At 42.5% G+C, this 144,179-nt stretch overlaps 3 protein-coding genes and 1 long non-coding RNA gene across 10 annotated transcripts; 2 read left to right on the top strand and 2 right to left on the bottom strand.

Annotated features, from left to right (window-relative positions):
• Positions 1-24,925: 24,925 nt before the first annotated feature.
• Positions 24,926-35,733, bottom strand: cisd1 (CDGSH iron sulfur domain 1). The gene is made up of 3 exons (XM_041209064.1): positions 35,560-35,733; positions 32,078-32,280; positions 24,926-26,355 (listed from the first exon to the last, which is right to left on the bottom strand). The coding sequence occupies exons 1-3, from the start codon at positions 35,582-35,584 to the stop codon at positions 26,266-26,268; spliced, it is 318 nt and encodes a 105-aa protein (XP_041064998.1). The 5' UTR covers positions 35,585-35,733; the 3' UTR covers positions 24,926-26,265.
• Positions 35,734-44,755: 9,022 nt separating this feature from the next.
• ube2d1b (ubiquitin-conjugating enzyme E2D 1b) lies at positions 44,756-63,354 on the top strand. Of its 7 annotated transcripts, XM_041210018.1 has the most exons (10): positions 44,789-44,867; positions 53,934-54,030; positions 54,221-54,373; positions 54,476-54,795; positions 58,232-58,295; positions 58,391-58,422; positions 58,521-58,598; positions 58,689-58,794; positions 59,936-60,029; positions 61,176-63,354. In XM_041210018.1, coding segments are annotated over exons 5-10 (357 nt in total). In that variant the 5' UTR covers positions 44,789-44,867; positions 53,934-54,030; positions 54,221-54,373; positions 54,476-54,795; positions 58,232-58,294; the 3' UTR covers positions 61,222-63,354. The 7 variants fall into 7 exon arrangements, with proteins under 7 accessions (XP_041065947.1, XP_041065951.1, XP_041065954.1 ...); XM_041210017.1 differs by lacking the exon at positions 53,934-54,030 and having other exon boundaries at positions 44,762-44,867; XM_041210016.1 differs by lacking the exon at positions 53,934-54,030 and having other exon boundaries at positions 44,814-44,867; positions 54,166-54,373.
• Positions 55,978-76,864, bottom strand: LOC121289982. Its single transcript, XR_005945688.1, has 3 exons — positions 76,714-76,864; positions 63,177-63,255; positions 55,978-56,331 (listed from the first exon to the last, which is right to left on the bottom strand). It is a non-coding gene; the product is annotated as an uncharacterized LOC121289982 (long non-coding RNA).
• On the top strand, positions 76,844-110,992 carry tfam (transcription factor A, mitochondrial). The gene is made up of 7 exons (XM_041210012.1): positions 76,844-76,997; positions 82,741-82,868; positions 86,358-86,428; positions 86,651-86,800; positions 92,536-92,631; positions 96,030-96,086; positions 110,214-110,992. The coding sequence occupies exons 1-7, from the start codon at positions 76,918-76,920 to the stop codon at positions 110,484-110,486; spliced, it is 855 nt and encodes a 284-aa protein (XP_041065946.1). The 5' UTR covers positions 76,844-76,917; the 3' UTR covers positions 110,487-110,992.
• Positions 110,993-144,179: the final 33,187 nt, after the last annotated feature.

Below are 144,179 nucleotides of genomic sequence, written 5' to 3'. Positions count from 1 at the left end.
ATTGGATACAGACTGGGGTTAGAGCAATGCAGAACAGACAGGTGGTGCACACAGAGTGGAGTCAGAGGAATGCATAACAGTCGGGGAGTCTATACAGACTGGGGAAAGAGCAATATAGAACAGACAGGGTGTGTACACAGACTGGGGATAGAACATTGCATAATAGACTTGAAGTGTACACAGACTGGGGATGCAGAATACACAGGGAGTGTACACAGACTTGGGTGAGATCAATGTGGAATACACCGGGAGTTTACACAGACTGGGGATGGAGCGATGCAGAACAGACAGAGACTGTACACAGACAGGGAATAGAGTAAAGCAGAATAGACAGGGAGTGTACACAACCAGGGACAGAGCAATGCAGAATGGACAGGTAGTGCATACAGACTGGGGTTAGAGGAATGCAGAACATACAAGGAGTGTACACAGTCTGGGGATAGAACAAAACAGAATAGACAGAGAGTGTACACAGACAGGGGATAGAGCAATGCAGTATTGACTCGGCATGTACACAGACTGGGGATAAAGCAATGCAGAAAACACAGGCAGTGTAAACAGGCTGGGGATAGAACAACGCAGAATAGACAGGTAGTGTACATAGACTTGGGTTAGAGCAATGTAGAACAATCAGGGAGTGTACACAGACTGGGCTTAGAGCAATGCAGAATAGACAGGGTGTGTACCCAGACTGGGGTTAGAACATTGCAGAATACACAGGGAGTGTACACAGACAGATGAGAATAATGTAGAATAGACAGTAACTGTACACATGCTGGGGTTAGGGCAATGCAGACTACATTGAAAATGCACACAGACTGTGGATAGAGCAATGCCGAAGAGGCAGGAGTGTACACAGACTGGGATAGCGCAATGCGGAATAGACAGGAAGTGTACAAAGACTGGGGATAGAACAATGCAGAAAACACAGGTAGTATAAACAGGCTGGGGGAAATGCAGAATATTCAGGGAGTGTACACAGACTGGGGATAGAGCAATGCAGAATAGACAGGGAGTGCACACAACCAGGGATAGAGCAATGCAGCATAGCCAATAGTGTACACAGTATGGGATTAGAGCAATGCAGAATAGACAGGGAGTGCACACAACCAAGCTTAGAGCAATGCAGCAACAAAGGGAGTGTATACAGGGTGGAGATAGAGCAATGCAGAATATTCAGGGAGTGTACACATGCTGGGGATAGAGCAATATGGAATAGACAGGGAGATTCCACAAACTGGGGATAGAGCAATGATGAATAGACAAGGAGTGTACAGAGACTGGGGATAGAGCAATGCAGAATACACTGGGACTGTACACAGACTAGCGATAAAGCAATGAGGCACAGACGGGTCGTGTCCAGAGGCTGGGGAGGGAGCAATGCAAAATAGACAGGAAGTATACACAAATTGGGGATGGAGCAATTCAGAACAGACAGGGAGTGCACACAGACTGGGGATAGAGAAATGCAGAATAGACAAGGAGTGTACAAGAGTGGGGATAGAGCAATGCAGAATAGAGAAGGAATGTATGCAGACGGGATAGAGCAATGTGGTATAGACTGGGGAGACAGCAATGCAGAATGGACAGGTAGTATACACAGATTGGGGATAGAGCAATGTAGAATAGACAAGGAGCCTATTCATACTGGGGATAGAGGAATGTGGAATGGACAGGTAGTGTACACAGGCTGGCGATAGAGCAATGCAGAACAGGTGGAGTTTACACACACTGGGGACAGCAATGCATTATAGACAGGGAGTGTACACAGACTCGGGATAGAGCAATGCAGAATGGACAGGGAGTATACACTGACTGTGAATGGAGCAATGCAGAGCAGAGAGGAAGTTTACACAGACTGGGATGAGAGCAATGCAGAACAAAGAATGGGGATAGAGCAATGTGGAATAGGCTGGGTGTGTACCCAGACTGAGAATAGAGGAAGGCAGAATACAGAAGCAGTGTACACAGTATGAGATGAGAACAATATAAAATAGACAGGGAGTGAACACAGATTGGGAATGGAGCAATGCAGAACAGAGAGGGAATGTAAACAGAGTGGGGATAGAGCAATGCAGAGTAGACACGAGTGTACACAGACTGTGGATAGAGCAATGTAGAATAGACAGGGAGTGTACAGGCTGGGGGCAGAGCAATGCAGAATAGACAAGTAGTCTATACATGCTGGAGATAGAGCGATGCAGAATAGAAAGGGAGTGTAGACAGATTGGGATAGAGGAATGCAGAATAAACTTGGAGTTTGGACTGGCAACAGGGCAATGCAGCAAGTACAGGGAGTGTACATAGACTGGGATGAGAGCAATGCAGTATGTACAGGGAGTTTACACAGACTAGCTATAGATCAATGCAGAATCAATAGATAGTGTACACAGACTGGGGATAGAGCAATACAGAATAGACAGGGAGTCTACACAGCCTGTGGACGGAGAAATGCTGAATACACAGGGAGAGTACAGAGACTGGGGATAGAGCAATGCAGAATAGACAGGGAGTGCACACACTCTGGGGATAGAGCAATGCAGATTAGACACAGACTGTACACATGCTGGGATTAGTGCAGTGCAGTATATACAGGTCGTGTACACAGACTGGGTATAGAGCAATGCAGAATAAACAGGCCGTGTACACAGACTGGGGATAGAGCAATGCAAAATTGACAGGGAGTGAACACAGACTGGGATAAGAGCAATGCAGAACAGAGAGGTATTGTACACAGACTGAGGACTGGGCAATGCAGAATACACAGGGACTGTACTTGAAACATATGTACTTGTAAACATAATACATATAGCCGAGTTAAAGGGAGAGTAATGTAGTAATTATGGTTTTATTTAGTGTGTTATGTACCTTTAAGAATAATACTTGTTTGGCAAGTTCACATGATCTGTAGTAACCAATAAGAGTGCAGCCAGGGCTACCTCAGAGTCGATGTAGAGTTAGAATTGGAGTGAAAACACGTGTAGTTGCTGCTGAGTATATTGTAAATAAACTAAAGTTTCCACCCAAGAAGTTTCTGCAGATCAACTCTATCATTAATGGCACAACTCGGCCGTCTTACAACACCTGCGCACCTTGGTTTTCCTTTCTAATACTACCTCCTGGTTTGCACACCCCTGCCAAATTAGTTTAAACTTTCCTAATAGCACTAGCAAATCGCCCCACAAGGGAATTGGTCTCTGCTCAGCTCAGGTTCAACTTATCCCGCCTGTACAGGTCCCATTTCCCTTAAACCCAGTTCCAATGCCTAGGATCCTAGCATCTTTCCAGCCGTGCATTAATCTGCTCTATCCTCCTATTTCTATACTCTGCACGTGAAACTAGGAGTAATCAGCAGATTACAAGCTATGAGGTCATATTTACTAGTTTCTTTCCTAGTTCCCTAAACTCTGCCAGCAGGACCTCATCCCTCTTTCTACTTATATTGTTTGTACTGATGAGGACCATGATTACAGGTTGTTACTTCTAGGCTTGACTATTCCAATTCCAACTTCCTATCCTCCACCTTCCATAAATTAAGCTCATCCAAAACTCTGCTATGCCTACCCTAACTTGCTCCAAGTCTGTTCGTCCATCATTGTTATGCTTGCTGACCTCCATTAGCTCCCATTCCACCAAAGACTTGATTTTAAAACTCTCATCCTAGTGGTCAAATCCCTCAGTGGCCTCATTCCTTCCCCTCCCTGTAACTACTTCCAGCCCCACAACTCTCCAAGAACTCAGCATTCCTCCAAGTCTTATCTTTTGCATATCCCTAATTATTATTGCTTTGCCATTGCCAACCATTCATTCGCCTATTGTTGTGTTATGGGATTGTTTGGTGTCTCATTGATGATATCTTGAGACTTGTATGTTTAAGCATGAATCATTTATTGCTAATCCTTAACTATGTACAGACCCCAGTTACTGCCATGAATGGTGCAGCTCCCATGCAGGATCTTTCTAGTTTGTTCTATGAGTCTATTACCATGTGACTCTATACATCATACCATGGGTTGAGGTATTCTCCAGTCCTGCATTAACCCTTGTTCTGTGGGGCACCTTTACATTACAATATCATGCAGGCACACACAACACCCATCTAAGTCCTAAACTCTAAACCTCTCCACCTTCTACCTTTCTCTGCTCCTCTAATGCACTCCTTAATACCAGTGTCTTTGACCAAGTTAGGGTCATCTATCTTCATGTTTCTTTAGTTCCTACTTTGTTTGAATTCACTCCTGTGTAGCACCTTGAGAGGTTTTATGATGGTAAAGGCTGTTACCAGCCAAGCAGCTTCTAGGGTACTCAATATTGTACAAGCCCAGGAGTGGAATGCTGACTCTGGGCACTCTGTTTTTGCGCAGGCCGTTCACTCACTTCATTTAAATGAGAATTGGTTGTTTAAATGTACTGGACCTTCCATTTCTAATTGATCTGCTCACCTGTTCTGCAACAGAGAATGCAAATTTTCTGCTATCAGTCTTTAAAAAGGTCCTGAGAGGATTTAAACTATTTTGCAACCTTTAGGAGGTATGAGGAGGTGGTGATGCAGTGATATTGTCACTGGACTAGTAATCCAGAGACCCAGGGGAATACCCTGGGGACCCAGGTTCGAATTCCAACATGGCAGATGGTAGAATTTGAATCCAATAAAAATCTGGATTAAAAGTCTAATGAAGACCATGAAACCATTGTTGATTGTTGTAAAAACCCATCTGATTCACTAATCCCCTTTAGGGAAGGAAATTCCAGATGTCCAGAAGGAAAACTGCTGTCCTTACCTGGTCTGGCCTATATATGACTCCAGACCCACAGCAACCTTGTTTACTCTTAAATGCCCTCCAAAATTGCTGAGCAAGCCAAATCACTACAAAGCCTATAAGGAATGAAATCGGATGGACCACTTGGCATCGAGTTAGGCACAATGGCAACCTTGTCAACCTCACAAAGTCCTCCTTACCAACATCTGAAGGTTTATGCCAAAATTGGGTGAGCTGTCTCACAGACTAGACAGGCAACAGCCTGACATATTCATACTAATGGAAACATACCTTACAGATAATGTCCCAGACAACACCATCACCATCCCTGTCTCACTGGCAGGACAGACCCAGCAGAGATGGCGGCACAGTGGGATACAGTTGGGAGGGAGTTGTCCTAGGTGTCCTCAAAATTGACTCCAGACCCCATGAAGTCTCATGGCATCAGGTCAAACATAGGTAAAGAAACCTCCTGCTGATTACCATGTACTGTAACCCCTCAGTTGATGAATCAGTACTCCTCCATGTTGAACACTGCTTGGAGGAAGCACTGCGGGTGGCAAAGGTGAAGAATGTACTCTGGAAGGGGCACTTCAATGTCCATCACCAAGAGTAACTCGGTAGCGCCACTACTGATCGAGCTGGCTGAGTCCTAAAGGACATAGCTGCTAAACTGGGCCTGCAACAAACAAGAGGGACAAACATACTTGCCCTCATCCACACCAATCTACCTGCCACAGATGCAACTGTCCATGACAGCACAGGTAGGAGTGACCACTGCACAGTCCCATCTTCACATTGAGGATACCCTCCATTGTATTGTGTGACAATACCACCCTGCTAAATGAGATAGATTTTGAACAGATCTAGCAATTCAAGACTGGGCATCCATGAGTTGCTGTGGGCCATCAGCAGCAGAATTGTACTCGAACACAATCTGTAACCTCATGGCCCGGCATGCAGCCCACTCTACCATTACCACCAAGCGATTGAATCCTGGTTTAATGAAGAGGGAAGGGGGCATGCCAGGAGCAGCATCAGGCATACCTAAAAATGAGGTGTCAACCTGGTGAAGCTACAACAAAGAACTACTTGTGTCCAAACAGCATAAGCAACAAGTGATAGACAGAGCTAAGCAATTCCATAACCAATGGATCAGAGCTAATCTCTACAGTCCTACCCCTTCCACAAATATTCACTCCCACCACCACTGACACGGTGGCAGCAGCATGTACCATCTACACTGCAGGAACTCAGCAAGCCTCCTTCGACAGCATCTTCCAAATGCACAACCACTACCATCTAGAAGGAGAAGGGCAGCAGGTGCATGGTAACACCACCACCTGGAAGTTCCCCATCAAGCCACTCACCATCCTGACTTGAACAATATCGCTATTATTTCACTGTCATTGGATCAAAATCCTGGCACTCCCTTCCTAACAGCAATGTCGATGTACCTACACTACATGGACTGCAGCGGTTCAAGAGGGCAGCTCACCATCATGTTCTAAAGGGCAAATAGGGATGGTCAATAAATGCTGGCCTAGCTAGTGATGCTCACATCCCATGAATGAATAAAAAAATAGGAGGCAACACTCGGTGAGGCTGCATAAACAGATGATGATAGATAAAGGGAAAGATTTCATCAGCCCCATCTGCCCTCTCAAGTGAACGTAAAAGATGCCATGGCACTATTTCAAAGAAGAACAGGGGAGCTCTTTTCAGTATCCTGAACAATGTTTATCCTCAACCAACAGTTAAAAGCAGATTATCTGGTTGTTATCACGTTGCTGTTTGTGGGACTTTGAGCTGACCTGTGTAAATTGGCGGCTGCATTTCCCACATGTAACAGTGACTATATTTCAAAGGTACTTCTTTGGCTGTAAGCCATGTTGGAGCATCCTGAGCTAATGAAAGACGCTATATAATTGCACGTCTTTTCTGATAGAGGAGGCACACTGCTTCCATTTCATACTTTCCTCATTATGACTTTTTGCTCGTATTCCCACGCCAACCCACCCCACTGACCCCCACATATTTTGGCCACTAAACAAAACTTGAATGAGGCAATGAGCAATTCAATTTTAAATATGAAAACAAAAAAACAAAAAAACTGCGGATGCTGGAAATCCAAAACAAAAACAGAATTACCTGGAAAAACTCAGCAGGTCTGGCAGCATCGGCGGAGAAGAAAAGAGTTGACGTTTCGAGTCCTCATGACCCTTCGACAGAACTTGCGTTCGAGTCCAAGAAAGAGTTGAAATATAAGCTGGTTTAAGGTGTGTGTGTGGGGGGCGGAGAGATAGAGAGACAGAGAGGTGGAGGGGGGGGCAGGTGTGGTTGTAGGGACAAACAAGCAGTGATAGAAGCAGATCATCAAAAGATGTCAACGACAATAGTACAATAGAACACATAGGTGTTAAAGTTAAAGTTGGTGATATTATCTAAACGAATGTGCTAATTAAGAATGGATGGTAGGGCACTCAAGGTATAGCTCTAGTGGGGTTTTTTTTTATATAATGGAAATAGGTGGGAAAAGGAAAATCTTTATAATTTATTGGAAAAAAAAAGGAAGGGGGAAACAGAAAGGGGGTGGGGATGGGGGACGGAGCTCACGACCTAAAATTGTTGAATTCAATATTCAGTCCGGAAGGCTGTAAAGTCCCTAGTCGGAAGATGAGGTGTTGTTCCTCCAGTTTGCGTTGGGCTACACTGGAACAATGCAGCAAGCCAAGGACAGACATGTGGGCAAGAGAGCAGGGTGGAGTGTTAAAATGGCAAGCGACAAGGAGGTTTGGGTCATTCTTGCGGACAGACCACAGGTGTTCTGCAAAGCGGTCGCCCAGTTTACGTTTGGTCTCTCCAATGTAGAGGAGACCACATTGGGAGCAACGAATGCAGTAGACTAAGTTGGGGGAAATGCAAGTGAAATGCTGCTTCAATTGAAAGGAGTGTTTGGGTCCTTGGACGGTGAGGAGAGAGGAAGTGAAGGGGCAGGTGTTGCATCTTTTGCGTGGGCATGGGGTGGTGCCATAGGAGGGGGTTGAGGAGTAGGGGGTGATGGAGGAGTGGACCAGGGTGTCCCGGAGGGAGCGATCCCTACGGAATGCCGATAAGGGGGGTGAAGGGAAGATGTGTTTGGTGGTGGCATCATGCTGGAGTTGGCGGAAATGGTGGAGGATGATCTTTTGAATGCGGAGGCTGGTGGGGTGATCAGTGAGGACAAGGGGGATCCTATCATGTTTCTGGGAGGGAGGAGAAGGCGTGAGGGCGGATGCGCGGGAGATGGGCCGGACACGGTTGAGGGCCCTGTCAACGACCGTGGGTGGAAAACCTCGGTTAAGGAAGAAGGAGGACATGTCAGAGGAACTGTTTTTGAATGTAGCATCATCGGAACAGATGCGACGGAGGCGAAGGAACTGAGAGAATGGGATGGAGTCCTTACAGGAAGCGGGGTGTGAGGAGCTGTAGTCGAGATAGCTGTGGGAGTCGGTGGGTTTGTAATGGATATTGGTGGACAGTCTATCACCAGAGATTGAGACAGAGAGGTCAAGGAAGGGAAGGGAATTGTCAGAGATGGACCACGTGAAAATGATGGAGGGGTGGAGATTGGAAGCAAAATTAATAAATTTTTCCAAGTCCCGACGAGAGCATGAAGCGGCACCGAAGTAATCATCGATGTACCGGAGAAAGAGTTGTGGAAGGGGGCCGGAGTAGGACTGCAACAAGGAATGTTCCACATACCCCATAAAGAGACAGGCATAGCTGGGGCCCATGTGGGTACCCATAGCCACACCTTTTATTTGGAGGAAGTGAGAGGAGTTGAAGGAGAAATTGTTCAGCGTGAGAACAAGTTCAGCCAGACGGAGGAGAGTAGTGGTGGATGGGGATTGTTCGGACCTCTGTTCGAGGAAGAAGCTAAGAGCCCTCAGACCATCCTGGTGGGGGATGGAGGTGTAGAGTGATTGGACGTCCATGGTGAAGAGGAAGCGGTTGGGGCCAGGGAACTGGAAATTGTTGATGTGACGTAAGGTGTCAGAGGAATCACGGATGTAGGTGGGAAGGGACTGGACATGGGGAGAGAGAAGGGAGTCAAGATAACGAGAAATGAGTTCTGTGGGGCAGGAGCAATCTTAGACGATCGGTCTACCGGGGCAGTTCTGTTTGTGGATTTTGGGCAGGAGATAGAAGCGGGCCGTCCGAGATTGGGCGACTATCAGGTTGGAAGCTGTGGGAGGGAGATCCCCAGAGGAGATGAGGTCAGTGACAGTCCTGGAAACAATGGCTTGATGTTCAGTGGTGGGGTCATGGTCCAGGGAGAGGAAGGAGGAAGTGTCTGCGAGTTGACGCTCAGCCTCCGTGAGGTAGAGGTCAGTGCGCCAGACAACAACAGCACCACCCTTGTCAGCGGGTTTGATGACAATGTCAGGGTTGGACCTGAGAGAATGGAGTGCAGTAAGTTCAGAGAGAGACAGGTTAGAATGGGTGAGAGGAGCAGAGAAATTGAGACGACTAATGTCTCAAGGACCCAAACACTCCTTTCAAGTGAAGCAGCATTTTACTTGCATTTCCCCCAACTTAGTCTACTGCATTCGTTGCTCCCAATGTGGTCTCCTCTACATTGGAGAGACCAAACATAAACTGGGCGACCGCTTTGCAGAACACCTGTGGTCTGTCCGCAAGAATGACCCAAACCTCCTTGTCGCTTGCCATTTTAACACTCCACCCTGCTCTCTTGCCCACATGTCTGTCCTTGGCTTGCTGCATTGTTCCAGTGAAGCCCAACGCAAACTGGAGGAACAACACCTCATCTTCCGACTAGGGACTTTACAGCCTTCCGGACTGAATATTGAATTCAACAACTTTAGGTCGTGAGCTCCCTCCCCCATCCCCACCCCCTTTCTGTTTCCCCCTTCCTTTTTTTCTCCCAATAAATTATAAAGATTTTCCTTTTCCCACCTATTTCCATTATTTAAAAAAAATCCCCACTAGAGCTATACCTTAAGTGCCCTACCATCCATTCTTAATTAGCACATTCGTTTAGATAATATCACCAACTTTAACTTTAACACCTATGTGTTCTTTTGTACTATTGTCGTTGACATCTTTTGATGATCTGCTTCTATCACTGCTTGTTTGTCCCTACAACCACACCCGCCCCCCCCCCCCCACCTCTCTGTCTCTATATCTCTCCGCCCCCCACACACACACCTTAAACCAGCTTATATTTCAACTCTTTCTTGGACTCGAACTCAAGTTCTGTCGAAGGGTCATGAGGACTCGAAACGTCAACTCTTTTCTTCTCCGCCGATGCTGCCAGACCTGCTGAGTTTTTCCAGGTAATTCTGTTTTTGTTTTCAATTTTAAATATTATTGCCTAAACAATAATCACAGCACCATGTTTTAACTATGATAAGTGTTTTTGGACATGTTTCACCTTGTGAAGGTGTTATATTAATGCAAGTATTTCTCACTTATAAGTCACCTCCAACCATTCTTTAAGCAACCGCATCTTTAGTCAGCAATGCTGGTTACTTCCAGCTGGTGTCAATCTAGCTCCTCTGTAACTTGAAGCAACTCAGTTACAATCATTTGGGGGTAATTTTGAATGCAGATCTGTCCCAGACACTAGAGGGCACTTGGATGCCACATTCCTCTCCAGCAGCACAATTCAGATCAGTGGAGATGATCTCCTCCAGTTACTATGACCATCAAAACTATACCCTACATTACAGCAGTGACTACACTTCAAACATACATCATTTTTTGTAAAGCACTTCAGGAAGGTTTGAACTCATGATTGATGCTATACAAGTGCAAGTTCTTGGTTTTCTTTACTCAATGTTGAGAATGGTAACGCAGTGGTATGTTACTGGACTAGTACTTTAGAGGCCAGGGTCGGTGCTGCAGAGACAGAAGTACAAATCCCATCATGGCAGCTGGTGGAATTTATATTCAATTAATTAATACATCTAAAATTAAAAAAGCATCCCTTTTGTTGATATCCAAAGGGATCTGGGTGAGTCACTAAAAGCTAGTACACAGGTGCAGCAAGCAATTAGGAAGACAAATGTTATATCAGCCTTCATTGAAAGATGATCTGAGTGCAGGAGCTAAGATGTCTGGCTGCAATTGGATAGAGCCTTGGTGAGACCGTACTTGGAGTAGTGTGTACAGTTTTGGTTTCCTTACTTAAGGAAGGATATTTGTCATAGAGGGAGCACATTGGACGGATTTGGCGGGATTGATCTATGAGGAGAGATTGAGGAGTCCAGGTTTATTCTCTAAAGTTTAGAAGAATGAAAGGTGATCTCGTTGAAACATACAAATTTTTTAGAGGGTTTGACAGGTTAGATGCAGAAAGGATGTTTCTCCTGGCTGGGAGTTCTAGAACAAGGGGACATCATCTCAGAGTAAGAGATAGGCCATTTAGGATTGAGATGAGGAAGAATATTTTTCATTCTGAGGGTAGTTAATCTTTGGCACTCTCTATTCCAGAGGGCTGTGGAGGCTCAGTAATTGAATATATTCAAGATGGAAATCGATAGATTCCTGGATACTAATGACATCAAGAGATACGGAGATAGCACAAGAAGTGGAGTTGAGGTAGATGACCAGCTATGATCAAACTGAATGGCGGAGCAGGCCCGAGGGGCTGAGTGGCCTACTCCTGCTCCTATGACCCTATGTTCTTTAAGGAAGGAAATGTGCCATCCTTACCTGGTCTGGCCTAGATGTGATTCCAGACCCACAGCAATGTGTTTGACTCTTAACTGCCCTCTGAAATGGCCGAGCAAGCACCTTGGTGATATCAGACCACCAGACAAAAGTTGAATAAAAATAAAACCAGACGGACAACAAAGCATGGACCTAAGTATGGGAAACAACAAGGTAGGGTTGCCAACCTTCCCAAAAAGGCTGGGAGACTACCGGAATCACCCTCGATCTCCAAGTGGCTATTGAAAGCTGTCCTGGAGATTTTAAAGTGATAGGATTCTATTAATGGACTCCCAGCAGCCACAGAATCCTTTTAACTGAATGGTGCATTCGGAGGCAGCGCTCCTGCACAGTGCAGTGTGATGACATAGAATGTTCACGCTGCATCCGAGCGCACGCATTGCGCTCACAAATGTTGCAGTTTGCTGCCCAGCCTATCTTATTCCAGCTGGCAGCCAATGCTGAGCCTTAGAGCAAGCGAGGGAGCCCCATGTGTTGCGATTGAGGGAGAGAAGTTAGAGAGAACGAAGGAGGCAGACCAGCCAGGAGGTGAAGGAGCAAATGATTAAAGGCACTGTCTGAACTTTCAACATCCTGTTTCCTGAAAAATCCACACCCTGGAATTTTCTGGAAAACCCATACCCACGGTCCCACCAGTCCAGCCCAGCCTGGAATTGGCTCCACAAACCCTGGTTGAAAAGAAAGTTCTGAGAGGCCGAGATTTGAGGTAAGAGGGAATGCTACTTCCAGCTTCCTGCTTTGCTGCTGGGCTGGCAAAATTGCATCGATTAAAAAGACCTAAGAGCCAAAGCTTTACTCCAAGAGACTTGACTCGAGTTAAGTAGTCTCAGAGATTCTCGAGCTGAGGTCATTTGTTAAAAGGAGTGTTGCACTGCTGCCTGTTGCTTGACCCCCTCACGCACACTAAAATGAAAAATGATGGCTTTATTGTGCATGGGTTTGGAAGTGACAGGTCAAAGATCAATCAATGATGTCATCATATTTGGCAAAAAAATATCCTGGAATAACTTCACTCTGAGTTGGCATCCCTATGACAACCTGCCCAGTCAACACTGCAGAGTCCTCCTCATTAACATCTTGGGGGGTGTGCCAAAATTTGGCAGAGCTGTCCCACAGACTAATCAAGCAATAGCTTGACATAGCCATACTCACAGAATCATACCTTACAGACAATGTCCCAGACTCCTCCATCACCATGCCTCAGTATGCCCCATCCTACCAGCAAGACAGAACCACCGGAGGTGATGGCACAGTGGTATACAGTCAGGAGGGAGTTACCCTGAGAGTCCTCAATATTGACTCTGGACGCCATGAAGTCTCATGGCATGTAGTCAAACATGGGCCAGGAATCGTCCTGCTGGTAACCATGTACTGCATCCCACCACCCCTCCCTCAGCCAAAAAATCAGCACTTCATATTGAACACTTCTCGGAAGAAGCTCTGAGGGTAGCAGGGGCACAGAATGTATCCTAGGTAAGGAACTTTAATGTCCATCACCAAGAGTGGTTTGGTAGCACCAGTGCTGACTAAGTTGGCCGAATCCTAGGCCCAACTATCTTCAACTGCTTCATAATAACCTTTTCTCCAATATAATGTTATGTCAATAAGACATGAAAGAAATCCAAACTGTGCACTTGTTTTTGCTATTTTTAAAATGTTACAAGTCACATGACCACATGATTGGCCCTTTGATCTGGAAGTTGCCAGCAGGAGTTACAAGAACAAAAGAATCGTTCTTTCATCATTGTGGAATCTCACACCCAAATTGTAAGGACATTATAATCATGAAATCAGTTAAAAACTTGTTCTTCCTGCAAAGTTGTTAACAGACCCATCTCACACCTGGGACTGTCCAGGTCCTTTTCAAAAGGGGACCATTGAGGGGACAGTGGATGCCACTTGCATCTTGATAAGGTTACCCCCTCCAGTGGAGTCAGAGGGTCCATCCAGGCAATGGCTTCCCAACACAGGATCCTCAACTTGGATGGTAACTCTTTCAAAAACTAATGGCTGGGACATTATCAGTCCCAAAAACAAAGTCAGTTCCAGACACTGGATAAACACCACTCTTGAAATAATTGTGGAGGAAGAAGATCACATGACTTGAGTGACCATTTTGAAACCTCTATATTCCTTTGAGAACCCTCAGTCTGCTGAATTACCAACTAATCAAACAGACCTACAGCAGGACGCCCAGCTGACCACCATGTCTCAACTCCTCAAAGCCTGTTGATTTTAAGTCTCTGATTATTGCCTGCCAAATGGCCTAAGCACAGAAATCCCATCATGATGCATTGTCATTTGTTTTGAGAAATGTTGTGTTGCTGTTTCCAACCAGGCACTCATCTGGACTGAACTCCACTATGAAGGAAATACCATCTGGACTTTGACCTTCCAGACTCTGTAAATCACAGGAACTAATATTCATTTCTGTGGTTCTTTTACTTTGTTAACAGTAATTACAAAGTCTCCTTCTCTTCTGTTCCCTCTTATGTATGTGTGCACGTGTGAGTGTGTGTGTGTGTAAGTAAACAATCCCACCGTCATTTCTTCCCACCAAACCCCCTCACCCACCCCCTCCACCCCCAAACTGCCTCTCCCCCAGGTTTAGATGTGAAAAAACTAACCTTCTGAGTTAAACATAAAAAGTTTGCTGCATGTTACCTATAAAATTGGAGCACATAACCTGAGGGATTGGGGAAACACACCACAGTCTACTTTAAAAATAATTCAAAAACCACCTCTGCTTACAGACAGATGGACAGAGGATAGATAAGTTCAGCTTGTCTCCTGTCTGTAACAATTGTCTGTTACAATTGGTCAGCTGGGAGTGCTGCTGTAGGTCTTTTCGATCAGTTGGTAATTCAGCAGACTGAGGGTTCTCAAAGGAATATAGAGATTTCAAAGATTTCATAACATAAGGTTAGAAGTGGGGATGTTCGCTGATGATTGCACAGTGTTCAATATCATTTGCGACTCCTCAGATACTGAAGCAGTCTATGTCCATATGCAGCAATATCTGGACAACATTCAGGCTTGGGCTGATAAGTGGCAAGTAGCATTCATAATGCACAAGCTTTAGGCAATGACGATCTCCAACAAGAGAGGTCTACCATCTCCCCTTGACATTCAACATTCAACAGCATTAACATAACAGAATCCTCCACCATCAACATTTTGGTGGTTACCATTGATCAGGAACTGAACTGGACCAGCTATATAAATACTGTGGCTACAAGAGCAGGTCAGAGGCTGGGAATTCTGCAGTGAATAATTCATCTCATGATTCCCCAAAGCCTATCCACTATCTGAAAGGTACAAGTCGGGAGCATGATGGAATACTCTCCACTTGCTTGGATGAATGCAGTACAACACTTAAGAAGCTCAATACCATCCAGGACAAAGCAGCCCACTTGATCAGCACCCCATCCACCACCTTAAACGTTCACACTCCATCACTGGCACACCGTGGCAGCAAAGTGTACCATCTACAAGATACACTGCAGCAACTCACCAAAGCTCCTTTGACAGCACCTTCCAAAACCAAGATCTCTAACACCTAGGAGGACAAGAGCAGCAGATGCATTGGAACACCACCGCCTGCAAGACGCCGCCCCCCCCCCCCCCCCCCCCCCCCGCACCCCCCCCCCCCCCCCCACCCTTCTCCCCGCCCAACCTCTCCAAGAAGTCACACACCATCCTGACTTGGAACTATATCGCCGTTCCTTCACTGTTGCTGTTTCAAAACTCTGGAACTCCCTTCCTAACAGCACTATGGGTGTACCTACACCACATGGACTGCAGCAGTTCAAGAAGGTGGCTGACCACAACCTTCTCAAGGGCAAGTAGGGATAGCCAATCATTGCTGGCCTAGCCAGAGATGCTCACATCCCAGGAATTGGTTATAATGTTGTAACACAGGGCAACTGGCTACAACATCTCATTACCTTGTGAATTTTTGTTGTTAATTTTGGGTTTGAATCTGGTGCTGCATTAAACTGAGTTTGATTCAAACTAAACTCAAGGGTTTACTTCAAGGTAACCATTTATACTTTGATTGTCCTGTGCCATATTTCAGGCCCTCCCTGGACATGCGCTTACCCTCACCAGCTACTGCCCACTAGAGTAGCTTGAGTTAACATGCCCTCTGTTGTGTTTTGCTCACATTCAGAATCCTTCCTGACTACCTTCCAAAGGCAGGAAACCCAGCACCAATTCTAAAGCCTAGCCTCATCACTGCGTAGCTACTTCAGGAGTTAGTCCAACACCAAGGGCAGTTTAACTGTACATTCTTTTCCTAAATAATTAATTTTAACAAATTGTAAAACAATAAAATGCAGTATTATATTTCAGAATTTATTTCTCCAACATCCTCAAGTTTGTTATCAACTCCCAAATCCTTGTCTATTTGAATCTCTCCACTGTGGCCACACTACTGAAACAGCCTTAAGCAAAGTTACAAATGACATTCTGTGTGACTGTGGCCATGGTAAACTATCCCTCCTGATCATATCCCAATCTCCCTTTTCTTTTATGTTTTTATTATCACCTTTTTCCCTGTGTAAGGAAAGTCTAAGGCATTCTCAGCAGAGTGATTGCAAATGCCACTATAATTAGGATACAGAGACAAGCTGAATGTTCTCCCATCTGTTGGAAGTCTAAGACAGTTGCTAGGAAACGAGGTCCAGACATCGCAAGAGAGAGATGAATCAGAAGGTGCTAATAACTGTGGGTGTAAAATATTTAACACTGCTTGTGAATCAGAGTTGTGTACCATTTCATGAAGAGAATAAAGAACAGCTAAAGGTTGTTGAGTCATTGAGCATGTGTTACATGGACGACTAGAGATTTAATGCTGTTGTCATACTGTATCTTTGTTATACAGCCAGCATTTAATTGTGGTTGTAGCTAGTGTATTATCTGTCAGTGGTGATTACAGCTTAGAAGTCGGTATCAGTAAAAGTGACCATGAAGCTACTGCATTGTTGTAAAAATCGCCACCCCATCCCCACACTTCTGCATTGGTTGGCCAACTCAACCAATCATGCAGATCACTATCTCCAAACTAATTGGATAACGAGTAGGCTCTGTTATCCAATTGATTAATTCTGGACTATTAATCAGCCTTTTGTCACCAACTCCAACAACTTTAGAGCTTTAGAGTGAAGCCCAACGCAAACTGGAGGAACAGCACCTCATCTTCCGACTAGGCACTTTACAGCCTTCTGGACTGAATATTGAATTCAACAACTTTAGATCTTGAGCTCCCTCCTCCATCCCCACCCCCTTTCCATTTCTTCCCCCTCCCTTTGTTTTTTCCAGTAATTTGTATAGATTTTCTTTTCCCACCTATTTCCATTATTTTTAAATCTTGTATGCCCTGCTAGTCTTTCCACCCCACCCCCAGTAGAGCTGTACCTTGAGTGCCCTGCCATCCATTCTTAATTAGCACATTCGTTTAGATAATATCACCACCTTCAACACTTCTTTGTTCCTTTGTCTGTGACATCTTTTGATTATCTGCTCCTATCACTGCTTGCTTATCCCTACAACCACACCACCACCCCCCAACTTCTCTCCCCCCTCCACATTAAACCAGCTTATATTTCACCCCTCTTCTAATATTCACTCAGTTCTGTTGAAGGGTCATGAGGACTCGAAACGTCAACTCTTTTCTTCTCCGCCGATGCTGCCAGACCTGCTGAGTTTTTCCAGGCAATTCTGTTTTTGTTTTGGATTTCCAACAACCGCAGTTTTTTGAGCTTTTATCTCTGTGCTTAATTGACTGCCACTGCTCTTCAAGAAATGCCTACCTTGAAGAAGTTTTGCTCCTCTCTGCGACAAGATTTCCCTATCTCTCTTTTGCCTTGTTCACCTTCATTGCTTTCCATTTCTCTCCTGGTGTTTGACAAAGTGTTTACTAAAACCCGCTTTCACAGCCACATCTCCTTTCTCAGTGACTGTCTCCGTCTCCAACTTGCCCGACGTGGATTTCAACTGAAATTCCATCCCTCTTGTTTCAAACCCACCCAGGATTACAGGTATCCCCGGGACATAAAACGTTTCTCGGACTGCTGTTCCCATCACATTCTGAGATCCACACTCAGTGCCATGCGCCGCCATATGAACACACTCGACCTCTCCCTCCAGCAGCACCGCCGCACCCTTTTTCAAAGCTGCGCGTGCCCCAGTTTCATTTTATTCTTCGTCTCATCCGACATTTCAACAAGAAACTTTTTCTCTTTCTCTCATGTGCTAAGGAACGCAAGCTCCAACAACTCATTGACACCAACACCCATCTAGGACCCTCCACCCCTGCCTGTCCCTCCGTCCCCACCCCATCTTCCAATCCCAGCCCTGGCCGTGTATTCACTATACCCTCTGACCTTCCCATCTCTGACGCTGAACGTTCAGTGCTCAGCAAAGGACTTAGTTTCATACCCTTACACCCTCATCTCAATGAATTTGGGGCTCAGCACGATACTGAACTCTTCTTCCCCCGTCTTCGTCTCCGGGCTCACTTCTTTGGGCAGGAGTCCTCTCCCCATTCAATGGATCCTTTTACCCACCTCCAATATTCTCCCTCCACCTGGACCCCTCCCTCTGGATTCTTACCTTCTCTTCATCTTTTCATTGAGAACTGTCGGCGTGACATTAGTCATCTCAATTTCTCTGCTCCTCTCACTCATTCTAATCTGTCTCTCTCTCAACTTACTGCACTCCGTTCTCTCAGGTCCAACCCCGACATTTTCATCAAACCCGCTGACAAGGGTGATGCTGTTGTTGTCTGGCGCACTGACCTCTACCTCGCGGAGGCTGAGCGTCAACTCACAGACACTTCCTCCTACCCCTCCCTGGACCATGACCCCACCACTGAACATCAAGCCATTGTTTCCAGGACTGTCACTGACCTCATCTCCTCTGGAGATCTTCCTCCCACAGCTTCCAACCTGATAGTCGCCCAACCTCGGATGGCCCGCTTCTACCTCCTACCCAAAATCCACAAACAGAACTGTCCTGGTAGACCAATCGTGTCAGCCTGTTCCTGCCCCACGGAACTCATTTCTTGTTATCTTGACTCCCTTCTCTCTTCCCTTGTCCAGTCCCTTCCCACCTACATCCGTGATTCCTCTGACACCTTACGTCACATCAACAATTTCCAGTTCCCTGGCCCCAACCGCTTCCTCTTCACCATGGACGTCCAATCACTCTACACCTCCATCCCCCACCAGCATGGTCTGAGGGCCCTCAGCTTTTTCCTCGAACAGAGGCCCGAACAATCCCCATCCACCACTACTCTCCTCCGTCTGGCTGAACTTGTTCTCACACTGAACAATTTCTCCTTCAACTCCTCTCACTTCCTCCAAATAAAAGGTGTGGCTATGGGTACCCACATGGGCCCCAGCTATGCCTGTCTCTTTATAGGGTATGTGGAACATTCCTTGTTCCAGTCCTATTCCGGCCCCCTCCCACAACTCCTTCTCCGGTACATCGATGATCACTTCGGTGCTGATTCATGCTCTCGTCGGGACCTGGAAAAATTTATTAATTTTGCTTCCAATCTTCACCCCTCCATCATTTTCACATGGTCTATCTCTGACACTTCCCTTCCTTGACCTCTCTGTCTCAATTTCTGGTGATAGACTGTCCACCAATATCCATTACAAGCCTACCGACTCCCACAGCTAACTCGACTACAGCTCCTCACAACCCGCTTCCTGTAAGGACTCCATCCCATTCTCTCAGTTCCTTCGCCTCCGTCGCATCTGTTCTGATGATGCTACGTTCAAAAACAGTTCCTCTGACATGTCCTCCTTCTTCCTTAACCGATGTTTTCCACCCACGGTGGTTGACAGGGCCCTCAACCGTGTCCGGCCCATCTCCCATGCATCCGCCCTCATGCCTCCTCCTCCCTCCCAGAAACATGATAGGGTCCCACTTACCTTCACTTATCACCCCACCAGCCTCCGCATTCAAAGGATCATCCTCTGCCATTTCCGCCAACTCCAGCATGATGCCACCACCAAACACATCTTCCCTTCACCACCCCTGGTGGCATTCCGTAGGGATCGTTCCCTCCAGGTCACCCTGGTCCACTCCTCCATCACCCCCTACTCCTCAACCCCTACCTATGGCACCTCCCCATGCCCACGCAAAAGATGCAACGCCTGCCCCTTCACTTCCTCTCTCCTCACCGTCCAAGGGCCCAAACACTCATTTCAAGTGAAGGTGCATTTCACTTGCATTTCCCCCAACTTAGTCTACTGCATTCGTTGCTCCTAATGCGGTCTCCTCAACATTGGAGAGATCAAACGTAAACCGGGCGACCGCTTTGCAGAACACCTGTGGTCTGTCCGCAAGAATGACCCAAACCTCCCTGTCGCTTGCCATTTTAACACTCCACCCTGCTCTCTTGCCCACATGTCTGTCCTTGGCTTGCTGCATTGTTCCAGTGAAGCCCAACGCAAACTGGAGGAACAGCACCTCATCTTCCGACTAGGCACTTTACAGCCTTCCGGACTGAATATTGAATTCAACAACTTTAGATCTTGAACTCCCTCCTCCATCCCCACCCCCTTTCTGTTTCTTCCCCCTTCCTTTTGATTTTTCCAATAATTTATATAGATTTTTCTTTTCCCACCTATTTCCATTATTTTTAAATCTTGTATGCCATGCTAGTCTCTACACCCCACCCCCACTAGAGCTGTGCCTTGAGTGCCCTGCCCTCCATTCTTAATTAGCACATTCGTTTAGATGATATCACCACCTTCAACACTTCTTTGTTCCTTTGTGACATCTTTTGATTATCTGCTCCTATCACTGCTTGCTTGTCCCTACAACCACACTAACCACCCCCCCACCCCACCCCACCCCACTTTAAAACGGCTTATATTTCACCCCTCTTCTAATATTCACTCAGTTCTGTTGAAGGGTCATGAGGACTCAAAACGTCAACTCTTTTCTTCTCCGCCGATGCTGCCAGACCTGCTGAGTTTTTCCAGGCAATTCTGTTTTTGTTTTGGATTTCCAGCATCCACAGTTTTTTGTTTTTATCAATAAAAAAAGTGTCCAAAGAAAATTTTACAAACCCAATCTTTTTAATAACACTATGAATTTTTCCTAGTGTTGATTGCAGCAGTGTCCATTTAGGTTAAATTTTAATTCCTCGAGACTCCAGGGCAATCCAGAAGGGTTGGTAACCCTATCTTATAAGGTGTGTCACTTATAGTTGAACACTTCTGCTTGATTTATTAGGAGCCGTTGTACAAGAAGTTACAAAGTTTCAGGAGGCCAGCTGGGAGCAGGTGAAGAGGAAAAACTGATTGGGGGGCTGGATTTGCAGCGGTGCTAAATCAGGGATAGGAGGAAGTTTGATCTTGCTCACTGCAGTAACTCACTGAAATTGCACCAAGTACAAATGGTAATACTGGTAACACTCAGAATCCCCTTGGAACCAACAGTAATAAAATAATCCATTGTTTATCTATAAGTCACTAATAATAATACCATAATACCCTGTTCCATATTCTACAAGCATGTTTATGTCCTGTTGAATTCTGTTACTATTTTCCTCAAAGATCTACCTTTGGCATCATTCTACTTCTCATCTACATGCTTCCTCTCCACAAACATCTAAAAATACAGGCATGCTGATTACATTCAAAATTACCTCACCATCACCTCTCTCAGCCCTTCCACAGTCTCTAAATTATCAAGCTCCATATGCTGCAAGACATGAGCAACATTCAGGCTTGGGCTGCTAAGTGGCAAGTAACATTCAGAATACACAATTCATGCCAGGCAATGACCATCTCCAACAAGAGAGAATCTAACCATCTCCCCTTGACATTCAATGGCATTACCATCGCTAAATTCCCTTCTGTCAACACTCATTGACCAGAAACCGAATTGGACCAGCCATATGTGGCCACAAGGGTAGGTCAGAGGCTAGGAATCCTGCAGCAAGTAACTCACCTTCTGACTCCACAAAGCCTGTCCACCATCTACAAGGCAAAAGTCAGGAGTGTGGTGGAATACTCTTCTCTTGCCTGGATGAGTGCAGATCCAACAACACTCAAGAAGCTTGACACCATCCAGGACAAAGCAGCCTGCTCGATTGGCACCACATCCACAAACATTAGCTCCCTCCACCACTGACCAACAGTGGCAGCAGTGTTTACCATCTACAAGAACACTGCAGCAATTCACCAAGGCTCCATTGACAGCACCTTCCAAAACCATGACCTCTACCACCTCAAACAACAAGGGTAGCAGATGCACGGGAACCTGCAAGTTCCCCTCCAAGTCACACGCCATCCTGACTTGGAACTACGTCACCGTTCCTTCACTCACGCTGGATCGAAATTCTGGAACTCCCTTCCTAACAGCACTGTGGGTGTACCTATACTACATGGCCTGCAGTGGTTCAAGGCAGCAGCTCATTACTATCTTCTCAAGGGTAATTAATGATTGGTACTAAATGTTGGCCTAGCCTGTGATGCCCATCCCTCAAGAAAGAATTTAAAAAACGCTTGTCTGGCAACCATATTGGATGAACAGAAATTGAGAAGACCAAAACCATTATCTTCAGAGCTCACGACATTCTTGCCTTATGCTGGTCCAACCATTCACAATCTTGGTGCTGTATTTCACCTCAAGATGAACTTTTGACTGCTTATCTATACCATCTCCAACACTGCCCATGTCCACCTCCATAACATCGCCCAACTTTGTTCCTGTCTCAACTCATCTGCTGCTGAAACCCTTTGGACTTTAATATTTCATTGCCCTCCTGGCCAGTCTCCCATTTTCCACCCCCCATAAACTTGAGCCCATCCACAACTCAACTACCCATATTCTAATATGTATCAAACCCCATTCACCCATTAGTCCTGTGCTCACTGACCTATATTGGCTGTCTTTCTGACAATGCCTCAATTTTAAAATATCATCCTTGTTTTCAAATCCCTCTATGGCCTTCCCATCTTTGTAATCCCCTCCATCCCTACAACCCTCCTACATCTTTGCATTGCTTCAAGTCTGGCCTCTTGGGCACCCCAGATCGCAACTGCTCCACCAATGGGAGCTTTGCCAGTCTCAAGTTCAGTCTGCAACCCCTTGTTCCCCATTCTTCAACCCACGGAAACAATTTTTCACTGTGATCCAGACTAATGTACCCAGGTTTCATTCACCCCTTAATGGCTGCTCCCCTTACACCAATTCAACTCCTCACATTGCTGCTGCTCCTGACCACCCTGCCACACATCCCTGAGTGAGCCCCAATCTCCTGACCCCTACCTCCTCCAATTCCCAGGTCTGTACTGTATTGTGGCCTATAAATTTCTGTTGTCAATTCATATGGCATTTCTTGGTCTACTCACTTAACAGGAGCAGTAAGTCATCTAAAATAAATAGATGAATGCCTGCTTTAAAATAGAAGTGGAATATCATACAAATATGCTGAGCCTTTGTCTGCTGATGGCCAATGTTCATTTACATGTTAAAAAACTATCCATCTCACTCGAAGTTGTCAACACAACAGTCTTGCTGAGTAGTTTAGGACACACATTCTCCACTTTCTCTAAAGTAGTTAAATGTAAGCTGCCTGCTCACTTTTCTTTAATGATCTTGAGTTCATACTCCTGATTGCAGTTTGTAGTTATGTGAAATTAATTGACTCCAGTTTAACCGTTACCTTTCAATAAACTCTCCACAGACCCTTCTATCCCCCACTTCTTCTTTATCTCTCCTTATAGCCCAGCTAACCAATTATTTTTGGAGCATAGTCACTGGTGTCATTTCAGCAAAGATGAAAGTCAAATTTGAGTTCAGGAAGATCATACAAGGGCAAATGAGATGAACAATCTGTTACTCTGCTTTGATGACTTGGTTGAGGGATGAACATTGACGAGCACCCAGGAGAACTTCTCTTTCTTCTTTAGATCTTCTATGATGATCTAAGCTGGCAGTCAGGTCCTTGGTTTAACATCTCAGTCAGAAGACGGCACCTCCAACACTTGACAACTGAACAGTCAGCCCCGATTATAAACCTAAGTCCCAGAGTAATACTTGACCCCACAACCTGATTGAAAGGGGAGAGCGCTGCCACTGGGCTGAGCTGACATTTGTCACTGGTGCTCATCTTGCAGGTCACATTTTGCTTTAAAGTAGTGTTCATAAAGGGTTAATTTGACAATCCCAGTGGGAACGGAGTTTATTCTATCTCTGACTTCGTTCCATTCCAGTGTGGCTTCCTGCTGGCAGTGTATAATACTTGAATTACCTAAGAAAGAGTTCTCTCATTGGTTGGACAAATTAGCCACCAATGTAGGAAAATAACAGGCTGTAGCTGTCGAGATTTTTATCACTTCTCCGTGATACATCACAACCAACTTGCCAGTTCAGTACATGCAAGAGCAAGTTACCTGTAAGAACATAAATCCTGTTTTGCTGTTTGCCGTGATGTATTCTCCATTGTAAATAAATTTCTATAATAAAGGAATTAAAAATAAGGCCAGTAGACTAAGCAGACAATTTTAATATATGGGCTGTAAACAATGATGAAATTTCAGTGATTAAGATGATGGATTTCAGTGCTTGGCAAGGGACACTTTCTACACTTCAGCATTAACTGCAAGCACTTCCAGGTTTAACCTAGTGTGCCCAGCCTCAGTAAAACGCTATCCACTCGCCTTTAGTTACATTTTTCTTTAGTCCAGGAATGGTAGGAATCATCCATGCATTCTCAGGCATTTAACATTTTATTTTAGTGAAGTAGATATTTTGGACACAAAAAAAAGTCTGGATAGAAGAACAAATGGGCCAATTGCAAGTTGGCTACCTGCCTTTCCTCGAATTCAATGAAGTTGAATTACGGAGTGGGGTGTTATAACAGGCAGCCTAAGCCATATCACTGATTTCACGCTACCATCCAAGACAACGTTATCCCAAAGTAAGTTCAACCACAAGACTACTCAAACTAAAATTTATGATGAATCTGTACATCTGTCAAAGAATCTCACCACATCATTGAGCTAGGTCGTAAAGCCACTATACTACCCAGCTGCCCTTAGCAAGAATTTGACTTTCTTTGCCATGGAAATTCAGCTTTGACAGTTTTTAACCTATCTAAACTGAGACATAAATGATAAAAACGCACAGAAAAAAATGAAAATGGCAGCAATGCTCAACGAGTGAAATCATTCTTCAAGGTAGCAGAGACCAGCATATGGAATTGTGTCCTAAAACGCTGAGATATACGATACATGATCAGCCACACACTCTCACTTAACTAGAAATGGATAATTCGGGAGATCAAGCATGAAGATTCACAAGCACATTCAGGCACCCAATCATTCCAACATGGAAATACATAACCTGAAACACATACTTCATTAATGATTGAAAAAAGCCCAAGAATGAACAGGTAACATTTAAAGGTCATCTTTATGAGCAGAATTAATGAGAATTTCAATTTTCCTCTGTCATGGTGCCAGTTTACACATTTCCAAATTATAAAATGGAGAATTGACTTCAGAAAGACAGCACAAATCATCTAAGAATTTACCTGCGTGAGAGACTTTCTGCACAATTCCAGCGGTCAGAATTATGAAAATATAAAAATATACTAGCCAAACCTTTCACAATTTATCAAGCATGCACATTTCAAAATGTAGTTATATATTAACCTAATTCCATGTATGCATGTAAACACAAGAACTACATTTTGTCTACAACATGCAAGTTGCACTGATTAAGTAATGGGTTCTTGCTGTGTAAATTGTTTATATACAAATATAGTAGTGCAGAAAATAACAAACTGCTGCCTATGTCAAGGCAAGGAGCAATTGGAGAGAGTGTTATTCTGAAGAGAATGCACAGGGGAAATATTGTTTAAGCAACTGAAATTCTGAAAGATCATTTCTAAAGTTGCCAGTCTCACGAACCAGAATACAGGGTTCAAATCTTGAAGAGTGGTAATGGATGGCTTGATTTAAATACTTTTGGTGCTGAATGTATGGAATGGACTGATCAGAGAAGCAGATAGTGTGGAAAAGTTGAAATGGATTGTTGTTTCAGGCGGTGGGCACTTTGTAGTTATTAGGTTTTAGAGTTAGTCAGATAGAGAGCAGAGTCTTTTCCATTCCTCTACATGGGGCTTAGGAGCAGGATTAGGCCATTGGGCCCTTCTACTTTCCCATGCTCCCGTACATTCAAATTGGAACCAAGCAGAACAAGTTTTTAACAAGCCTACATCCAGCCCAAAGCAAATATTATTCAATTGCATGTACTCAAAATTAGTTAATCAACTGTAAAGTACTTTGAGGCATCCATTGGTTGTAAAAGGGGCTTTATAAATCTAAATCTTTTTTCCCCTCATGGCATTAGGTAAAATATAACACATAGATTTCAAACAACTCCCAATCCTTTATTTGTTTGACTTTGTGAAATGATCAAAATAATAATGTATTTGCCACTACAATTTAGAAAGAAATATCTTACTGCATTGTACCACACCAATATTTTACTTTATACACGCACAATAACAAAAATACGAGCAACCACAGTCATTTTGTAAGAACGTCTGAAATGATATCAAGGCCAGATTAGTGTTTTCAGTCATACAGAGTGAGCCTTGATGAAAATTAAGGTCTGCACCACACAGCTTACATCTATTTAATTTTACACCTGCCATGGTGTGCAGGAATTATTTGTATATTAACACAAAACATGTTCTATAGTTTTTATATGTTAAAATATCCTTGCATCAGGCTTCTCTTTTCTTGATTATCAGTGGCCCTACATTGTCTCCAGTTTCTTCATTGTGTTTAGTATGAGAACCATCACACATTGGGAACTGAAATTAAAAAAGAGAAAAGGTTAGTTCACTGCTTCATGTATAAGGTTTTGGTTTTTGGGTTAAATGCACAACTCCAATGAAATTCTTCTTGGCTAAATAATGGAGGGGGCTGTTGAGGTGAGGACAGTCAACTTTCAAAAGGCATTTGATAAAGTGCCACAAAATAGACTTGTTAGCAAAATTGAAGCCCATGGGATTTAAAGGGCAGTGGCAACATGGTTGAGGAACTAGCTAATGGACAGAAAACAAAGAGAGTATGTGATGAACAGTTTGTGGGGAGATGGTGGCACAGTGGTAATGTCACTAGGCTAGTAATCCAGAGGCCCAGGATAATGCTCTGGGGACATGGGTTCAAATCTCACCATAGTAGCTGGAATTTAAATTCAATTAATAAAATTGAAAGCTAGTCTCAGTCATGGTGGCCATGAACTATCATGGATTGTCATAAAAGCCCATTTGGTTCACTGACGCCCTTTAGGGAAGAAAATCGGCCATCCTCACCTGGTCTGATCCACATGTGGCTCCAGACCCACTGCAATGTGGTTGACTCCCAAGTGCTCTCTGAAATGGCCAAACAAGCCACACGTTCAAGGGCGATTAGGAACAGGCAACAAATGCTGGCCTGCACCACATCCCATCAGGGAATAAATTTTAAAGAACAGTTGTTTTCAGAGCAGAGGGAGTATACATTGACCTCCTTCAGGGGTAGCAGGGCCACTGCACTTTTTAACATTTGGATATAGACGGTAAAACTTCAAAGTTTGGAAAAGACAGAACTTGGAAATGTTGTGAACAGTGGAGAGGAAAGCAGCAGACTTGAAGAGGACATAGTCAGTGACTGGTGAAATGCATAGCAGGTGAAATTTAATGTATGAGTAGGATGCATTTCGGAGGAGGAATGAGGAGAGGCAATATAAGCTATATGATATAATTTGAAAGAGAGTCCAGGACTGTCAATGTAATTGATCAACTTGCATTTAAAAACTCCTTTAATTTCCCCAAGGTGCTGTACAGAACCATAATCAACAGTTAATGCCACTGTACCAACAGGGAAGACATTGGGAGGGATGGCCAAAAACTTGATCAACGAGATAGATTTTAAGGGAGGGAATTATAGAGGAGGAGAAACAGGCAGAGAGATAGGGGTTTAGAAAGGAATTCCAGAGCTTAGGGCCAAGCTGGCTGAAGTCACAGCCACCTGTGGTGGGGAAAAGGCATGGGGATGCATAAAAGGCCAGAATTGGGGGAACGCTAAGTTCTCAGACTGTTGACGAATGGAGAAGATTAGAGATAGGGAGGTCCAAGGCCATTACAGGATTTAAGCAAGAGAATTTAGCATTTCAGGTGCTGGGGACTGGGAGCCAAATTAGGTCAACTTGCATTGATGATGGATGGTCAGGACTTGCAGTGGCATAGAGCATGGGCAACTGAGTTTGTACTTGGAGGCTGGCCAGGAGAGCAATGGAGTTATCAGCCCGGATGGGACAACATAATGGATGAGGGTTTCAAACTCAGGTGGGGCAAGACAAGCCATACCAGGGGCAGATGCAGGACATCTTTGTCATGAAGGGGGTGTGGAATTGGAAGCTCAGCTTGGGGTCAATTAGTACTTTACATTGCAAACAATCAAATTCAATTCGAAACTGTGTCTATTGAGTTAAAAATGGTAGCGAGGGAATGGAGTTTGTAGCAGGGAAGCAAGTCTTCCCAATATTTACATGAAGGAAATTGTGGTTCATCAGAATGTCAAATAAGCAGGTGACAACAGAGAGGAAATGGAGGGGTCAAGAAAGATGGTGGAGAAAGAGTGATGGATGCCATCAACATACATGTGGAAGCAGATACCATGACGTTTGAGGATGTCACCAAGAGGCAGCATGTAAATGAAGATGATGATAGGATAGATCTCTGGAGTGTTCTGACACAATGGTGCAGGGGAAGAGAGATATCCAGCATAGCCTAACAATGAATTATGATTCAATAGGTAAAAATGTCTCAAAGCAAAAGCCACCTCATGAAGCTGGACAACAGATGAGCTGGATGGTGTGGTTACTATGCTGCAGGGAAACAGAGAAGGACAAGGACGGACAATGCACCATGGTCAGTCACACAGGATGCAATTTGTGACTTTGAACAGGGCTGTTAAAGTAGATTTTTGGTTAACTGAGCATGCTTAACTCATGTTTTTCATTTTTTTAGGTTTGATTTTGAAGCATTTGTATTGATTGTATTGTGTAGCCTATACAACAATGTCAGAGGGAAAGGGCTACGATATTACACTTAATATGACTTTAGATTGACAGGATAAACATGATTTTAAATCTGCCCTCAACAATGCACTTCCATGAACAAAGTTTGTTCAATGTAGAAATAAGCAGGCTAAGTGAAGAACAAAATATTATTTAAATGGGCAAATTCAATCAGCCAGGTATGAATTATAAATATCAAAGAGATTCACAGACTAAGATGATAATTAAAATGCATGACAATTTTATGGCCCGTGTTTCAGAGAAACCATGAGAGGCAATGAAATTCTTGTCTTGCTAATGCTAAGTGACCTGGACACCTCCAGCAAATGGAAGTCACAGCATCCAAGAGAGAGAACAATCACAGAATGATCCAGTCCTAAATGATCTGGGATTCAAAAATACAGAAAACCAGGAGCCAGCTCACTTCAAAGAAATTAAACAAAAGCTTAATCAAATAGTTTTGAAGATAGTCATTCTGCAACAGTTCAATAGCAGACAACTACAAAACTTTTTAAGGCACAGCAGTATGTGAAATAAACCAAACAGGTATGACCTTAAACGGATTAACAAATTAATCATAAAAATGTTAGCAGTAAAAACAAACTGCAGGGAGGTAGATGACCGGCAATGAAATAAATAAATGCTGAAACAAGTTAACAAGAAGTATAAGACTTGGAAAAAATACATAGCTGCAGGTAAAAAAAATAACAGCAAGAAACACCTTCAAGATAACAGTATAATTTTATAGTAGGGGAATAGTCAGAAAAGGTGAGAATCATAAAGTACACATAAAGGGTTATAACAAAGGGCACCAGATAGTAACCATGCTGAATAATTATTTCCTCCAAGTATACATAAGGAAAGACAAGTAACATGCTCTCCCAAACAGCTATAACATAGGCAAAATTAATAACTCAAAAAGGAACAAAACAAAAGTTCTCCAAAGGGAGATTATGTTAATCACAAAATGAGTAAGAGAGACAGGGGATGAACCTCGAGTCTCTGACAATTGTGGGAAAGTTACTGGGTATCAAGATGGTACTGTGCCAGATCAGAAGTAGACTTCAAAAGCCCAAATATCTGGGGGGTTTTTTATCCACTACCTTCAACACCACAGATCAGCCTCAGTTGCTTTTCTCGATGATCAGAATTGGATGCAGTACCCAAGATGTGATCTGACTAGAGCACAAAAGAGGTTCAGAACTGTTAGCTTTTTTGGTTACTACGCAGCAGTTGCTGTACATTTTAACATTAAGCCTACCATGACCTTTGGATCCCTTTCAATTTCTTGGCACCACTCATGGTGTTTGTGTGCCATCCATTTTGTTCCTTCTGGGCAGAGCACTTTCCTGTTATCTATAAAACTGTCTAATTTAAATCAACAACTTGAGTTAACTCTCTCTCTCCACCTGTCTCTCCTCCTCTAAAATTCCCTCCCTTAAAATCTACCACTTTGATCAAGTTTTTAGTCATACCCCCAATGTTTTCCCTGTTGGTACAGTGGCATTAACTGTTGATTATGGTTCTGTACAGCACCTTGGGGAAATTAAAGGAGCTTCTTAAATGCAAGTTAATAAATTGTATTGAGTCTCTGTATTCCTAGACTCCCTTTAAAACTGTATCATATAGCTTATATTGCCTCTCCTCATACCTCCTCCAAAATGCATCCTTCTCACACATTAAATTTCACCTGCTACGCATTTCACCAGTCTATGTCCATAGATAAAAACAAAAAAACTGCAGATGCTGGAAATCCAAAACAAAAACAGAATTACCTGGAAAAACTCAGCAGGTCTGGCAGCATCGGCGGAGAAGAAAAGAGTTGACATTTGAGTCCTCATGACCCTTCAACAGAACTGAGTGAATATTAGGAGAGGGGTGAAATAAACCAGCTTATATTTCACCCCTCTCCTTATATTCACTCAGTTCTGTTGAAGGGTCATGAGGACTCGAAACGTCAACTCTTTTCTTCTCCGCCGATGCTGCCAGACCTGCTGAGTTTTTCCAGGTAACTCTGTTTTTGTTTTATGCCCTCTTCAAATCTGCTCACCGCAGTGACCAAATTTGCAAACAATGGCAAACTAGTGTGGATAATTTATTCTGAGAAGCCAGCTTATGAGACAAAATATGCTGAATAAAATATATTAATAGCCAGAACAACGTCTGTATGTAATTTGTTCTTTCCAGTTTAACACTGAAAAGGTGTATCTGTTTCAGTGACAAAGATTAATGTTAGATTAATCTGGTAAGTTCTGTTGATGGATGTTAAATACCCAGTAGTTTCAGGTACTAAGGTGGACAGTTGTTGGGTATTGATTAGTTAATTATACTCAGGTGTGTATATAAAGAAGGGTCAGCCAGCACTGGGTGCTTGGTGTTAGAGTGGAGAAGTAAGCTCTGTGACAAGCAATAAAGAGTCTCACCCAAAGCATCCTAGTCTCAGTGTTATCTTCACAATCAGGCTTGGGGATTCCACTGAATTTTCTATCTATATTGATTACTACCTATATTCTATTCTCACTATAATTACCTAGTTATCAGACAAATAAAGGCAACTCCAACTCATTCGGAACAAGCACTCACTTCTGGGATTAGTCTCTGGCAGTGAACAGAGGGAAACTATCACAGGTAAAAAGACAAAGATCGTAACTTTGGGTCCTACTTCCTTTGGGTGCTTCCTTCATGGTCTTTATTCAATTTCAATGCTTTGTCTAGCTTAGTTCCTTTGAATTTCCATTCAGTCATTAGCTAAGCACATTTGGCATCCTGCAGTTCAAAGGAGGAACAAGCTGGTGGATTACTGGTCCTCTAGGATTACTGGCTGGTCCCAGATTTACTGATACCTGGTCTGTTGGCGAGGAAGGGTGCTCAACCTTTTCTTCAGTAACGGGATTGTGATGTTCAGAGGGGCAGTGAGAAAACAGCCGAAATAGCACATGCCAGTGCTATAGGACATCCTCATCAAAAAAAAACACTCCCCACTCATACTGCTCTTAAAATCAAACCTCTCACGAACAAAAGAATAATTTCCTGGTTGTTCATCACCTTTTACAAGTTACAACAATTTCCTTTGGAAGTATCTTTTGTAAAATTCCCCCTTTTTTATTTTTAATGCAAAAGTCTGATATTTCCTCAAAAAGTAGATACAAAAAGTCATAAAACAAAATATGCACAGACTGAAATAGGAACATAGGGATTAACAGGTTCTGACAAAGCTTACTTTGGATCATTTGACTAGTCCCAGTATTTAGGAAATATATCCTATGATACTTCTCACCCATCAACATTTCTCATTTATCCAATTCACTCTTCCACTGCCTCCCTGACAGTCCATTCCACACATTCAGCACCAGTAGCAGAAAGTGAACTCATCCATACTCTCTTCTCACTCATCCGAGTTTGAGACTGTGACCCTGTACATTTCTATGTGCCCATGACGTGTAACGAGGTAATCAAATTGATATTCTTACCCGTTTAGATCGCCAACATCGACAATACACAGCTTTATCGCCCAGGTCTTCAACATCGAACGCATGCACTACTTTAGGGGTATCTTTCTGGATGTCTAGGTTAACCAATGATTTATGGCTTTTGTCTCTGGAGTATAAAGTTCTGTAGGCTAGGTACCCAACAGCAGCTGCTCCAACAGTCAGTGAAATTGCTGCAGCCCATTCTGAGTGAAGAACACAGGAATAAAAAAATGTTTGGATGAAATAAAATGCATGAGATGTGCTAACTTACACATCACAGGAACCTTGGTCACTTATCTGTAAATACAATGGCAGCAGTAAGCGAAAAAATAAACAACTAGTGACAATGTTTTTATTTCTTGGTTACTCAGTTTGAAATGCTGGAAAACTCAGCAGGTTTGGCAGCATCTGTTGAGAGAGAAATGGAGTTAAAGTTTCTAGTCCGATATGACTCCTCTTCAGAATCGATCCGTCCTGTCTCTCTTCAGTTCCAAAGTGTGCACCACTGCTCAGTAACAATCACAAAACCCAGTATGCTGTATTTAAAAATCCACATTGAGAAATTCTATTATATCTTCTTAATCTGTTCATAGACAGCAAAAGGAGCTATCAGTCTCAAACAAGGTAGGGTACTTTACCAATAAATTAATAGGAGATCCAGTATGTAGGTCAGATTAGGTGAAGCTTCTCCAAAGAACACAAATTAGGTATTTAAAACAACAATATGGCAGCTTTTATGGCCACCTTTCTGGTGCTAGCCTGCAAACTACCAGTTTTATAACCATGGAAGAATTTAAACTTAAAAGATCTGGACTACCAGTCCAATATCATAACCGTCTAACTCTAGTTTGGCTTAGCTTGTTCCCATGAAAATATAGGAACAGGAGGCCGCCAGTTGGCTCCTCGAGCCTGTTTCACCTGCTTATTAGACCATCTCAATTTCATTTATCTGCCTTTAATCCAAATCCCTTGACACCGTTACCCAATATACAGCTGTAAGCCTCAAGCTTGAAAATTTAAATTGACCCAGCATCCATATTTTCTAAGGGACAGTGTTCCAGATTTCCACTATGTTGAAAATATGCATCCTGACTTCACTAGCTGATTTTAACATTGTGACACCTTGGTCTAGTTTTCTCTGGCAGAGAAGTTGATTCTTTATACCTACACTATCAAATGAGGTGGTCTTGTGGTGCAGTGGATAGCTTCCCTACCTCTGAACCGGAAGTTCTGGGTTTGAATCCCATTCCAGCATTTAATGGCTAAGGAAGGTGCATTCATAATGTGACTAAACAGGTTGAGTGTCAATCTGCAAATCCGTCCAACACATACCAATGGCAGGTGGTAAGAGTAGGAGAGATTCCTGATCAGCCACATGATGGAAGGAAAGTTGGAGCCTCTGCCATCACTATCCATAGCTCCAGACTACAACATGCACGTACAGTGCATGTTGCTATTGCAACTCAGATTTCCCAAGTGAACTGTAACACACACCACCCTATCAAATCATTTCATCATTTTAATCACCTTACAAGGATCACCCTTCTACACTCAAGGAAAAATGAGCCAGGCTTATGCAACATATCCTCAGAACGCAACCCTTTAAGCTCCAGTATCATGCTAATGGACCGGTTCTGTATCCTCTCCAAGGCCTTATTCATGGGTGGTGCTGAATGCAGTACCCTGGAAGATTCTGCATAATTGAAGCATAATCTCCTCCCCTTTACATTCCAATCCCTTGAGATAAAGTCCAAAATTCCATCAACGTTTTTCATTACTTTTCTAAATACTGGTGAGGACAGTTAGAATTCCCCTGCTCTTCAAACGGTGCCATGGGTCTTTTTCTCTTAATGTTCACCCAAGAGACCAGACAACTTAACGACCCGTTCAAAAGACTGCTCCTCCAATAGTACAATCCTTCCATATGCACTGAAATGCTAGCCTAGGTTTCTGGACTTGAACTCACAATCTTCTGAATCAGAGACAAGAGTGCTACACCTAAACCAGACAAACCCCAGTATGTTAATGTAGTTAATAATTAAACAAGTACATTTACTTACTGCAGGTTCCTAGATCTTATTATTGATAGAAAATTGATAAATTATAGTAACCTATTAAACATTACTTATGTAAGTATATAATTTATGAACAACAGCTGATTTAAAGTACAGGCATCTTACTGTGACAGTGACCACTGATTGCAGTTTTCTTTTGCAGGTCAACTTACATGATGTCATACTGTAAACCTTGACAACTGTTTGAATTAAAGTGACAAACTCAAAAGGATATCCTTGTTTTTATGTGAAATGGTGCTCACAGAAAGACTGCCAAGGTCATTGATTCTGGTTCATACCAGAGTGATTCTGAAACCACTTGAGCTCTGGAAGCAAACAAAATGACGGCCAGCTACAGAACCTGAGCAAAGCCCAGGAAGGCACATTGAGCAGTCAGCCATGGCCTCAGTGGAAGAAAGTTTGATACACTATGCTATTCTGTTGACTTTTTCATACTGTTGTAGCTGGGCATACAACTGCGTTTGCAAATGCATTCATCGTCAATAGAGTACGACTGCAATTGTATTGCATCTGTTACTTGCATACATGTGAAGCAACTAAGCCTTTTGTATTATCAGGTGGGAGTTCACCTACATACTGCTGACAATATTTTAACACCTTAAGAAAGCACTTTCATGTGACATAACACATTATGTACAACCCCTTAGTGCAGGTGTCTCAGTATTTACTAAGTCTGTTATTACAGACCATCGCTATAAACAATAGAATGCAGTAATTCACAAGTGAATTAAAAGGGTTCTGCAAACTATGCTTATCCACAAGATACATGCATGGCTAGATACAGTATCAACCACACAATAGTCTGGGCTGTGTATTGGCAATTTATGAGATTTAAATCAATATAACAGAAAATAAAGGAAAGAAAACCAGCCAAACAATTCCATCACACCACAACAAAATCCTTTATTCTTAAAGCACATTAATGAATGTAAGGGCTACACTGTGGTAGTTAATGCATAAGGCCAGCAGCATTCAATAATAAACCCAGTTCCCTGCTAGTTAAAGAAAAACTGTGGGGATGCAAAGAGGGATGGGAAAGAGGGGGAGGGGGTGGGGGAATAAATGTGACCTTTGATCTGAAGTTAGGCGTCATGAGGCAAAGTCAGCAGCAGACTAACCATTAACAAATCACTCAGTCTACACTGGGAACTGGTTAAATACATTTGCTCGTTAGACAGTGCAGATTCTGTTTGCTGGCCAGGTGGCATTGACCTTCCCCTCTTGACCTTATTGCAGCGGCTGGAGAAGGACTGACGGATTGCACACTGCGCCACAGTAACTGACCACTGTTGCAGCACAGCTGCCAGCCCACTCCCATCCTCCCAGAGATTGAAGCAGAAGCTTCATCTGGAGCAGAGATCAGGCCCTGTAAACACCAAGCAGGGAGTGCAGTGTGTGTCCCATTACCTTTCACAGTGGAGCTGCTCCCCATCCCTCTGGCTGGTTGCGGATTCCCCCTTTGCTCCTCTCCCGGCCTCAGTCACAATGTGACAAACCGCGCCTGCTTGCCGGCCAAACGGCCGGCCTCACGTGACACAGTACACCGGGCAAAGCCAACCAGTCAGCACTGCGCAGACTCCCAGCCGGCGCATGACGTCACACCAACCAGCCAGCCAGCAATGCGCAGACTTCCAGCCGGCCCATGACACCGACCAGCCAACTAGCAATGCGCAGACTCCAAGCCGGCCCATGACGTCACGCGCAGCCCATTCCCTCCCCCAGTAGTGATGGCCTTAGGTCTTGGAGCAGGTGAGATAGGATTGATTGAAACATGGTCTTGGGTGACGCTGAGTTGCCCCAGTCTCAAATGCCACAAAAGACAAATTGTTAAACAATGATGTAATCAAAATTAAAACTCAAATCATAATAAAATTATAAATAAAAACAAAATGCTGCAAAACCCAGCAAGGCTTGCAGCGAGAGAACCAGAATTAATGTTTCAGGTTGCTGAATTTTATTCATTCATGGGATTGGGCTTCGCTGGCTGGGCCAGCATTTATTGCCCATCTCTAATTGCCCTTAACAAGGTGGTGATAAGCTGTTTTCTTGAACTGCTGCAGTCCATGTGGTGTAGGTACGCCCACAGTGCTGGTAGGGAGAGAGTTCCAGGATTTTGACCCAGCGACAGTGAAGGAACGTCGATAAATTTCCAAGTCAGGATGGTGAGTGGTTTAGAGGGAAACTTTCAGGTGTGGTGTTCCCATCTATCTGCTGCCCTTGTCTTTCTAGGTGGTAGAGGTCATGGGTTTGGAAGGTGCTGTCGAAGGAGTCTTGGTGATTTGCTGCAGTGCATCTTGTAGATGGTACACTGTGCATCAGGGTGAAGGGAGTGAATGCTGAAGGTGGTAGGTGAAGAGCCAATCAAGCGGGCTTCTTTGTCCTGGATGGTGACCAGCTTCTTGAGTGCTTTTGGAGCTGCACTCATCTAGGCAAGTGCAGATTATTCTATTAAACTCCTAACTTATGTCTTGTATTTGGTGGACAGGCTTGGGGAGTAAGGAGGTGAGTTTTTCACTGTAGTATTCCCAGCCTCTGACCTGTTCTTGTAGCCACAGTAGTTATATGGTTAGTTCAGTTCAGTTTCTGGTCAATGGTAACCCCCAGGATTTTGATAGTGGGAGAATTCAGCGATAGCAATGCCATTGAATATTATGGAGAAATGGTTAGATTCTCTCTTGTTGTGGTTGGTCATTGCTTGGCATTCGTGTGGCACAAATGTTGCTTGCCACTTATCAGCCCAAACCTGAATGTTGTCCAGGTCTTGCTGTGTATCGACAAATGATCACATTAATGTTATTTTGAGCATCTATGCAATGCCTCAAGCATGAGGGAATCCATTGCGTTTACTAATACTGACAGACTGGAGCTATATTGCCAAGGAGAGGTAAAAACAAGTACATACTTGGTACAATTAGGGAAACAAATCTGGAAAATATGTAATACTGACCTTGCAATGGATGATTTGCATTTAAACAACATGTCATAACCTTGGGATATCCCAAAATTCTTTACAATCAATGAAGCATTTTGAAGTCTAGTCACTGTTGTAATAGAGGTGTACAAGACCCCCATTAGAATAGTAACAAGCCCTTCGGCCCATCATGTCTATGCTGGCCATCAAGCACCTTTCTATTCTATTCCCATTTTCCAGCACTTGGCCCGTAGCCCTGTATGCTATGCTGTTTAAAGTGCTCATCTAAAAATTTCTTAAATGTTGTGAGCATTCCTGCCTCTACCACCCTTTCAGGCAGTGTTCCAGATTCCAACCACCCTCTGGGTGAAAAGGTTTTTCCTCAAATCCACTCTAAACCTCCTGCCCTTACCTTAAATTTATGCCCCCTGGTTATTGACTGCTCTACTAAGGGGAAAAGTTTCTTCCTATCTACCCTATCTATGTCCCTCATAATTTTGTATACCTCTATCAGGTCCCCCCTCAGCCTTCTCTGTTCTAAGGAAAACAACCCGAGCCTATCCAGTCTCTCTTCATAGCTGAAATGCTCTAGCCTGGGCAACATCCTGGTGAATCTCCTCTGTACCCTCTCCAGTGCAATCACATCCTTCCTATAGTGTGGCAACGAGAACTGCACACAGTACTCCAGCTATTGCCTAACCAGCATTTTATACAGCTCCAACATAAACTCTCTGCTCTTATATTCTATGCTTCGGCTAATAAAGATAAGTATCACATATGCCTTCTTAACCGCCTTATTTACGTGTGTTGCTGCCTTCAGGGATCTATGGACATGTACTCAAAGGCCCCTCTGACATGATGGTTTAAAAAATAGCCACAGATTGTTTCTCCTCATTGGTGAGATAGTAAGGAGGGGCCACACATTTAAAATAATTATGAAAGAATTAAAAGAGATATTGGAATTTTATTTTATGGGTGGTTGTGAGAATTTTCTGTCGCAGACCATTGTTGAAGCAGAGTCCACAAATTCTTTCGAGGGAAACTGAATAGAATCACAGAATTGTTATGGTGCAGAAGGAGGTCATTTGGCCCATCATGTCTGCACCGGCTCTCTGAATGAGCAACTCACCTAGCCATTCCCTACCTTTTCCCCATAATCCTGCATATTCATCCTTTTCAGATAACAGTCTAATTCCCTTTTGAATGCTTCAATTGAACCTGCCTCCACCACATGCTCAGGCAGTGAATTCCAAACCCTAACAACTCACTGCGTAAAAAAACTTTTTCTCATATCACTTTTGCTTCTTTTGGCAATTACTTGAAATCTGTGCCCTTTCGTTCTCGATCCTCTCACGAGTGGGAGCAGTTTCTCCTTATCTATGCTGGCCAGACACCTTCTGATTTTGAATACCTCTATCAAATCTCCTCTCAACCTTCTTTTCTCTAAGGAAAACAATCCTAACTTCTCCGAACAAATTTTCTAAACTGAAGTTCCTCATCCTTGGAACATTTTCGTGAATTTATTTTAATAGTTGCTTTAAAAAGACTATCAAATGGTATGGGGAGTAGGAAGAAATGAGATAGACTGAGTAACTCATGGGTAAAAAATTTCACACACGAGAGCTGAGTGACCTATTTGAGTGCTGTAACATTCTATGGTTCATTATCAATGTAGGCAAGGGTAGAGGTGATGACAAAGCATGACTTAGTGAAGGTCACGATACGAGCAGCAAAGTTTTGGATGAACTGAAGTTTACATAGGGTTGAAGGCGGGAGGCTGGCCAAAGTGTATTAGAATAGTCGAGTCTGGAGATGGCAAAGATATGGAAGCGGATTTGGGAGTCGGGGTTGGGGAATATAGGGTGGATGGGGGGGTAGGGGTTGGGTGGGGAGATGGGGTGGGGGATGGGGGTGGGATGTGGCGTGGGAGTAGGGGGGGGCAGGTGCTTGGTTGTTCTAATGATTGAACAGGTCATTAAATTTTGAGGAGAGTTCAATACAAAACCCCTGGATAGGTCAGGTTAAGTTCTGCTCACTGTGTCTCATTAACCAAACCTTAGTCAGTGTACATCAGGGATGGCCTTTTTTTCACCAACATGGCTAAGAGGCGAGGGACAAAAAAAATTGGATGTCCAAGTACACAGATTAAAAGTTGGTGGATAGGTGCAAGAAATTATTAAAAAGACTAAGAGAATGTTGGACTTTATTTCAAAGGGTCTGAAATGAAAAAAAGTTGGAAGGGTTCAGTTGTCAAAAACCATGGTCAAACTCCACCTGAAGTTCTGTGTCCAGCTCTGGACATGACCTCAGGAAGGATATATTGAGGGGGTGCAATCCAAGTTGACCAGAATGATACTGGGGTGTGAAGGGAGAAATTATGAGGACAGGTTGCATAGACAAGACTTCGCTGGAGTATAGGAGATTGAGGGCAATCTGGGGGGTGATCTGATTGAAGCGTTTATAAAATGATTAAAGCAACGTGAAAGGGTAGATACAGTGAAACAACCAGGGAATGGTTGCTGTGAATGGCATAGATGCATTTAAAAGGAAAGTAGACTTTAACGGTCCAAGGTCATGTCAAAGCACTTTACAGGCAATAAAGTACTTTGAAGTATAGTCACTGTAGTGGCATAGGACTCCCAGCAGCCAATCTGTGTACAGCAAGCTCCCACAAATAATAACGTGATACAACCAAATAACCTGTTTTAGTGATGTTGATAGGCATTTAATTTGATTACCAGTGAGTACTGTCCTGCCTTAGTGTCATGCGATTTTTTACATCTACCTTAAAGAGCAGAATAGGGCCTGGGTTTAACATAAATAATAAAAACAGAAAATGCTGGAAAAACTCAGCAGGTCTGGCAGCATCTGTGGAGAGAGAAACAGAATTAACATTTTGAGCCTGGATGACTCTTCTTCGGAGGTTTAACATCTCACTTGAAAGGCAGCTCCTCCAATGATGCAGCACTCCACGGCACTGCACTGGGGTATCAGCCTAGATTTCTATGCTGCAGTCTCTGGAGTCAGACTTCACAGAATCACACAGTACAGGAGAAGCCCTTCGGCCCATCGAGTCTGCACCAACATGTGAGAAACACCTGACCTAGCTAATCCCATTTATCAGCAATTGGCCCATAGCCTTGAATGTTATGATATGCCAAGTGCTCATCCAGGTACTTTTTAAAGGATGTGAGGCAACCTGCCTCCACCACCCTTCCAGGCAGCACATTCCAGACCATCACCACCTCTGGGTAAAAGAGTTTTTCCTCACATCCCCCCTAAACCTCCTGCCCCTCACCATGAACTTGTGACTTGAACTCAACTTCTGGCTTGAAGGTGAAAGTGGCCCATTGGCTCACAGCTAAAAAAACTGAGGGCAAAAGGACTAGAAGGTTATAGTTCTGTCGAAGGGTCACGAGGACTCGAAACGTCAACTCTTTTCTTCTCTGCCAATGCTGCCAGACTTGCTGAGTTTTTCCAGGTAATTCTGTTTTTGTTTTAGAAGGTTATATTGTTGGGTTAAATGGAGTATGGTGGGAGGAGGCTGGTGTGGAGCATAAACACCAACACAGCCCCAATGGACTGAATGGCCTGCCCCTGGAAAGACTTTGTACAATGCCATAGGGTTCCTGTAACAAAAACAGAATTACCTGGAAAAACTCAGCGGGTCTAGCAGCATCGGCGGAGAAGAAAAGAGTTGATGTTTCGAGTCCTCATGACCCTTCCACAGAACTGAGCGAATATAAGGAGAGGGGTGAAATATAAACTGGTTTAAGGTGGGGGTGGGGAAGGGGGCATTGGGGGGGGGGGGAGCGGGGAGGAGAGAAGTTGGGGGGGTGGTGTGGTTGTGGGGACAAGCAAGCAATGATAGGAGCAGATAATCGAAAGATGTCAAAGACAAAAGAACAAAAGAACACAGAGGTGTTGAAGGTAGTGATATTATCTAAACAAATGTGCTAATTAAGAATGGATGGTAGGGCACTCAAGGTACAGCTCTAGTGGGGGTGGGGTGGAAAGACTAGCGGGGCAAAAAAGATTTAAAAATAATGGAAATATGTGGGAAAAGAGAAATCTATATAAATTATTGGAAAAAACAAAAGGAAGGGGGAAGAAACAGAAAGGGGGGTGGGGATGGAGGAGGGAGTTCAAGATCTAAAGTTGTTGAATTCAATATTCAGTCCAGAAGGCTGTAAAGTGCCTAGTCGGAAGAGGGGGTGCTGTTCCTCCAGTTTGCGTTGGGCTTCGCTGGAACAATGTAGCAAGCTAAGGAAGACATGTGGGCAAGAGAGCAGGGTGGAGTGTTAAAATGGCAAGCGACAGGGAGGTTTGGGTCATTCTTGCGGACAGACCGCAGGTGTTCTGCAAAGCGGTCGCCCAGTTTACGTTTGGTCTCTCCAATGTAGAGGAGATCGCATTGGGAGCAACGAATGCAGTAGACTAAGTTGGGGGAAATGCAAGTAAAATGCTACTTCACTTGAAATGAGTGTTTGGGCCCTTGGACGGTGAGGAGAGAGGAAGTGAAGGTGCAGGAGTTACATCTTTTGCGTGGGCATGGGGAGGTGCCATAGGTGGGGGTTGAGGAGTAGGGGGTGATGGAGGAGTGGACCAGGGTGTCCCGGAGGGAACGATCCCTACGGAATGCCACCGGGGGGTGAAGGGAAGATGTGTTTGGTGGTGGCATCATGCTGGAGTTGGCGGAAATGGCAGAGGATGATCCTTTGAATGCGGAGGCTGGTGGGGTGATAAGTGAGGACAAGGGGGACCCTATCATGTTTCTGGGAGGGAGGAGAAGGCGTGAGAGCAGATGCGCGGGAGATGGGCTGGACACGGTTGAGGGCCCTGTCAAGGACCGTGGTTGGAAAACCTCGATTAAGGAAGAAGGAGGACATGTCAGAGGAACTGTTTTTGAAGGTAGCATCATCAGAACAGATGCAACTGAGGTGAAGGAACTGAGAGAATGGGATGGAGTCCTTACAGGAAGCGGGGTGTGAGGAGCTGTAGTCGAGGTAGCTGTGGGAGTCGGTAGGCTTGTAATGGATATTGGTGAACAGTCTATCACCAGAGATTGAGACAGAGAGGTCAAGGAAGGGAAGGGAAGTGTCAGAGATGAACCATGTGAAAATGATGGAGGGGTGGAGATTGGAAGCAAAATTAATAAATTTTTCCAAGTCCCGACGAGAGCATGAATCAGCACCTAAGTAATCATCGATGTACCGGAGAAAGAGTTGTGGGAGGGGACCGGAGTAGGACTGGAACAAGGAATGTTCCACATATCCCATAAAGAGACAGGCATAGCTGGGGCCCATGTCGGTACCCATAGCCGCACCTTTTATTTGGAGGAAGTGAGAGGAGTTAAAGGAGAAATTGTTCAGTGTGAGAACAAGTTCAGCCAGACGGAGGATAGTAGTGGTGGATGGGGATTGTTCGGGCCTCTGTTTGAGGAGGAAGCTGAGGGCCCTCAGACCATCCTGGTGGGGGATGGAGGTGTAGAGGGATTGGACGTCCATGGTGAAGAGAAATGGTTGGGGCCAGGGAACTGGAAATTGTTAATGTGACGTAAGGCGTCAGAGGAATCACGGATGTAGGTGGGAAGGAACTGGACAAGGGGAGAGAGAAGGGAGTCAAGATAACGAGAAATGAGTTCCGTGGGGCAGGAGCAAGCTGACATGGGACGGTCTACCAGGACAGTTCTGTTTGTGGATTTTGGGTAGGAGGTAGATGCGGGCCGTCCGAGGTTGGGCGACTATCAGGTTGGAAGCTGTGGGAGGAAGATCCCCAGAGGAGATGAGGTTAGTGAGTCCTGGAAATAATGGCTTGATGTTCAGTGGTGGGGTCATGGTCCAGGGAGAGGTAGGAGGAAGTGTACAAGTTCCTGTAAGCCTGATCGGAAAATGGAGTTGTAGTCCTTGCGAGGTGCAGCCTCATGGGAAAGGCCACATGAGGAACTACAACCCCCAGCGGGCAGTGGGGGCAACACTGTGGATGCACAGAGACCGGTTTCTCATGATAAAAACAAAAAACTGCGGATGCTGGAAATCCAAAACAAAAACAGAATTACCTGGAAAAACTCAGCAGGTCTGGCAGCATCGGCGGAGAAGAAAAGAGTTGACGTTTCGAGTTCTCATGACCCTTCGACAGAACTTGAGTTCGAGTCCAAGAAAGAGTTGAAATATAAGCTGGTTTAAGGTGTGTGTGTGGGGGGCGGAGAGAGAGAGAGAAGTGGAGTGGGGGTGTGCTTGTAGGGACAAACAAGCAGTGATAGAAGCAGATCATCAAAAGATGTCAACAACAATAGTACAAAAGAACACATAGGTGTTAAAGTTAAAGTTGGTGATATTATCTAAACGAATGTGCTAATTAAGAATGGATGGTAGGGCACTCAAGGTATAGCTCTAGTGGGGGTGGGGAGAGCATAAAAGATTTTTAAAAAATTTTTTTTATTTTTTTAAAAAAAATAATGGAAATAGGTGGGAAAAGGAAAATCTTTATAATTTATTGGGATTGCTCCCTCCGGGACACCCTGGTCCACTCCTCCATCACCCCCTACTCCTCAACCCCCTCCTATGGCACCACCCCATGACCACGCAAAAGATGCAACACCTGCCCCTTCGCTTCCTCTCTCCTCACCGTCCAAGGACCCAAACACTCCTTTCAAGTGAAGCAGCATTTCACTTGCATTTCCCCCAACTTAGTCTACTGCATTCGTTGCTCCCAATGTGGTCTCCTCTACATTGGAGAGACCAAACGTAAACTGGGCGACCGCTTTGCAGAACACCTGCGGTCTGTCCGCAAGAATGACCCAAACCTCCCTGTCGCTTGCCATTTTAACACTCCACCCTGCTCTCTTGTCCACATGTCTGTCCTTGGCTTGCTGCATTGTTCCAGTGAAACCCAACGCAAACTGGAGGAACAACACCTCATCTTCCGCCTAGGCACTTTACAGCCTTCCGGACTGAATATTGAATTCAACAACTTTAGGTCGTGAGCTCTCTCCCCCATCCCCACCCCCTTTCTGTTTCCCCCTTCCTTTTTTTTCCCAATAAATTATAAAGATTTTCCTTTTCCCACCTATTTCCATTATTTTTTTAAAAAAAAATCTTTTATGCTCTCCCTACCCCCACTAGAGCTATACCTTGAGTGCCCTACCATCCATTCTTAATTAGCACATTCGTTTAGATAATATCACCAACTCTTTAACTTTAACACCTATGTGTTCTTTTGTACTATTGTTGTTGACATCTTTTGATGATCTGCTTCTATCACTGCTTGTTTGTCCCTACAACCACACCCCCCCCTCCACCTCTCTGTCTCTCTATCTCTCCGCCCCCCAACACACACACCTTAAACCAACTTAGATTTCAACTCTTTCTTGGACTCGAACTCAAGTTCTGTTGAAGCGTCATGAGGACTCGAAACGTCAACTCTTTTCTTCTCCGCCGATGCTGCCAGACCTGCTGAGTTTTTCCAGGTAATTCTGTTTTTGTTTTGGATTTCCAGCATCCGCAGTTTTTTTGTTTTTATCTCTGTTTTTCTTCCGGTTTCTCATGAGAAACGGCCGCCTGAAGAACTACAACTCCCAGCGTGCAATTGGAATATAGTGCCTGTGCAGGGATCCGGCTGCGCGAAAATAGCTATCTGCGGGACTACAGCTCCCAGCGTGCATGGTGCACATGCGTGAAGAGGCGGTTCTGGCGTCCGGCTGGAACCGGAAGTGGGCGAGGGGAAGTGGTGGTGGCGGCGGCCGGCTGAGAGGAGGGCGGCGCTTTCATCCCTTCATATCATGGCCAAGAGGCGGATAGAGAAGGTAAGGGATCCTCTGCTCCCAGCTGCAGTGTGTCAGGCTGCAGTTCCGGCCCAGGCTACTTTCATTGTCTCCCAGCCCCGTGCGAGGGGAGGTTGGGCCGGGTATTGTGAGGCCTCCCTCTCTCTGTTAGCCGCCGACCTCAGGCCCAGTGTGGGGCTGGCCTTTCCGTTTTATTGCCACGTAGGGGGTCCGCGTCCGGCCGATCTCACAAAGGGCCTTGGGCTAAAGTATAAAGCCAGCCTCAGACCAGTCGTCCCCTAAACAGCGGCCATCCACTGGGTTATTTTAATCTGATCCCTCTGTTTATTCTTCCTCCCTGACCCGTCTCTCCAAAATCTTGCTGCAAGCTCCGCCCGTTACCAAGCCAACAAAAAATGTTTATTATTATTATTTATATTCTTCCTCCCTGACCCGTCTCTCCAAAATCTTGCTGCAAGCTCCGCCCGTTACCAAGCCAACAAAAAATGTTTTTTATTATTATTTATCGTATTTATATCCTGAGAATAAAACAGGGTGCAGAAAAGATTCACAAGAGATGAGGAACTTCGGTTATGCGGATAGATTGATAAATTGGGATAAAAACAAAAAACTGCGGATGCTGGAAATCCAAAACAAAAACAGAATTACCTGGAAAAACTCAGCAGGCACTATTCCGGACTGAATATTGAGTTCAACAATTTTAGATCATGAACTCTCTCCTCCATCCCCACCCCCTTTCCATTTCTCCCCCTCCTTTTTGTTTTTTCTAATAATTTATATAGATTTTTCTTTTCCCGCCTATTTCCATTATTTTAAAACGTATTTCCATCCATTGTTTTATCTCTACCTTTTAGCCTTTTTAGATTCCTTCACCCCACCCCCACAAGGGCTATCTGCACCTTGTTTGTCCTGCTTTCTACCCTTAATTAGCACATTCCTTTAGATAATATCACCACCTTCAACACCTCTTTGTCCTTTTGTCTGTGACATCTTTTGGTTATTTCCACCTATCACTGGCCCTCTACCTAGCTCTTGTCTCAACGCCCCCCCCCCCTTAAACCAGCTTATATTTCACCCTTTTTCTATTTTTACTTAGTTCTGTTGAAGGTTCATGAGGACTCGAAACGTCAATTGTGCTCCTCTCCACCGATGCTGCCAGACCTGCTGAGTTTTTCCAGGTATTTTTGTTTTTGTTTTGGATTTCCAGCATCCGCAGTTCTTTGCTTTTATAACTTTATAAGTCATTGGACTGGACACACAGACGGTTCTGTTGGCTTCAATTTTATTCTCAGTATATAAATATGATAATAAACAACATTTCCTATTGGCTTGATAATGGGTAAGCTTGCAATAAGATTTTGGTGAGATGGGTCAGGGAGGAAGAATGAATGAGAGTCAGATGAGATTACTTTTGAAGTAACCCCAAACAAATGCATGGCAGTTAACTGTTCCCTGGTGTATTCCCCATGGCAACAGCTCTACCAATCAGAGTCCACATGCCAACCAATCAGCACCCTCTTCTCATGCAATATAAATTGTTGTTCGCTTTGAGATTTGGTATTCTTGTGATTCTGTCCTGATGACTGCAAGACCACCACCACCTGGAAGTTCCTCTGCAAACCATTCACCACCTTGACTTGGAAATATATCGCCATTCGTTCACTGTCGCTAGGTCAAAATCCTGGAACTGCCTTCCTGACAGCACTGTGGGTGTACCTACACCACATAGACTGCAACAGCTCAAGAAGGCAGCTCACTACTACCTTCTTGAGGGCAATTAGGGTTAGGTAATAAATGCTGGCCAGCTGGCGATACCCACATCTCAATGAATGGGGAAAAAAAGGACAAAATGCTTTGACAGCATGCCTCATTTAACAATACTCAAGTTCTGTACTACTAAGTACAGTTTTAATTACACTTTTGAAGTGTAATGGATGCGTTATGTTGAAGGAGTGATCTTCCCTAATGGGTAGTAGGATTGGTAACGCTTTCAGTTCTGCTGCCAACAGCCTGATACAGATTTTAAATTCCGATTTGAACTGCCATGCTGCTCCTCTTGTTAGCTTGTCCAAAGCGCTGTTTAAAATGTGAATGTGTTGAACAAGCCAGCTGCCTGTTTGTACTCACAACCTTTCCTACCCTATCGATAACACCAGTACTGTCATGGGCTTGGGAAGGTGATGGAGGTATGCCAGGCCATTTTAAGGATTTCCCAGCCCCTAAAAACCAATGTGCCAGAGCTGTGACAATGATTGGAATTCACTTTACTTTCTAAGGATAGTTTCATTTTAAAAAAATCTGACCATATCACAGGATTTACTGTGGCTGTCTTGCTATTGTGGAAATATTAAAATGCAATTTAAAGAATTGAGCTGAGAGATGAAATCCTGTCAAAGTACAAACAGTTTTTAGCACTCGTCATTCTATAAAAGTGCACTTTCCAGGTAGCTTCAAAGACCTAATATTGCTTATGGGAGAAGTGCAGCACCATTTTATTGGAAATTGAGTGATCTGAATATGCTGTGCTTTAATGTTCCTTTTCCTTTGCAACCTGCAAGTTTTCATATGAAGCATTGCTGGGATGCAAAGTGTATTTCATGATGCCAGTATTATTCTGATTCATTTTGAAGCAACCCTGAAGGTTTTAAGTTCACGATCCACTCCAGGACTGTCCAGAAGAGAGCCGAGTGAATAGAGGGAGTTTGGATTTAACAGGAATGAGTGGTTTAAATCAGAATGAGGAACATGAGCTGTAAGAGCATTTGATCAAAGCATTGACGCTGATCTATTGGTACAAAATGATTTCATTTTGCTACCTGTGGCAGTGAGCGTTGCGTGGAACCTGCAAACAATGAGAATTTCTGCAACAGGAAAAACACAGATAAAAGAAATGTCTTCAGGTGGACCTGCTGAAGCGTGAAGTTGCTCAGTTTGTTAAATGGCTAGACAAACTCCACGCCATGTAGTGGGATGCAAGGTTCCTAGAACACACACTGCATGATAGGGTTCCCACTGCCACCCACCTCCTTCCCCATCTAAAGAAGAATAGCAAGGGAAAGACATCTAGGTGACCATCCCACGTGAGGATCATAGAATTGTTACAGGGTGTACAAGAAACTCTAGGCTGAAGTTTTCCAGTGGCAAAAGTATATTGAATTCCTATGATGCAAACAAATACAGTGATGCGGGGATGGAATCACAACTGGGTACTGTGGAGCAAGTAGTTATCCAGGTGAGAAGAAAGTGAGCAGTCACTAAGAGGCAAGCAGTAGTTATAGGAAATTCTGTTAGAAGAATAGATTTTTTTGCTGTCGTGGCCAGTATTCCCAAGTCCCCAGGTGTCATAGTAACAGACGTAATGGTTTGAATAGATGGGAAGGGGAAGTGATCAACTTCAGATTGAGGTTCACCTTTAGAATCAGTGATCCAGAGAAGTTCAAAATGTAAATCTGTTAGAGTTTGAGGATTTGGGCGTTAGAATGAGGAACAGGACCTGTAGGGAAGCAATTTCAGATTGCGCATAGTGCTGCCCACCAAGCCAGTGTGGACAATAGTTAACAGATGTGGAAAAGAATGTTTCAGATTTCTGTATGGGGAGGCTGTATAGATGAGATGGCTTTCACAAAACCAATGTGATGCCCATAACGGAGCACAGAATGTAAACAGGTCAGATTTAAACTCGTAAGGCAGGAAGCTAACATGTTTGGGATAGGTTAAGAGAGAGACAGTCGTCTAAAATACTGAACTCCAGGGCAAGATAGAAAGCTGTTGTTCAAGGCAGATAGGCTAAAGAAAAGATAGTGACGGAAAAAAATAAGAGAAGGTAAAAGGGTTCTGACTGAGGGACTTGACTGTCCAAAGATGGGCTGAGATAAGTTTGAGATCAAATTGGGGAAATGTGCTTAGACTATTAAAGTTGTGTTGCAAATCGAAGAAAAATAGTGTTTTGGGTGGCAGAGGAAGGAGTGTTTGGGGCCTAGGATGGTGAGGAGGTAAAGAGGCAGGTGTTACACCACCTGTGATTGCATGGGAAGAGGATGACGTGTTGGGGGTGATAGAGGAGTGGATTAGAGTGTCACTGAGGGAATTGTCCCATTGGAATGCTGATGGGATGGGAAGGTGTGTTTGATGACATCATGCAGGAGTTGGCGGAAATGGCGGAGGATGGTCCTATGGATATGGAGGCTGGTGGGGTGGAAGGTGAGGACAAGGAGAACCCTATCATGTTTCTGGAAGGGAGGGGAGGAAGTAAAGGCTGAAGTGTGGGAAATGGGTTGGATGCAGTTGAAGGCTCTGTCAACCATGGTTGTGGGGGAATTTCTTGGTTGAGGTAAAAGGAAGACATGTTGGAAGCACCATTGCGGAAAGTATTATCATCGGAGAGACGCAATGGAGAAACTGGGAGAATGGAATGGAGCAGGGTGTGAAGAGGTGTGGTTGAGGTAGCTGTGGGAGACGGTGGGCTTGTAATGAGTATTAGTAGACAAGTCTATCCCCAGAAATGGAGACAGAGAAGTCAGGGAAGGGAGATAGACCATGTGAAGATGAGAGGAAGGTGGAAACTGGAAAAAAATTGATGAGTTTTTCCTGTTCCAAATGAGAGCAGGAAGGGGCACTGATATATTCATTGATGTATAGGGAAAAAAATTGTGGGAGAGGGCCTCAGTAGGACTGGAATAAGGAATGTTCCACATACTCCACAAAAAGACATGCATAACTGGGGCCCATGCAGGTACCCATAGCCACACCTTTTATTTGGAGGAAGTGAGACAAGTTAAAGGAGAAATTGTTCAATGAGAGAACAAGTTCAGCCGGGGGGAAGGAGGGTGGTGAATGGAGACTGTTTGGGCCTTCGTTCAAGGAAGAAGCAAAGAGTTCTCAGAATGTCCTGATGAGGTCTAGAGGAATTGGAGGGCCATAGTGAAGAGGAGGCACTTAGGGCCAGGAAACTGGAAATTGTTGAAATGATGTAGGGCATCAGACAAATCGCGAATATAGGTGGGAAAAGACTAGACAAGGGGAGAAAAAAAATAGTCAAGATAGGAAGAAATAAGTTCATGGGACAGGAACAGGCTGAAGCGATGGGTCTACCCATCATTCTATTCATGGGTCTGATAGAAGACTGACAGTCAACATGGGGGACAATAATGAGGGCTTTTGTAAATACATAAACACAAGAATGGTCAAACGATTGAATCATTGCAAGAAGAAAGCCATCTTGCATTTAATAGGAAATGCTAGACATAATTAATATGTACTATGTCCTACTTTCACATTGTTCTGAAGAAACTGAGAGTATATGATGATTTGGATGATCCCCAACTTAAATCGTTAAAGCTTGTGTGACTGATAGAAAAATCTTCCGTTATCATTATATCCATCCCTGAATACTGAAGATGCTGAGAAAAACAATGATCATAATGTTATAGAAACTTTTGGGAACTGGAGTCGTGTCAAAGCCTGGAGGGTGGAATAGGCATGTGACCATCTAAGACTGAACCTGTGGGTATGTTGGAGCAGAATGGAGTGTTTTACTGTATATCTGAGTGAGAGACTGCTATACGCTCCCAAAGTGACTATGCTACATTCCACAGACTGATGTTCGTTACCTACCTTGAGCACAAACTTCACCAAAAAAAAAACAAATTTTATTCTCCTAAAATTTCTTTACTCATGAGACTGACAGTAATCCTTAAACTAACTTGTTTCTCAATTTGAGATGTTTAGGTCATGACGTATTTTCTATCCACAGGATTTGAGATATAGATGACCTAACAGAGTGTCACATTTTCATTATTTGGCAGTTTTGTTTTTGTCTTTTAAGTCACTTGCATGAAAATTACTTCTTGTTTTACATCTTAGATGTTTTCAAAAGTTGTGAAGTATAAATCCCAATTGTACATTGTTAAACATTCCTTTATCATAGTGCAAGCAATGCTAGATATGTTATTAATTTTTTGAAATCCTATACAATTTATGAAGGACTAATACCTATTTATTAATCTCTGATGTAGTTAATTGGATATAGTGCACTCCTAAAAGGCTGTATTAGTCAATTTGGCAACCAAGACAAATGTATTCTGGGTATATTCTATGTAGCCAATTGGCTTATTGCACCATGATTGACAGCTAGCTCTGTCTGACATTTTGTCAACAGTCACAGCAACTGTAAGTGCAACAGAACAAAAAAAAATTTCAAAAACTATACAGGCTAGAACCATGTTAGTAAGTTAATCAGCTTACATGGAGCGAACAGGTGGGTCAATATTTTAGGCTGGGACCACCTTCAGAATTTGATTGAAAAAGCATTTTAATAGAATTAGGGCAGGAAAAAAAAGTAAGTCAGCAATCAGACACTAAGAGAAGAGATTGTTAGATAATGTAAACAGTCTTCTCAAGACTGCAGGAAAAGTATATATGAAATTGACGGTGTTAAATGGAGAACATGAGAATAGCTCAAGTAATGTGAGGCCCTTCCAAGCAAAAGTTTCAAAAGTGGGACAAGTTGATAAAAATACGTTTTTAAAACCACAATGCTTAATACATCGTTTGTCAACATGTATGGCTCCCCTCAACTTCCAGCCCAAATTCCAGGTGGCTTCCTCCATATTCCTAAATGTATCCTCCTATTAACTTCCAAACCCCTGTAGCACCACTTGAGACAACTTGACAAACTTGGCAAAGTGCTATGTGGTATAACCCTCCAACTCTTATACACCATGATTCTTAAGTTGCCATGAGCACTGCCACAAGAGATCAACCAGTATATGCTTAAACTTTGTATTGTCTTACTGGTGGTTGGTTAAGCTATGTAGAGTATTTTATCTCCTGGTGACTTCCCGGCACTAAATTATGTAGAAATTGGTTTGCTTGTTCTTACAGACAGAATCATTGTGGTACGTCAGGGTCAACTCCTGTTGAAATATGGTTTAATACTAATGAGTATGTGGGTGAGCTGGGTACAATATTTAATGCAAATTGTTATGATCCGATTAGGGGCTGTTAACATTTAAAGAGAACTCCGAATACCTTGTTTTACCTAATAGAATTATGCCGGAAGAATTCACTTTCTTCTGACAAAGCAGAACTTTATTGTATATAGAACAAATTAAACAAAGCAGATACAGGTAAGTTAACACCAAAGCTTTTTACTATGTATGTTGTGTACTCAGGTTTACTTATTACTGCACCCCACCACCCCCTCCCCCCAAACCACCACCCCAGGAATTCTCTTAAAAGACACGTCAATCTTAGAGTTATTTATTTTTATAGGGACCACCCATAAGTATGCCACAGTCCACTAGAGAATTCTCAGCTCTAACTATTCTCAGAGGTAAAACTTTCATTTACCATCTCTTGACTGTGGACACGTCAGTCTCTTATTCTGGTTACTTTTCAGTACTATCAAGTTAATCTGGTTGCGTTCTTTGGCACAAGACTCTCTGAGGACCACTATAGATGTTTCCACTAGTTTCAACTAGGCCATCTCCTAGCTTCTGTTTCCTCACAAAATTCAAACTGAGATTAAGCCTCATCTGCATTTCATATGGCTAATGATGAAGTTAGTTTTTTGCTGTGGTTATGCTGCAGACCTAGCTAACTTTACTTCACCTATCTCTTAGTGAGCTGCAAACCCCACAAGGTTCAAGTTGCAACTAAATCTCCCAGCAACTATCCAAATAAATTGAAACCAGAGGACCCCCCCCCCTCCAAAGCTCCACCAATCTCCATGACAACCTATCGTGCTCTGTGTTGTCCTCAAACCAACCCTGAGATTAATTATACCTCATAATTTCTTCTTTGACCTGATAAAGTAAATGGGTTTTGCAGCATTTCAGGGTTTACTGAAGCTTTTAAATTAATTTAGTTATAACTCCCAAATCAAAGCATTTCTCTGGGCTGCCATACTGCAAGCTCCCCAGCTGAGTAAACACACCTACTGTTTTATGATTTTATTTATCAAACTGTTAACTTCTTAAGTGAACATGGCTCCAACCTTTTAAGTGTGAAAACCCCCAAGCTGCTTTAATTGCATCTATCCTAATTCATCAGTTAAACTTTAATTCATAAAACTAAACGTTATACACAAGAATCATGAACTAGATGTTCGCGACAAATGATTTGAGTCGTGTTTAGTGCTTGAGGAGTCACGCATTAGAATGAGAAAGATAGTGATAGACTTCAAAAGGACGTAGGGTGTTGGAATTTGCAGTCATAATAGATGAAATGCAACACAAGTGTGAGATGATGCATTTTGGTAGAAAGAATAAGGAGAGAGAATGCAAGCTAAGTAGTACAATTTTAAAGGGTGCAAACATAGAGATCTGGAGGTGTTTGTGTACAAATCTTTGAAGGTGACAAGGATGTTTAATAAAGCAGTTAATAAATTATATGAGATCCAGAACTTGAAAAATAAAGGTGTAGGGTACAAAAGACAGGAAGTTGTGCTAAACTTACTCCAGCTGGTGTTAAGGTAGTGTGTTATGTATTGCATCCAGTTCTGGGCACCACACATTTGGAAGGACATGAAGGCTTTGGAGAAGGCCAGAAGAGATTGACTGGAACGGTTCCAGGGACGAGGGATTTTAGTTATGTGGACAGATTGGAGAAGCTGGCATTGTTCTCCTTTGAGGAGAAAAGGCGAAGAGAAGATGCAATAGTGTTATTTAAAGTTATGAGGGGTTTTGATAAGAGTAAATAAAGAGAACTTGTTTGCAATGGTTGAAGGGTTGATAACCAACACAGATTTCAGGTGGGTGGCTTAACAACCAGAGGCAACATGAGTAAAATCCTTTTAATGCAATGATGGTTAGGATTTAGAATGCACAGCTTGATTAGGTGATTGATACAGATTCAATAGTAACCTTTAAAAAGTAACTGGGAAAGTTCTTGAAAGAGAAAGTATTTACGGGTATATAAAGTAGAGTGGGATTAACTGAAATGTTCTTCAGAAGAGCTGACTCAGATGCAGTGAGTCAAATGGCCTCCTCCTGTGTTGTACTGTTCTGATTGGAGGAACTGTGCTACATTGTGTATTCCTTAAAGCTAGCTTTTGAATTTTAAATAGGTAATTGTTTTTGAATATAGCAGATATTCCTGCAACGTGACAGGTTTGGTGTTGTTCCCATCACTGATTTGATAATGGGGTCCAGATGAAATTTGCTCGATTCGTCCAGATTTTAGCGTAAGTGCTCTACTTTAAATTGTGTTTCCTTGAAGTCGTGCATCTTAATTTTTATGTATAAACCTTTGTTCCGCTTGAGGTTACATAGTTTTTGTAATGCACCTGTAACTCATCTGGCTCTGCCTCTCTTTTTAGATGAACTTGTTGGAGACAGTGAGTGAGCCTTTCACATCTGTCTATGTCCTTTTAGGTAGCCTGTGAAATGGGGTCAGGCTGCAGGCGGACATACATGCAGCAGCAATCTGCTCAACTTGTCTACACTGGAAATGGCAGCCGAGGCAAGGTAGCAGGAATGTTACTCTGCTGGAAATGACACAGAAAAACAATCACTTTTATTAACTAGGTAGAGTATCCTTTGATTCTACCAGCAGCATTGGAAGTTAAGGATGAAGCTCCTAATTTTTGTACAATGTTTTACATAAAAAAACTTATTTTTCCTCTCCAGTTATCACCCCTTCTACTGAAGGCATGCTGGGGGACAGTTCAACAAATACTGGCCACCAATCGTTACCTCGCTCAAGTTGCCATTCTTCATATGTGATCCTAGAGATTGGGTTTGGCAAGCTGTTCGACACTAAGGGGCATCACAGCTGAGCCCGATCCTATCCACACATGCACTTTACAACAGGGGAAGTACTGATCAGGACCTGGAACATTGACTGATTTTACTCTTCCTTAGCATGTGGGTGCTGAGGGCCCCTCCCGCCACCTCGGCTGAGATCAGCTAACTCAGCACAGACTGGGAATGGAACCTGGGATGTTCTGGTAGGTATAGCTCAGTCAAACTCTGCCTTAACCAACTGAGCTATTAGGGAGATGAACAATACAGTCATTTTGTTTTATAAAATTGCTGTAGTTCATCCCATTAGCAAGAATGTTATTGTAAGGAAACACTTTAATTGTGAAGCTCTTGGTTTCCTATACCTCACATCCCTTTTTGTTTTTCCTTAAATGCTCCTTTAAATATCTATTGGCTTGATACATCTGAATCATCAAAATTTTGGCCTGTTCATTGCTGGTTTTGTACGTCCTTGATTTGCATTGCAAAAATTGTCCAATATATGGTTTACAATGTTCTCTATCGGTATAGTTTACAATTGTTGCTCCTGGGATTTAACTTAAATTACTCAAGTGGTAGACTTCTATTTGTTATTGGAACTGAATTAAATTACGCTCTTGCAGTTTGGTCCCTGGATTCATCGTTTTTTTTCACGTCTCTAATTTACTCTGTGAGATTGACAGCTACAAATAACTTGTTTTTTGTGTCAGTTGGTTATTTTAGGGTGTATCGAATATAAATAACTTTAAAAAAAAAATAAGGCTGCCAAGTCAACTGAAGTAAGCAGCTGTTCTGTGCAAATATTAGAGTTTGAATCTAATTTTAAATGAAGATTCATGCCCCTTCAGCTGCATCTTCACTGCCAGACATTTCTGGTCCTGCTCATTTCTGGTGGATCGACCTCCCTCAGTCAGCTGTTGCCACTGCTTCATTTCTGGGTCTGGCCTCTCCCAGACCTTGGCCTATACTTGAGGCCCAACCACGTGTCTTGGACTGCTTCTAGCTACATGTCCTCAAGTACTTTTCTGGCCCTTAAGCTTATTTTTCCCTACAGTGCTTCCAGTTCCCACCTCTCTCCCACGCTCTCTGCCCCCTCTGTCCCAATACACTTAATTCTAGAGCTTCCCTCTCCATCTGGCCCACTCCTCCACTCTGTGTTGCATGGTCTACTGGTACCACCATTATAAAACAGCATATCCTCTAACTGACAGTGCCACAGGATATTGTCTGTGTGTGTGTGTGTCATACCATCCCTTGAGCCTCCAGTATATGCCTGTCCTGCACCTGATTGACTAAAAATGTCATTCATAAAATAAATCCGAAGTGACTAGGCCGCAAGCCTACCAAGGAAGTACAATCACAATTAATCATTCAGAAAGGACCTTGAAACAGCTGCTTATTAAGTGCTTGAAATCTTAAATAATTTTTGTTGAAGGCCTACAGCTCTTTCAGGCACCTCAGAGTTCTTAAGACTGTCACTGGGCCAACTGTGAAACATCCTAAGTGAAGAGTTCCAACCAGGTAGTATACTGTAACCCCCGAATGAACCAGTACCACTCTTGGCTACATCTACCAGAATTCAACAGAAGCCTGTCTTCCTTTTGGATCTGAGCACCACCACATTTTAGAGTTGGTGAGGGTGCATGGATTTTATTTTTGATGATCTATTAGACAGACCTTTCTCTGAGAATGCTGGACTTGTTCTCTCTAGGTCTGGCAGTGACTATTCAGATGATCTGGTCCTAAAAACAAGAGAAACACATATATTTTTAACAATATGTGAGGAAAGCAATTTAAATAACCATGTACAAGCCTTTGTAGTATTAAAAGTAGCACGTACACTGTGACATTGCACTTAATTTGCTACAAATGCAGAACATTTTTTAAGGAAAGGACAAATACTTAATACAGACTGCTGCTGAAGCTGATTAGAACTTTACAATTTACAAACCTCCCTGAGAAAATTGTAGTTAAACTTGTGACCTGAGCTCCTAATTAATAGTTTTTTAAAAAAGTTAATTTGGCATAGCTTTTCCTTAGCAGAACAATACATTGTATGTTAAATGTCATAACACTTGTGTCCTTTCTAAAACAGTTTAAAATCCAACTTCTGTGAACAATTGAATGAGTGCATGTGCATTCATGAGCATAAAGTATGTTGTAGAGAATTGAACCTGCCATTCTCCCTATTAGTCTGGGGATTAGCTAGTTTCCTTGCCTCAATATTCAGAATGCCTCTGCTCATCGCAAGTGCTAGAATTTGCCAGGATTCATACCCACTCTATTCTTGCTTCAACTCGGTCAGGCCTTGTGTCCTGCTGCTGCTCCTATTGTACTGAACTACTCCGTTCCCCTGCATGTGCACCATTCCCACCCAACTGCTCCACTCCTGATCCATGTCCCAGAATAATCATGAGCAACACCAGGGACATTTACTGGTTTAATACAACATTAAACCTATCATTGTGCTGACTGATCTTCACAAAATTTAAAGTAATGTCTGATTGTTGAAAGATTTGATTGGAAAATTGTGCAAATCAAACACCAGAGTGTGTATAGTTTCTTCCCACTTACAAAAATTTTACAATTTTAAGATGGGATGTAAATATTCTACTTCAAACTAGTGACTGAGATTTTATTTTTGTTAGCGCTGCGAATACGTTCCAATATTGGTCAATAATGTGTTCTGCTATAATGTATAGGCAAATTACCAGATGTATTAAATTCCTACTATATGGTTCTTTATTGAATACTGATCACGGTTATTCAGTAAAATAAATCAGTTTTGTTTTCAAATAGACCCAATAACATTGTTCTGGTTGCGATGGGCATAAGTACCACTTTACATCTTGCGCGGTTGGAACAAAATAGCTGTTGTAGTTATCGTCTAACACTAAAAACAATTGGTGCAGCAATAACAACTGTAATAAGCAGGTCATTACTAAACTTGTATCTCTGCTCTGTCCCCTATGTGACTGCAAATATGCACAGTACATATACTGTAGACTCTTAGTCATGGAATTGGAATCCACATCATCATTGTATGACATTTGTACAGCTATTATTGGCTAATTGCATTGCGAAAAAAAGTTCTGGAAAATTAATTCTGAAGCTAACATTTATAGTATCCTGTCACTAATAAGTATAACATTTATTCTGTTTAATTTGACAAAAATATCATCTTGATGCACGTTCAGTTGAAGACTAACTTGAGATCTTTTCCATTCTGAGCAATACTGTATCTCACTGATTCTTCAGTTTTGCAGTGTTGTGTAGTCTTGCTATGTGTCACTCTTACTTTTTAATGCAGCATCAATGCTGTTATTGTTTTGGCCCTTAGCATGTCACATACTCTGATGCGAGTATTGACAAGTCTTGGATGTCTTGGCACCTTGTTTACTTTTCAACCTTCAATTTGAATGAAGTCCAATTCATGATTTGCACTTCAATCCAATGTGAGTAATATAATTCTCCCCCCCAGGAGCACCGGTTTAAAGATATTTTAAAAACATCTGGCAGCTAAGCTTGTGTAAACTACACTCTCTGCCTAACATATCAAGTACTTCAGAAGACGTAGTTAAATTTTTTGCGCAGGAGATGATTTTGCTGCAGTAACAATTTTATTCTCTTTTGATCATTTAGGAATTGAAAGACTTGCAACGAGACCCACCAGCTCAGTGTTCAGCAGGTCCAGCAGGAGATGATAGTAAGGGTATTTTTTCTTTTTAAGATTTGCATTTTTTATTTTGAATGAGACTTTGTTCTAAATATTGCTTAATATCTCTTGTCTTCAATGTTTAGTGTTCGCTTGGCAAGCCACTATAATGGGACCTGTGAGTAGCTGATGAATTTTTATTTTACATTTTATTCAAGTTTTATATGTGAAATCCTGTTTGCATTTAACACGTGGGATTTTCTGTTTTCCTCCCAGTACGACAGTCCGTATCAGGGAGGAGTTTTCTTTCTTGCAATTCAATTCCCTACAGATTACCCTTTTAAACCACCAAAGGTAACTTTCACTTTTAAAACATTATGCACTTTGGGAAACGAGAAAGGAATCTTTTCTCTGGAAATAATGGTAACTTTTTATAATTTAAAGGTTGCATTTACAACAAAAATATATCATCCAAACATAAACAGCAATGGCAGCATATGTCTTGACATTCTGCGGTCACAGTGGTCACCAGCATTAACGATATCAAAAGGTATGGCTGATGTTCTTAGTATTGTAAGAATACTGTTTGAGTGAATCAATTTCATGTTAATAAATTGTCCCCTCTTTGATTTTAGTGAACGTTTTTTGTTCAACAAAGTAAACATTTAAAACCAGATGGGGACTGTTTGAAATGGAAAGACCTGGTTTTTAAGCTCAGACTATTGAGAAGTGTCCTGATAATCGGCCAACCTCAGTTTATCTCCCATGATGGTTCTCTATTCACAGGATATAAGTTTGATTTTAAACTGGCTACTTAGAGAGCACATTGATAACTAGTGTAGGAAGAGGAAAGATCCCATCCATATTCAGAGGGTTAAGGTGTATCTTGGAGCAGAATAGTTATGAATTTTACTTTGGAAATGTAATCGCACTGTACCTCATCTGGTGCGGAACTGAGGATCATCAGAAGAATGAAGGACAAAGTTAAGAGACTATTTTCTAGAGTTATTACAAGATGGAGTGTTTTACCTCAAACGGCCATTGAGGCAGAGACTACAACATTACCTAGAGTAGGATCTGACGGAAAAAGAAACTAGAAGAGGAATAAAAGGATTAGTTTAAGAAGAGGAAACTGGGATTTCAGTAGATAGCTTTGATGGATGTTCTCATTTAGGCATGATGCTAAATCCCTATTATGGTAAATCTGATTTATTTTTTCTTGTATTCACTGTAGTATTGAAGGGAGTGTTTGTTGGTCACATCTTTCAGATGAGATTTTCAACTGCGGCCCCGACTGCCTTATGAGGTGTGCGTATAAAGAGTCTGTGGCACTATTGGAAGAAAAGTCGAGAGTTCTCCTAGTGTCCTGGCCAATATTCACCCCTCAACCTAAACCACTAAAACAGAGTAACTGGTCATTAATCTCATGACTGTTTGTGAGACTGCACAAACTGGCTGCCATGTTTGCCTATATAACAACAGTGACTGCACTTCAAAAGGGTGAACTGGTTGTGAATTGCTTTGGAATGTCCTGATAGGTGCTACATAAATGCAAGCTCTCTGCTTGCTTTTACACGTACAATTTTAGTCTGGTATAGTATCTTAATTACACTAATTAAATGTGTGCAGTTTGCTTTTCAATAATTCAGCTGGTTTGAAAAGTAATGGGCATTGTTCTTCTTTCTTGACAGTTTTATTGTCAATTTGTTCACTCTTGTGTGATCCTAATCCTGATGATCCACTGGTTCCAGAAATTGCACACATGTACAAAACAGATAAGGAAAAGTAAGTAAAATATAGAGCCTTGAGCATCACTCAAGTATGTTGTTTAATCAAATGGAAAAGCAGTTTCTGACATTTATATTTCATCAAAGTGCAAGAAAGCACTCCAGTGATGACCTTTTGCTTCTATAACTATGCTGGTTAATTTCTATGAAAGTTACAAAGCTAATTGAAGAAGTGCCTTCAATAAACTGGGGGAAAATAACATTCTATTTGTTTCTAAACATACTTGATGCACCATTCATTTGTTAAACCAGTGTTCTTGAAAGCAGGCATTTTGAAAACCTTTTGTGCATCTGATTAGATGCACATAAATTGCAGTTTTTAATTTTCACTGAATTGCTCGAGAGAGAAAAGGTAACTGGAAGTTAAGATTCTTTCCTGACCTGAAGTCTTTGACTTGTCCTGATAATCCTCCAATACCCATTAATTGTGTGGCCCTGTGTCCCAGTTATCCACTGTAGACAATGGAAGCTGTAGGAGACTGTGCCATTGGCTATATTTTTAATTGTTTCAGAACATAGCCATTCTGTCTATAAAATCAGCTCCTCTGCAGGCTCACAACTTTTCGTGTACCCACCCATGACATAACCAGGCCCAAAAGAGAAGGCCTTAAAAAGTTCCCTGAGCCGTGGACTCTCTCACTACAGATTTGAGCACTGAAATGTAGTGATGACTAACTTCAGACAAACCTATTGTGAGGCCTCCATCTCAGAGAAGATGCCAACCTTAAAATCACTATAGAGCCCACCAGTTTAAGTAGGCTTCCAAGCTATCCAATTTAGGCAACAGGCCAATGAAGGTGAGTGCAGTTGGAGAGGGCTAAAGTAGAAAAATTGGGAAATCCAGAACAAATAGGTATTGCAGTCATTTGAGATTCCTTTAACCATCTGTTTATCTGCCAGATTCCCTTCTGTCAATCCAGGTGCTCCTGTTAAATTTGGGTTTGGTAAAACATCAGTTTAGGTGATGAAAACTGTATTAAATTTAAATATCAAAGATTTTATCCATTTACCATCTGCTTTTAATAAAGTTCGTCTGTCAAAAATTCAAGGTAGAACCATTAAAATCCATAGACTTCACCTAAATCCCTTATTTTCATAAGTGTGTTTTGTGCTAAGTTCATGTTGCCTGTTTTATTTTTGGTAGGTACAACAAACAAGCAAGAGACTGGACTCAGAAGTATGCGATGTAGAATTGATGTTGGCTATACTACAACATCACAAGAGAAGAAAAGGTGGCAACATTTTTTTCCAATTGGAACCCATGCAGTTCACAATAAATATTAATTGTGGATAATGAGTACTGTAAATTTTTAGTTGAAACAGTGCAAATAGAAAACATACTCATTGTGTCTTTACTCAAAACTACAAACTGTTTTTGCAAAAATTGCTAAATGAGCAATGAAGCAAGTAGTTTACTAATAAAATTCCAAATAGTGATGTTTTTCCTCTTCCAACAAGCATTCCAATGCTAATTCTGATCTCAGTCCTCCAGTCAGACTGCTTTGCAATTCTATGCATTACATTTTGGACTAGTACTAACAAACAATATGTTTTTTGACAATTTTCTTTTTACTTTGCTGCACTTGTTCCAAAATATTGGTATAAAACATGGGAATAAACTGGTTGCCAACAGTGATTGTCGTTGCCAGATACCAACATGTGCAAATGTTGGCCTGCCCATTGTAGTTGCATTCCATTTACTGGAAGTGAAGACGCAGCATCATTTCTGATGTTCGTACTTGGAGTGAGTTTTTAAACTTGTGCAGCTGATTGGATCGCTCAACAAGCCTTGTATATGGTGCATCAACTATATCACAAGACTAAAAGTTTACCCCTTGTTACCCTGTCAGAATTTAAGTCATTTTCATCTAGTTTCAAATGTTTTTTCATTAGGGATTTAATTGTAAGTGTATATGGTGCTGGCTTTTTATATTTGACATATATACACAGTGTTACCTACCTCTGGTAAAATGTACCCTTGCTTGCTGATTATCCATTAGATTGATTTGCACCCTCTCCTGATTGGTTTGCCATCCTTGCCTGTGATTATCTAACTTGAAGTAAATTTGCTGTTGTGAATGGTCTTAACATTAAATGATAAATGAAATCACAGCCAATTTTCCAATTACATGAATTCCTTAAGCTTGAACCACTGTAGCAGAAACAATTTCAGGGCATTTTATCTAATTTTTCTGTTTTATTTAGAATATAGGTAAAATCATGGAAAACAAATATTTCACAGCCAAATTGTATGAAACTTACCACAAATCTTGAATTCACAACTGAACTGTTATCTTTATACCATTATATATTAAATATTACTGAAAAATGCACCTTTTCTCTAAACAGTGAAGAACTGAACTGTTGCACTTGTAATTAAAACAGTTGGACTGTTTTGTCAGTGCTTTGTTTTTTTAAAAAAAAGCTTCTAATTTTTTTTGCTTCAGTGTTTGACTTGGATATTTATCCTAGCTGAAACTTGAGATGTGCGCATCTTTTTATGGGATCTATCTTCTACCCTTATCAAAAGCTTGTTTTCTGTGCATTTCGTTAAAGAAGTAGGGTTAATGTTTCAGGTCTTAATAACCCTTCATCAGAACCCTCTGAAGCACAAACTGTATCTTCTTCTCTGCACAGATGCAACTTGACCTGAGTGTTTCCAGAATATTCCTTTTTTTATTTCAGATTTCCAGCATTTGCAGTATTTTGCTTTGTTCAGTCTGATGTCCACAGTGGCTGGCCCATGATGTACAGAAACTGGATTAATGCCAACTAGTCACTTTAAGGCAGTGCCTTCAGGAGTTTGGCTTTTCATAGTGATATCACTGGCTTAAAATCACAAATCATTGAGACAGAATGGAATTCCTTGTAAAAGCAACACGTGAAGGAGGCTTTGCTCTACTTCTGATAACTGATGGCTGTTAATTGTGGATTTGTTTTTGTTTATAAAAAGCTTTTAAAATTGTTAAAACTTATATTTAAAAAAATCATACAGCTTGTGCATCTTTCACTTTTTTGTCCAAATAAAAAAAGTTCACAAAATTAATCCACATTGGCAACTATTATTTGTAAACCAGTTTTAAATTTGTATTCTCTATATTTTGTTTAGGTCTGTTTGTCCGTGCACGTTAATATTGGTATTTACCTGTGGTTTGTGTTGTCATAGTAATAGCTGGATACCTTTGGAATTTTCATACTATGTATTTGTACATACTGTGTGTTATCTGCAACAAGAAAAGTTTTCAATGAAAAATATATAATGGAGCTCAAAGCCTGTGAGTTTACAATATTGCAATCATCGATGAATAAATCTTTTGCTCGTGGTGCTGTTTGTCATCTAGCCAAGGAAAGTAGCTAAAGGTTAAGTCATGTCTAACCAACCTAGTTGAAGCTCTTGAGGTAACTATTGTGATGGATAATGGAGTGTTTATGGATGTTATTCATACAAACTTCCAAAAGGTTCCACACAAAAGATGAGTAAAGAAAATAAGGGTATGTGCAATTGGAGGTAACTTATTGGCTTGGGTAAGAAATCGATGAGGTAGGAAACAAAGATTAATGATCAAAAACAAAAATACCTGGAAAAACTCAGCAGGTCTGACAGCATCTGTGGCGAGGGATACAGCTGCCGTTTCGAGTCTGTATGACCCTGCATCAGAACTAAGACACAGAAATGAGATGAAATATAAGCTGGTAGAGGGGGTGGGACAGGTAGAGCTTGATAGGGAGCCAGTGATAGGTGGAGGCCAAGAAGAGACTGCAAAGATGTCAGACAAAAGGACAAAGGGGTGTTGATGGTGGTGATATCTAAAGGATGTACTAATGGGGACATTAAGGGTAGCAAGCAGGACAAGCTAGCCCTGGTGGGGGTGGAGTGAGGGGAAGGGATCAAAATGGGCTAAAAGGTGGAGCTGAAACAAGTGAAATAAATTTAAAGATAGGAGGGAAAAGAAAAATATATTTGTAAAAAAATTATAAATTATTGGGAAAAGGGGGTGGGGTTGGAGGAGAGAGTTCATGAGCTGAAATTGTTGAACTCAATATTAAGTCCAGAAGACTGTGAAGTGCCTAGTCGGAAAATGAGGTGCTGTTCCTTCAGTTTGCGTTGAGCTTCACCGGAACATTGCAGCAGGCCAAGGACGGACATGTGGGTATGAGAGCAGGGTGGTATGTTGAAATGGCAAGCGACAGGGAGGTCTGGGTCATGCTTGCGGACAGACCAAAGGTGTTCTGCAAAGCGGTCACCCAGTCTACGTTTGGTCTCTCCAATGTAGAGGAGACCGCACTGGGAGCAGCGAATGCAGTAGACTAAGAGAAGTGCAAATGAAATGCTGCTTTGCTTGAAAGGAGTGTTTGGGCCCTTGGACAATGAGCAGAGGGGAAGTAAAGGTGCAGGTGTTGCACCTTCTGTGGTTGCATGGGAAGGTGCTGTGGGAGGGGGTTGAGGTGTAGGGGGTGATGGAGGAGTGGACCAGGGTGTCCCGGAGGGATGATCCCTGCTGAAAGCCGCTGGGGGAGGGTGAAGGGAAGATGTGTTTGGTAGTGGCATCATGCTGGAGTTGGTGGAAATAGCAGCCCAGTCCCGGCCATGTATTCACCATACCCTCTGACCTTCCCCTCTCTGAGGCTGAACATTCAGTGCTCAGCAAAGGACTCAGTTTCGTACCCTTATGCCCTCACCTCAATGAATTTCGGGCTCAGCACAATGCTGAACTCTTCTTCCGCCAGCTTTATCTCCGTGCTCACTTCTTTGGGAAGGAGTCCTCTCCCTGTTCAACGGATCCCTTTACGCCTCCAATATTCTCCCTCCACCTGGACCCCTCCCTCTGGATTTTTACCTGCTCTCGATCTTTTCATTGAGAACTGTCGGTGTGACATCAGTCGTCTCAATTTCTCTGCTCCTCTCACCCACTCTAAACTTTCTCTTTCTGAACTTGCCACACTCCGTTCTCTCAGGTCCAACCCTGACTTTGTCATCAAACCCGCTGACAAGAGTGGTGCTGTTGTCTGGCACACTGACGCCTACCTTGCAGAGGCTGAGCGTCAACTCACAGACACTTCCTTCTACCTCCCCCTGGACCATGACCCCACCACTGAACATCAAACCATTGTTTCCAGGACTGTCACTGACCTCATCTCCTCTGGCGATCTTCCCTCCACAGCTTCCAACTTCATAGTCTCCCAACCTCGGATGGCCCGCTTCTATCTCCTACCCAAAATCCACAAATAGGACAGTCCCGGCAGTTCGATCATGTCAGCCTGTTCCTGCCCCACAGAACTCATTTCTTGCTATATTGACTCCATTCTCTCTCCCCTTATCCAGTCTCTTCCCACCTACATCAGCGATTCCTCTCACGCCCTACATCATATCAACAATTTCCAGTTCCCTGGCCCCAACTGCCTCCTCTTCACCATGGACGTCCAATCCCTCTACACCTCCATCCCCCACTGGGATGGTCTGAGGACTCTCCGCTTCTTCCTCGAACAGAGGCCTGAACAATCCCCATCCACCACTACTCTCCTCTGTCTGGCTGAACTTGTTCTCTCACTGAACAATTTCTCCTTAAACTCCTCTCACTTCATCCAAGTAAAAGGTGTGGCTATGGGTACCCGCATGGGCTCCAGTTATGCCTGTCTCTTTATGGGGTATGTGGAACATTCCTTGTTCCAGTCCTACTCAGGCCCCCTCCCACAACTCTTCCTCCGGTACATCGATGACTAATTCGGTGCCGCTTCGTGCCCTCCTCTGGATCTGGAAAAATGTATTAATTTTGCTTCCAATTTCTACCCCTCCATCATTTTCACATGGTCCATCTCTGACACTTCCCTTCCCTTCCTTGACCTCTCAGCCTCAATTTCTGGTGATAGACTGTCCACCAATATTCATTACAAGCCTACCAACTCCCACAGCTACCTCGACTACAGCTCCTCACACCCCACTTCCTGTAAGGCTGTAAGGACTCCATCCCTTTCTCTCAGTTCCTTCGCCTCCATCGCATCTGTTCTGATGATGCCACTTTCCAAAACAGTTCCTCTGACATGTCTTCCTTCTTCCTTAATCGAGGTTTTCCACCCTCGGTGGTTGACAGGGCCCGCAACCGTGTCCGGCCCATCTCCCGCTCATCTGCCCTCACACCTTCCTCTCCTTCCCAGAAGCATGATAGGGTCTCCTTTGTCCTCACTTATCACCCCACCAGCATCCGCGTTCAAAGGATCATCCTCCACCATTTCCGCCAACTCCAGCATGATGCCATCACCAAACACATCTTCCTTTCAACGCCCTGGTGGCTTTCTGCAGGGATCGTTTCCTCCAGGAAACCCTGGTCCACTCCTCCATCGCCCCATACACCTCAACCCCCTCCCACAGCATCTTCCCATGCAATCGCAGAAGGTGCAACAACTGCCCCTTTACTTTCTCCCTCCTCACCATCCAAGGGCCTAAACACTCCTTTCAAGTGAAGCAGCGCTTCATTTGCACTTCCCTCAATTTAGTCTACTGCATTCACTGCTCCCAATGCAATCTCCTCTATATTGGAGATACCAAACACAGACTGGGTGACCGCTTTGCGGAACACCTTCGGTCTGTCCGCAAGCATGACCCAGACTTCCATGTCACTTGCCATTTCAACACACCACCCTGCTCTCATGCCCACATGTCCGTCCTTGGCCTGCTGCAATATTCCAGTTAAGCTCAAGACAAACTGAAGGAACAGCACCTCATCTTCCGACCAGGCACTATACAGCCTTCCTGACTTAATATTGAGTTCAACAATTTCAGATCATGAACTCTCTCCTCCATCCCCACCCACTTTCCGATCCCCCTTTTTCCAATAATTTATAATTTTTTTACAAATGTATTTTTCTTTTCCCTATTTTTAAATTTATTTCAATTAATTGTTTCATCTCCACCTTTTAGCCCATTTGATCCCTTCCCCTCACCCCACCCCCACCAGGGCCATCTGCCACTAGCTTGTCCTGCTTGCTACCCTTAATGTCCCCATTACCACATCCTTTAAAAAATATCACCACTATCAACACTCTTTTGTCTATGACATCTTTGGCAGTCTCTTCTTGGCCTCCACCTTTCACTGGCCCCTATTGAGCTCTATCTGTCCCACCCCCCTCTACCAGCTTATATTTCATCTCATTTTTAAATATCTTAGTACTGATGAAAGTTCATACGGACTCGAAACGTCAGCTGTATCCCTCTCCGCAGATGCTGTCAGACATGTTGCGTCTTTCCAGGTATTTTTGTTTTTGTTCTAGATTTCCAGCATCCACATTATTTTGCTTTTATCTTAAAGATTAATGATCACTTGTTACATACTCAGATTGGCAGAATGTGACTAATGATGACCTCATTGCTTTTCATTAAGCCTGTGTATGACCTAAATGAATTACATACAGTCTTCAGCAAAAAGCAGGTTATTCAGCCCAAGTGGTGTATGGTGGTGTTAATAGAGAGCCTGTGTGTCTAATATTGTGGATGACACTAATTTAGGTCATATATTGTAGATGGGAGTATTATGTTGCAATGGTAATGATACATAAAGTGAGTGGGTAAAACTATGGCAGGTGGAGTCAAGTGAAGATACCAATGAATTTAAAAAAAGTGCAAATACAACTTACTTGCACTTGGCCTAAATAGCCAAGTGGTTATGGTACTGGGTTTGTAACCCCAAGATCAAGAGTTCAAATCTCACAATGGCAAACTATGAAACAATGTAACTTCATCTGAAACAGATGGAAACAGGTTTACTCAAAAAAGAGTATCAAGAGTTCAAATCTCACAATGGCAAACTATGAAACAATATAACTTAATCTGAAACAGATGGAAACGGGTTTGTACTCGAAAGAGTTACAACTTACTTGCCAACTTTGTTCTCGGTTTTACAGCTGACCTGAATTAGGGGCTGTGTCTGATTTATCCCAATTTTGTTAATTTAGTTTAATTGTTTTGACTCTTTAAGAGTTACTTGCCTGGGCTTTGACAGCTGGATGTGGACTAATTGAAAGGACTTAACCAAAGTATAAGTATCAGTGAATTCTAGATGCTCTACCAATAAATACGTGATAGTGGTTTGTTATTAAGCTTAAATGTGTGGGAACGCCTTTACATCCAAGCTCCTCTGCTGACTTGGACATATGTTACCATTCATCATGTTAATATACTGGAATTTCATACTGCATACCAGTGGGATGGTGGTAGCACCACAGGATTACAACTGTTCAAGATTCATCATCAACTTGGGGCAACAGAGAATATAAGGTGAGGCAAGATGCCAGCTTTGGCTGCAAAATGACAAACTGCAAGAAATTTAAGAAAAATGTCCTCTTAAATAAGGTGTGTAGAAACACACATTAATAATGAAAAGTTATAAATCTTTCTCAAAACTGCTTGTGTTATTTAAATGACAGTTGATGCTTATTAACTTGTCAATGATGGTGCAGCACCACAATTGTAAATCTTAGGGGCTAGTAAGCTTAATTGTCTTTTAAGATGCTTCAATGACCAGCAACATTTCGGCTCAAACTTGATTTTTGTCTTTTCAAGTATTTATCTGTTTTTTGGAGCACACTCACCTAATGTGAAATCCTTTATTAATGCCAGATGCAAATTTCAGACATGCAATGGCGATGGAGGGGTGGGGGGTGGGTGGGACAGAGACCAAAGGCCTACAGTACAGTTTATACCAAATACTTACATGACTTGATCAGTTACAAGAGATGTTCAAAGTAACATTTATGCTGTAATGATGTTGAAGCAGCTTAAGATGAAATCAAAAGAGATCTTACATTGTGGTGGAGTTGGTGCTTAATGTGCCAAGTCACTGCAGCAGCAATCTACAAAGCAAAGCAAAGCATGTATTATCAAAGAGAATTTAGTCGCATTGACCGAGAAGTGACTAGGGCCAGAAATGAAAGCATAGGGGATAAATGGATCAATTGCAGGTAGGTAAAATGTGCATTTTGGGCACAAGTGCAATGTCCTCTTTCATTTAGTAAGTGATTTGGAAATATGAGAGGAACAATTTTGAAATTTACTGATGATACTGAATTGGGGAGCATGGAAAATTGCCAGAGATTGACTGGTTTGTGAACAGGTGGCAGAGGCAGAGAAATGTGGGATACCACATTTTGGAAAAAGAACATATCCTTAATGATTATTAACAATACTAAGCCGAGGAATAGAGAGATCCAGGATGCAAATACACAGATCTTAATGGTATTACAAACAGTAAAGACTATTAAAAAGGTAAAAAAGCACTGGGTTTTGTATATAGCATTAAATGTAAAAGCAAGGAAACAATATTAAATTGGTGCAAGACATTGCTTAGGCCTCGGTTGGATTATTGCCTGCAGTTCAGACCCTCAAGTTTTAGGAAGGATATTAGAACAATGGGAAAGAATAATTAGAATTATACTGACAATGAGACGTTATAGTTATGGAAAATGCCTTGAAAAATTTATGGGGGTGAAGGTTAAGGATGAATCAAACAGTTTTTCAAAATTAAGTTTCAAGAGGGTGAACAAAGTTATAAAAAGGGTGGAAACCACAGAATAAGGTAAAATGGCTGTTATTTCTACCCAACTGCATGGCACTCTTACTGATTTCATGATGGTATGGGAAAACCTACATCTCTTGTTTCAGTCCAGCAAGGTTGACGAAAACAAGCAAAATAGATGCAGATGCTGGCAATCTGAAATCAAAACAGAAAGGGATGGGAACACTCAGTAGGTCAGGCAGCAACTGTGAAGTGAAAGAATTAGTGTTTCAGGTCAATGAATTTTCATCAGGTTACTGAGTACCTCTGTTGTACGGAGCAGGTTGCGGTTCAATAATGTAGTTAGACTGATATTCAGAAGTCTTATTAAATATGGGGTGGGACAAAAACCTTGCAGAGCTTTAGGTTTCTGGGAAGATATTCCATTTGCATTCGCCACTGTCTCACCAATGGACACTACTCAAAGTGTGGTTTGATTGGAGTATTGTATATTTTATTGTGGTAATATGCAACTTGCATTGCACTGCTTTGGTTGACAATGAGACATTATAGTTATGGAAAATGCCTTGAAAATTTATGGGGGTTAAGGATGAATCAAACAGTTTTTCAAAATTAAGATTCTCAGTAACCTGATGAAGATTCATTGACCTGAAACATTAACTCTTTCTCTTCACAGTTGCTGCCTGACCTACTGAGTGTTCCCAGCACTTTGTTTTGATTTCAGATTGCCAGCATCTGCATCTATTTTGCTTCTGTTTTCATCAACCTTGCTGGACTGAAATGAGAGATGTAGGTTTTCCCATAGCATCATGAAATCAGTAAGAGTGCCATGCAGTTGGGTAGAAATAACAGCCATTATACTTTATGCTGTGGTTTCCACCCTTTTTATAACTTTGTTCACCCTCTTGAAACTTAATTTTGAAAAACTGTTTGATTCATCCTTAACCTTCACCCCCATAAATTTTTCAAGGCATTTTCCATAACTATAACAGCTCATTGTCAGTATAATTCTAATTATTTTTTCCCATTGTTCTAATATCCTTCCTAAAACTTGAGGGTCTGAACTGCAGGCAATAATCCAACTGAGGCCTAAGCAATGTCTTGCACCAATTTAATATTGTTTCCTTGCTTTTACATTTAATGCTATATACAAGACCCAGTGCTTTTTACCTTTTTAATAGTCTTTACTGCTTGTAATACCATTAAGATCTGTGTATTTGCATCCTGGATCTCTCTATTCCTCGGCTTAGTATTGTTAACAATCATTATGGATATATGTTCTTTTTCCAAAATGTGGTATCCCACATTTCTCTGCATCTGCCACCTGTTCACAAACCAGTCAATCTCTGGCAATTTTCCATGCTCCCCAGTTCAGCATCATCAGCAAAATGAAACTTACTAAATGAAAGAGGACATTGCACTTGTGCCCAAAATGCACGTTCTACCTACCTGCAATAGATCCATTTATCCCCTACGCTTTCATTTCTGGTCCTAGTCATTTCTCGGTCAATGCGACTACATTCTCTTTGATAGTACGTGCTTTAAGTATCAAATATTACTGAATTTTCTAAATACACATCTGCCACACTCCTTTTTCTAAACAAAAAAATTCAATTATTTATAACCTGTCATTTACAAATCCACACTGACTATGCTTCAATTGGCTTGTTCATCTCTAAGTGTTCATTCATTTCCGATTTCCTATTCCTTGAAAAAGTATGTAACTACCCCACATGGATTGCAGTAATTCAAGAAGGCAGCTCACCACCACCTTCTCAAGGACAATTAGGGATGGGCAATAAACGTTGGCCTAGCCAGCGATGCCCAAATCCCATGAGTGAATTAAAAAAAAAACAGTAAATTGTTGCCATTTAGCTGTATCTATAACAAAATCATAGTCACTATAAATGCTAAAATTAATTAAGCCAGGCCTCTGTTTATGCAACAATTACAAGAACTGCAAATAAATCTCATGGTTCTGTACCTCTCCACATGATGACACCCAACTCTACTTCTTCATAAACATCCTTGACTACATGGCCAACACTTAGTTGTTGGACTTCTTATCTGACATTACATTGTCAGTGAGTCAGATATTTTTACAATTGAACAATGGGAACACAAAAGTCATTCTGTTCAACTGCTGTCAAGGACTATTCCTGTCCAGACAACCTTCCCGCCCGTTCAGGCTGAACCAGCTCATGCTGACTCTTCCACTTCCATTTCCAATTGATGGGATCCTAAATCAGTGGGTAGATTCATAACCTGATTGAACATTTTTCACTTCACTTGCAACTGCTTGGGAGACTCTCCCTTCTTGGAAGATAGTCCTTAGGTCTTTGTTTTTCTTAACCCTGTCAGTACTTCAAAGGTTTTCTATCCAGTATCATTCACCAAAAGTCAGTCACTGATCCAAAATTCCCTACCATAAACTCAAACTATCATGTGTCCACAGCCTCCAATCCTGATAGGCCTGAGGAATCTTTATCAGGCAGTTCACAATTTTATATTATGTCGTAAACAACTCGTTGCTATCAAATATAATTTCTAACAATAAAATGTTTTTTTTGGTCACTATTTGTTTTTAAAATGTAAAATATTGTTGGGGCACGTTCCAAGGACAGACAGCTCACAGGCTGCCAGAGGATGCAAATGTTAGCGACTCTTTTTGTTTTTAAACTGCCTTTGAAGAATTCTATGGTAATACTCTTTTTAACTGTATGAGAGAAAGGTCCTAAGAATCAAAGATAAGGTTGTAATGTTTACTGATACTGTGGCTGTCTCACTGACTAATGTTACTGAGGAAAAAAAAGGAAAAACTGCAAATGTTGGATATACACGGCAGATCAATCAGCATCTGTCAAGGGACAAGATGGGTTAAGATGCTTCAGATTTGTAATCTTCTTCAGAACTGAAGGCTAAGAGATGGAGGGACATTTTAGTAAGAATAGAAAAACAGCGACAAATATAAGGTTGAAAGGGTGACATCTAACAGATACAACAATCCCAAAGATGGAATTAATATATGAAAGGGCCTACAAACTGAGATTAAAAAATTGGTGACATAAAGAACCTGCATTTATACAGCCTTTCAGGACCTCAGGATGTTCTTCACAGCCAGTTAAGTACATTTGAAGTATAGACACTGTTGTCATGTAGAAAAAACAACAGCCAATTCATATACAACATAGCCCCACAAACAACAATATAATGATGACTAGGTAATCTGTTTTAGTGAAGCTGGTTGTGTGATAAATATTGACCAATACACAAAGTGAACTCCCCAGCTGTTCAAATTGTGCTATAGGACCGTTGGCGTCTGCTTGACAGGACATAGGGAACCTTGGTTTAACATCGCTTTTGAAAAACCCCACTCCCTCAGTACTGCACAGTGGTGTTAACCTAGATTATGGGCTCAAGTTTCTGGAGTAGGTCTTGAACTCAACCTCCTGACTCTGGTGAGAGTCAAAACGATATTTACAAGATCATCAGTGAAATAATGCAGCAACATGGGAAAACAAAAGAAGATGCAAATACAGGGGATGGGGTATGGATGATGAGTGGTCCACATACAACAAAAGTTTTATCTAAAGGGAAAGAGAAAAATGACAAATGCAACCTGATCTGACATTTGAGGGACAAGATAAAGAAGTAGCTCATACCATGGGTTCAGAACCCCTAGAAATAAAACCTAAACATGAGTTAACTCTCTCTCATTGCCTGAGCCAGCCTTCTATTTGATTGTGGATTTGATAAAAAATGTGCTAATCCTACCACCTTCTGGACAGTGAGTAATTCTTGTTGCTATAAATATTCATATAAATAAAAGCCTTGCATTACTCCACATAATGACAAGAAAGCTAGCATTTCCCTGACAGTTTTTTTCCGACTTTCATAACAGGCTTCTCCCAAGAGGAGGTAGGATTTACAAGCAGCTGCCAATTCATGAGACACCCTCATCCCTTGTGCTCAATATTGGCAGGAGAGGCAGATCTGCTACCCCCCTCTTTTTTTCTAAAGACAAACTTCCCCTAGCAACAGCAATGAGCCTCTAGTTAACCTGAGAGAGTGCCTATTTTCAGTACTTCATTGCAAGGTTAGTCAAGTTTCTGCTCTCGTTCAATTCAACTTTGTGGCTTTAAAGGGACAGATGATGTTAACAAAGTTCTGCCTTTGACATTTTTTACAAGAAAAGTTTGTTTTACATCTATTGTCTACCAAAACCCTGCAGCCACTTGCATTTATATAATTTATATCATTTAACTTACAAAATGTTCCAAGGTGCTCTGCAAATTTTATCAAACAAAATTTGACACCGAAACACGTAAGGAGACATTAAAGCCAAATATTTGGTCAACGAGATATAGGATTTAAGGAGCAATTTTTTTTTTTATTCATTAGGGGATGTGAGCATCACTGGCTGGCCCAGCATTTATTGCTCATTCCTAATTGCCCTTGAGAAGGTGGTGATGCGCTGACTTCTTGAGCCGCTGCAGTCCACGTGGTGTAGGTACACCCACAGTGTTGTTAGGGAAGGACTTCCAGGATTTTGACCCAGCGACAGTGAAGCAACAGCGATATAGTTGCAAGTCAGGAAGGTGAGTGGCTTGGAGGAGAACTTCCAGGTGGTGCTTTTCCCATCTATCTGCTGCCCTCGTCCTTCTAGATGGTGGTGGTTGTGGGTTTGGAAGGTGTCGCCTAAGGAGCCTTGATGAGTTTCCATTGTGCACCTTGTGGATGGTACACACTGCTGCCACTGTTCATTGGTGGTGGAGGGAATGAATGTTTGTGGATGGGGTGCCAATCAAGTGGGCTGCTTTGTCCTGGATGGTGTCCAGCTTCTTCGGTGTTGTTGGAACTGCACTCGTTCAGGCAAGTGGCTTGTGCCTTGTAGACGGCGGACAAGGTTTGGGGAGTCAAGAGGTGAGTTTCTCGTCACATTCCTAGCCTCTGACCTGCTCTTGTAGCCACAGTATTTATATGGCTGGTTCACTTCAGTTTCTGGTCAATGGTAACCCCCAGGATGTTGATAGTGAGGGATTCAGCAATGGTAAAACCATTGAATGTCAAGGGGTGATGGTTAGATTCTCTCTTGTTGGAGTTGATTATTGTCTGGCACTTTGTGGCATTAAAATTACTTGCCGCTTGTCAGCCCAAGCCTGGATATTGTCCAGGTTTTGCTGCTTTTTGGTATGGACTGCTTCAGTATCTGAGGAATCATGAATTGTGCTGAACATTGTGCAATCATCAGCGAACACCCTCACTTCTGACCTTATGATTGAAGGAAGGTCACTGATGAAGCAGCTGAAGTTGGTTGGGCCTGGGATACCACCCTGAGCAACTCCTGCAGTGATGATTTGGACTGAGATGATTGACCTCCAACAACCACAACCATCTACCTTTGTGCTATGTATGATTGCCACCAGTGAAGAGCTTTGTCCCTGATTCCCATTGACTCCAGTTTTTCTAGGGCTCCTTGATGCCACACTAGGTCAAACGCTGCCTTGATGTCAAGGGCAGTCACTCTCACCTCACCTTGGGAGTTCAGCTCTTTCGTTCATGTTCGAACCAAGGCTGTAGCGAGGTTAGAAGCTGAGTGACCCAGGCGGAACCCAAACTGAACGGCAGTGAGCAGGTAATTGCTAAGCAAGTGATGCTTGATAGCACTGTTGATGACCCCTTCCATCACTTTACTGATGGGGTCGTAATTGGCCAGGTTGGATTTGTTCTGCTTTTTGAGTACAGGGCAATTTTCCACATAGCCGGGTAGATGTCTGTGTTGTAGCTATGCTGGAACAGCTTAGCTAGGGGCACGACAAGTTCTGGTGCACAAGTCTTCAGTACTATTGCCGGAATGTTGTCAGGGCCCATAGCCTTTGCAGTATCCAGTGGCTTCAGATGTTTTTTGACATCACGTGGAGTGAATCAAATTTGTTGAAGACTGGCATCTGAGATGCTGGGGACCTCTGGGGGAGGGGCCTACATTGGTCATCCACTCAGCACTTCTGGCTGAAGATTGTTGGGAATGCCTTATCCTTTGCACTAATGTGCTGGGTTCTCCATCATTGAGGATGGGGATATTTGAGGAGCCTCCTCCTCCAGTGAGTTGTTTAATTGTCCATCACCATTCACAAATGGATGTGACAGAACTGCAGAGCTTAGATCTGGTCTGTTAGTTGTGGAATCGCTTAGCTCTGTATCACTTGCTGTTTGTGCTGTCTGGCATGCAAGTAGTCCTGTGTTGTGACTTCACCAGGCCCACAGTGCCTCATGGTTAACCAGTCTTGAGTTACGACATCTGTTCGAAATCTATCCCATTTAGCATTGTGATAGTGCCAAGTAACGAGAGGCAGAGAGATTTGGGGAGGGAATTCTAGAGCTTGAAGCCTTTGCACCTGAAGGCGTGGCTGCTAATGGTGGGGCAATTAAAATCAGAGGTGGTGAAGAGGCCGGAATTGGCAGAGCACATATATCTCAGGGGGTTGTAAGGTTGGAGGAGATTACAGAGGTAGGGAGGGATGGATGGATTTGAAAACAAGGATGAACTTTTTATAATTTAAGTTTTGCTTTACTAGGAGCTAATGGAAAACAATTTTAAATTTAAAAGCAACATATAAACCATCCTGTCCCATTTGCATTACTCTCTCGGTGTCACAGAACAACATATTTTTTCACATTTTGCGACCAATGCCAGTCAAGCCTCACTTAAAAATGTGTTTAAATATGTCTTGTTTTTACTTTTAGTATTTAAATTCCACACGTATCCTTTCCTGAAAAATTCAACCAAACACGCCTCTAGCAATAAAAGTAAAGCACCATGGGTGTTGGAAATCTGAAATAAAAACAGAAAATGCTTTAAAAACTCAGCAGGTCTTGCAGCAGCTGTGGGGGCAGAAACAAAGTTAATGTTGGGAGTCCGTCAAATTCAACCAAACACGCCTGTGGCGATGTTTTCTTACTTAACTTACAAATGATTAAAAGGTAATGAAATAAAATTGGATGAAATAATCATACACAGCCAAAGGGAATAATAAACAAAATTCTGGGGAGCAAACTGTGGCATTGCAAGTTTTGCTGCAAAAAAAATGCTCTCGCAATTTTCAAAGAAATCATGGTAAAACCATCGTGAACAGCAAGTGGCAGACAGATGCTGCTAATGTAGATGGAAGCTCTCACGTTTGTTGGTGTAGTTTTAGTGAAGATTACTGCACACTTTTTTGAATTTGCCTCTCAGTCAGAGGGAGCTCTTCCCAGCTGCCTTGCACCCAGTAAATATTCTGGTGCAAACGGTGCGACCATCATCCTCCTCCTCCGTCCCAGAATCCCTCAGCGGGCGTGGTGAACAATCCGCGGGAGCTGAAGTGACCCTCGAGTAACGGGATGGCGAGCGTCGTATCTCTGGGTTTGTTCGGTAGGAGATTCGGGGGGTTGCTCAATAGCTGCTCCTGGCCGTCTGTGAGGTAAGTGAGGTCGGTCCTGGGCAATCGGCGCTCGTGCAGGAAGCAGCTGCGAGGCCCCTTGACCCGGGGATGGAGTGCGCGCAGGCGGGCTCCCTCCCTCCCGGCTTCCATTTGCTGCAACATTGTAACCGGGAGCAGCAAATGTTACAATGTCTCAATCTGTTACAATGCAGAGTCTGCTACTAATGTAACCATCAGTCATTCAAGCAACTGAGAGGGATTCAATAGCGATCAGAGCTCTGATGGCCTACATCCTCCCCAGCCTTCATCCCGCCTTCCTCTCCAGAAATGGTCACCCGCTCTGGATACTTTGTTTACTCTGAGACATCTTTGTTCCCTCCTCCCCCAGGATATAACCGTCTCCACCCACCCCCTCCCCGAAAAAACACATAACTCTCCTTCCTCCCCCAAACACAACCCTCACCTTCCTACCCACAAAACACATAACCCTCTCCTTCCTATTCCCAAAACACACAACCCTCACCTTCCTACCCTCTCAATGCATAACCCTCTCCTTTCCACACCCGCACCCCCCCCCCCGACATTAACCCTCATGAGCATGTAAAAGGTGCTTTTGAAGTGAAAGTTCTTTCCTCTTTCTATCAAGATGAATTTCATGTGCTCTCCCAATCTCCCAAAAATGGGGTAATTCCTTCATTGTAGCTGGGTTTGAATCAGTAACTGCTGTTAACTGAAAAGTTTAGTGCCTCAGGAATAAATACATGAGGTGTTAATTGTTATAATTAAAAATGTAATCTTAATAACAGTATGCTTTATTTAGAAAAGTGTCCATGTTTTGAGTTCTAGTGCTTGGGAAGTCCACTGGTGAGCAATGACTTTTGTATTGTGCAATTTATATTATAGTTATGTTTTATTTAAAGGTACTTGTTTAGATGCACAAACCTTTCCATGTCAAAAACACTTGTTGGAACTGCATTGCCTTTGAAGGAGGGCATTTGTAATAATATATCTTGGGGGATTAGGAGTTCCTCAAATTACTGTAAATCCAAAATAGTATGTCAGGTACAATTGTGTGTTTCCAAGCTCTCTGTTCAAGTTTGTTGGAGGCCTGGAAGCTGAGGACAGTATGTGATTTGCAGAAAGGAAGAAAATCACAAATGCTTTGCTGAAATAAATTGTCAACAGTTCAGCCTGATGCATGGTTTATAATCAAGGCCCTTTGGTTTACGATGACAGATGCTGAATTTAACTTATTCTCTTCTTCACCTGGATTTCTATCACACTTTTGGGGGGTGGGGGGTGGTTGGATTTAGTGATTCCATTTCTTTTTTTTTTTAATTGAATGAAAATGGCGGCCTTGCTTGTAACTTATAGCAGAACGGCTATTTTCTGCATTCAGGCTATCGTTTATCGCGACTGAATAATTCATATTCTCTCCGTTATGTGGAATACTGAAACTTTTACTAATATTTTGGGAATTCTTTCGGTTTTGCTCCACCTATTCTTTTCCTGTGCCAACTGGTCCTTCAGGAGACAATGCATCAGTTGCTAAACTTCTCTCAGACATTTGGTGAAGGAGATCAGAAGTGAATCTTTACTGTTTTAAATTTATTCATAAAGTGAGACATTACAAAATATAGCTTGTAACTCTGCAACCCACCACCAGTGTCAATAAGTGCCTCTCTATACTCCTTTTGAGTAAATCCAGTAAATGAGCAAATTAGGTAATGAACAAAACTTTAAAGGAAATTTATCAAATTAATTTAAAATGTTGTTTTGGGTGGAGATGATGCCCATCGGTCACGGTGGAAGGCCTCAAGGGTACCGGTGGACACTGCATCCTCCCTCTGGAAAAAGGGGGATCGGCAAGGGGATGGAGGAGAGAGTTCATGATCTGAAATTGTTGAACTCAATATTGAGTCCAGAAGGCTGTAAAGTGCCTAGTCAGAAGATGAGGTGCTGTTCCTCCAGTTTACGTTGAGCTTCACTGGAACATTGCAGCAGGCCAAGGACAGACATGTGGGCATGTGAGCAGGGTGATGTGTTGAAATAGCAAGCGACAAGGAGGTCTGGGTCATGCTTGTGGACAGACCGAAGGTGTTCCACAAAGCGGTCACCCAGTCTGCATTTGGTCTCTCCAATGTAGAGGAGCCTGCATGTATAAAGGTCCTGATCCGAAACAGCCCATGTTTCTGCCTTTTGTCTGTTGACTGGCCTACTGTGTTGTGTATTCCAATAACTTTTCTGTTTCCACTTCAGATTTCATCAGCATTTAAGCTTTTTTTCATCACCATCTAATGTGTTGCACCACAAGCAGCAGCAGGCTGAATTACTTATCACAAGGTGAATGGGTCACCCAAACTCTTGCCGTTTGCTTCCAGAGTTGAACTACAAATGGTCTGGCAGCATCTAGTGCTTGTTAACAGCATTGCATCTCTCAAAAGGTGTTTCCTTGAGGCAAAAACATTCATGATTGGATCAAATGAGCACCGCCAGTTTGCTGAAACATAGTTAGGAGGAGGTACAAATCAATGCAACATGGGCCAATCAAATAAAAAATGACTTGCATTTATATAGTGCTTTTCATGATCACTGGGCATCTCAAACTGCTTTACAGCCAATGACGTACTTTTTGAAGTGACCGAAGACACTGTTGTAGGAAACTCAGACAAACAGCAATGTGCTAAAGACCAGATTTTTTTTGTGATTTTGATTGAGGGAGAAATATTGGCCCAGATGCTGGGCATAACTCTACAGCTCTTCTTTGAGTTAGTGCAATGGGATCTTTTACATCCGCTCGAGCAGACAGGTAGGGGCCTTGATTTAAAGTTTCATCCAAAAGACGGCACTTCCAACAGTGCGGCATTTCCCACAGTGCAGCACTTCTTCAGTACTGCACTGGACTGTGACTTTTGAAGTTCATACTCCTGAGTGGATCTTGAAACTGGAATCTTGTGACTCAGACACTAGAGCTCTGCCACTGAACCACTGCTGGCACTCATTGTTTTCAGTGTCACCTTGGCTCAGTGGGTGGAACTGTACCCTCCAAAGTGGAGGCATTTAGGTGCAAGCCACACTTTGGACTTGAGGCTGAAGTGTCTAGCAGTGTTGAGAGAGTACTGTATTGTTGGCAAGATGCTGCCTTTTGGATGAGATGTTAACCTGAGGCTGCACCTACTTGGTCAAGTGTGGTGAAAATTCTCCTGGCTGGCTGTTTTCCCTTTATTATCAAAATAAAACCCTAGATTATCTGGTTGTCCATTCATTTGGCGTTTATGGAACTTGGCAGTGTACAAATTGGCTGCTGTATTTATCCACATAATAAGCGATTACATTTCAAAAGAAAGCAACTGGTTTTAAAGAACTTTAGGAAGTAATTGGGGGAATAATAAGTTGCTAGATAAATTCAAGCTTTAGGTTTCAGATCATTTTGATGGTCTTGTTGCTTTTGAATGTACTGCATCATATATCCCTAAATTGTCAAATTAGATAAAGGAGGTGGATTAGGTGAGTGTAAGTAAATCATTATTTTGGTGACTTTGGAAAGACTGATCTAAATACTGCAGCATTGAAGGAAGACAGCAAAGAAGTGGGACTAGCAGAATGAAGAAGGGTAGGATACAAATGGTTGGATCAAGACATCAGAATTGCATGAGAGCCATACAGAAAGAGCAAAGTACAACCAGAAAGATTGAGTGAGCACAGCAAGAATTCAGGAATGGAGGGAACATAAGCAATTATAGGGAGAGAGTTAATTATTTTTGTCTGATCTAACACCATGGGGGATGCTTCTTTTTAAGGAGGGAGTCTCTTGCTTCAAACATTGCTTACAACACTTCACATTGTCTAAACTTACTATGAAGGTTCCTACTACTTTTCTGTTACTTAAATACGTTTTAGCTTTTTCTAAAAAGAATAATGAGATGTTCTGATGCCACGTGATTGTTCTAATTCTATTTGGCCTCAGAAAAAACCTGCTTCAGGCTAGATTGATGGATTGACACTGCACTTCCCTGTGGAACTTGTGGACCAGTCAAAAATATCCTTGTCATCAAAGCACTGGAAGATTTATTAATTGTTTGAGTCAGAAGGGACTTGAGCACATAATCTAGACTGAGGCTTTAGTGGAATGTGAAGGAATACTGTTCAGGGGGTGGTGCTGACTTTCAGATGATGGCTGTCTACCTTTTAGATGGATGTGAGAGATCCCATGGTACTGTTCAAAGAAGAGTGGGTGATTTCTCCCGGTGTCTTGATCAACATTTATCCCTCTACCAGCACCACTGAAAAACAGACTCACTAAGCATTCATCCCATTGCTATTTGTGGGAGCTAACTGTATAACAAAAATGGCTGCCATAGTTGCCAGCAAAACCACAGTAACTACACTTTAAAAGTAGTGACTTGGATGTGAAACACTGGTGAATCCACAGGATGTGAAAAGTGCTTTATACAGATCTTGCACCTGGTTATCAGAAAATGTCAGTTTTATGAGCAATGTGCTTAACAGGTTAAAGGTTGCGCCTGTTACATTTTTGCATGTTTTTAACCTGTTTATTTTTGTCGGGATTCTCTGTAAATGAGCTCCTGGTCCTTGCATGTTTGAGAGTTTGCATGCACTCCATATCTACGTACATTTTGATAGCACACCTAGGGCAATGAATAGAAAATCTTTTTTAGACTTGCTCTGATTATTGGTTCATTCCAGTCCCTCCACTGGATCCTCCTTGTGACTTTGGTGAGCAGCAGACTGTCTCAAAATGAGATTTTTTCTCAGTTTGGCTTTAATTGCTGACCAAAGCTATTAAGCAATATCTCAACAGGCAAGTAAGTAAGCAGTAACTGCTAACTTCTCGTAAGAAAAATTGAATAGTTTAAATTTCCAAATTTTTAGAAGTGAATTCATAGTGAATTGATTTCACATTGTCTGCATTACTCGTCCAGGCTCCGAACTGCTAGTCCGATGTAACCACTACACTACTGTAACCAAGTTTTAACCATTTTGAATTTATTGATTTATGGGTTGTGACCATTTGTTGTCCATCACAAATTGCTCTTGAGAAGGTGTTGATGGCCTGCACTCTTGAACTGCTGCAGTTCATGTGGTGAAGGTCCTTCCATAGTGTTATTGGGGAGGGAGTTCCAGGATTTTGACCCAGTAGTGATGAAAGAAAGGCAATATATTTCCAAACCTGGATGGTGTGTGACTTGGAAGGAAACTTGGAAGTGCTGTTGTTCCCTTGCCCTTGTCCTGCTAGGTGGTAAAGGTCACAGATTTGGAAGGTGCTGTTGTAGAAGCATTCGCAAGCTGCGTTTGTGCTAGAGTGAGTTCATGTGTGAGATGATGAATTGGGTGGCCATAATGCCACGCTTTGACCTGGCTGGTGTTGAGCTTCTTGAGTGTTGTTGGAATCGTTGGATTGCAAGCTATGATTAGGCAAATAGCTTTGCCCCATTGCCCATGAGGCAAAAAGTTTAGCTCAATAAGTTGTTTGCCATGCCCTCCTTCATTGTGTCTCAATCTCTCACTTTACAAATCGCTTATAACTTCTTTCTCTCTCGCATTATAGGTTTTGCTCAATGGGCTGATTTTCTTTGCAATCCATAGCAATCACTAAAATTTCTTCTCTGAACAGCTTATATCATAGTTACAACTAACAGAAGATTTGTCACAAATGTTGAGCAAAAATACTTTTTTCCCATCTTAAAATTTTTGTTAGTTTTGTATTGTCATTCAATGGAGAATTATAATGGAAATTTTTCTTTATCTGATACAATTACAGCAGTGTATGTTCAGTATTAAGAAAACTGTCATTGGATAACACCTCCTCTACCCCTCCGAAGCGGCCACTCAATGCTTACCTGCGCTATGTGGTGGAACAGCAACAGGTTTTATTTAAACAAAATCCAGGTAAAGATAAAATTATAAATGGAAATAATTTTAGTAATAAAGTACTTCAGGCTTGGGACTGCAACTGTTATATTGTCTGAAAGATTTTTTGTGTCCCCTGACTAAGAATTCTCTTACAAGCAGCATTGAAAGGTGTTGGTTAAAAAAAACTTGATTGTATCTCTTTTATCTTTTTGTTTTAATCATCATGTCCTGGCTAATATTTATTTCTTAATCAACATCATTTTAAAAAAAACCCCAGATGATCCCATTATCTCACTGATGCTTCTGGGATCTTGCTGTGTGTGAATTGACTTCCTCCTTTCCTTACATTATGACAGTGACCACATTTCAAAACCATTTCATTGATTGTAAAGTGCTTTGGGTCATTTTGAGGTTGTGAAAGATGCTATAAAAATGCAAGTTTTTCTCTTCATTCTGTTAAGTATTGTTTCTATATAATAGTTCTGATGAAGAGTCATATGGACTCAAAACGTGAACTGTATTCCTCTCCGCAGATGCTGTCAGACCTGCTGAGTTTTTCCAGCTATTTTTGTTTTTGTTTCAGAGATCCAGCATCCGCAGTATTTTGCTTTTATTCTATATGTTAGTGTTGCACTGAACCTCTTATTGCTTAGATAGCACTCGAACAGGAGTAACGAATCAACTCCTAGGACTCTTTTATAACTGGCTGATTCCGATGTATGAGATACAGATTGGCCACAATAAATTTCTTCCATTCTGGTCTGACGAAATTTCAATATATCGCAACATTAACTAATTACACCCCCCCCCCCACCAAACTTTTGAATATACTGTGGCATCTTATCAGACATTTAGCCCAGCAGCAGGCAATCTATTTTTCCATCAACTAATATTCATTAGACTATCAGCAAAAATCTTCAGTTTTCAGCTGGCCATGGGGATGGGTGAAGGGGATGGAGGGTGGTGGAAGGGGCGGTAGATAGCTCTGGAATGGAGGGCCTCTTGGTATTTGGGACTAGATAAAATCTTTGAGAGAGAAATGGATTGGGAGCCAGGGAGGAAATTAAAGAATGAAAGGTAAGTGAAGAAGAAGGAGAATTGCACCAATTTTTGGTAAAGTAAGACTATTAGTGTGCATGTTCTATCCTATGCAAAAACATATTCACTTCTTAATGTCATTGCTTCTGGGCTGTCCCCAAATCTAACCCTAACACAGTCTCTTGTGCATTGATCTGCTGTTTCTTCACCCAACTTGTGCTCAGTTAATTCCACAGGTGAATCATTTCTGTTGACCTTTGTGTTGGGGAGCAGTGGGGCGGGGGGTGTGGTGGATGGTAAGAGGTGGGAACGGGCCTTTACACTAGAAAACCCCATGATAACATAAGTGGAATTTTGAGAGAATATTTCTGGAGCAAAGCTGGGATGAACGTAAGTTTGCGTGAACAGACAAACATAAGAAATATGAGCAGGAGTAGGCCATACTGCGTTTTGAGGTTGCTCTACCTTTCAATAAGACCATGGCTGATCTATTTCAACTCCACTCTCTTGCTCTATTCCCATATCCCTTGATTCCCTTAGCAGCCCAAAAAATCTATTGATCTCAATCTTGAATATACTCAATGACTTAGCATCCACAGCCCTTTAAGGTAGAGAATTCCAAAGATTCACAAGCCTTTGAGCGAGGATATCTTTGCTCATCTCAGTTCTAAATGGCCGCACTTTATTCTGAGACTTTGACCTCTAGCTTTAGATTCTCCAGCCAAGAAAAACAACTTCTCGGCATCTATCCCATCAAGCCCTCCAAGAACTTTGTCCATTTCAATGAGATCACCTCTCATTCTTCCAAACTGTAGAAGATATAGGCCCATTCTACTCAATCTCTCCTCAGGACAGCACTCTCATCCCTCATAGGTTGAGGCTTCAACTAAGTTTGTAGACAATCCTGCACAGGCATTACTGAAAACTACAAACATTTAAGCATACATAATAATTAGGAGCAGGAGTAGATCATAAGGCCACTGGAGCCTGTTCAGCCATTCAGTACAATCATGGCCAATCTTCTGCTTCAGCTTTCCTGCCCACTGCCCATATTACAATGATTGTATAATATTGTATTGCAAGCTATCAGACTTATAGAACTTTTTGTATAAGTAATGATAAGTAGAAAATGGGACTTGCATTCTACAAAATGCCGAGAATCTAGCTCGCTCCTGAATGTGGATCACTCACTGGACCAGGCGCTTGTGAATTGCAATGGATATTGAGAGTATATATAACTCACCATCTCTCCTTTCTGAGCAATGGCTTTTCAATGCCTTTACACACGCAGCTGGCTGAGATCTCACCCATCGCTGTTCTTTTTTCCTTTGTTATGACCAAGCTTAAGAAATACACTTTAACATTTTAGTGACATAGTGGAATTCTGCATATAAGGACTTAAAAAGAATAACATTTTGGCCTGGAGTTTCCTCTACATTTGTGGCCTGAGAGATGGGAACCTGGGGTGCAAGCAATTATGGTGCTTTAAAAAATCACAGAAATTTTGGGTGCGCGTGAGCTACAGGCATAACTGCGACATGACCAAGTCTGCTTGATCTTTTGCATTAGCCCATCAAACCCTCAGACCAAGTGAATTTTCACCCACAAAACTGGCTATGTCTCCAACTTTCAAAGGCAGGGATCCTCTAATTACCATTTTTGGTAACAATGTGACCAGATGTTGCTGTGCAGCAGGAAAATAAGTCATTTTTCGATTGCAGTTTTTGGAGATTTTACTCCAAATTCACCATCACTGTTTTGTTTTCATTTATTCTTTCATGGGATGTGGGCGTCGCTGCAAGGCCAGCATTTGTTGCCCATCCCTAATTGCCCTTGAACCTAGTGGCTTGCTAGGCCATTTCAGAGGGTACTTAAGAGTCAACCATATTGCTGTGGGTCTGGAGTCACATGTAGGCCAGACCAGGTAAGGATGGCAGATTTCTTTCCCTAAAGGACTTTGGTGAAACAGATTTTTTACGACAGTCGATGATAGTTTCATGGACACTATTACTGAGACTAGTTTTCAATTCCCGATTTTATTAATTGAATTTAAATTCCACTGGCTGCCCTGCTGGGGTTTGAACTGTTGCCCCCAGAGCATTAACATAGACCTCTGGATTACTAGTTCAGTAGCATTACCACTATGCCATAGCTTTTGAATTGAATTTTATGGCATGTTTAAAACTGAAAGCTTCCTGATTCCAGATTCCTAAACTTAAATTTTCTTTCTTAAGGAAGAAATGCGTGTTATGGGTTTGGCACTCTCCTTAGGCTCCAATAGCTTAAGCCAAATTGCTCACAATTTATGGAATTGGGTGCATACTTGGGCCTAACTTGATATTGGTAAAATTTCCAGGTCTAACTTTCAGGTTGCATCCATGGGGGAAGCTCGAAGCCTTTGTACTTTCACATTGCCTGGTGATTATTAGCTAATACCATTAAGTCATATCTTATTTGACCTTCTATAATGAACGTTACTCTTTACAGGTGTAAAGGTGGCAGAAAAGACTAAGTGGATTGCTCAGGCATGGAGACAGTTAACGCCGGATCAGAAGCAAGTAAGTATCTTCCGTTTGGCGCTCGGGAGTTATTGGCAAGATCTAGAAATTGTAAAATGGCCTAAAAACCATACATACCTAAAAATGGTAAGCATTGTGTGGGGGAAAAAAAAAAGGTCCTCACGCAACGTTGCTGTTCAGCTCATTATCAAAAATGGCTCTTTGTATTTGATTACCTGGAAGTATTTGACGTAACTGAGAATGTAACTGTCTTCCTTCCAGCCATATGAAATTGCAGCAAATGATGCCAGATTGAAATATAAAGTGGAACTGGCAGCCTTCAAAGCTAAACTCACTCCAGCTCAACTGGCCAGCTTGAAAGAAGAGAGGAGACAAAAACTGGCCAAACGGAGAACAATAAGGAAAAAACGAGTAAGTTCTACATCAGCAAAGTATCTTGCTAGGCCATAAAATACCCGAGAGAGTACTACATCATGTACTTTACTCCGTACTGTGCACAGTTCTCGTCCCAATATACCTTGGTTAGACAAGACTTGGGCATAGTTCTGGTCTCCACTGTAAAAATAACGTAGAAGCACTGGAGAAAGTGCAGAAGATTTACAATGATATTGGAACTGAGAAATCACTATTATCAGGAAAGATTGAACAGGTTGGTGCTTTTTTCTTTAGAAGAGAGGAAACTTGGAGGAGGCGATAAAATTATGAATCAGTTGGACAGGGTAGATGGAGACAATTTTTCCACTATGGGAGAATTGAGTTGCAAGAACGTTAGTACTAGATGGTTGTACTGATGCTCTTGCTACTCAGTTCTCCCACAGACTGAAGACTAATAATTTCAGTAGGAAATCGAGGAGAAATTTCTTCATTGTCAGAGCATGGTTAGAATGTAGAAGTGGCTAAGGTAAATAACTTAGATGTTTTCAAAAGGACACGAGACAAATACATAAGTGAAAAGGGAATTGAAAGATATGCTGAAAGACTGCGATGAAGCAGATGGAATGGAAAGAGACCTGTGTGGACTATAAACAGCAGCATAGACTAATTGGGCTGAATGGCCTGTTTCTGTACTGTATAGTCAATGCAATGTATTCTGCTAAACCATAAAATACTTAGGGAGTACGAAATCAGCAATATATCCTGATAGGCCATAAAGCACTCTTGGGGAGGACATTAAATTACTCCACTGCTGACATTAAATCAGCAATGCACACTGTGGCCATAAGCTGCCTGGGGAGTACTAAATCAGAATGCATGCTGAAAGACCATTACCTGCTCCTTGGGGTATCAGATCAGCAATGTATAGTGATATGACCATAAAGCATTCTTGAAGTACTAAATCAGTATTGTATACTGACGTACCATAAAATACTGTGTGAGAGCATATTTTTCAATGAAGCGGTTGTGTTGAAAATGTTGTTGGAATTATGCCTTATCTTTACATGGCTGTCCTTGTAAATGAGTTTTCATTTGTTTCTTCAGAGTTTCACTTAGTAACAATGTACCAGAGCAATGTACCTTAATGTCTGCCCGTGCAAAGTAATTATTGTCAGCCCAGTTACGTTGACTAGCACAAGGTTCACTTTAAAATGATACCTGGCATTTTTCCAATTAGTGTACTGAATTATTTGCTCTTTACAAAAACCTACGTTAATTGGATATAAACCCACTTCAAGTACTGGTAATAAAATCTGAGCATGAGCATTGTTAGATACAGAGCTATGGAGCTTGACCCATGCACAGTGAAATGTTATATTCATTGCCAAAAATGTAGGTGTTAGTTAACTACCTTTAGAATCTGTGTTATTTGAAGTACTAGTACAGTGCAGTCTAGTGTATTGGCTGCATCTATGTGTATTGCCTATTTTAATAAGAAGTTTTGTTGAAAGTAACCTTATGGAAAAGTCTACGGTTGCATTGTTGGTGTACTGGGTTCTCAGTTAAAGAGAGACTAGTTTGTGTTCCTCCAGAGTCACTCAGCTTCTGACCTCATTACAGCCTTGGTTCAAACATGGATGAAAAAGCTGAACTCCAGAGGTGAAGTGAGAGTGACTGCCCTTGACATCAAGGTTGCATTTGACCGAGTGTGGCATCAAGGAGCCCTAGCAAAACTGGAGTCAATGGGGATTGGGGGGAAAACTCTCCACTGGTTGGAGTTCATACCTAGTACAAAGGGAGATGGTTGTGGTTGTTGGAGGTTAATCATCTCAGTTCTAGGACACCACTGCATGAGTTGCACAGGGTCGTGTTCTATGCCAAATCATCTTCAGCTGCTTCATCAATGACCTTCCTTCCATCATAATATCAGAAATGAGGATATTCGCTGATGATCGCACAATGTTCAGTACAATTAAGGACTCAGATACTGAAGTAGTCCACCTCCAAATGCAGCAAGACCTGGACAATATCCAGGCTTGGGCTGACAAGTGGCAAGTAACATTCATGCCACACAAGTGCCAGGCAATGACAGTCTCCAAAAAAGGAGAATCTAACCATTGCCTCTTGACATTCAATGGCATTACCATCACTGAATCCCCCATTATCAACACCCTGGAGGTTACCATTGACCAGAAACTGAACTAGACTAGCCACATAAATACTGTGGCTACAAGAGCATGTCAGAGGCTAGGAATCCTGCAATGAGTAACTCATCTCCTGACTCCCCAAAGCACGTCCACCATCTACAAGGCACAAGTCAGAAGTGTGATGGAATACTCTCCACTTGCCTGAACGAGTGCAGCTCCAACAACACTCAAGAAGCTTGACACCATCCAGGACAAATCAGTCTGCTTGTTTGTCACCCCATCCACAAATATTCACTCCCTCCACTATCGATGCACAGTAGCAGCGGTGTGTACCACCTACAAGGTGCACTGCAGGATCTCACCAAGGCTCCTTAGGTAGCGCCTTCCAAACCCACGACTGCTACCATTTAGAAGGATAAGGGCAGCAGATAGATGGGAACACCACCATTTGGAAGATCCCCTCCAAGCCACTCACCATCCTGACTTGGAAATATATCGCCGTTCCTTCACTGTTGCTGGGTCAAAATCCTGCAACTCCCTAACAGTGCTGTGCGTGTACCTACACCAAATTGACTGCAGCAGTTCAAGAGGCAGCTCACTGCCACCTTCTCAAGGGCAGTAAACACTGGTCTAGCCGGCAACACCCACATCCAGTAAAATAAATTTTACAAAACTCAGTCTTCATTGATACCTACTTTTGCTGCCCCGTATTAGTTTTAATCTTGTCTGAGAGAAGCCTGACAGGAGGGAATACCTTCCTTGTGAATGGAGTAGATTATAGGCGTTGGTTTAGCTAAAGGGAGTATCTTCTTCCAAAAGGTGGACAGCACCATCGACAGATCATCCTCTGCCATTTCCAGTATCCCCAGCACAATGCAATCACCAAACATGTCCTCACTTCTCCTCTCCTATCATTCCAAAGGGACCATTCCCTCCTTAATCACCCCCAACATCTTTCCAATGGCATCTGTCCATACAAGCGCATGAGATGCAACACCTGCCTATTTGCCTCCCCGCTCCTCACCATAAGAACACAAGATATAGGTGGAGGAGTAGACCACGCGGCCTATTGAGCCTGCTCCACCATCCAATATGCTCTTGGCTGATCTTCAGCTTCAACTCCATTCTCCCACCCACTCCCCATTCCCCTTAAGCTCAAAACACTGTCTATCCCAGCCTTAAATATATTCAACAATGGAGCATCCACAACCCTCTGGGATAGAGAATTCCAAAGATTCACAACCTTTTGAGTAAAGCAATTTCTCCTCATCCCAGTCCTAAATGATTGGCCCCTTATCCTGAGACTGTGCCCCTGTGTTTTACATTTCCCAACCAGTGGAAACAATCTCTCAGCGTCGACCTTATCAAGCCCCTTTGGAATCTTCAATGAGATGGCCTCTCATTTTTCTGAACTCCATTGAATATAAACCCAATTTACTCAGCCTTTCACCGTAGGACAAACCCCCTCGTCCCAGGGGCTCATTTAGTGAACCTTTCAGGACTTCAAACACTTCTTCCAGTGAAATAGTGATTTGATTGTACTTATTTCAATTTAGTATGCTCGGGGGAATTTTATGGAGGGCTGGAAAGCGACCCACCTTGCCTCCTTCGTGAAGGCCCACGAATGGCTTTTTCTGGGATTGAGGTCCCCGAGATCAAGGAACCCAGGGGCTGAAATCACAACCAAGTTCTGCTGGCCAACCAGAGGCCAGAAGCTCTTGCTCACCAGCAAGATGATGACGATGGTCGCTGCGGAACGGCAAACACTGGAGGCCCAGGATCCAGGAGCGACCCAGGCCTGAATTAAGTCATGAAGGGAGGAGTTTCATGGGATGGGGGTTATGGAAGGGGGTAGGGCAGGTTTGCAGCAGTAGCAGGGGGATGGCTCTCCGCTGGCTCCCCCCTTCCCAATGCCAGACCCTTCGATCAGTCACCTTTGGATAAGGTAAAAACAAAAAAACTGCGGATGCTGGAAATCCAAAACAAAAACAAAAACAGAACTACGTGGAAAAACTCCAGGTCTGGCAGCATCGGCGGAGAAGAAAAGAGTTGACGTTTCGAGTCCTTGTTCTGTCGAAGGGTCATGAGGACTCGAAACGTCAACTCTTTTCTTCTCCACCGATGCTGCCAGACCTGCTGAGTTTTTCCAGGTAATTCTGTTTTTGTTTACCTTTGGATGAGGGTTGCCCTCCCTACCCCGGGAGACCATATGCAGCCCGGACAGGCTTGCTTGTCGTGCTCCCCGAGTGGTGACAGGCCCACCTGCTGCTGGATTAATACTAGAGGGATGCAGCCCTTAAATGGGCATTAATTGGCCATGTAAGCGCCTCAGTTGGAGTCTGGGCAGGAAGTCCGTTCATGAGTCTTCCCACCCTGGACTTGGCAGAGGCAGAAGGTGGCAGGGTGTTTGTACGTTGTCCTCCTGCTTGATTAAATGCCCTCCATGCCTCCAAACAAGTCACAAGGGAGGTCATAAAATTCCCCCATTATATTCGCAGAATGTGCTCTCTATACTGGGGACACCAGAGCAGGTTGGGTGACCGCCAGGCAGAACAGCATTGTTCGGTCCACAAGCATGACCCCGAGATTCCTTGCCCGTCATTTTGATTCTCGAACTTGCTCCCAACTCTTTCCTTTGTCCTTGGCCTGCTGCAGTTTTCCAGTGAAGCTCATCGCAAGCTCAAGTAACAGCGTCTCATATTTTGACTTGGCATTTTACAGCCATCTGGACTCAATATTGAGTTCAACACTTCTGGATCATAACCTCTGTCCCCATTTTGTTTTGTTTTTTTTTGCTGGTTTGGGTTTTTGCTGCTGTTCTCAATTCCTATATTTTGCATTTGGATGGCTGCTATCCTGCTATTCACATCACCTCTAGCCACATCTTTTGTTTCTTTACTTGTACCATTACCACTCCTTTGACTTTTGTGCCATGAAACCTCTTGTCATTTAACCTCAAACAAAAGCAAAAAATTGCTGGAAAAACTCAGCAGGTCTGACAGCATCTGTGGAGAGAAAGAGTTAACGTTTCAAGTCCTGATGACTCCTCTTCGGACTCTTCTTCATTTAGCCTCTCCTGCCTTCCCATCACAGACCTTCCATTTTGTGCTTCTTCTCCGCCCCCCAACCCCCCCACCTTTCACTTGTTCAAAACCTACTACGTTTCTAACTTTTCCCAGTTCTGATTTCTAACTTTAACTCTGCTAGCTCTGTTTCTATCTCCACAAAGGCTTCCTGACCTGCTGAGTATTTTCAGCACTTTCTCTAATTTCAGATTTCCAACGCCCACAGTGTTTTGCTTTTGAACTTAATCTTGAAGTTGTGTATGCCGCTTCGAGTACTCTGAGGGAAAAATAAGTGCAGCCAGAAACCCCTGTTCATAGTGTCGCAGTTAAAATGTGTGCTTCACACCTCTTGTTCACTTTGAATGTGGCTACAGCACGTGAAAATTGTGTGCTCCCAGGTGGGAACTTGGCAATGTAGAGAAGAAAGTCGTTTTGATGGAATGTCACATTTCAACTCAGTAATTCTTTTGTTGAAGTAAAGAAGGCCGCGACATGAAGCGGTTTAAAACAGGTGTTAAAGGACTGATGATCGTTTTGAATTATTTTTATTTGCCTGTAGAAGCTTACTATTTTGGGAAAGCCTAAGCTACCTCGGACAGCCTTCAATATCTTCATGGCTGAAAACTTTGATGACGCCAAAGGTGCAACTTCACAGGTAAAAATGACACAGCAATAATTGTAATACTGGTGAACAAATAATTATTTAAAACACTCTCTTCTTACAGGTTAATATCTTACCATTAATATCAGCATTAAAAGTAGAGTGCTGGTTTCAATGTCCCATTCATTTGTCCTAGCACCTCTTCTTGAATGTTGCATGTAATTATAAAGGCATAGCACCTGGAAGATTTTAATGATATGGCTCTAAGAAACTGTGGAAGTTGGCCTTAACATCAATAAATGGCCTTAAATAAATTGGTACAAATTGAGATGTATAGTCTTAGAAAAATATTTGTAGGTGAAAGTGATACCATTCAGGGCTGAGTTTTGGTGGGAACAATACAGAACTATCTTTTAGAATTCATTTTAAATCCAGCTTCTTTGAAATTAAGTATGTAAGATATATGACACTGATTGTTATGTGATTATTCTGTTTACTATGGCAGTGGGCCTCAGCACTGTGGAATGGAGCACTTCTTCATTCATACCTGAGCCTTTAATCACCATCGACTCTATTCTCGGATGTCATGTAACAAGAGTTATATGTTTTAACTGTTAGCCCGTATCAACTTAATCTTTTAATCAACTTTTATTTTTAGATCTTCTCCACTTTGAAGACTAGCTTGTTAAACAATGATCTGCAGATTTCACCAAACTTCACCCCTTCTGATTTGGGTATCAACAGCAATCAACAATCCTTTGTATACTCCATTTCATTCAGAGGGACTCCTTTTTACCTATTTTGATGTTTGACCAATCAACATAGCTTTTACACACAAGGACGAACCTTCAGCAAAGTCACCTTAAACAGATACATGGCAAGGACTTATAATGAACAAATTTCAATTATTTGTTAGGTACCAGGCTTGCTTGTGAGCTGCTAAATTCCTTTACTTTCCAGCTTTAAGTAATAATAAACAGGACAACATTAAACAAAATGAGCTTTCCTTTGGACCATTTAGGTATTGCTTATTTCCACCCAGATAGTTTATTCCACCTGACATTTGTAAGCTTGGCAACCTTAGTCTACACAACTCTATTCATTAGTTTGGGGCCAGCCTCTAGCTATAAGTGTCCTTTGGTCTAAGATATCTGTCTGCAGCTCCAAAGATGCTTCATATTAATCCTTTAGGTATTTTTTCATTGTTCAGCCTGTTTTAAAACACCACTTCTAGAATGCCACACTAGGTTGGTTTTATACTGTCATTTTATACCTGAATGGAGCCGAATGAAACTGCCTAAACTCATTGCTGGAATGGAAGTCTCTAGATGGTTCTACACAAGGTAGATGGAATTCATACTTGGGTGAAGGTATGGCATGCAACTCTGACAAACCTCATCACAGTACATCATTATTGCCCTCCTGTTAGGCAGAACAACTGTCCTTCATTTATTAACTTCATTTATAAACATTGCATCTCCTGCTTATTCAAATAAAACAGAGTAATTTTTATATTGATCAATTCAGCACAGGGTCTAATGTTGCTTATTCCACTGTATAAGTATTTTATACGTTTTAAATTTTTCATAAACGTTATATTAGTTCACAAATGCACAGTTGGGGGAGATTGAGCTGAACTGAGCAACTGCAATAAGTGAGACTGAAAATTTCATCCAAAATGGAGGGAAATAAATGTATAGGAACATGTTGCCTGCTCTTCCTGTTTGTTTACTACGTTTGAGTTTCACGCTGTCTGCAGACTTTGAAATTAACCCTGTATACACAAGTCCAATTCATCTATATTAAAAAGAGCTGTGATTCTAACATCAGCCCCACGGCACATTTCCCTCCATCCTGAAAAGAGTGGACCACTCCTCTCTGCTTTCTGTTCATTAACTAATTTTGTACCCTGTTGTCACTGCCCCTTTAATCCCACGGGTTTCAATTCTCATAACAAGTTTATTCTGTGGTAAATTGTCAGACACCTTTTGAAAGTCCATATGGATGACATCAACAGCACAACTTTCAACAACCCTCTCATTACTTTGTCCAAAAACTTCATAAAGTCAGTCAGACACAATTTGCTTTTAATATGCCTGTGTTGACTGTCATTTATTAACCCACATTTTCATCTCTGATTTTTTTTTTTCACGTTTCCGCCCGTCACCAACTTTTAGGTTGTTTGGCCTCTATTTGTTGGGTTGATCCCTCTTCTCCCCACACCCTTTTTTTTTTGAAGATGAAGTTAATAGTTGCAATCCTCCAGTCCTCTGGCGCTGCTACCATATTTCAGAAGGATTGGAAGATTGTGGCCAGAGCCTCAACTATCTCCACCGTTACTCCGCTCGGTGACAGAGGGAAGATCCCATCCGGACAGGGTGACTCCCTTCCCACTTTGAACATTATCATCCTTTTTTTTAGGTTTTAGATTGATGGGTTTCAAACTTTGCAAATATTAAAAGCAGACCTAGGGCCTCCTGTTTTAATCCCTGAGTCAGAGTCCACGACTCAAGTGAAAACAGCGGTTAAGGTGCACAGCAAAAATAGCCTGGTTCAAAAAAAATACAGGAAAAGGATGACTTTGTATGGAATCCCTTGTCGGAGCCCCACGTTGAATCATATGGACTGTAGGCTGAGAGGAGCATTCTGGTTGTAGGCGCTCTCAGCCAGCGTAACCTTTAAAGTCCTCCAGTTGCCCTTAAGCTAGAAAGGACCAGGGTTCCAGCTCCAGGTTGCAACTGAATGATGCCCTCTGCTGTTGAAGAATCTGCTGATACTGTCCAGGTTCCCACACCAGGAATGAGCAGCAAGGCACAGAGAAGCTGCTGGCAGCTGTGGAACTGCATGCTAGTGACATGAGTGTCAGACTAACAGCCCTCTGGAGAGGAAGGTAAGTTAATGAAAAAGAATATTTATCGTGACACAGGCTCGGTCAGTGCCTGTGCATTGGGATGTCAATGTGTCGCGCTGTCCCAGGTGAGCCTTTATAGAAAATAACTCAAAGAAGAGGCAAAGTCAGTAAACCACATTGTGAGAAATAGATGCTCATCTGGTTTGAAACCAGGAAACCCAGGACTGCTGCAGGAGAGAAGTGGCACCTCTCTTGGAATGATACCTTTCTGGAAGAGTAATCTTTCCCACACACTGTTTTGTGTCACTCATAATGCAGTTCTAACAAATAACTTTTCAAAAGTTTAATGGAGACAATTATTTTCACACTGACGGTGATCCAGACATGAATTTCTGGATTTAATCTGTTGGGTAGCTTAGAAATATTTCCTTGTGACATTTAAATTGGATCTTCAAACTACATTGGGGTTTCCAAAGTTGGCAGCTATGACTGGGGCAGCAATCCAGTGCTGTGCATGTTAATTGTGTTTTGTTTGTTCTGAATACCAATCAGTAAAATATTCTGACACTCCGATAAACTCCCAAATGACTTATGTTTTTAGGCCAAACTGAAAAACCTACAGGATGAGTGGCATCGATTGTCTGACACGCAGAAGCAGGTAGGAATTGCTTTTATTTGCATTTCAGACTAAATTATTGCTTAAAATGCACTAGTTACAGTGATTATTTTAATTTGCTAATAGACTTGGTGGCCCAGATGTTCCGGTCAGTGGTGGAGCAGCTGCACCTGCTGCTGACCCCAATTTAAATTGTCCACCTACCATTTTATACGCTGGAGCATTGTCATCTTCCAGACTTGGTTCCAGTATGAATCCAGTGAGGAGCAGAGCCAGGAGGACACATGGTGAGCGTAATTCCAGTGAAGCCAGGGCCCTTTTTCACCATGAATGGAAAATGTGCCCTTTAAGGTCTGTCTTCAGTTCATTGACTTGACTTAGTGTTTCTAAATGGAGCTGTTAGCCTCTGAAACTGCACAGCCTCACCCCTCAACAATGTTCAGTACCCACCCTCACCCCTCCCCCTGACAATGCTCACCCCTTCACCTCTTGACAACGTTCACAACCCATCTCCAACAATGCTCACCCCCTCGCTCAACCCCGATAATGCCCACTCCTTCCCTGACCTCGATAATGCTCAACCCCCCCCCACCCCTCAACAACGTTGAGTACCCTTCCTCAACACCCCCCATCTGACAATGTTCACCCCTTCCCTAAACCCCGACATTTTATTCATTCATGGTCTGTGGGCATCATTGGCTAGGTCCATCTACTGCTGCTGAGGGCATCCTCAGTGTGAAGACAGGACTTCATCTTTACAATGACTGTGGTCACTCCTACCGATATGTCATGGACAGATGCATCTGTGGCAGGCAGGATGAGGTCGTGTGTTTTTCCCTCTTGTTGGTTCCCTCACCACCTGCCACAGACTCAGTCTAGCAGCTATGTCCTTTAGGACTCAGCCACTTGGTCAGTAGTGGTGCTACCGAGCCACTCTTGGTAATGGACATTGAAGTCCCCCACCCACAGTACATTCTGAGCCTTTGCCACTCTCTGTGCTTCCTTCAAATGGTGTTCAACATGGAGGAGCACTGATTCATCAGCTGAGGTGGGGCTGGGGGGTGGGGGAGGTGGAGGATGCGGTGGAGAATGTGGTAATCAGTAGGAGGTTTGCTTGCCCATGTTTGACGTAATGCCATGAGACTTCATGAGGTCCAGAGTTGATGTTGAGGACTCCCAGGGCAACTCCCTTCCAATTGTATATCACTGTGCTGCCACCTCTGATTGGTCTGTCCTGCCGGTGGGACAGGACATACCCAGGGATGGTGATGGTGGTGTCTGGGACATTGTCTGTAAGGTATGAGTCCGTGAGGATGACTATGTCAGGCTGTTGCTTGACTAGCCTGTGAGACAGCTCACCCAATTTTGACACTAGCCCCCAGATGTTAGTAAGGAGGACTTTGTAGGATCGACAGGGCTGAGATTGCCATTTACGTTTCTAGTGGCTAGGTCAATGCCAGGTGATCCATCCAGTTTCATTCCTTATTGACTTCCTAATTTGATACAACTGAGAGGCTTGCTAGGCCGTTTCAGAGGCCATTTAAGAGTCAACCACATTGCTGTGGGCCTGGAGTCACATGTAGGCTAGACCAGGTAAGGATGGCAGATTAAAACAAAAAAATGCGGATGCTGGAAATCCAAAACAAAAACAGAAATACCTGGAAAAACTCAGCAGGACTGGCAGCATCGGCGGAGAAGAGCAAAGTTGGTTGTCCTGCTCTTCACTCTTAATTAGCACATTCTTTTAGATAATATCACCATCTTCAACACATCTTTGTTCTTTTGTCTGTGACATCTTTTGGTTATCTCCTCCTATCACTGCTTGCTTGTCCCAACAAACCCCCCACCAACCCCACCCCCCCCCTTTATCCAGCTAATATTTCACCCCTTTCCTGTTTTACTTAGTTCTGTTGAAGGGTCATGAGGACTCAAAACATCAACTTTGCTCTTCTCCACCGATGCCATTTGGTCCCTCTGTCATACAGAATCATCCAACAATGCCGGTAAAACCGGCAATTTGAAGTTAAAACTTCCTGCATCGGTATTGTGCATTTATGCTTATTGGGACTTCCTCAGGCTCCGAAGGCGCATCAATAACTTAAGTTGCTCAATCGCCACTCCCCATATTGGAAGATTCAGGCCAGCCTTTCTACTCCAGTACAACTTCCGTTCAATTTTTGCTTTATATTGCCTTTCCTGTTTTCTTTCTTTCTCTCAGACTTTATTATATAGGCACTGTGAGCTAGACATTGGCCTTTTCACACCTGGAATCTGGATTTAAGTCCAGTGCTGACCAGTGGGATCAGAGTCTCCTGTCTGGTGGCTGTAAGTCTTCAGTGTGAAGTGAATTTGTACGATTTCAGTCCCCTTTCTCGTAACCAGGGGCCTGCAGCACAAAACTGTTTCTAACTTATCACAAACTGACAGTTATTGAGACTAGTTTAAGAACATAAGAAGTGGGAACAGGATTAGACCATAAGACCTCTGAAGCCTGCTGCACCATTCAGTAAGAGCATGGCTGATGTTCACCCTCAACTCTACCTCCTTGCCCTCTTGATCCTCTTGATTCCCTTAGAGTCCGAAAATCTATTGATCTCATTCTTGCATGTACTCAACGACTGAATATCCACAACTCTCTGGGAAAGATTTTTTAAGGATGATTAATGCCCTTAAAGTTGAAACAAAGTGCCTGAAATGGGGAGTGTTCTACTGAGCTGAAAATGTTGATGAATTAAAAAAAAAGTGGGTGAGGGTGAAGTATTTGACAAATATTTCAGACATTTTGGAGCCTTTTTGGTCATAGTACCTCAGAATTACCAGATGTGAAGAGAAGCCTATAATGTTCATTGAACAGCTCCTCACAAACCCCAAGGTTACCTTCCGTGGTGGCAGTGCATGCTCAAAGCCCGTGGATTGTGTTGTTGTATCCTAATGAGCCCTGCATAAGTTCAAAACACAGACGGTGGGTTCAATTAATAATTGTAATTATTTAAGGATGCCTGCCACTCAAGAAGATCTGAGTAGAAGATTGCCCTAGAATTGTTTGTCATTGAAAATTCCATCAACTCTTGGTTAGGGTATTAAATGGGTAGCCCTTAGGGAGTTAATTTTTTTGGCCTGTTTGGAGGGAGTGCAGTGCAAAAGGGGAGTGGACGGAGAGAAACAGAATAGACACATGATTTTCTCAACTGGATTCCATGAGAGCAGTTCCAGGAACACCCAAGCCTGCCCTGTCCTGCTGAAAAATGTAGAGGACAAGGACTGAATGGCTGCATGCAATGGCAGAAAAGTTGAGACTTCATGAAGTTGCTTTTTTAAACTCTGCTTCCTCAAAAATTTTGAAAGGAATAAAAGTATTTCATCCCTCCCTCCCTACAATCCGAAGAAAGATGTCTGAAGGGGAAAAAGGAAATGAATTCAGCTGCCTATAAAGCCTTATCAAAACATGGAGTAAATGAAACCTTCAAACTTCAATCAAAGTCTAGCCTCTAATTGGCAGTTTTCAAATGATCTGGTAAATACTTGTTGTAGGAAATCACCAGCTGGAGACTTTGAAAGGGAATACTATCACTGCTTTCGACATTAGATACCCTGCTTAAAATGTTTGAGTTGCAAGGAAGTATCACCAATGATCATAAATGGGGCTGTAGGTGATTCCATCCTAACTTTGAATCGAACTCAGGCTGATGTTGTTCATCTGCTGGGCTACAATTTGAAGTGGTGGATGCCACAGCATTGGATGAGCCTGAATTAACGTTGCAAATCCAGAAATGGGTGAGCTGAGCCGATGGGGTTGAACTGACATTCCCGGACCCTTTTGTTCAAGGTTCAGTCACTTAGAAGTCCCAAATGTAATGAAGTTCCTGATCCTCAGTTGGTTGCAGCAAAAGATTTTGCCTTAGCATTTTGGCAATGCATTCTGCAGTAATAACCTGAATTACCCCCCCCACCCCCCCCCCCCCCCCCCCCCCCCCCCACCCCCCCCCGCCACAACTAACCTGCGCACACCCCTAAATTAATTCAGTTTGTTTGTGATGTGTTGGTAAGATGAGAGACATTGTTTGGGTCAGTGACTTTTTTCAAGACGTCAAAGTTTCTAATTGCTCTGGAAGGAGCAGAATATTCGGGAACAATCTGCTCAGACAGATGCTATTGTTTTGAAAGCATGGTTATATTTCATTAAATTAACTTACAGTTGCCTGAAGTCCAAATGTTTCCTCGGAAAAGCACAATGTGTCTAGTTCAAAGATCTGGTAAGCCTTTAATCCCAAGTTAATCAGAGTTTGAAATCTTTGAAATACCAGGAGTATTTCACATCATTCCTTTCCAGGCTTACAAATAGAGTTGTGTATTTCACGGTTGACAGGTGTCAAAAAGAATTTTCCACCTTTTGGAAACCACGGTTTGCACCTTATTCAACCAAAGCATTAAAAACGATAATTCGGCTTGCCTGACTACTGAGGAGAAATCGTTTGGTTGTCAAAGGGAAAAAAACACAGCATAATCCCAAAAAATACTTTGGTTTATAAATCTCCTCCTCAAGGAATTTTGAAGAGGAACTCCAGGAGCAATTCAGTGAGCACTGGGCAGTGTTACTAACAACTTCCTGAAAAGAACTGGAAAAATTTCCAACCTTGTTAATGAATTAATCAGACCATGTGTTGTGTATGGTTGGTCATCATACTATTTGGCATTTAGTTGTGTCTTTTTGCTTCTTTACAGTATTTCATCTGTAAATAAATCTACTTTTAGTAACTTAATTTATCTGCCTTCAGAGCTGACAGTAGAGCAGAGTAGCAACTTGTGTTCTCCATTGAACAATATGCTGTTATTGTGTGCTGAATGTTAAACCTGGGGACACTAATGCTTACACAGTGAAGAATAGAGATCCAAGTTTTGATTCTTAGGTGTTTGAGCTGTGAATGAAGGTATATGGGGAGTGAGCCTGTGTCACAACTGTCTCCAATAATGTTCTACTGGGAGTCCATAGAAAAATCTTTAAAGATAACATATCTTTAGTCACGCTCTCTTCATTGGCTGTCTCTCAATTCGAGGATGACATCTACTCTGGGCTGTGAGTTACGGCTGTGGGTGGTCTTATGACTGAGCAGGCTGATTCTCGACACGCAGATCTCTGGGTACATGGGGCAGGACATCCCATGAGGTAGTGGGACCCAGAGTGCAGGGTTTACTTCTTTTTCTTTCCTTCTCTGCTGCTGCCCTGCCTCATCATTAAGGAGTTGGGACTTGAACCATGGTGCAGCTTGATGGACAAGTTGTCTCCATTCTGTACAATTGGTAGCTAGCTCCTCCCAGCCCTTGAGGTTAATGTCGCCATGCTTCTAGGAAAACTTCATGTGGTCTTTGAAGCATTTTCTTTGTCCTCCCCTGGAATATTGGCGAGTTGAGAGACAGGAGCGGGTGGCAGATGGTTTTCAGCCATCTGGACACAGTATCCAGTGCATCGTAGTTGATTTTGCAGGAGTTTTGCCTGAAGGCTTATGGAGTCGGCTTCAAGAAGGACATGCGCATTTGTTCAAAAACCCTCCCATTGAATTCGGAGGATGTTGCGGAGGCATTGCTGCTGGAATTTCTCTTGCGCTCTTATGTGCCACTGATATACGGTCCAGGTCTCACTGCAGTACAGGAGTGTGGTGATGACAACTGCTCTGCTCTGTACAATAGGACTTCAGTTGACCTGCAGAGGTCTTTGTTGTCAAGCACTCACTGCTGTAGTTTGTGAAGGCTGAGCTGGCGTAGCTGATCCGGTGTTGAATCTCCTCATCAATGGTGGCCTTTTGAGAGAGGTTGCTGCCGACTTAAGGGAAGTGCTCAACACATTCCAGAGTCTCTCCTTCAACATATATGGGAAGTAGAGTATTTGGCTGACCAGATGGGTTGATATGGGTTTTGTTTTGGTATCATTCAAGGACAGGCCGAGTTTCTTGTATATGGAATGGAAGAGATAGTGTCTTGAAACCTGGTGTGCAGAGTGGGCAACGACACTCCAGTCATAATTTTTTTCTTTGGTTGCCAGTTTAGCTTTGGCACGGAGGTAAACATGGTTGCAGAGTTCTCCATCTAGATGGTATTTAATACTGACATCAGATTCAAACTATTCTGTTGATGCTGGTATTGGAAGAAAGTCTGGTAATAGGATTTTTTTTCCTGTAGTACATTATTGAAGTGTAATAATTTTTGACAGATTGAATTTTTTATTTTGGCTGAATTTTAAATTTCAATTACCAATTTGATGGGAATCTCTGAACTTTCATTCTTGAGAATATTCAGATGAGTTGATATTGGCTCATGGCGCACCTTATATTCTGTTTGTACAATTGTCAGGTTGCCAAGAATCAGATGAAATTCTTCCTGAATGTTGTGTGCAGGTTGACATATTTATAAAAACTGTCATGAAATGATAATATTTTTCATAATATTATTGTAGGCTTATGGGTGAGAGTTTGGCTAGTGTCTGTGTGACTGATTTAATTGAATTAGTCAGATAGACTGCAAGGTTGAAATTATCAAGAGTTAGGTGTCAAGCAGACTTTTGAAATGGAGATGGACAGGCAAAGATGAGGATTCCACAGATGACTGCAATTTGTATTTTTGCATAAGGGAAGGGGTTGTTTGATTTTCAAAAGGATGGTAAAATGTTTGCAACTAACAAGATAAAAGGAAAAAGGCCTTATTGACAGCATGAAAGATTTTTATATTATGGGAAAAGTAAATTTCCGAGGATAGGTAGAACAATGGGATTTTACGCATTAAAGAGAGAGAAACATATATCAAGAAGGATGGAAGGCTATGTGGGGTGTGGCCGTGTGACAGCTTGAAAGGTACACCGTGTAAAGCAGCCTTGGGGAAAAGCCTTCAGCCACTTTTGCAGAAGTCTGTTGTGTCCAATAACTAAAGTTGTGTTAAAAGCCTTTGGAATTCCACTGTTGAGTGGGTGCTGTGTTAACCTTGCTGGATTTAACATCTATTTCGGACTGTTGTCTTAAAGGGGGGGGTGTATTTGGGAGTCAGGTTAATTAGGAATTTTGGGATTTGTTAGAATATCAAGTAGCTGCAATCTTATGTATGTATTTGAATTCTTTTCCTTTGTTAATAAACTTTTTAATTTAATTTTTTAAACACTAAAGCCGTTCATGGACTCACTACTTCTGAATTCAGTGCACAAATCTTCTTGTAATAACTACAAATTGCAAAATTGTGATGGTGTGGCCAAGTTTCCCTTGTGGATTTGGTCTTCCTGACACACATCACCTACCACATCATAATGGGATGTTATTCCTTGGTGCACTTCCTTAGTATGTTGATACTCTGGCTCCATGATGACCAATTTCCAAAGGATATTCTATAGTCTCATATGGCCTTGCTTAAAAACTCCACCACGGAACTGATTGTGGGCCACCAGCTACAAACCAAACCAGACTGATCCAGTCAACTAGCATTTCTGAACACTGTGTCCTTGGAAAACATGTTAAAATGTTTGCTTTCTGGAGCACAGGTTGTACCTATTGATGAGCACATTTTGCAAGAGTGGTAGTTTACCTTATTATAGTGAACTTTATTTTTAAAATAAATTATAACGGATGCTAGGCTCAATATAATTTGTTTAATATTTTCACATGAATTTTAGCTAGACCATTTTTTTTCAATATTGCTCTTGGATCTTGTTTACCATCGGGGCTGACGTACAGAGTTCAGTAGTGGTTGGAGAATAGCTACTGGATTGTACAGAGATGAAACAGAATCTGATTTAAGCTTATTTCAGCCTGTGAAATGACGACATACTAGTTTGTCACCAATGACAAATGGAGTTTATTGCTTATAAAGCATCACGGCCATTGAAGGGATGTCATGCTACATGCAAGCTCCAAAAGGCTTTAGCCAAATTTGAACCTAACCTGCATGATGGGGGTGGGCCTTGTTCAGGGTCAGATGACCCATGGGTCTCCCATTTAAGATGGGAATGAGGAGGAATTTTTTTCTCTCTGAAGGTCATTAAGCTTTGGAATTCTCTACTGCAGGGGGCAGTGAAGGCTGGTTCATTAAATATATTCAAGGCTGAGTTATACAGATCTTATTTTATCTACAATGGAATCAAGGGTTATGCGGGGCGGGATGGATGTGGGGAAGAAAAGTGGAGTTAAGGCCATAATTTTATTGAATGGTAGAGCAGGCTTGAGGGGCCTAATGGCCTACTCCTGCTCCTATTTTTTTTATGTTCTTATGATCCATTTCACATTCTGATTTCATCTCCTTTTGTTTGTAAAGTAAAGCAGACATCTTACACGAAGCTGCCCCATTCCCATTGCGACTTTTGTTTCTGCTTTTGCATTAAGTGTTGTTTTAGACAGTAACATCCATATTTCGGTGATATAAATAATCAGGGTTGCTCAGTTCTCTTGGTCTTTCACATAAAGTGGCGAAACTAAGTGTAACCTTCAGGTGAATTGTGGTTAGAAGGAAGGGGATAAATGGCTGTATTTCAGTCCTCAGTTTAAACATACATCCTCGTTTTTATATAACACTTTGATTTCACACTATAGCACAGAGAATAATATAGCACAGAATGAGGCCATTTGGCCCTTTTGCGCTTTGGTGGAGCTATCCAACTCCCCTGCTCTTTCCCCATAATCCTGCAAATCTTTTTCCTAGAAGTATTCATCTAATTCTCTTTTGAATGCTGCTATTGAATTTGCTTTCACTGTCCTTTCAGGCAGTTGTGGGGAGGCAGTGGCATAGTGGTTTTGTCACTAGACTAGTATTCCAGAGACCCAGGGCAATGCTGTGGGCTCCCGAGTTTGAATCCCACCACGGCAGATGGTGAAGTTTGAAATCAATAAAAATCTGGAATTAGAAGTCTGATGATGACCATGAAACCATTTCTAATAGTCATATAAACCCATCTGGTTCACTAATGTCCTTTAGGGAAGGAGATTTGCCATCGTTACCTGGTCTGGCCAACATGTGACACCAGACCCGCAGCAATGTGGCTATCTCTTAAATGTCCTCTCAACAAGAGCAGTCAGGGATGGGCTGTAAATGCTGACCTAGCCAGAGACGCTCACATCCCTTGAACGAATTTTTAAAATTCTAAATCACAACAACCCGCTGTGTTTAAAAACAAATGCTATTCCCTGTCACCTCTGGTTCTTTTGCTAATTATCTTAAATCCATGTTCTTTGGTTACTGACTCTTCTGCTTTCTTTACTCTGTAATTAACCCTTCATAGACTTGAGTGCCTCTATTGATTCTCCTCTTAACCTTCTCTTGCTGAGAATTGAACAAAATAGTCTGGCTGGGCCAAACCAGTGTTTTATAAAGATTTAGCATAACCTCCATGCTTTTGCACCTTATGCCTTTATTAATAAAGCCAAGGACCCCAGATGCTTTATTTTTTAACAGACTCAACAGTTTGCCTTGCCACCTTCAAAGATTTGTGTGCGTGCAGGTCTGTCTGTTCCCATTCTGCCCTTTAAATTGTATCGTTTAGTTCATATTGCCCCTCTCCATTCTTCCTGCCAAAGTGAACTGCTTCATGCTTCTCTGCCTTAAATTTCACCTGCCAGGTGTCGGCTCATTTCACCAGTGTTTGCATGTCTGCCTGAAGTCTGTTACTACTCTTCTCATTTTTTCCACTACATTTCTGAGTTTCGAGTCGTTTGAAAACTATGAAATTATGCCCTATGAGCACTAGTCCAGGTCATTAATATATCAAGAAGAGCAGTGGTGCAACTACATCCGCTGGGGAACACTACTGCAAACTTCTATCCAATCTTAAAAACAGACTGCTAAGCAAAAAAGTAGAATTTGTTGGAAAATGCATACAGGCTGAGGAGTTGTAAAATGCAAAAGAAACATTACTGTGCTACTAGTGATAAAAGGGTTTAAACACAGCATTTTCAATTATAATCATGAACATAGGCATTTAAAATGAGGAACATCAAGGTGATAACAGAAAGTAAGGTTTTGCAGATGGAAGGTGTGTGGAGATGTTAGATTTTTAAAATTAAAGATGGTTACCTGCCAGTTGAGACGGAGCTAGGGTATCCTGCAAAAAAGCTGGCTTCCACATTGAAGAAATGGAGGATTATATCTGAACAATAGATCTAGGATACTAGATGCTTTCAGTATACCTGTTTATCTTCTGATGTGCGATAACTCCCTGGAACCAGGTGCGTAAAAAAGAATCATTAAAACACTGTGTTAAGAGATGCAAATAATTCAAATACATTGCTCTTTTGGTTTTGAAAGCCATTTAAAGTATCACTAAGTCAAGTACTGTGTTACTTTTTAATCTGATTTATTTTGTTTCTGTGAAGATTTATTTAATGTAATAAATTGGTATCATAACTTTAGCCAAAATTGTATGGTCTGCCAACATGGTGTTTTCTTCCTATAGAAGAGATTAAGATAGATATTATCCTATGTAACTTTAAGATAGATATTATCCTATGTAACTTTAAGATAGATATTATCCTATGTAACTTTAAGATAGATATTATCCTATGTAACTTTAAGATAGATATTATCCTATGTAACTTTAAGATAGATATTATCCTATGTAACTTTAAGATAGATATTATCCTATGTAACTTTAAGATAGATATTATCCTATGTAACTTTAAGATAGATATTATCCTATGTAACTTTAAGATAGATATTATCCTATGTAACTTTAAGATAGATATTATCCTATGTAACTTTAAGATAGATATTATCCTATGTAACTTTAAGATAGATATTATCCTATGTAACTTTAAGATAGATATTATCCTATGTAACTTTAAGATAGATATTATCCTATGTAACTTTAAGATAGATATTATCCTATGTAACTTTATGTACATTACTCCAGTGTAAGTGTGTATCATTACCTCTAAGGCATACTACTATTTTCTTTGCTTTTAATTCATTCTTCACTCATAGGGTAGCAGGGTCATTTGAGACCTTGGTGTAGGGTGGGGTGTGTAGTAGACCCTTCCATTTTGCTTTCACGCCATGTCCAGGTAAGGGTCCCATGTTCAGGGTTTCTGGCCATGGTCAACGTCAGAAGCAACAAAAGTTTGCTGGTGATGATGGAACAGCCTTGAGGGAAAATGGCTACTTATAGGCAGAGCATACTTCAGGAAGAGTTCTTTCATTTCCTTTAAACACATGAGGAAGGTAATGGGAAACCATCTCAAGTATTCCTTTCTCCCTAGTCATATTACTCATTGAAACTGAAAATGGGAGGCTCCTTTGAGCATCTGAAGAAGAAACCCCAAGACGGCAAGGCATGGAGGAATAAGCAGTGGATCTGACCTTAGGAAGATGACTATTATACTCACCGGCATTGTGGGATTGCCTGTGGAAAATGCATTCTGCAGAAGTATTTTGTGCGAGGGCTTACATTATAACTTCAGGTCAGCTGCACAACATGGTCAGAGATGCTGTTTTACCATTGCAAGAAATAGTTTGCAATGCATTAAATCTGTAATTAGATTAAAATCTAAGGTTTTTGTGGAATCCTGCAATTGGACTGTGTTCTTCTAAAGATGCGATGACTTTTCAAAGGGATACATGACCCCCAGATGTCCAGAATGAGGAGTTTGGGTTGTCCTGTGATGTTGCTCGCATAATTCTGGAACCAGTACCTTGCCATTTAATTGTGTTGTAAAGTACTACTTGAACCATGGAAGTATTGCCTGCACCTGAATGTATGTGTATAATTGCGGTATATTTTAAAGTGCTCACAAAACAGGAAGCACGTTCAAGTTCTCAACTCCCACACCCCCCATTGACATTTAGGTCTACCGCTATAGAAGGGCACCAGTAATGGTCTCAAATTTCAGTGTGACTTTGTGGGGAACAGAGTTTCTCTATAGAGTGTATTCTTCATTCAGTTGTTCCGACCCATTGATATTGGAACATGATTCTGCCGAAAACCCGCTGTCGAATGCTTTTAGCTTCAGTCAGATAATTTTGCTTCTGTTTATTTGCTGATAAATGTATTAAATTGCAGCAGAAATAGTATTCTCTTTTCTTCTGATTGGCAGATGTTCCAGCAAGTCCTTCCTTTTCCTTTTTTTTAGTCGTTCATGGGATGTGAGCAACGCTGGCAAGGCCAGCATTTGTTGCCCATCCCTAATTGCCTGAACTGAGTGGCTTGCCACACCATTTCAGAGGGCAGTTAAGAGTCAGCCACATTGCCGTGGGTCTAGAGTCACATGTAGGCCAGACCAGGTAAGGATGGCAGATTTCCTTCACTAAAGGACATTGGTGAACCAGTTGGGTTTTTACGACAATTGGCCATGGTTTCATAGTCACTATTACCGAGACTAGCTTTCAATTCCAGATTATTACTTGAATTCAGATTCCACCAACTGCCATGTTGGGATTTGAACACTTGTCCCCAGAGCATTAACCTGGGCCTCTCGATTACTAATCCAGTGACATTACCACTTGGTTATATATCCTGAAAAGCACACTTTCACATAACTACTGTGGCTAGAGCAGGTTAGAGGCAAGGAGTTCACCTCCTGGCTCTCCAAAGCCCGTTCACCATCTGCAAGGCACATGTCAGGAGTGTGATGGAATACTCTCCACTTGCCTGGAATGTGAACAAACATACGAACATACGATTAGAAGCAAGAGTAGACCATCCGGCCCCTTGAGCCTGCTCCCCCGTTCATGGCTGATCTGAGTGTGGACTGAACACCACATTCCTTCACCACCTTCTTAAGGGCAATTAGGGATGGGCAACAAATGCTGGCATAGCCAGCGATGTCCACCTCCCATGAAAGAATTTTTAAAAAATTCTGTGATAGCAACAATTTTGCTGACAACACTTGTATGATGAGTATTTCAGTTCTGCAAATAATACTTGCTTGCCTGTTTGTTCCTTTCAAAAGTTTTAACTAATTTAAAAATTCTTTAACATGTCAATCTTTAGTATGAAAAATGGTGTATGTGTATAAATAAAATTATAGTATACTCTTTCAAACACTAAATACATTCATAATGTTAACATATATTTTATGTTAAATTGGTGTAAGCTATTCAAGTACTTGCAGTATATAATGCCTTTGTCACTCCAAACATTTCAAATGAATTAACATTGAAATGTCTGTTATGCTATTAAACACAGAATTTCTATATTGGAAATACTCCATAAGAGCAAGGAGATGAATGACAAGTTGTGTGATAGGTTGTGGGAAAAGTGTCTAGGACACAGCAGGGGAAAATCTGGGCCTTTCTTTGACTAGGATCGTGAGATTTTAATGTCCAGCTAAATGAAACAGGCCTATGTGATTCTGGCTTAACATCTGTTCCGAAGAAGAGCAGCTCCCCATCCCCTCAGCAGTTAGCAGGTTTTGAACTCCGTCTAGGCTCTGAGATTTGAACTACAGCTATTTGAGTCAAACTAAAATTGTTTCCATCTTAGAGAAATCTAAGAGATAGTGAAATCTGTGCATGTTTCCACATGGTGTCTATGGTTAAAATTACTTCTATTTCCCCCCTCTCCAGCACCTGAATAAAGTGGAAGGGGAAGGGGTGTGCAAGCTGCTGGGTGAAATCTTGTGTTTGTTTCAACGCTCCCATGTTTTAAGAGAATTAAACAATTTATAAATGTCTAATCAAGCAAAACAACGGTTCTGTTTTTGCAGTCCTGACTTACATAGAACTTAGTGTAGGAAGGAATCTCAGTTTACTTCAATTAGTGTGGTGGTGTGATTTTTTTTTTTCTTTATTCACCTATGGGATGTGGGTGGTCAGCATTTGTTGCCCATCCCTAATTTCATTAAGGGTGAACCACATTGCTGTGGGTCAGACCAGGTAAGAATGGCAGATTTCCTTCCCAAAAGGGCATTAGTGAAGCAGATGGGTTTTTACGACAATCAACAACAGTTTCATGGTCATCATCAACTTTTAATTCCAGATTTTTTTTAATTGAATTCCAATTTCACCATCTGCTGTTTTGGGATTCAAACCCTGGTCCCCAGAGCATTATCCTGGGTCTCTGGAATACTAGTCCAGTGTCAAAACCACTGGGCCACCACCTGCCCTAGTTGCTGTTTATGTTCCTCATGAGCTTCCCCCCACTTTGCCAAAAGACATAATTTTTTTTTTCCCCAATGCATAAATATCTGACGCCAACTGTTACTTTTCTAGATGTACACACAACTGGCCGAGGATGACAAAATCCGTTACCAGAATGAAATCAAGATCTGGGAGGAGCAAATGATTGAGTCAGGACACGCAGATGTTATCCGTGTGAAACAGAAGCGAAGAGCTCAAAGGTTGCTGCGGACGAAACCAAAACCAAAACCGAAACCAAATCAAACAGAATTGAAACCTATCCCAACAGTAGCCAAAACCTTAAAGCCAACTGCAACTACAAGCACAATCAAAGCAATCAGGAGCAAAAAGGAACCTGAAGAATAAGGCTGTTCTTCAGAGATTGAATATTTTTATTGACCATACTGATGGCCAATGTTGAACACTGACTTCTGATTCCTGACATTTCAGGAATCTATGTGGGAGTGTCTCCCTGAAATGTTTCGTTGCATCTTTGAATTTTTCTACTTGCTGATGATGGAAAGACATTTATTGGCATCAGAAGCAACAGGCATAGTATTCTGGTTAGTTAATGAAAGGTAAAAGGCCTGTAGTCTAACTTGGCCAAATGTGAAGAGCCTGTTGTCTACAGTACAAGTGATGTAATTTACCAGTCTGTAAATCAACAAGTAGTGACTGAAATAATGATAATTAAATCTAATCTTGTGACCTACAGATTGTTGAGTTGGGAACTCTCCTGTGGGCAGGCTATGTTCTGAAAATTTTGCAACATTTTTTTCTTGTAAATTGAAATAATGAATCCATGTATCAACTATCAATGAGGGATTTTTTCAAACGATGGTCTGTAAATAAAAACTCAAATTTGCATATTATTAACACAACTTGAATTTGTAATTGTCCCTACAGCATCATGAAACATCCCAAGACAACTCCTATGAGAGAGAAATGGGCAGGGCATTATTGGCAGAGTTAGGGCAGTCATAAGCTGAAGAAACTTTTAGGGGGAGTTCAGAGCATAGGGCTAAGATGGTTGAAAGCTCTGCTATCAAATAGCTATGGTTGGGGACGAACTGAATGTGAGACCAAAGACTGCGCTGGGGCATAGAACTGGAAGTACTTGTGAAGGTAGAGGTAGGACCAATGGAAGTAAAAACATTATATGTCGGGAGGCATGGAATGAGTATGGATGGGTGAGAATAGAGGCGAAGGACAAGTGGAACTTGGTGCATTGTCATATGTCGTAGCAAAATGTTAGATCAATTGGAGTTATATAGGGAAGCTCAGGTGACTGTTCAACAATTGTAGTGTGGAAGAAATGAAATCATGGATAAGATATTGGTGTCAAGATAGGATGGACAATATTATGATGGAACATGGGGTTTGATGCTCAGCTTTGAGTACCGGATGACAAAGTTGCTCAATTGGTTAGCAGCCAGGAAATGGATAATATCAAACAAAGGTGTAGAATTTTTGGTATGAGCTAAGAAAATAGCTTTGCTTTTCAGTGTTCAACTGAAGAATCTTCTGATTCATCCATGGCTTGATGTTAGTTTGACGATCTGACAACAGAGTATTTGTGGAATCGAGGGCAATGGTGTCGTCAGCAAAGATGGAAACTGACCCTATGTCTATGCATAATATCCCCAAGGGCTAACATATATTCAGAGAAAAGGAGGCGGACAATAACAATTTTCATGTATAGAAGTATCTGAAAGGACAGCGCAGTGTGCGAGGAGAAACCATCACTGGTGACATAGGTGCATTGGATTAAGTAAGAGTGGAACGAGATATAGTCCCTTTGAGGTTGACAGTCGAGGAGGATGGAGTGGTCAGTTGTGTTGAAAAACACAGAGCGATCAAGGTATGTAAAAAGTAATCAGGTTGCACTAAGGATGTCTTCAATGACTTTGAGGCAGCCATCATGGTTAGCCAGGTTAAGAACTGGTTTGTCAGAGTTTATAGGGGGTGACATTGACAGCCAGGTGTGTAGAACCTTGAAGAGGAAAAGGGAGGGTAGGTACAGGACAGTATGAAAGCTAAAAAGGGGAAATGATTGAATTTTGGATTGGAATTTTCATTTTCACTCCAACTTTTCATAGAATCTTACGCCATGATGTTACTTGGGAAATTTCTCCTTGAAGTTAACATGTTTAGAATCACTTCGGAATCTGGCGAGCTGATTTTCAATGTTCACAGTATTGCCAACAATTGTGCTGCCCTTTGCTTAATAAAAAAGTGTTTGATATGAGGGCACACAGATTAGGCTGGAGCTATTCCAGTCTTCATTGTTCACTTCATGTTTGCTTGCTGGTTCAGTCACATTCTGCCCATGGAGCTGCAGCATGCAGCTTGTTTGTGGAGCCTGAGGACAGAACTCCATAGACATGCTGGGATACCTGCTGGAGCAATGCATCAGGCTCTCATCACTTTCCCTTTAGGAGGAGACAACATAGGTGAGGAAGCTTAACAGCATTTAGAATGTGGAACTTTACTACCACGTGGAGTAGTTGAGGCAAGTAGCATAGATGCATTTAGGAGGAAATTAGGAAAAAACAATAGAAAAATACATTGATAGAGTTAAGCAAAATAAGAGGTCCGTCTGGAAGCTATTGGGCTAGATGGCCTGTTACTTTGCTGATAATCAGGGCTGTCCAACATATGGCCCAGGAGCCACAATCTGGCCCGCCAAGTCTCTCTACCCAGCCCGCAGAGCCAGTGTTAAAAACGCAGGTAAGAGCAAGTGACAGATTCTTAGGAACGGCACCTCCGAACACAGGCTATTTCTCTCCCACGTTTGCTGCTGATAGGCTCACTGATGCGGGAGAGAAACAGTCAGTGATTGGTGGAGTAGTGAACAGTGTAAAGATGAGTGGCTTCATTCAACCTGAGGCCTGAACACGTGCGGCAGTAAGTCTTCTGTTGGCTAAAAATAATTAATATGCATCATTGAAACATTAGGTAATGCAAAAATCAAACCAGGTTAGCTCGAGCATAGATATCATGTTAAGTGTTTAAAATTGTGGATAAATAATGTTACAGCTAAGATGCATGAGTCTATGAAAAGGTATATGTATGTTAATGACCTTCAAGATAAGTAACAAAATTGATCATTTTAATGAAAATGTTACTTTCAATGTTAGAACCCTGTATGAAACCCTTTTTTAAAAGTAAAATTAATAAAGAACAGAAGATTCTTGTGTGGTAATAATTTACAATTACATCAAGATGCCGTGATCAAGTACAATGAGTTTGACCCATCAGCCTTTTATATTGCAAGGCACAGCCTCAGACAAAAGAGAGATTGTTATAGCATGCAAGTGGTTTGGCAGCATTTTTAGCTATTGCTTAGGATCAATGGTAATAAACCCAGCTGCCTTGTTGTAACATTTATTTAATTACACTGTTGGGAAACTTTTATACTTCATCTTAATAGCAATGTATTACTATAAAATTTGTGCTGATTAGAACATATGAATGAGAATAGTCCTTTCAGCCCACTTCATGATTCAATACAATCATGGTTGTTCTTCCAACTCAACTCCATTTTTCCACACTACCCCCATATCCCTTGATTTCCTTTGCACCGAAAAATGTATTCCTCTCTGTCCTGAATACACTAAACAACTGAGCATTCACAGCCCTCTGGGATAAAGTTTTCAAAATCCATTTGATTATCCTTGCAGGAGTTGTTTGGGTAAGGACTGTGGAATAAGAAATGAATTGCATTAATTAACTTAGGGTAGGTTGAACCCTGAGAAAGCTTGGTTGAGGCACATTGGGAACTTACATTTTATTACAACAGCTATAAAAGAAAACAACAGAAAGGCTTATCCATAACAATGACATGGATCAATCTATCAATAGAAGCATCAGTTTATGTATCCACCCATTAATGGAGGTTTATGCCTGTGAAGAGAATACCCTTTACAATGTGGAGTCTGCTATTTCTGATTAATCCATGCTAACCAAGTGACAGCTTCAACCAATCCAAGATCCTCCATTCAATTTCAGAAGAACAAATCAGACAGCTTGATTTCTGACCATACTTAGCATTCTGACCTGACCACCTCTGGTTTTAATTGTTTACTTAATTTTAGTTTTAACTTTACATTCTCTTTCCTAATTATCTTTAACTTGGCTTTTTGTTCTTTCTATTTGGTTAATCTTCTCTGCCCATTTCAAGCTGACCTGATTGTCCAGCTGATTCTCCTCTACCCAGTCTTATCTACTCAACACTGGCTGGATCTGGATCGTTTTCTACCAGTGGACCCAGAGTCGAAGCAGTCTCTCTGTGAGTTGCCCATTGTTGTTTCATGCTCTCTAACTGGCAGTCTGCATCCCAATTTTAATTTAATTTTCCTTCCATCTACAGTATTTTCCCCTTTCTCTCTTCCTCACATGCAGCATGGAAAAAACAAATTGAAGTTTGGCCTGAAGCTGTTGGGTCAACAATAATGGAGAGACTGACGTTATTTGGGGTCAAATTGATGGGAAGATGGCATTAATAGTTGAATGATTTGGAAGTCCTGGGAAAGGGTGGGCACCAGAGTATAAACTATTCAGGGTTAAATATCTGTGAGTATCATGTAGTTCAACTTGTCTTACCTTTTCCTAATTAACTGGGGCACTATTTTAATGACAAAGCCTGGAGAGTTAATTTGTCAATATAGGCCAATGAGAGGAACTAGTGTGAGATGCATAAAGATAAAGGGGGAGGCAGAAAGATATTAAACAGACAAGAATGCAGAAGGTCAGAAATAATTTAGTAAGTGTGAGTTGAGCACATTTTTTTTTAATGTAATTTGAGAGCATCAGAAGATCAATTATTTAATACTTTAAATGGGTGAAGAAACAGTTCTTTTAAGGAAGATGACTTTCAGGAAGAAGATCAAAAAGGAAAATTTAATTTTGTTGATGAGTACAACAGCTATAAAGATAAGCAACTTGTTCACAACAATAAGTCCCATTCATGCAGCTTCATGGCATTGGCTGCATGAAGAGATTCTTGAAATAATATTGTGATACGTTTAATCTCCTTCATAATTTTTTGCCATCATCTGCATCAAGTTACAAAACACAGATGCTAAAGTAGTGAAGCAATGTATAATAAACTGGGGCATGTGTTTTTTTTGAGATAGAACAATGTGATATGAAAGATAAAGCCTCTGTGGTCAGTTTTCTTAAATGCCATCTTTGTTAGCTGCCTAATGAAGCATTCTTATCTACCATCCAGCAGTGCATGTTGAGAGGCAGTTTATGCTACCAGTTTTCATCCATACAGAGCAATGGATGTATAACTTGGGAGTCATGTCAGCAATTCGATTCCTACATTAGGCTAGGAGGTGTGAGACTATCTCTCATCCGCTCATTTTTTGGGTTTAGAACTGATTGGCTTCACACCAAACTGGAGTTATATTACAATCAAAAAATCTCTTGAATGATTCAATGAAAACTCATTTTTAACATAATGTTCAATCTTTTTAACATTGTCTCCTGCCAACGCAAAGTGGCTACGCAAGATAGCCACCGATACCCGTCTGCATATGTGCAGAGATGCAGTGACATCACTTCTCTGTGCCCAGACTGCCAGTCCCCACTGCACATGCGTCAATGATGGCACCACGTACATACAACATCTGCCTGTTTCGTTCTGTTTCTGAGAATAAGAATTTTTTTATTCATTCACAGGATGTGGTTATGTTATATAACATAAGAAGTAGGAGTAGGCCATTCGGCCCCTCAAGCCTGTCCAGCCATTCAATAAGATCATGGCTGATCTGCCCCAGGCCTCAACTCCTCTTTCCAGCCAGCTCCTCATAACCCTCAACTCCCTGATGTTTCAAAAACCTATCTACCACCCCTTTAAATACTTTCAGTGATCTAGCCTCCACAATTCTCTGGGTAGAGAATTCCAGATTTTCACTACCCTCTGAGAGAAGAAATTCCTTTGCATCAGTTTTAAATGAGTGTCCCCTTATTCTGTAACTATGTCCCTTAGCTCAAGATTCCCCACCAGTGGAAACATCTTCTCAACATGCTGAGCCCCCTCAGAATTTTGTAGGTTTCAATAGGATCACCCCTCATTCTTCTAAACTCTGATGAATAAAGGCCTAACCTGTTTAGCTGTTCTTGATAAGTCAACCCCTTCATCCCAAGAATCAGCCTAATGAATCTCTTTTGAACTGCCTCCAATGCCAGTATATCCTTTCTTAAATACAGGGACCAAAACTGTACACAGTACTCCAGGTGCGGCCTCACCAACACCCTGTACAGTTGTAACGAGACTTCCCTATTTTTAAACTCCAACCCCACCCCCCCCCCCCAAACTAGCAATACAGGCCAAAATTCCATTTGCCTTCTTAATTACTTGTTACATCTGCATGCTAACTTTTTGTACTTCATGTTTCAAGGACACCCAGATCCCTCTGTGATGCGCTTTTTTGGAGTCTCTCGATTTAAATAATAGTCTGCCTTTTGATTCTTCCTGCCAAAGTGCATGAGCTCACACTATCTTACATTAAACTCCATCTGCCAAATTTTTGCCCACTCACACAACCTATTTATATCCCCTTGCAGATTCTTTATGTCCTCATCACAACATGCCCTCCCACCTGTTTTTGTATCATTAGCAAATTTGGCTACATTACATTCTTCCCCCTCCTCCAAGTCATTAATATAAATAGTAAATAATTGAGACCCTAGGACTGATCCTTGTGGCACTCCACTAGTTACATCTTTCCAACCTAAAAAGGCCCATTAATCCCGACTCTCTATCTTCTGTGTGTTAACCAATTCTCAATTTATGTTAATACATTACCCCCAATTCCGTGAGCTCCTATTTTGTGCAATAACCTTTTATGTGGCAGCTTATCAAACTCATCTGGAAATCCAAATACACTACATCTCCTAGTTTCCCTTTATCAATTCTGCTTGTTATATCCTTAAAGAACTCTAGCAAATTTGTCAAACATGATTTCCCTTTCACAAAACCATGTTGACTCGATTTGATTATGTTAAGCTTTTCTAAATGCCCTGCCATTTCTTCCTTAATAATGGACTCTAGCATTGTCCCAACTACATATATTAGGCTGACTGGCCTATAGTTTCCTGCTTTTAGTCTCCCTCCCTTCTTGAACAGGGGTGTCACATTAGCAGTTTTCCAATCCGCTGGAACCGCCCTGGAATCCAGTGAGTTCTGGAATATTTCAACCAATGCCTCCACTATATCTGCAGGCACTTCCTTTAAAACCCTTAGATGCAGGCCATCAGGTCCTGGTGACTTGTCTGTCTTTCGTCCCATTAGTTTGTCAAATACTTTGTCTCTTGTGATAGAGACTGTTACAAGTTCTTTCCTCCCATTAGCTCCTTGCTATATCTGATATCTTTGGGATGCTTATAGTGTCCTCTACTGTGAAGACTGATGCAAAATATTGGTTTAAATTATCTGCCATTTCCTTGCTCCCCATTATCAATTCTCTATGCTCATCCTCCAAGGGTCCCTCACTCACTTTATCCACTTTTTTTTAATATACCTGTAGAAGCTTTTGCTGTTTGTTTATATATTTCTTTCCAATTTACTTTCATAATCAATTTTCTCCTTCTTTATTAGCTTTTTAGTTATCCGCTGTTGGTTCCTAAAAATCTAAATCCTCTGGCCTACCACTAGTTTTCGCCACTTTATATGCCTTAGTTTTTGATTGGATACTCCCCTCGACCACCTTTGTTAACCATGGGTGGTCCATCCTTCTCATCGAATGCTCCTTTTTGACCGGGATAAATTTTTGCTAAGTGTTATGAAATATCTGCTTAAGTGTCTGCTACTGCTCATCCATTGATCCTCCCCTTAGTCTATTTTCCCAGCCTGCTTTAGACACCTCTTTCTTCATACCTCTGTAATTGCCCTTATCTAAGTTGAGGACACTGGTTTGAGACCCAAGTTGCTGGCCCGCGAACTGAATTTGAAATTCTACCATGTTGTGATTGCTAACCCCTAGATGATCCTTAACTACGATATCCCTTATTAATCCCACCTCATTACACATTATTAGATCTAAAATAGCCTGTTCCCGGGTAGGTTCTGCAGTGTATTGCTCTAAGAAACAATCCCTGATGCACCCTACAAATTCGTCTCCCATGTTACCCCTGCCAATCTGATTTGTCCAGTCAATATGCAGATTAAAATCGCCCATGACAATTGTAGCACCCTTCTTACACACCTCCATTATTTCCCAATTCATACTTTGTCCTACAGTGAGGCAACTCTTCTGGGGCCTATAGATGACTCCCACCCAATCAGGCCCTGGTTTTGTTATCAAACCTGCCGTTGTTGTCAGGTGTACTGACCTTTACCTTGCAGAGGCTGAAGGCCAACTTCTTCCTACCTCTCCCTGGACCATGACCCCACCACCGAACATCAAGCCATTGTTTGCAGGACTGTCACTGACCTCATCTCCTCTGGAGACCTTCGCTCCACATAGTGTCCCAACCTCGGACAGCCCGCTTCTACCTCCTCCCCAAAATCCACAAACAGGACTGCCCTGGCAGACCGATCATGTCAGCCCCTTCCTGCCCCATTGAACTAATTTCTTGCTATCTTGACTCCATTCTCTCTCCCCTTGTCCAGTCTCTTCCCACCTATATCCACGATTCCTCTGATGCCCTACGCCATATCAACAATTTCCAGTTCCCTGGCTCTAACTATCTCTTCTTCACCATGGATGTCCAATCTCTCTACACCTCCATCCCCCACCAGGATGGTCTGAGGCCTCTTCCCTTCTTCCTTGAACAGAGGCCCAACCAACCCCCATTCACCACTACTCTCTTCCATCTGACTGAACTAGTTCTCACTGAACAATTTCTCCTTCAACTTGTCTCACTTCCTCCAAATAAAAGGTGTGGCTATGGGTACCCGCATGAGCCCCAGTTATGCCTGTCTCTTTATGGGATATGTGGAACATTCCTTGTTCCAGTCCTACTCAGGCCCCCTCCCACAAATCTTTTCTCAGTACATCGATGACTGTCTCGGTGCCAATTCATGCTCTTGTCTAGACCTGGAAAAATTGATCAATTTTGCTTCCAATTTCCACCTCTCTAACACCTTCACGTGGTCCATCTCCAACACTTCTCTCCCCTTACTTGGCCTCTCTGTCTCCATTTCTGGTGGTAGACTGTCCACCAATATTCATTACAAGCCCACCGACTCTCACAGCTACCTCGACTACAGCTCCTCACACCCTGCTTCCTGTAAGGACTCCATCCCATTCTCTCAGTTCCTTTGCCTCCGTCGCATCAGTTCTGATGATGCCACTTTCCAGAATAGTGCTTCTGACATGTCTTCCTTCTTCCTTAACCGAGCTTTCCCACCCATGGTTGTTGACAGGGCCCAGAACCTGGCCCAGACATCACCCCTTCCCCTCCCTCCCAGAACCATGATAGGGTCGCCCTTGTCCTCACTTTGCACCCCACCAGCCTCTACATTCAAAGGATCATCCTTTGCCATTTCTGCCAACTCCAGCATGATGCCACCACCAAACACATCTTCCCTTCACCTTGCCCCTGTCAGCATTCTGTAGGGACCATTCACTCCGGGACAGCCTGGTCCACTCCTCCATCACCCCCTACGCCTCATCCCCTTCCCACAGCACCTTCCCATGCAACCGCAGAAGGTGTAACACCTGCCCCTTTACTTCCCCCCTCCTCACCATCCAAGGGCCCAAACACTCCTTTCAGGTGAAGCAGCATTTCACTTGCACTTCCCTCAATTTAGTCTATTGCATTCGCTGCTCCCAAAGCGATCTCCTCTACATTGGAGAGACCAAACACAGACTGGGTGACTGCTTTGTGGAACACCTTTGGTCTGTCCGCAAGCATGACCCAGACCTCCCTGTCGCTTGCCATTTCAACACACCACCCTGCTCTCATGCCCACATGTCTGTCCTTGGCCTGCTGCAATGTTCCAGTGAAGCTCAACGCAAACTGGAGGAACAGCACCTCATCTTCCGATTAGGCACTTTACAGCCTTCTGGACACAACATTGAGTTCAACAACTTCAGACCATGAACTCTCTCCTCCATCCTCACCCCTTTCTTATCCCTTTTTTCAAAATTCATTTTTTTACCCACTTATTTTCATTTTTATTCATTTTTATTTTTATTCGTTGTTTTATCCCTTTTTTATCCCACCTTTTTATCCCATTTTTGACCCTTTATTTTCCCCACCGCTGCCCCCTCCCCCCATCCCACCCCCACAAGAGCATCTGTCACTTATTCATAGAGATAAAAACAAAAAAACTGCGGATGCTGGAAATCCAAAACAAAAACAGAATTACCTGGAAAAACTCAGCAGGTGTGGCAGCATCGGCGGAGAAGAAAAGAGTTGACGTTTCGAGTCCTCATGACCCTTCGACAGAACTTGCCAAGTTCTGTCGAAGGGTCATGAGGACTCGAAACGTCAACTCTTTTCTTCTCCGCCGATGCTGCCACACCTGCTGAGTTTTTCCAGGTAATTCTGTTTTTGTTTTGTCACTTATTCATGTTGTTCTTTTCAGAGTGCTTACCCCTGTTCTGCTATTATCACATTCTGCATTTAACCTTAATGCACAATCAGCACCTTTTTTTAGCCCTTATCACTACCATTAACACTCCCATTGTCCTTTTGTTCATGACATCTTCTCTCCTTTGCCCCCACCTATCGCTGGCCTTCTATCCAGCTTCACCTGCTCCGCCTACCTTAAACAGTATAAATGTCATCACATTTCTACTTCTCTGTAGCTGTGAAGAAGTGTCATACAGACTCGAAATGTCAACTCTGTTTCTCTCTCCATGGATGCTGTCAGACCTGCTGATTTTTTCCAGCATTTTCTGTTTTTCTCCCACCTGTGACTTCTTCCCCTTGCTGTTCCTTATTTCCACCCACACTGATTCCACATCATGATCTACTACACCTATACCACTGCTCAGCACAGCACTGATACCTTCCTTTATTAACAAAGCGACCCCATCTTTTTTGAGTATTTTTCTAGACATTGAATATCCTTGAATATTGAGTTCCCAGTCTTGGTCACCCTGCAAACAACCTCTGTAATAGCTATCAAGTCATATTCATTTATTTCTTTTTGTGCTGTCAATTCATCTATCTTGTTACAAATGCTGCGTGCATTCAGATAAAGAGCCTTAAGCTTTGACTTTTTAACCATTATTGCTCATTCTGGTTCTAATTTCTGCTGCCCTCTTCTGTTTATATTTTCTGCCCCTTGCTATCACACTTTGATTACCATTCACCTCTTCAGTACCCTGCACCTATGCTCTCTCATTTCTTTTTGATTTTTTAAACTTCCTTTCAATTGAACCCTCCCCCCCCATTAATTAGTTTAAATTCCTATCTACAATCCTAGTTATACAATTCGCCAGGACACTGGTCCCAGCTTGGTTCAAATGAAGCCAACGGATCAGCTCTCTCCTTTCCCAGTACTGGTGCCAGTGCCCCATGAATCGGAACCTATTTCTCCCACACCAATCTTTGAGCCATGTATTTACCTCCCTAATCTTATTTCCCCTGTGCCAATTTGCACGTGGCTCAGGTAGTAATCCGGAGATTATCATCTTTGTGATTCTGCTTTTTAATTTAGCCCCGAGCTGCTCGTAGTCACTCTGCAGAACCTCCTTCCTGGTCCTACTTGTTAGTCATTTCTCGTAATTAACTCTTTGACTTTTGACATTAAAGAAACTGAATTATTTTTAGTGAATTCACTTGTCACAAGTTTGCCATTAGTACAAAGTCAGAATCACTTTGTACCAAATCTAACTTTACCAGAACTACTCTGTCGCTCGCAATGAAGTAACGGACTAGATCTGCACATGCATGGCATTGGCAGTAAACACAGCCTATTGTTAATGCTGGTGGATAACCAGCTGTGGAAATGGCTCATCTGTACCTAACTAACATTTGTATGGTGCTGGTGGTGAATGGTATTCTGAATTGTACAAGTGTGTATATTCAGATCTCTATTATCCTCTAACAGAGTACGACTGAGAGAAGCATAACTCAAGACGTAAGATAAAGCCAACAAGAAAGATTTCATTTAATTAGTGCAGGTTTTCACAGTGAAGTACAGTATAGTCACTGTTGTTAATGTCAGAAAACCTAGCAGCCAATTTTCACACAGCAAATGAGATGAATGACCTCTTAATCTATTCTTAGCTCCAGTGAAGGATGAATGTTAGCTGGAACACAGGGAGAACTCACTACTCATCTTCAAATAGCTCCGTATGATCTTTTACAGCCATCTGAACAGGCAAACTGCACCTGAGTTTAATGTCTCATCCCTCCCTCAGTATTGCACTGAAGTATCCATGCGGATTTTGTGTTTGAGTCTCTGGACTGTACATTGAACCCAGAACCTGCTGATTCAGAGGTGACTGTTCCAGCATGGAACCAAGAGGCAAGATGTGGAATGATCTTCCAAGTTGTGGTTATACTGGGCAGCCGGTCTGAGTTCTGTTTGTGTCTTGCAACACCCAAGTTATGTATGCATTAGTAATTAGTGACTGATGGCAGGTGGAATGTTTCAAATCTCCCATAGATGAGAAGTGTCTGGTAGAGAAGTGTGCCTTCATTCTCCTGAGACTGCAATGTTCTGCTTGCAATGTGATGGGAGTAGGGTGTAAGAGCTTTCAACTCTGTTGAGGAGTATGTGCCTGTCGTCTTAAATCCTATGAGATTGAGTAACTGGCCAAGGAAAATGCCTAAGGGATGATCTTTAGGAGCTAAATAGAATAATACAACCGTATTAAAAATACAGGTCCAGGAAATTACTTCAACTTATGTCAATAAACCTTTCACACCTAAACATAAGATGCTGAAAATGTAACATCATCAGTTCAAGAAAGACAATTAGAGCAATATTGGTCAGTTAAATAAATAAGGTGTAGGGAAGAAAAAAACATTTTTTTGAAGGTTGGGGAGGGTGGGGGCTGGGAAGGAGGGAAATTTTGTGACATCAATATTCATATCCTGTCCCTAAATTCACAAATGTTGTAAACTGAATATTTAAAGGGTTTTTATCCCCCTGCAATAAAAAGAGTTTGGTTATTGGGTACACCAATAGTTAAATTCTGACAGACCTGAGTGCTGTTCCTAACACTTTGCCTCCAACTCCATGTTTTAAGGTGCACAGTTAGGGCTGTTTTTGAGAGGTGACTTGGAGGGGTGCTATATCAGCTTTCTTGAAACACTTGCTCAACTATGTTGGGTTGATGTATGTTTCCATTCTCCCAAGAATTCGTAATCAAATTATTATATTGTTTTTCAATTACTGTGACCTCAGGCTCTGAGTGACCATTTTCCACCTTTACATTTCCATGATGGGAACAGATACAACAATTGAACAACTGGCCCTACAAAATTGCTTCACTTTCAAAGGAAGCAGGAGAATGTGGTGCACATCCCATGGGATCTTTTTCCAACATGTTAACACCATAGTTCTTAATCCTGAGCACTGTGCTGCAACACAGCATGTACAGGGATTCAGTCTCTGGATCAGGGAGGCACATGGCTAGAGAGAAAGCCCCAACAGTAACAGCACCCCTTGTCAATTGAGCAATCAGAGACGGGATCACAACTTGAGGTTTGGTGATTAAGATTTATTGAATTCCTCAATAATCAGTAATAGGATAAGTAGAAAAGAGACATGACATTATTCTTCCCATAGAGCCCTCATTATTGCCCATTCAATCTTTCTAACTGCTTAATGGGGTAAAATTCCTCAATACATTGCCCACGACATTGGCTGGAGGTGTAACTCTGATGGGGTTTCTAGTGAGGTTCTGATAACGAAAACCCCAAGGAAATTCACAGTTTGGATCTCACAACCTGCAATACCACTTTTGTCCCACAGATGGTGCTCCAATCAGCATCAGGAACTTGCTGTGAAAGCATTAGCCCAGGGTGGTCCAGTGATGCAGTGGTTAGCGCTGTTTCTTCGCACCTCCAGGTACCCGGGTTCGATTCTGACCTTGTGTGGAGATTGTATGCTCTCCCTGTGTCTGCATGGGTTTCCTCTGGGTGCTCTGGTTTCCTGCCACCATCCGAAGATGTGTTGATTAGGTGGATTGTGTGTGTGACGTCCTGTCCTGGGTGTGCCCCGCCTAGCACCCATGGCCAGTTGGGATAGGCTCCGACTCACCCATGACCCAGAATTGGATGAAGCGATTTGAGAAAAGTGACTATTAGCCCAGATCTTCCCGTCTCCAGATAGCTGGGTCCCGGACTTGGAATGAGGGCGCACGCATGGACCTTGTGGAAGTCCAGATGTGCTGACCTCCAAGGGAATTACCCAGGAAGTATGACTTCCCGATGGGCAAACTCCTGCTCACCCAATCTGATTACCCCTGACCAGACCTGACTACCTCCACTGACCAACTCTGATTAGCCACTGACCTGCCTACCCCTCACAAACTGACCCGGCTATCCCCTACCCACCTGGCACCTTAACCACCTGCCACTCTACCCACTTATCTCACCCACCATCCATCTTAGCACCCTCCCCATCCGTTCACCAACATTCACATTGGATATTTAAATTTACCAGACGGCAGCCAGTGTGGTCAAAGGGCATGTGCCTTGTTCTCCCCCGCCGCCCCCAACACTACAGTGCTGCCATGGGCTTCTCCGATGGATTGGACGCTCCACATTCCTGAAGAAGCGGAGCTTGGAAAACCCAACCAGAAACGCAGAGCTGCGCATGGACCCAGGAAAGTAGTGGGAGCGGCAATCGGACGGTGCTACTCGCTTCAGGGGGGTTAATCGCTGTTATTAAATTGTGCAGCAATCTCAAGCAAGGGGAGGAAAATGGTTAAGTGCCAATATCGAAAAGTCTCCGCTCTGCTGAGAATGGCTCTCCCTCTCAGCCTCAGCACTGACATGCATTGAATGACAAGGAGTTAAAACTAAACTCGCTGCCAATATTCAGGGCAGGTAATTAGTAAAGCGGGTATCTTTTTAACAATGTGGTGATTGTTAATTACTGCCAAGCAACTCTTCTCACATCAAAATCAACCATTACAATTTTGGAGTCTCCTCTTTGACGTCCAAAAAATTTAATGTAGAATTTGAATCTTTTTCTTGCTTTATTTTTATTTTATTTGTTTTTTCGTTCACTCCCTCAATCCAGGCTTTCATTCCTCTTTATTTCTCTTTCAGTACCTGATTTACAATTGCATTCACCCCCTTTAATTAACCCTCTCTCACAAGTTATTTCCAGTCCTTAAATCTCATTAATACTCGCAGGTTAAAGGAGACACTGTAGAGCTCCCCCCATTTACCCAGGTCCCAGACCTGCTGTTCGCCTGTGCCCCAGGCTTCCTGTTCACCCGGGTCCCAGACACCCCTGTTCACCCAGGTCCCAGACACCCCTGTTCACCCGGGTCCCAGACCTGCTGTTCACCCGCATCCCAGAACCCCTGCTCACCCACCTCCCGGACACCACTGCTCACCCAGGTCTCAGACCCCCTGTTAACCCAGATCCCAGACCCGCTGTTCACCCATTTCCCGGACACCCCTGTTCACCCATTTCCCGGACACCCCTGTTCACCCATTTCCCGGACACCCCTGTTCACCCATGTCCCGGACACCCCTGTTCACCCATGTCCCAGACCCCCCTGTTCACCCACGTCCCAGACCCCCCTGTTCACTCGCATCCCGGACACCCCTGATCACCTGGGTCCCAGACCCCCTGATCACTCTGTTCCCAGACCTCCTGTTCATCCAGGTCCCAGACACACTTTTCGTTTGGGTCCCAGTCTCCATGTTTATTCAGGTCCCAGAGTCCCTGTTCACTCGGGTCCCAGACTCCTTCTTCATTCAGGCCCCGGACTCCCTGTTTCCTTCGTTGCACTGTTGCTGCGCTTTCAGCAACTTTGTGAGCACTTTTTATTTGTTCTGTTTTATTTACTTTAAGAGAGCAAGGGAAAATCTAACTAATGGCAGATGCCAGTAGATGCACTGCTACAGTAAATTCTGTCTCATTTATGTCCAAATTACATTTTATATCTAAGTGCTTCTGGAATTAAATTTTGTTCCCTGCCCTAGCCTTGAACTTGCATCTTTCTTTAGTTTCTCTCCCATCTCCCCTCATGCCTTCTATGAGCTCATCTGGTGTATCACACTCACCTCCTGCTCCCTCAAACTCTGCCTCCATTTTGTTTGGTATTTGCTTTCTTTTTACTGTTATGGACAGGAGAGAGAAAAACTGAACTTCTCTATCTTCTTCCCTGTCTGTGATATCAGAACACTTGGAAAATGTCAACGGGATTAGACTAAGTCAACATTGAGTTATGAAAGGAAAATCATGTTTGACAAACCTAGTGGAGTTTTTTGCGGACATAACTAGCAGAATAGAGAAGGGAGAACCAGTGGATGTGGTCGATTTGAATTTTCAGAAAGCTTTTGATAAAGTCCCACATAAGAGGGAAAATTAAAGCACATGGGATTGGGGGTAATACATTGGCATGGATTGAGAATTGGTTAGCATACAGGAAACAGAGGGTAGGAATAAATGGGTCTTTTTCAGGGTGGCAGGCGGTGACTAGTGGGGTACTGCAGGGGCCAGTGCTTGGGCCCCAGCTATTCACAATATGTATTCTTGATTTGGATGAGGGAACCAAATGTAATATTGGTTCTGACAAAATATGAAACTTGTTGGGAATGTGAGTGATGAGGAGGGTAAGCGGCTTCAAGGTGATTTAGACATGTTGAGTGAGTGGGCAAATACATGGCAGGTGGAGTATAATGTGAATAAGTGTGAAGTTATCCACTTCAGTAGGAGAAACAGAATGGCAGAGTATTATTTAAATGCTGATAGATTGGGAAATGTTGTACAGAGGGACCTGGGTGTCCTTGTACACCAATCACTGAAAGTAAGCATGCAGGTGCAGCAAGCAGCAGAGAAGACAAATGGTATGTTGGCCTTCATTGTGAGAGGACTTGAGTACAGGAGCAAGGATGTCTTACTACAGCTGTACAGGGCCATGGTGAGACCACACCTGGAGTATTGTGTGCAGTTTTGGACTCCTTATCTAAGAAAGGATATACTTGCAATAGAATGAGTGCAGCGAACGTTCACCAGACTGATTCCTGGGATGGCAGGATTGTCGTATGAGGAGAGATTGGGCCAACTAGGCCTATATTCATTGGAGTTTAGAAGAATGAGAGGTGGTCTCAATGAAACATACAAAAGCAGCTAACATAAAAGGAAATCCCAAAGTATTCTATAAGCACATCAATAGTAAAATAGTGGTAAAGGAGGAATAGGGCAGATTAAGGACCAAAAAGGGGATTTACCATTGAGGCAAGAGGCATGGCTGAGGTGTTAAATGAATACTTTACATCTATAAATACCTATGAAGCAGATGCTGCCGAGGCCATGGTGACAGAGGAGGAAACTCAGTCACTAGAAGGGTTTAAAATTGATAAGGAGAAGTTATTGGATAAACTGTTGGTACTTAAAGCTGATAAGGCACCGGGACCAGATGAGATGCTTCCAAGAATATTGAAGCAAGTAAGAGTGGAAATTGCAGAGGCACTGGCAATAATCTTTCAATATTCCCTGGATTCAGGGGAGGTGCCGGAGGACTGGAGAATTGCAAACATTACGCCCTTGTTCAAAAAAGGTGGTAAAGATCTACCCTGCAATTGCAGACCAGTCAGTGTAACTTCTGTTCTGGGGAAACTTCTAGAAACAATTATTCAGGATAGAATTAATAGTCACATGGGAAAATGTGGATTGATTCGGAAGAGTCAGTATGGATTTGTTAAAGGAAAATTGTGTCTATTAACTTGGAGTTTCTTGAAGAGATGACAGAGATGATTGTTGAGGGCAAGACCGTTGATTTGGTGTATATGGACTTCCAGAAGGTGTTCGATACAGTGCCACACAACAGAGTTGTGAGGAAAGTTATAGGTCATGGAATAAAAGGGACAGTAGCAATGTAGATACAAAATTGGCTGAGGGATAGGAAACAGAGAGAAATGGTTAATGGGTATTTTTTGGGCTGGAGGAAGGTTTGTAGTGGAGTTCCCCAGGGGTCGGTATTGGGACCCCTGCTTTTCCTGATATATATTAATGATCTAGATCTTGGTGTGCAGGGGACAATTTCAAAGTTTGCAGACAGCACAAAACTTGGGAGAATTGTAAATGTGAGGAGGACAGTGTAGAACTTCAAAAGGACATTGACACATTAGTGGAGTAGGCAGATAGGTGTCAGAGGAAGTTCAATACAGAGAAGTGTGAGGTGATACACTTCGGTACAAAAAACATGGGGAAACAGTATAAAATAAAGGATACTATTCTAAAGGGTGTGCAGGAGCAGAGAGACCTGGGTGTATATGTACATAAGTCAGTAAAGCGGCAGGACAGGTAGAGAGAGTTGTTTCTAAAGCATACAGTAGTCTATGTTTCATTAATAGGGGCATAGAGTATAACAGCAGGGAGGTTATGATGAGCTTATATAGGACACTGGTTAGACCTGTCATGAAAGTATAATAATTCTCATAATATTATTGTGATTTACAATAAAAGTAGGTTCATAGTGGGGTTTGGATAGTTTCTGTGTGTGTGTGTGTGTGTGTGGGATTTAATTGAGTTGGAGACAGCTGGCCTTGAAGCTTTGACTTATCAAATGAAGCTAGATTTGAAATGCTAAATACATAAACATGGCTGAAGTTTTAGAATGTGAGGTGAGGAGAATTTGCATTTGTAGATAAATCAGGGTAGTTTGAATTTCAAAGAGATGGTATGATGTTACACCTAGCCAGAGAAGCTAGGCCAAGCAGTGTGTTTATTTTGCCCGAAGGTTATTGATAGTATTAGAACCATGAAAAGATTTGTATTATGAGAAAAGTAAAGTTCCAAAGACATATGGAAACAATGGAATTTGCATTAAAAGGAAGAAACATGTACAAAGGAGAAGAGGCTATGTGTTAGAGAAAAAAAAGCATTGTAAGATCTACCAGAAGTGTAAAAAAACCTCCAGTAGTTGTGCATTAAGCTGCTGTCTACAGAAGCTGAAGCTGGGGAAAGCCACTTTGAATTCTACTGTCCAGGGTATTGTGTTTACTGACTGGAATCTATTTAAAATGTTTTTTTTTACTATTGCCTTATTGGGAGTATAACTGGAAGTCAGATTAATTAGGGGTTTAGGAGTTAGTATAGTAGTAATTTGTAGACCTATGTATGTGCTTGAGATATTTTCTTTGGTAGTAAATATTTAATTTAATTTTGTAGAAAAATCTCAAGAGTCTTGGTGGACTTATTGCTACTGAATTCAGGGCACACATCTCAAAATAAATACAAATTGCAAAATTGTTGTGACCGCGTGATCAAGTTTCCCTCGAGGATTTGATTTGCCTGGCACATATCATCTTCCATGTCATAACGGGCCTCAGTTGGAGTATTGTGTACAGTCCTGGGCGCTGCACTATTGGAAGGATGTGAACGCATTGGAGAGAGTGCAGAAGAGGTTTACAAGAATGGTTCCAGGGATGAGACACTTGGGTTATGAGGAAAGATTGGAGAAATTGGGACTGTTTTCCTTGGAGGGGAGACAGCTAAGAGGAGACTTGTAAAAGTTTTCAAAAGCATGAGGGGTCTGGACAGAGTAGGTAGGGAGAAACTGTTCCCGCTCGTAAATGGATTGAAAACCAGAGGGCACAGTTTTAAAGTGTTTTGCAAAAGAAGCAAATGTGAGGTGAGAAAAAACTTCTTCACACAGCAAGTAGTTAGGGTTTGGAATGCACTGCCTGGAAGTGTGGTGGAGGCAGGTTCAATTGAGGCATTCAAGTGGGCATTGTTTGATAATTTAAATAGAAACAATGTGCAGGGTTACGGGGAAAAAGCAGGAGATTGGTACTAAGTTAAAATACTCAGAGAGCCAGTGCAGACATGATGGGCTGAATGGCCTCCTTCTACACTGTAACAATTCTGTGATTCTGTGAATTCTGACAAGGATGGCAGGGATGTTGTTTCCTCTGGCTGGGGGTCTAGAACAAAGGGTCACAGTCTCAGGATACGGGGTAGGCCATTTGGGAATGAGATGAGGAGAAACATCTTCAATCAGAGGGTGGTGAACCTATGGAATTCTCTACCACAGAAGCTTATGGAGGCCAAGACACTGAATATATTTAAGAAGGAAATAGATAGATTTCTGGATTCTGAAGGCGTCAAGGGGTAAGGGGAGAGAACAGGAGCATGGTGTTGAGATAGAGGATCAGCCATGATCACATTGAATGGTGGAGCAGGCTTGAAGGGCTGAATGACCCACTCCTGTTCCTATTTTTTATGTTTCTAAGTCTGTGTAAACAGAGGTATTTTTGAATTATTTTTAAAGAACACTGTGGTACGTTTCCCCATCCCTTGGTTTGTGTGATCCACTTTAATAATCACTCGCAGCAAACTCACATTATGATTATCTCAGAAGGTTAGTTTATTCACATTCAAACCTGAGGGAGGAAGTTTTCATAACTACACACTCATACACTCACAAAATCACACTTGCACACACACACTTTCACACAAACATACACACACAACTCACTCACACACTTTCATATACATTCACTCTTTTGTACTCACACACACATGCACACACTCTCTCTAACACACACATGCACACACTCACACACACACACCCTCACCCACTCAAATTCACACACACACACAAATGCCACATACACACAAACACACACACTTTGTCACACACACACACTCACACTCACACACACATTTACACACAATGCCACATGCACACACACACCCACTTATACTCACACACTCATGGTCACACACATATTCACACAAACACCCACACACTTTGTCACACACACTCACTCACACACACACACACACACACACACACACACACCATCACACACACACACAAACACAAACACCCTCTCACACATACACGTGCACACACACACAAACAAAACCCATACTCTCTTACACACACAAACACATACACTCTCTCTCTCACTCACACACACATGTATACAGTAAGGGGGGATAGAAAAGAGGAAGGTTTACAACAATGGACAACAAGAACAAAACAACCACAGAAATGGATATTAGTTCACACAATTTCCAGAGTCCAAAGTCCAGAGGGTGTTTCCTTCATGGCGGAGTTCAGTCCCGATGAGTTTCTGGTTAGAGACAACAACACAAAAGTCCTTGAAATGAATGACATTGCAGCATGATGCGCTTAGACCACTTGGCAGGTGATGATCAGAGACTTTTAAAATCAAACAGGCTTCGAGAAGTTGAGGGATGTTGGCCAACTGCTTGCTCAGCTGAGAGCTGCTAGAGTTCTTTCTGGCTGGTGTTAAAACAAGAGGCTGAAGGTTTCTTAGTTCTCAGAGGAATATAGAGCTTCCAAATTGGTCATTCGAGTCACGTGACCTTCCTTCTCTACAATGATTTCAAAACAGATGTTTATTTAGTGTCCAGGGCTGGTTTTGGTTTCACGACTGATAACGTCCCAGCCATTAGCTTTTAAAGTTACCATCATTGTTGAGGTTCTTACATCGGGAAGCCATTGTCTGGGCAGACCTGGAGTAAGCTTATCAAGTACAAATGATGTCAATTGTTCTCTCAGTGGTCCCCTTTTGAAATGGACCTGGACGGTCCCAGGTGTGAGGTGAGTCTGTTAACAACTCTGCAAGCATAATGAATTTGGATCTGTAAGTTCCCTGGTTTCGTGATTATAATATCCTTACAATTAGGTGCGAGATTTCATGACACCGAGAGGTTCTTGTAACTCGTGTTGGTAGCTCCCAGATCAAAGGGCTAATCCTGTGGTCATGTGATTTGTAGCAGCCATCTTTTTGGTTCAGCAGAAAATCCATTTTAAAAATGGCAAAATAACCCAAAATTTTGAAACATACAGTTTTGGATTTCTTTTCATGTCTTATTGACAAAACATTACTAATTTGATTTTCTTTCTTCTTTCTTACTTTGCATTTGGGCAGCTGGTATCCATTCACACTTCATGTTGACACATTTTTTGTTTCTTTACTTTACCCATGACCACTCCCATTGGCTTTTTAACAATTAAACCTTTTGTCACTTAGGCATCCACCCTATAACAGGTGTTCTCTTTTGTTCTTCCCTGCTCTCACCCAACCCCCCTTCACTTGCTCAAAATCTGTCACATTTCTATCTTTCCTCGGTTCTGATGACCTGAAGCATTAACTCTGTTTCTCTGCATAGATGCGAGCGTTTCCAGCATATTCTGTTTTTATCTGGGACTGCATTCATCTGGTTCCATTCCCATTTATCTATTCATAGCCAGAGAATCACTTGTAATGGTTTCTTTCCCTGCTCCCACACTTTTACCTTTGGTGTCCCTCAAGGATCTAACCTTGGCCCCTCCTATCCACATGCTGCTTCTTGGTGGTACCAAAAGCACAGCATTATATTTTACTTGTCCATTGACAATACCCCCATTTACCTCACCATCACCTCCTTTGACTGCTCCACCATCTCTAAAGACTGCTTAACGGACATCCAGTTCTGATGATGGGGCGAGAGTGCCACCACTGAGCCAGGGTGGACACCAATTGGTCTAAATCTATTGCTTAAAGACATTGCATGCACTGGATAAAGAGGCCCTTACCTCAATGGGATTTCCATTAACTGCCAACACACACTTCTCCTAATGGTGGAGGTATTCCTGACCATTCAAACCTCCCTAAAATGAACGACAGCACACACCCTGATGTGTATGGAAACCATACTGTGCTGCATGCATCACTCTGCCTGACCCAGTGAACACACTGAGCTGGTTCAGTGAATCCAATTTAATCTCAGTACAGTGTGCCCTCTAATGGGTGACTGCCTGTCATGTGCAACTGCTGTATTCTGGCTGGCAGAGCTCAGGCTCCATCCAGTGTTAGCACAAGGATCAACATTGTCTAAACGCACTTAACATCATCTGGTGTCTGCAGGATCAGCACTGTTCACATAGGTTAGCTCCATTCATTTAAATAGCTGAGATGCTATTTGGGTGGAGTTCTTTTTACAATAACAGAGTTCTGTTGTTACTATCCTATCTGGAAGGTTTCAATTATAAGACTCCTAAGACAGAAATGCAACACTGTGCTTAACTGAGAGGTGCTTGTCGCGAGGAGCATTTGTTTAGCAGCTGCACTGCCACAATTACATTAGCTGGGAGGTGTAAAATTCCACTGTCCTCGGCCCAAACATCTTCAGCTGCTTCATCCATGACCTTACTTCCATTATAAGGTCAGAAGTGGGGATGTTCACTGATGATTGCACAATGTTCAGCACCATTCACGACTCCTCAGATACTGATGTAGTCCATGTCCATATGCAGCAAGACCTGGACAATAGACCTGGGCTGACAAGTGGCAAGTAACATTCACGCCACACAAGTGTCAGATAATGACCATCTCCAACAAGAGAGAATCCAACCGTCGCCCCTTGATGCTCAATGGCATTACCATCACTGAATTCCCCACTATCAATATCCTGGGGGTTACCACTGACTAGAAACTGAACTGGACTAGCCATATAAATACTGTGGCTACAAGAGCAGGTCAGAAGCTGGGAATAACTCAATGAGTAACCCTTCTCCTGACTCCCCAAAGCCTGTCCGCCATCTACAAGGCACAAGTCAGGAGTGTGATGGAATATTCTCCACTTGCCTGGATGAGTGCAGCTCCCACTACACTCAAGAAACTTGACACCTTCCAGGACAAAGCAGCCTGCTTGGTTTTCACCCCATCCACAAACATTCACTCCCTCCACCACCGATGCACAGTAGCAGCAGTGTGTACCACCTAGAAGATGCATTGCAAGAATTCACCAAGGCTTCTTCGACAACACCTTCCAAACCCACTACCGTTACCATCTAGAAAGACAAGGGCAGCAGATGAATGGGAAACCACTACGTGGAAGTTCCCCTCCAAGTCACTCACCATCCTGACTTAGAAATATATCGTTGTTCCTTCACTGTCACTGGGTCAAAATCCTGGAACTCCCTTCTTAACAGCACTGTGGGTGTACCTACACCACATTGACTGCTGCGGTTCAAGAAGACAGTTCACCACCACCTTCTCAAGGGCAACTAGGGATGGGCAATAAATGCTGGCCCAGCCAGCGAAGCCCACATCCCATGAATGAATAATAAATAAAAACAGCTCCAGCCAAAGTTATTCAATCCACAGTCTCGAGCTAATCCTTACTTTGGATGTACTTACAAACCAGAAAACACCGAGAAATAGTCAGGATTTTCCATTCACTCTCTAATCATTAAATCAGTGACAATTAAATCCTAACCTGTAACACTGCAGCCCTTGTTTCCACTTTTAGCAGGTGTAATATCTTCTGTCCATTATTGTGTTGTTAATCAGTGTATACAGGTGAATGCATTGACACGGTGTGGTCATTGGTACAATTGGACATCGAGTGCAGATCATGTGGTTCCAGGGTTCTGACTGCTGCACCATCACTGATCATAACACATTAGGTTTTTGTACAGTGATGGGTTGAATGGTTACTGTGACAGATATTATCATTTGGTTTTCCAACAGATGGAAAAGTCATCCCGAAAGAAAGATTGCATGTTTATTTATCTATTTATATTAATTCATGTGGGCTTCGCTGGCTGGGCCAGCATTTATTTCCCATCTCTAATTACCCTTGTGAAGGTGGTGGTGAGCTGCCTTCTCCAACCGCTGCAGTCCATGTGGTGTAGGTACACCCACAGTGCTGTTAGGGAGGGGAGTTCCAGGATCTTGACCTAGCGACAGTGAAGGAACAACAATATATTTCCATGTGTGTGACTTGGAGGGGAACTTCCAGGTTGTGGTGTTCCCATCTATCTGCTGCCCTTGTCCTTCTACATGGTAGTGGTCGTGGGTTTGGAAGGTGCTGCCTAAGGAGCCTTGGTGAGTTGCTCTTACTGAGCTTCCTAATAGCAGATCTGAAAGGAACAACCTACACAATATAATTTTACCCTCAGCACTGACATTCCTTCTCAATGTTCCATGCAAGTAATGACTTTCCAATTTGAAAGTCATTGTTTGCATATACAATCCTACCATTAACTTAATGTTTTATCAAATCTCAGGATGTGGACATCATTGGCAAGATTGGGATTTTTCGTCCATCCCTGGTTGTGCTTTGCAGTTCCACATCACTGAGCCATTCAGTAGGCCACTTTTACCAGTTATTTTTAAAACCAAATTTCTGGTCAAATTTGAACTTGCATTCTATAGGTTAGCAACCTCATTCTCAATAGCTAATTCAGTAACATAACCAATATGCCAATTAGATACAACTAAAGAGTAGGAAATTGGGATTGGAGTAGGTAGCATTCATTTTATGAGCTAGCCTCAAAAGAAACTGATGGACCAAATGGCCCACCCACTTCTTTTGCTGTCATTTACTGTGATTCCATTTGCAGATTTTCCTCCTGAGCGCTTGAGTGTATTGGATCATCAGATAGAGCACACAGAGCAAAACCAGGCAAGGAGGATCAGACACTGGTAAAAGAGCATGTCCAATTTTCTGTCCATTAATTCAGACAGAAATTGGGATGTCCTCAGCCATGACCCTCTCTGCCTCGATCTCTCGACCCCCTGAATGATCCTGAAATCCCCAGGGAAATCTCCCAGGACCGCTGTAAGCAACTGGAGTGCATGTGTGCGTACGCGGTGAATGAGGTTTGTGGTGGCTGTGTGTGAACAGAGTGAAAAATCACTGGAACTTCTCCAAATAAAACTTTTTAAAAAATTCTTTCATGGGATGTTATATCACTGACCAGGCCAGCATTTGTTGCCCTTTCAGAGGGCAGTTAAGAGTCAGCCATTTTGCTGTTGGTCTAGTCACATATATACCAGACAAGGTAAGGATGACAGGTTTCCTTCCCTAAAGGGAATTAATGAACCAGATGGGTTTACAACAATTGATGATAGTTTCATGGTCACCATTACTGAGTCTAGTTTTCAATTCCAAATCATTAATTGATTTTAAATTCCACTAGCTGCCACAGTGGGATTTAAACCCATATCCCCAAACCTCTGGATTTCAAGTTCCATTGATATTACCACTATGCCACCATCTCTCCCGTTACTTGCTAAGGAAAGCATTTCTTCCCATTCACTGAAGTGAACACTAATAGAGTGCTACATGGCATCAGAATGGGGCAGGCATGAAAGTAGACTTTACGTAGTGCTTTCCATGACCTCAGGATGTCCCAAAGGTCTTTCAGTCAGTGAAGTACTGTTGAAGTGTAGTCATTGTTGTCATGCAGAAACTGCAGCAGCTAATTTTCACAAAGCAAGGTCCCACAAAAATAATACTGTCTAGATCATTTAGTGATGTTAACATGAGGGATAATTATTGGCTCGAACACTGGGGAGAACTCCCCTGCAGCTCCTCGATCAGTACCAGACATCCTCCTGAGAGGGCAGATTAACATCAGTAAAACATCTGATCCGAAAGATGGCATCTCCGACAGCATTGCTCTCTCTCAGTACTGCACTGGAGTTGAATCCACAACCCTTCTGAGTCTGAGGCAAGAGAGCAACACACTGAGACAAGACAGAGTAAATTCCTTGTTCAAGCAAGGTATTATCATTTCATGCTGCAGGCTAGGATCACTGTATGTGGAACTGAAGTGTGGGGAATTATCAACAACATTTATTTTATATTACTGTAAGCTGAACAAAGCTGCTTCTGTGCAGTGTGACAGCTGGTGAAACAGACATCGTGACAGAACACACACATGCCAGCTATCCAGTTTTGCACAGCAGGTCAAGTAGCACAAGCTAATTCAATGGTGAATGTGGAACTGGAATGCATTAGTGAATCTCACAGATCAGTCCTGGCATCAAAAGGTTCTCCACTGTTGGAGGGCTGCAGTTATGTTTCTGTATCAACATTAAAAACAGAACAAAACTAAATTGTTTCTCAATTCACCAAGTGTGTAACAACGGAACCTTGATCAGCATCAAGTCCTGTTCACCCATCACCCCTGTGCTTGCTGACCTACATTAGCTCCTGGCCTGGCAACACCTCAGTGTTAAAATTATAACCCTTGATTTCAAACCGTTCCCAGCCTCACTCCTCCCTACCCCTGTAATCTCCTCCAGCTCTGCAACTCTCTGAGGTATCTGCACTCCTCCAATTCTGACATCTTGTCCACACCTGGCTTCCATTGTCCAAAGGGTGTCTTCAGCCATTTAAGCCCTAAGTTCTAACATTCCATCTCCTCAGCTATCTGCCTCTCCACCTCTCCTCTTTTGAGACACTACTTAAGACCTCTATAGCAGGGTAGCTGACCACTGCATGTTTTCTCACTGACCGGTTTTTGTCACAGGTCCCACTGACTCTCTCTCTTTAGCTCACTGTCAATGTTTGTCTGATATTACTCCTGTGAATCTCTTTGGCACGTTTTTATGGCATTTATAAATGCAAGTTGTTGTCATTGGATAAATGTCAGTACACAGCTTTCCAATTATCCATCCCTCATCCTTTGTTTCATTCCATGTAACTTTACCTCCTGTTTATTGTGGTTGCAGTTCTAGTATCTTAGTTGTTCTGAAAGTAAACTCCACTTCATGACATGCAAACCAAACCTAGTCGGAGATGGTATCTTTCAGAAGAGGCGTTAAACTGAGTTATCTCTCACACGTAAAAGATCCCATGGCACTGTTCACAAAAAGAGCTGGAGGCATTCCCCCTGGTGTCCTGGCCATTACTTATCATTCAACAAAAACACACGATCTGGTCATTATTTCATTGCTGTTTGTGAGATCTTCCTGTGTACAAATTGGCTACCATGTTTCCTGCATTGCAACAGTGGCTGCAATTCAAGACAACTTGTTTGGCTGTGAAGCACTTTGGGATGTCCTGAGGACATTGTTAGGTGATTCAATGTATGTTCTTCATTTGGTTTATTTTCTCTTGCGAATCACCCATTCACCTGTAAGGCCTGACTCCTTCCTATCTCTGTAACCTCCTCCAACCCCACAACCCTCCAAGATATCGGTGCTCCTCTAATTCTGGCCACTTGTGTATTCCCCATTATAATTCTACTTGTCTCACCCTCCCTTAAACCAACTTATATTTCACCTCTCTTCTATTTTTCCTTAGTTCTGTTGAAGAGTCATACGGACTCGAAACGTTAACCGTGTTCCTCTCCGTAGATTCTGTCAGACCTGCTGAGTTTTTCCAGGTATTTTTATTTTTGTTTTTGTTTTACATTTACATTCCAACTGATACTGAAGTTCAGCTCCTCCACTGGCACAACTCCACTTACACTGCTTGGCTCCTAAACCTCAAACTGTGCTGCCCAATAGAGAGCTCCACACATGCCTGGGTAAATGGCACACACAGTCTTCTCTCAGCAATTTAAAGTGCCAATGTTCCTTCAGAGGCCTGGGAAGAGAGATTTTTTTAAAAAAATTCTTCCACGGGATGTGGGCATCACTGGCAAGGTCAGCATTTGCTGATTATCCCTAGTCAGTTTTGAGAAGGTGGTGGTGAGCTACCTTCTAGCCCCGCTGCAGTCCATGTGCTGCAGGTACACCCACAGAGCAGTTGGGACTTTTCTGCAGCAGTTTGGCACAACCAAGTGCCAGTTAAGAGTCAACCACATTGCTGTGGGTCTGGAGTCACATGTAGGCCAGACCAGGTATGGATGGGAGATTTCCTTCCTTAAAGGACATTAGCGAACGAGATGGGTTTTTATGACAATTAATGACAGTTTTGTAGTCACCATGAATCTGAAACAAATTCCTGAGAGGGTGGTGGAGGCAGGTTTGATTGAGGTATTTGAAAGGGAATTGGATGGCTGGCTGATAAGAAACAATGTGCAAGGTTACAGGGATAAGGCAGGGAAATGGGATTAGGTAGAATGCTCTTCGAGAGGGCCAGTGCAGACAGGGTAGGCCAAATGGCCTCCTGCACTGTGAAGATTCCGGGATCGCTTTCACTTCCAGATTTTTATCAATTATTCAATTTAAATTCCGCTGCCTGCCATGGCGGAATTTGAACCCGTATTCCCAATATTAGCCACTGAATTACGAGCCCAGTGACATTACCACTATGCTACGTCTCAACCAGCTGCTTTTAAACTTTTAAATAGTGGTCAAGTCAGTTTTAGAAGTTCCCAGGAGATCCAAAGAACCCTTGAACATTTGACAACCCAGCTTTGGCACGGTGCTGGATTTACATTCCTTGTGATGCTGCTCCCTCTGACTCCACATGTCTTGAGTTGACTCTAGATTTGAGTTGATTCCTGCAATGCCTGTGTCCGAGGTACAAATTACACCACATTGCATTGTTGGGAACATGCCGACAATGTCCCAAGTTTTAATAGTCAGAAAACTCTGGCCCCTGCAGGCGGTTCTTGCAAAAGGGCAATGCCTTACTTGCATTTAGAAGTATTTTATGTTCAATAGTTGTACATATCGCTGAATAAATTTAAGGAGGAGATAGACATTTTTAATTAGTAACGGGTTGAAAGGTCATGGGGAGAGGGTGGGAAATTGGAGTTGAGGCCGAAATGAGATCAGCCATGATCGTATTGAATGGCGAGACAGGCTCGAGGGGCTGAATTGCCTACTCCTGCTCCTAGTTCTTATGTTCTTATGTATGTAAGGGGGAGGTGAGAGAGGTGGCCGTGGCATAATGGTAATGTCATTGGACTTGTAATCCAGAGGGCCAGGTTAGTGTTCTGGGGACATAACAGCTAGTGAAATTTAAATCCACTAGTCTAATGGTAACCATAAAACCCATTGTCAAAAAAACCCCACCTGGTTCACTTATGTCTTTTAGGGAAGGAAATCTGCCACCCTTACCTGATCGGGCCTACATGTGACTCCAGACCCACAGCAATGTGGCTGACTCTAAAATTCCCTCTGACATGACCAAGCAAGCCACTCAGTGGTATCAAATTGCTACGAAATCCAAAAGGAATGAAACTGGACAGACCACCTGGCATCGACCTAGGGACTGACAATGGATAACTCAGCTCTATCAACCCTGCAAAGTCCTCCTTACTAACATCTGGGGGCTAGTGCCAAAATTGGGAAAGCTGTCTCACAGACTAGTCAAGCAACAGCCTGATATAATCATACTCATGGAATCATACCTTATAGACATCAGACATAACCATAGCTGGGTATGTCCTGTTCCACCGGCAGGACAGTCCCAGCAGAGGTGATGGTACAGTGGTATACCATCGAGACGGATTTGCCCTGGGAGTCCTCAACATTAACTCCAGGTCCCATTAAGTCTCATGGCATCAGGTCAAACATGAGCAAGAAAACCTCCTACTGATTACCACGTAATGCCCTCCCTCAGCTGATGGATCATTGCCCCTTCATGTTGAACTCCACTTGAAGGAAGCACTGAGAGTGGAAAGAGTGCAAAATGTACTCTGGGTGGGGGACTTCAATGTCCATCACCAAGAGTGACTCGGTAGAACCACTATAGGCCAAGTGGCCAAGTCCTAAAGGACATAGCTGCTAGACTGGGATGTGGCAGGTGGTGAGGGAACCAACTAGAGGGAAAAACCTACTTGGCTTCATCCTCACCAATCTACTAGTCATAGATGCATCTGTCTATGACGGAATCAGTAGGAGTGACCACTGCACAGTCCTTGTGCAGACGAAGTCCTGCCTTCACATTGAGGATACCCTCCATCACATTGTGTGGCATACCACCATGCTAAATGGGATATATTTCGAACAGATCTAGCAACACAAGACTGGGCATCCATGAGGTGCTGTGGGCCATCAGCAGCAGCAGCAGAATTTTATACAATCTGTAACCTCATGGCCCGACATATCCCCTACTCTACCATTACCATCAAGCTGGGATTTCAACCCTGGATCAATGAAGAGTGCAGGAGGACATGCCAGGAGCAGCACCTAAAAATGAGGTGTCAACCTGGTGAAGCTATAACACAGGACGACCTGCAATGCCAAAAAGCATTGGCAGCAAGTGATATACAGAGCTAAGCGATCCCACAACCAACTGATCAGATCTAAGCTCTGCAGTCATGAACTGTGGTAGACAATTAAATAACTCACTGGAGGAGGAGGCTCCACAAATATCCCCATCCTCAATGATGGAGGAGCCCAGCACAGCAGTGCAAGAGATAAGGCTGAGGCATTTGCAACCATCTTCAGCCAGAAGTGCCAAGTGGATGATCCATCTCAGCCTTCTCTGGAGATCCCCAGCATCACAAATGCCAGTCTCCAGGCAATTTGATTCACTGCACGTGATATCAAGAAATGGCTCAAGGTATTGGGTACTGTAAAGTCTATGAGCCCTGACAATATTCCGGCAATAGTACTGAAGACTTGTGCTCCAGAGCTTGCTGTACCCCCAGCCAAGCTGTACCAGTACAGCTACAACATTAGCATCAACCTGGCAATGTGGAAAATTTCCCAGGTATGTCCTGTACACAAAAAATCCAACCTGGCCAATTACCGCCCCATCAGCCTACTCTTGATCATCAGTAAAGAAATGGAAGAGGTCACTAACAGTGCTATCAAATGGCACTTACTCAGCAATAACCTGCTCACTGATGCCCAGTTTAGGTTCTCCTAGGGACACTCAACTCCTGACCTCATGACAGCCTTGGTTCAAGCATGGACAAAAGAACTGAACTCCCGAGGTGAGGTGACAGTGACTGCCCTTGATATCAAGGCAGCATTTTTATGAGTGTGGCATCAAGGAGCCCTAGCACAACTGGGGTCAATGGGAATCAGGGGGAAAGCTCTCCACTGGTTGGACATCACTGCATGAATTCCTCAGGATAGTGTCCTCAGTCTAAACATTTTCAGCTGCTTCCTCAATGACCTTCCTTCCATCATAAGGTCAGAAGTGGGGATGTTCACTGATGATTGCACAATGTTCAGCACCATTCGCAACTCCTCAGATACTGAAGCAGTCCATGTCCAAATACAGCAAGACCTGGATAATATCCAGACTTGGGCTAACAAGTAACATTCGCGCCACACAAGTGTCAGGCAATGACCATCTCCAACAACGGAGAATCTAATCATCTTCCCTTGACATTCAATGGCATTACCATCACTGACTCTCCCACTATCAACATCCTGGGGGTTACCATTGACCAGAAACTGAACAGGATTAGCCATATAAATACTATGGCTACAATAGCAGGTCAGAGGCTGGGAATTCTGCATCAATTAGCTCATCTCCTGACTCCCCAAAGCATAGGTCAGGAGTGTGATGTAATACTCTCCACTTGCCTGGATGAGTGCAACTCCAACTACACTGAAGATGTTTGACACCATTCAGGACAAAGCAGCCCCCTTGACTGGCACCACATCCACAAACATTCACTCCCTCCACCACCGACGCACAGTGGCAGCAGTGTGTACCACCTACAAGATGCATTGCAAGAATTCACCAAGGCTCCTTTGACAACACCTTCTAAATCCACAACCAGTACCATCTAGAAGGACAAGGGAAGCAGACATGTGGAACACCACCAATTGGAAGTTCCCCTTCAAGTTATTCACCATCCTGACTTGAAAATATATCACCCTTCCTTTACTATCGCTGGGTCAAAATCCTGGAACTCCCTTCCTAACAGCACTGTGGATGTACCTACACCACATGGACTGCAGCAGTTCAAGAAGGCAGCTCACCACCATCTTCTCAATGGCAATTAGGGATGGGCAATAAATGCTGGCCCAGCCAGCGAAACCCACATCCCATGAACAAATTTTTAAAAATGTTTGGAAGCATTTTATTTTTCTAAAATTTGGAAAAGCTACTGGCTGTATTGTCAGCTTGCTGGCCACGGGTCAAACAGGTGTTTGAAGACTATCTGCTTCATATCAAAACTATCCAATTGTTATTTCCATTAATATCAATTGAAATGCAAATTGGACAGTGTTTGTAAAGGGCAGGTTCTGTAAAGGATGGCTATCAACCAATGCCTGCTTTCCCCCTGAGTGGCAAGTTGAACATCCACTCCATGGGTACTTCACAGGGGAAATGTTCGCTTCGTTCTTGATGATAGAAAAGCCATTACAAATGTCTGCCCATGTTCTTAATAGGCCTGAATGTGTTCAGTAGGTGTTCTAACCAGCCGTTTACTGTGGGGTTGAACTACAGTGGTGGTTAACGTGTGAAATTTCAGCTCATTTTTAAGAGCTTGCTGTTTTACAAGTTAACAGTGGCCATGGTTAAGTTAATAGAAATTGTCTATACAATTGATCAGCTATTGAACGTGCAATGGATCAATCGTATGCTTTGGGAAGTCAGGAGGTGAGCTACTCGATTCAGAATTCCCAGTCTCTGACCTGCTTAAACAGGAAGTGCCATCAGCTGCAGAGCTATTCAGAGCTGGCTTTACCCTTCACAATCCCCTGACTTCTCCCCTCCGCTTCCAGCCCCTCTGCCCTTCCAGAAACCTCAAATCTGGATTCCTTGTGCCGCCTGAAACCAGATGACTCCAAAACATGAATGCTGACCTATGTTGAATGTTCCCAGCACCTCCTCCTCCATTGTATTTGTAATTCCCAGAATTCCTAGACACTAGGGCCTCCCCTTCAAAATAAAGCTAAACCTGGGCTGAGAGCATATCCTAATACTGTCATAGTCTGGATTCCTAATTGGCCGACCTGTGCCCATAGGTCTGACCCCAATACTGATAGGTCAGAGTGCCTTGTCATAACATCACTATTCTTATAAAAACTCTGACTCAATCAGATTTTCACCCGTGTCACAGTATTCATTACTAGAGAAAAAGTACTGAGCAAACTATTGGGATTAAAGGGTGACAAGTTCCCAGGATCTGATGGCCTACATCCCAGGGTCTTAAAGGAAGTGGCAGTGGAGATAGTGGAAGCATTGCCAAAATATTCCAAAATTCCCTGGATTCTGGAAAAGTTCCAATGGATTGGAAAAATGCTAATATAACGCCCTTATTCAAAAAGGGGGGAAGCAGAAAGTCGGAAACTATAGACTAGTTACTTTAATGTTTGTCGTTG

The sequence above is a fragment of the Carcharodon carcharias genome, chromosome 17 (genome assembly GCF_017639515.1).
Source record: "Carcharodon carcharias isolate sCarCar2 chromosome 17, sCarCar2.pri, whole genome shotgun sequence".
NCBI lineage: Eukaryota > Metazoa > Chordata > Chondrichthyes > Lamniformes > Lamnidae > Carcharodon > Carcharodon carcharias.
This window is presented reverse-complemented; position numbering and strand designations above follow the sequence as displayed.

What these genes read in the sequence shown, in the direction of transcription:
- cisd1 (XM_041209064.1), bottom strand. Translation starts at nt 35,584, where the DNA reads ATGGGGAGCAGCTCCACTGTGAAAG. An exon ending in GAGCAGCTCCACTGTGAAAG is followed by an intron (nt 32,281 to 35,559) that starts GTAATGGGACAC and finishes TTCTTCACTCAG; the next exon opens with AATGGGCTGCAGCAATTTCA. An exon ending in GATGTTGGCGATCTAAACGG is followed by an intron (nt 26,356 to 32,077) that starts GTAAGAATATCA and finishes TTTTAATTTCAG; the next exon opens with TTCCCAATGTGTGATGGTTC.
- ube2d1b (XM_041210013.1), top strand. Translation starts at nt 44,844, where the DNA reads ATGGCCAAGAGGCGGATAGAGAAG. An exon ending in CCAAGAGGCGGATAGAGAAG is followed by an intron (nt 44,868 to 58,231) that starts GTAAGGGATCCT and finishes TTGATCATTTAG; the next exon opens with GAATTGAAAGACTTGCAACG. An exon ending in TACAAAACAGATAAGGAAAA is followed by an intron (nt 60,030 to 61,175) that starts GTAAGTAAAATA and finishes TATTTTTGGTAG; the next exon opens with GTACAACAAACAAGCAAGAG.
- tfam (XM_041210012.1), top strand. Translation starts at nt 76,918, where the DNA reads ATGGCGAGCGTCGTATCTCTGGGTTTGTTCGGTAGGAGATTCGGGGGG. An exon ending in TGCTCCTGGCCGTCTGTGAG is followed by an intron (nt 76,998 to 82,740) that starts GTAAGTGAGGTC and finishes ATACAATTACAG; the next exon opens with CAGTGTATGTTCAGTATTAA. An exon ending in CCAAAGGTGCAACTTCACAG is followed by an intron (nt 92,632 to 96,029) that starts GTAAAAATGACA and finishes TTATGTTTTTAG; the next exon opens with GCCAAACTGAAAAACCTACA.